This window comes from Pinus tabuliformis, chromosome 6 (genome assembly GCF_031772625.1).
Source record: "Pinus tabuliformis cultivar Carrire ecotype Pingquan chromosome 6, CPIR1, whole genome shotgun sequence".
In the NCBI taxonomy this organism is placed as follows: Eukaryota; Viridiplantae; Streptophyta; class Pinopsida; order Pinales; family Pinaceae; genus Pinus; species Pinus tabuliformis.
The window spans coordinates 1,228,526,181-1,228,670,359 of NC_142292.1; the positions used below are offsets into that span (position 1 = coordinate 1,228,526,181).

General features: G+C 39.0%; 2 protein-coding genes and 2 pseudogenes across 2 annotated transcripts; 3 read left to right on the forward strand and 1 right to left on the reverse strand.

Annotated features, from left to right (window-relative positions):
* The first annotated feature begins 16,657 nt into the window (after positions 1 to 16,657).
* Positions 16,658 to 69,707, forward strand: LOC149263123 (E3 ubiquitin-protein ligase WAV3-like; annotated as a pseudogene).
* A 55,657-nt stretch (positions 69,708 to 125,364) lies between these two features.
* On the forward strand, positions 125,365 to 126,776 carry LOC149263124 (uncharacterized). Its single transcript, XM_089387160.1, has 5 exons — positions 125,365 to 125,604; positions 125,745 to 125,831; positions 125,935 to 125,998; positions 126,306 to 126,340; positions 126,448 to 126,776. The coding sequence occupies exons 2-5, from the start codon at positions 125,802 to 125,804 to the stop codon at positions 126,661 to 126,663; spliced, it is 345 nt and encodes a 114-aa protein (XP_089243286.1). The 5' UTR covers positions 125,365 to 125,604; positions 125,745 to 125,801; the 3' UTR covers positions 126,664 to 126,776.
* Positions 126,777 to 127,989: 1,213 nt separating this feature from the next.
* Positions 127,990 to 128,916, forward strand: LOC149263125 (DNA damage-repair/toleration protein DRT102 pseudogene; annotated as a pseudogene).
* A 6,843-nt stretch (positions 128,917 to 135,759) lies between these two features.
* Positions 135,760 to 136,206, reverse strand: LOC149263126 (uncharacterized). The gene has a single exon (XM_089386508.1). It carries the CDS (start codon positions 136,204 to 136,206, stop codon positions 135,760 to 135,762), a length of 447 nt encoding a protein of 148 aa, XP_089242634.1.
* Between the last annotated feature and the right edge of the window lie 7,973 nt (positions 136,207 to 144,179).

Below are 144,179 nucleotides of genomic sequence, written 5' to 3' on the forward strand. Positions count from 1 at the left end.
GGTGCTACAACTATTGGAGGAGAAGCAATTATATGCAAAAAGATCTAAATTTTTCTTTGGAGTACAAGAGGTGGAATATCTGGGTCATATTCTATCTCATGAAGAAGTTAAGGTAGACCCTAGCAAAATTAAAGCCATTAAGGAATGGAAAATCCCCACATCCATAAAGCATCTGCGAGGATTTCTCAGGTTGACAGGGTATTATCGCAAGTTTGTTAAGAATTATGGGAGAACAACATTATTGAAGAAAGATGCATTTTCATGGACTCTAGAAGCAACAAAGGCCTTTGAACATCTTAAAGAGGCAATGTGCCAAGCCCCGGTCTTAGCTACACCAGACTTCACAAAAACCTTTATTGTGGAATGTGATGCTTCAGGAAATGGAATTGGTGCTATTTCAATGCAAGATGAAAGACCCATTGCTTTTGCAAGTCATCCAATCAAGGGAAAGTAAGCTATTTATGAGAAGGAAATGTTGGCAATACTACATGCACTTAAGAAATGGCGACCCTACCTAGTGGGAAGGTACTTCAAGGTAAAAATGGATCATGATAGCCTTAAATACTTTTTAGAACAAAGATTATCCTATGAAGAGCAACAAAAGTGGGTCACAAAGATGTTGGGTTATGACTTTGAAATCATCTACAAAAAAGGGAAGCAAAATGTGGTGGCAGATGCACTCTCAAGAAAGGATGACGATGTGGAAGCATTTTTGTGTGCCATTTCTATTATCCAACCAGATTGGATAAACGAAGCAAGGGAGGAATGGAAGAATGATGAAGAAGTGTGGGCACTTATTCGAAAGTTACAACAAGACTCTAGTACATCTCATACATTTAGCTGGCAAAATGATTCGTTATGGTACAAAGAGTGATTATACCTCTGTAAGAATTCCCAACTCAAGCAAAAGATTCTTATGGATTTGCACACTTCTCCCTTAGGAGGGCACTAAGGAATTTTAAAAAATTACCATAGGGTTAAGAAGGAATTTTTTGGGATGGCCTTAAATCAGATATTCAAAATTTTGTGGCGGAATGTTTGGTTTGCCAACAAAATAAAGTTTAAACAATTAAGACCCTGGGTCTATTACAACCTTTATCCATTCCAAGCCAACGTTGGGAGGAGGTTTCGATGGATTTTATCACAGGTTTACCCAATTTTGAGGGAAAGAGTGTCATCATGGTGGTAGTTGATAGACTTACCAAGTATGCACACTTTTGTGCATTATCACATCCATTTAAAGCCAGTACAGTTTCTACTGCATTTATCGAAACAATTCAAAAGCTACATGGAAACCCAAAGATTATTGTAAGTGACAGAGATCGCATTTTCACTGGAAATTGTTGGAAAAAATTATTTTCTTGTCTCGGTACTCAGTTAGCTCATAGCTCATCTTATCATCCTCAATATGATGGGAAAACTGAGATAGTAAAAAAATGTTTGGAAGGATATCTTCGCTGCATTGTATCTGATAAACAGACACAATGGGTCAAATGGTTGCCTCTAGCTGAATGGTGGTATAACACGTCCTTCCATACAGCAACAAAAATGACCCCATTTATGGCACTTTATGGATATCAGCCACCATACATCACATCATATTTAAAAGAAAATTCTAATGTTGAAGTAGTGGAACATCACATTGAGCATTAACAACAAGTCCTCCAACTCTTAAAGGATAACCTCGTGTTGGCACAGAATAGAATGAAACAATAGGCAAATCAACATCGTAGCGAAAGAAGTTTTGATGTAGCTGATTGGGTATTCCTACGACTACAACCATATAAACAAATGTCCCTCAAGCAAGCTAAGAAGGATAATAAATTATCACCAAAGTCTTATGGACCGTACAAGGTGTTGCAAAAGATTGGTACTATGGCATACAAATTAGAGCTTCCTACAGCTTCTTGAGTGCACCCAGTTTTCCATGTTTCATGTTTAAATAAGGTTATAGGTGACAAACTCCCAGTTCAAACAATATTCCCAGAACTTGATGAGGAAGGAAAATTATATTGGAACCAGAAGCAGTCACAAAAACAATAACTCGACAACTACGAAAGCGATCAATTTCGGAGTATCTCATCAAGTGTAAGAACTTATCCGCTGAAGATTCCACATGGGATGATGATAATTTGATACAAAAGCATCCAGGACTACTCAAGCATTGAGGACAACACTTTTTTGAAGGAGAGGGGCATGTTACGTCCCTATAATTGTTATAGACATTTTTGGGCACTGCAACCCCAAGCATAAAATGTCCATAAACCAAGGGCTCCTAAGTCCCTAAAAGTGTTGTTCTAACCCCTAAAGGAACAAGGTCAACTGATTACAGCTTCTCCCAGAAGTTCTCCATGAAAAACTGCTCAGAACTCGTCAAAATAGGATCATTTCACCTGCTCCATAGGCAAAGTGCGTTGCATCTCACCTAAGTACACTCTATGGGTGCATTGCATTTCAAAAAGCCCTTCTATGGGGTGCGATGGGCGAGAAGTGACAAATGGCAGTGTCAATCCGCGAGGTGGAGAGGCATGGAATCTTCCAGAAATTTCTCCTATGACACTTGCCTCTCTGAATTCGACCAAGGATGAGTAAGAGATCATCAATCTCCAAGTGGAAGCAAGAACTATCAGAGGGAAGACACTAATCAAATCACAAGCTGAATCATCTCCCTTACAGATATCTATATATGGATCCCTCATCCCAGAGATCCAGAGGCTGGAATTTTGCATCTTGTAAGGAATTGTTGTTGGTTTCTTGAGACAACATCATAGTGTTGGGTAATCTAAGCTTTGTATGAGGTGAAGAAGGGATTACTTGCTGAGAGGATGATGCTGGGTCAGAACAACTGGTTGTAACTCCCTTGGCTCTTTCTTGATTATCAATAAAATCTATTCAAGTTTTCCTCCATACTCTTGTACCATTTATGTTTTATGCATTTGTATGGTCAATTTACATATGATCCTAGATTGTTTATGATTATAGATCCATGTTCTTGTATAGTTTCATGCTACTCTGATTTTACAGGTACTCTTTGAAGCTAGGCGTACAAGGAAGCAAGTAGCGAAGGACTATCAGAAGAGAGAGGAATTGAACTAGGAGCCAAGCGCAAGACAGAAGTTGGTCTCCTTTGTTCTTCTCTCATCTATATTTCGTAAAGGAAAAACGAAAGTAGCTTTACTTTGTTTGTTTCTAAGGTAGCTACCACACCTTAGTGGGATAAGCAGTTCTGTATAGACACTTTTCCCTGTAACAAAATGGCGACTCCGCTGGGGAGCGACTAGGTTGTTTGTTTATCTTCCTTATTTTTTATTTTATAAACTTACAGACAGAGCCTGAAGTCGAGCCAGGTAGCTTTCGATCTGCATTTGCTATGCAAATGCAAAGTAGATAAATGCCGCTTCAGTCAATCTCCGGGTTTTGTTTATAAATTAAACAACTGATTTACAAACTCTCTGATTGCCCTTGTGGTAGCTCTAGTAGCCTCCTTAGATCTACCCCTGATTTTTGATTTACTGATTACCATTTGCTTGGCCAAAACCCCTGAAATGAACTGCAAACTATGACCCAGAACCCAAGCAAAGTCTCATGTCTGGCCCAGCGCAGGATCTGTTCTGTGAATCTAAAATTCAGCGCACTTCCCGAGTGTAGTAGGTGCGCTGCATTTCAAGTTCACTGTGTTACAGGTGCACTGATCAGACTAGGCATTGTTCCTCAGTTTTGGTTTCTGTGTTCATTCTTTTCAGTTCTATTCATGAATTTTGCTACCTGTAGTCAACATATCTCTGTTTGAAACCCCTTTTCCTTGCTGTTATTCTGCCTCCATTGTGAAAAGAACTGTAAATGTTTTTGTGTATTTGTTGAGTCATTTTCAGTTCTCCTTTGCAAAAAAGTAACGTAGTTGTACTGTCGTTTCTCGATTTGAAAGTGTCGTAAGTGTCGTTTTCAGTCGTAGAAGAGAGTCTGATTGCTCTTGATAGTCGATTACCCTGTTACTACTGTATTTGATCTGAATTTTTAGTTTTTCTAGTTTCGAAAACAAGTATTCATTTCCGAATCGTAAAGTGTTGTGATTGTCTTCATTTTTTATTTTGAAAAGAAACTTGTTAGTAATTGTCGCTTGAAAAGTAATTCATATTTACGCATTAGCTATCTTTTTATCATTCACATACTAAGAAAGCCAAAAACAAATACATGCATGTGCATTTGCATTTAGACTGTTTGATAGGTTTGATTTAAGACAATGCATATAGTGTGTGCTCTTTGCTCTTTGTGAAAGAATACTGTCTCTCTTTCCTTAGTAGCTAGGATTTTCATTGCACAAAGAAGATAAAAGACTGTTTATCATATTAGATTTCATTTTAGGAATTGTACATCTACATCACACGGTGAACCTGAAAGGCAAATTTCTTAAGCAAGATCAACTATAGAATAAATTTAATGAATCTAACAACGCTTTGGAACCTAATTCACAACATCTAGAAGTCTAGGCTAGAGACGTATTTCGGCGTCGTAAAGCCTGGTAACTGTTGTTCTCACTAATGGTTGGGTGATTCCTCCACTTTCAGACGATAAGTGCCAGTATAGACTTGTGCTCCCACGTACCGTCGAGTATATTTTGGGAGACCACAATAGGTTTAATCCTTTATCCATAGGAAGTCGTGTCTACTGCCCTATCGATCGCAATGCACTGAACACAGCATTCAGGAAGATTGACTGCCGTACCGTAAAACGTATTCTGCGGTTTTGCGATTGGTTTGGTAATCCCTCTGCCTAGATTTCCAAAGCAGTCCCTTTCGTTCCTTTTCAGACCCCTTAACGGAAAAGGTCCAATTGAGCACTTGTCACTTCAGGCTCATTAAAAATCGAAGGCGACTAGAGTCATATTTTGTTTTTTCTCGACTCTTAAAAATTGAAAAAACAAGTTGTTTCAAAGCGTCTAAAATTTATTTTAAACAGAATAATCATCACCCTTTCCTACGTTGATCTTAGGATGAGAAAATGGAATCCACCTGTTAGGACTCAGAATTGACCTATTTTGACCTCATATTTTTGCCTTAATATTATCCTTTTCAGTCATAAGTTGTAAGCTTTGATTACATAATGACTTAATCACCCCAAGGTACGAAGTGACTTTCCGCATATCTATATGTTTAATTGTTCATTGCATATTCGTGAGTATCTTTATATTTATCTTGGAAAAGCTGATTAAATTGTCAAGTAATTGTCTTAAGCCTGTAGGAATTATAATTTATAGTTGTTGTGACACCAGAAACAGCAACTACGCAGTTGCTGCAACACCAGAAACAGCAACTACGCAGTTGCTGCAACACCAAAAGCACCAACTACGCAGTTGCTACAGTCAGCAACAGCAACCATCTAAAGCAGGCTATTTTGCAACAGTTGGAAATAACAACCGGCTATTATCTGAAGAACGCTGACGTGACACGATCTGCAGCTATCTAAAGCGGGTAGAACACAGTCACCATTGCTTAAATCAGGAATAGCATGGAGAAACGGCAAAGGAATGTGAAGATCCCAAGAAGATGGTCGAAGACAGTTACCAGCTATGTAACAGCCAGAACTTAAGAAAGAATATGTTGTTATACTGTTGTAACAGCGGTCTGTAACTCTTATTTTTGATCAAATGGGTTAACTGAATGAACTGTAATAATCTATTGTAATAGATGTCTCCTCTATAAAGAGGAGACATCTACATTAGAGGGGGTTAATGTGTAATCTGTAAGGGAGATGTTGAGAGACATAAGCAAGTCTGAACTTTATTGTACTTGAATCTTTTGGCAGATGAATACAGAATTGTTCTAAGCACTTAATCTAGTCTTTGTGTTCTGGGGAATCTTGTGAGAGGGACTGGGCCCACCTTCCTCACAAGATTCACCCATTTACTTTTCTGTCAAAGTGTGTAAGTGTGTGATAGTTTCTTTCCGCTGGTACTCTGTTTGGATTCTATAGCATTACCTCTGGTATTTCCGCTTTGCTAGTACTCTGTTTCATTCATTGCTTGAAGTTTCGCAAGGATATTTCACCGGTGAACTAGAGTGCAGTGTGTGTTAGCAATCTGGTTACAGAGGCAGGTGCTGAACGTCCTCACCTGGAGGGTAGGGTCCTCATCCTCTGCCAATAGAGCATCCATCATTTCGCTTTTCAGATTTGTAATCTTAATTAATTACTTTCATTTTATCAGTACAGTGATAACTTAGCGTAAGGATCACGTATACTAGAGCTTTTTAATGCTTTTAGGATTAAGTACATACAGTACGAGGTAGCCTTTGCAATAAAAAGACTTTCCCAGGTTGACAATTAATGTGGTACTTGAATGTTTAATCAATAAACAATTCAACTAGCCAACACCACCAACCAAGGAATTCCCCTTGGAGGAAATCCTAGTCCCTTCTCCTCTTGGGGAGATGTTGGTGCACCCCATATGGCCACATTGTCACTTCCAGGGCTGAAAATCGTCTTGCCCGTATGGCTCTTCTCAACCTCTGTCGTTCAGAACACCGCAATTCCTGGACAATCGAGTCAGCAACTAGATGATTCCAGAGTTACCCACCAACCCTCTACTTCCTCCAATTCTTCCTCTCCTCCTTCCTCTTCGCTTGATGGGGCTGGTAAAGCCAAAAATCAAGTATCTGAGAAGAAGAAGGAAAAGAAGAAGAAAGAGAAGAAGAAGAAGGAGCCAAAAGCGAAAGGGGGCAACCAAGCATCGTCTAGCGAAAATCCACACACTGCACCGACTAGGCCTAAATCACCATGTGTCATTTGCAAAGGAGACCACTATTATAGAGATTGTCCTTGCATCCCTCAGATCTTAAGGGACTGGTCTCCTCGTTTGCACAACCCGGTGTCATCAACCTCTGATGATCATGTTGAAAACACACCGTCGACTAGTGAAAGTGAAGCCCCAGGACAAAAAGGAAAATATAGATTTCCTTGTAAACTATGCGAAGGCGATCATGCCATCCACCATTGTCCCTTCTTAGATGAGGCTAAAAGAGTTTTGGACGGTCGTCTGGTTTCACCATTACGACTTCCTCCTGGATATAAAAAACTCTTGCCGAGTCCGTCACTAGTTGAAAATCCGGCTGACCCGCCCAGGTGGTCGGCCGAAGCATCTATCATTGAAGATGAACCATCTGAACCCATACCAGACGAAAGTCAAAAGGTCGAGGCGGCAGTCAACCCGGTCTTGCCTTCAGAGGTTTCATCTTCAGATGATACAGTCACCGAAGAGAACAAGGACGACACCGTCCAAATTATTTTTGTAAGCACACACTCCGATGAGAATGGGGGCAATTTGCCCATTCCTTTACCGCAGGAAGGAAGTTCATCAGAGTCGTACCCGGCTGTCTATTCGGTCCCACCTCCAAGCAACCTAGTTGTTTCCTTTGACTGGAATCAACTAGGCAGACCCCGTTTACCGACTAGTGTACCATTCCAAATTATTGTTCAAATATATAGAATGGTTATGGCTGGTACCATCATAGATGAAGGGGCTTCTGTGAGTATCCTTTCCTCGACTTCTTGGAAAGCGCTTGGTTCGCCATCGCTTTTGCCTGAGATGAGAAATCTAATAGGCTTTGACAAAGGAGCCAGTCGACCGTTAGGGGTCCTTCCCAATGTTCCCATAACATTGAGAGGGAAAACTGTTCACATGAACGTAATGGTAGTCCAAGGACCCCTGGATTATAATCTACTCCTTGGACGAGACTATATTTATTGCATGGGAGCCATTGTCTCATCGCTCTTTAGAGTAATGTGTTTTCCGCACGAAGGAAGAGTGGTCAAGCTCATATACCATCTTTCATTTCCCGGATCACGCATAGCAAATAGTCATATACCATCCCTGAATGGTCTTTTCACACAAGGAATGTCTCATCAATCCCCAGTTCGTCCACCTGATGAGCGCGAGTGATTCGGGGGACATGACTGAAACCCGGGGGGCATGCACCCTGGTTTGCTTCAGCAGGAAAACTTCGGGTATAGGGTGGGTTTCCGCGAGAGATATATGACTAGTCTGTACTCCCGTCCATGATTGGAAAAGGGGGTTAGACTGGAATAAGATTCCCTCGTCAAAGTTATGTGAGTGGATTGTCTCACCTTTGTCTATTTCGGTAGAAATCGCCGAAGAAGTGTTTTGTTTGCGGTGTGAATAGAACAATCTTTGGTAACCTAAAAGAGGTAGACCTTTCCTGGTAAAACAAATGTTTTGTCGGTAGAATGAAAGGTGACCTTGAAGCTTTATTTTATACCTGGGGGCATGCAAACCTTTTGGCGTTCAAGAAAAGAGTGATCATTTATCTGTTTTTTGGATTGGTCGTTTCCTAACTTGCATAAAGAAAGGATGTGGGGCAAAACTTTGAAAATTGTCGTTTCATATATGAGACATTCTTATTATACGATTGGATTAATCGAGCAGTTTTAGCACATAGTTCAAGCTCAGTAGAAAATAAACATAAGTCATGAGCAAATGTTTCTCCCCGTGTTTAAGCTCATTAAAAAATGAACTATTTCCTGGTAAATAACCATCGTGAATGTAGTACTTCAACCTTTAAAGCCTTGGTCGTTTTCTCATCATCACCTCCACTCTGTATTGGCCGATCATTCACCTCCATTTTATTGTTTACCCCTTTTGAGGAACAGCTACGAAGAGTGATACCACTAGCCATCCTTGTAACACTGCCGTGATTGGAAAATTCCAAACCTTACCTGGAATCAGCTGCTACCCAATTTTATCACTCGTTCCTCAAAAGACGAGTCTCCTTTAAGCTCTTTTCAACTGACTCGTAAAATATGAAAATATTGCCAAGCCATTGGCCTCTCCAGCTCGTTAAAGGGGCCAGAAGTGCTATCCCTCCTTTAGATTTTAATATTTTTGGACCTGAGGGATTATTACACAAAAAGATCGAGCGCTTGTTTTGTTCGGCTCGTTAAAAGTATCGAAAATTCATCCCTTCTGTATTGTTTTATACTTTTTTTGACTTAAGGGATTAGATGATGAAAAAGGAATTTTGGAGTCTCCTTTACATCCCTTTTCAGACTCTCTAAAATTGAAAAGGACCGAGTTATCTTTGTTGTTAAACTCGTTAAAACCTAATAGCGACAAACTTGTCCATAGCAGACAAGAACGAGTTTCACTATTGTTAGGCTCGTTAAAACATAGCGATGGGTTTGCCCAAAGGGAAAATTATAGAACAGGCATATGTTATCCTCCTCAATCTTGACAAAAATAAAGAGGCACTGGTCAGCAATGACTGGGGAAAAATTGGGAAGAAAACTTGAAGAAACTTTGTTGGTAGCAAGTCGCTCTTGAACATGACACTTTCACTCCGCATCCAAGTCGGGTTGGGTTGTTTCATTCAACGGTCACATCACCATGGTCCCATCACACCATCCACATTTGGGGTTAATGCTACCAATCCATCACGTCAGTGTCGCTGATATGTTCAAGAGAAGTCATTCAGAGAATTCACCTGTGTCTCACCCGCTGCAATACATTTATGCTCCATTCTTTCATGACTGCCACACTGAACCTTATATCACCAGATCGTTTTCACCTCCATTAAAATCATTTGCTCCGTTCCGTGTCATTGATGTGGGATTCATTAAGGCCCTCCTATGACGGATCACTTCTTGTCGACATCAGCTCATTATCCAAGAAGTCGATCTAGGAACACCCTGTTCAGTACTTTGAAGCTTGCATGCCTCAATGGCAATTTTCTCACTTCTGGCAACAGGTTTACATCAATGAACTTCGACCGAAAGATTTTGCATGGTGTTCGACGCCAAGTCCTTTATTCACACCACGTGAATTGTAATGCAGTACCTTCAGGGTCATTATCATTATTGGTGATTCCTCTCGCGCCTGTTAACAGCTTACATCATTGGCTAGTAATCAGGCGATGTCTTTCCATGTTTGACTCCAGAACCTCTCTCACATGGATATACTTGTACTTCGAGTGAAGATCGAACGAGATTGAAGACCCCGGATCTAGTTTCATCCATCCGGGCTGCAATATATATTCAAGGAAATAAAGACATCAAATGTACATTGTTGCTGCATAGATAATCATCCAATCAAAGGGATGATGGCTATACCAAAATCATCAGTCTACACTCAGACGATTGTCTGTCCTATGTACATGAAAATGAATTTATAAAGTTGAGCATGGGAATGCCCGCCTTAGCTAGATTATGAAAAATTATGAAGATATTGTATTGTATTGTATCTTATTACAGGTCTCCTCCCAGCTTGAAAGAACTTCGGATCCTCATAATAAAGCATTTCACCCGACATCAAAAAGATTAACGACCTCATGCTTTAGGGGGCAATTGTTATAGACATTTTTTGGCACTGCAACCCCAAGCATAAAATGTCCATAAACCAAGGGCTCCTAAGTCCCTAAAAGTGTTTTTCTAACCCCTAAAGGAACAAGGTCAACTGATTACAGCTTCTCCCAAAAGTTCTCCATGAAAAACTGCTCAGAACTGGTCAAAACAGGATCATTTCACCTGCTCCATAGGCAAAGTGCATTGCATCTCACCTAAGTACACTCTGTGGGTGTGTTTCATTTCAAAAATCCCTTCTATGGGGTGCGATGGGCGAGAAGTGACAAATTGTAGTGTCAATCCGCGAGGTGGAGAGGCATGGAATCTTCCAGAAACTTCTCTTGTGACACTTGGCTCTCTGAATTCGACCAAGGATGAGTAAGAGATCATCAATCTCCAAGTGGAAGCAAGAACTATCATAGGGAAGACACTAATCAAATCACAAGTTGACTCGTCTCCCTTACAGATATCTATATATGGATCCCTCATCCCAGAGATCCAAAGGCTGGAATTTTGCATCTTGTAAGGAATTGTTGTTGGTTTCTTGAGACAAAATCATAGTGTTGGGTGATCTAAGCTTTGTATGAGGTGAAGCAGGGCTTACTTTTTGAGAGGATGATGCTGGGTCAGAACAACTGGTTGTAACTCCCTTGGCTCTTTCTTGATTATCAGTAAAAGCTATTCAAGTTTTCCTCCATACTCTTGTATCATTTATGTTTTATGCATTTGTATGGTCAATTTACATCTGATCCTAGATTTTTTATGATTATAGATCCATGTTCTTGTATAGTGTCATGCTACTCTGATTTTACAGGTACTCTGTGAAGCTGGGCGTACAAGGAAGCAAATAGCAAAGGACTATCAGAAGAGAGAGGAATCGAACTAGGAGCCAAGCGCAAGACAGAGGTTGGTCTCCTTTGTTCTTCTCTCATCTATATTTCATAAAGGAAAAACGAAAGTAGCTTTACTTTGTTTGTTTCTAAGGTAGCTACCACACCTTAGTGGGATAAGCAGTTCTGTATAGACACTTTTCCCTGTAACAATAATACTATTGATTACCCCATTACTATTGTAGTTGTATCCCTTATTAATATTGTTGTGCCCATATTGTCCCCATATTGTTATTACTGTGCCCCATAGAATCCCTCTATTGTTATTTTTGTGCCTTTATATTATTATTGTTAGGTCGGCTGGGTTATATTGTGACTCTTGAGACTCCTATATATAGAAAGGAGGTTTTTTCATTTGAATCATCAAGGAATCATTCATTTGTGTAATGTAAAGGAGGTTGTCCCCTCGAAGAGGCTGAATTCTAAGGCGTTGATCTATGTTTTCTATCTTTTTGTGAGTTGGTTTCATAACACCCATATATCAGGGCTATGAATTACAGTAGGAGGGACCAATACCTTAAGCATTGTTATTAATTTACCATAGGAATATGGCATAAAAGTTTAGATCATTTCTTCATCTTATGATGGCAATCAAATACGTAGTCTCAAGTTTTGGTTTGCATACAGTGAAGGCCTGAAGTAAATACTTCGAATTTTAATAGAATTTTCTTTTCCCTTTAACATGTTCTTTCATGTTGATATTATCTGAAAGACAGGTCTTGTCATCAATTAATATTATCCCATATAAACTGCTTCATGGAAAACTCTACTACTCAATAACACATCATAATAAATTTGGTCTTTATTAAATGTTTCAAACTTATAATTAAGTATATTCATTCGTGATAAGATTAGATAGGTTTATTAATATTCAATGAATGACCAAAGGTAGGTCAATGGGACTGCTCAGTGCAAAAGTGGCAACACAGAGTGGGAGTGCAAAGGTCAGTATCTAAGCATAACTAACACAACACCAAAAATAAGAAATACAATGCTCTGGACACAAGTACAAGGGAAAGAGCTAAAATGATCTAAATTCCCACTATCAAATGAAGGAGAGGGTGTTCTCCTTTGAAGTTGAAAGAGAATCTCTCTTACCATTTGGAGACCAAAAGGAAAGAAACATTGTATAGATGACTAACCAAAGCAGATGGATCTAGTCTGGGGATACGTCTCTCTTTGGAAGAGGTGGCCCTCTGCCATGTGGTGGTAGGAGGGGGTTGGATACCAATATGCCATGAAAAACAACTCCACGTGGGTGTCCCTATAGGGCGTTAAATTGTATCTCGAAGAGGAATGGTTCTACAATTTTCCTGCCTCCTTTTGCCCATATCTAGGAGCAGTGGGAGGAAAACTATGATCTTCCTAGTAGTGTCCTACTAAGAGGGCTGGGGGGAGGACAGGACAATGTGAGTCATAGACCTAACATCCTCTCCCAAGCATACATTTTGGAATTGCTAGGCTAGGTATGAAAAAAAGGTGGAGAGGGAGTTATGGCACTCCCTAAATATAATAGAAGTGACCATGTATCTCATTGGAATAGGGACACCTAAAAATGAAGTGCTCCCCTATCTCTATCTCCTATATATGGCATATCAAACATAGATTATCCTCTTGTGACATTTGGTTCTCCGCTTCCACCTGAAGCCTATCATTTCACACTCAAAACTAACCTATGGGGATCCTAATTCCATGCATCAAGTGTCAAAGAGTGTAAGTCCATCAACACTATAAAGATGTCTCTAAGAGCCAAAAAGTAATCTACATAAAAGGCCATTTTGGGTCTCAAATCCCCTAGAGAGGAATCCAAGTGACCTATATATACTACTTGTACATATCTTCCTAGATAATCCCATTCATTTCTTGCCTATTAGATAAAAAGTGACCAAGAGTATCCAAAGTGTGTTTGAATAGGGGAAGATGATCTATCAATTTATTTATGGATTGAAAGAAACAAGAAAATTCTAAACACTAACACTGTGCTCTCCCAAAATGGGGGAAATTGGGCAATGGCCTCCAAAGATAAATAAGAAATATATGGGTGCCAGTCATTTCCTACTATTGAGTAAATCTCTAAAGAAGATAAAACAACTCTACCAATCTAAAGGTAGTCTAGATCCATAAAGGGTTTATTGCAAACTATGTATGGATGATGGACTAGGGGATCATTGTCTTGCATTTGATGATGCAACACAGTAAGTGGGCCTATACTCAAGGTCACTATAACCTAACCTAAGGCCCAATCTAACCTGAGTAAGCTTGACCTCCATACCTCTAAATCATATAAAACTATAGGTGTCAAATTGGAGTCCATGAGGTCCAGTTTGGATGAGATGCCCTAAAAATGGTGTTGGAAACATTTGTCTGTTTATAAGAGAAAGACACCCATACCCCTTATTCACTCAAGCTTGGATATCCTCCCTCAAACCAAACTTAAAACCTAAAAATTGAGCACCCATATATGTGTATGTGCTGCTAATCGCAACCTCCACCCCTCTAAATTAAGAATGGAAGCTAGATCCAGAAAGGGTTTATTGCAAACTATGTATGGGTGATGAACTAGGGGATCATACTCTTTAATTTTATGATGCAACAAAGTAAGTGGGTCTGTACTCTTAGTAATAAGTATATTTTGGATTTTGGATCATTTAATCATCTACGAGAATTAACATAGACAAGGTTTTCCTACTAAAATGTCATTTATGTGTCTCATTCTCTTTTTCTTGCAAGATGCATTATTAACTTATTTATAACAAAAAAAGTGTACATAATATGTGTGTGTGTGTGTGTGTGTGTTTGTGTGTGTGTGTGCATGTGTGCGCGTGTGTGTGAATGACATTTTGACTGACGTTTCCATTTTTGGGGGGTCATGTTTCCAACTGTACACGTTTCAGAAACTTCCAGATGTTTCAGTGTTTCATGCAACTTAGATTTAGGGGAAATAGATGATTTTTCTCTAAGGGTGTTGCATGCATATGTTGACCTCTTTAATTTTGAAGGGATGGAATTCAATGAGGCAATAAGTGCCTTCTTACAAGGCTTTATATTCCATGGAGAAGCACATAAATTTTATTGCATCACAGAAAAATTAGTAGAGCGCTATTGTAAGTGCAACCCAAAGGTTTTCACTAGCGCAAACATAGATTATGTGCCTGTATACTCTGTGATCATGTTCAACACTAATGGATATAATCCAACGGTGAAGAATAAGGTATTCCTTTTTCATTTGCACAATTAGTTGGCAGTTCTCATGGATCATCATATTTCAAATTATTTTGGGATCATCCTTTGTCCAACTGCCTCTTTCCTAACTTGCAGTGTTATTGCAAATGTCAAAGGAAGATTTCATAGGGAATAACCGAGGTATATATGATGGAAAATATTTACCAAATGACTATATGGGATCCTTGTATGATCATATTGTGAAAAATGAAATCAAGATGAAGATGATAATTTGATGCCACAAAATAAACTTCCCATAAATACAAACAGAATCTTAGATCTAGATAGTATACTAAATATTGTAATTTGTAATAGGGAGAAGAAAAATCTCTGGAAACGAGTGGTGCACTTCTCATCTTCTTCTACATCGTCTCCTTTTCCTGGTCATGGGGCCGTCTCGGATGGCTGGTTCCCAACGAGATCTTCCCTCTGGAGGTTTGCTTAAGGGGGCACAACATGAGACGCACATCTGTGAGAACTTATATAAGTCATGGGCTCTATTTTACGCATATTAGCAATGATAGCCCCTAATATCTCATTGATCTAGGGGCAGGGAGCATAATTTCAATGATCTGTCTCCAGAACATATTCAAAATATAGTAATTTCAAGAAAAACCTTGAAATGAATAATTGTTGGTAAAACATTTATTTTTCAAAAAATGGGAATGAATTTCTCGTGCCAGTGATCATTCTTACTTTATAATATCTCTGAGTCCATGTTGGCCCTGCATTTCTAGGTAGTTACACAACATTGTTAGGCTTGGTGAAAGTCAACAGGATATTGATCAATGAATCCTGACTTAAATTGCCTTGAATAGTTTCATAAATCCCGACAAAAAGTATATAACATATATTTCAATTGCTATAAGACATAAATTAACAAAGTACTAAAAAAAAATTAAAATCATGTGTTTTCAATCTTGACATATAACCTCAAGATTTAGCTGCATATGATCAAATTTTTTCTCATTGTTTGTTTTGATTCCAAAATCAATAACTTGAAAACCTTTATGTGACTCATAATTTATTTCCTACAAATGGAACTTGTGATCATGAGTAATGAGAAAGACTAATTGGTAAAATTGTGATGTCATACGCAAGAAATCAACCGTCAAACTTCATAGAAGAATATAGTCTATAGACACAGTTTTTGTCCCCCACTAATTACAAAATCTTATAGCACGAGAAACAAGAATTCTTTCTTGGAAATTAAACATGGAAACATACTTTAGAGAAAATTGATATTGTTCACACCACCATAAATGGTAAACCCAATCCAATTGTGGTTCCCATTTAGTATGCTTGTCTATCAAATACTATGTTCTCTTAATGGTTGCAGGTGAAATACTGGTTGGATGCAACATGTGTTAGAATGAAGCTCGATTATTTATCCAAGTCATGCTCAAGTCTCAACCTCATCATATATTTGAAACCCAACATTGTAGACACATGACTAACATTAGACACAATGAGTGAAAGCTCCACATATTAGAATACAATTTATAGAAATGGAAATCTGATATTGAATATTCCCTTTATCCTCGTCAAAACACATTATTCTTCATATTTATAAATCTAGGATTATTCTTGATCTGAAAAATAAGAGGGCTATTTTTATTGAGCACACACAATATTTTATGATGAAGTGATTGATATGTATTGATCAACATTTTTATAGAAGAGAAATCCCAGAGCTAGAGGGTGAGCTTTAGAAAGGGCCACCAAGACATTGACCACATTTTCACTTTACAAGCTATCATTGAAGCTAGAAAAAAAACAATGCCAAGCCTTTTCCTTTGTTTGTGTTGTTTTCTTTTCTTCTCTTGGTTTTAATGGATGGTCAAGACTGCTCTAAAATTGGAAGTAGAGAAAAGAAGACAGATACTAGAATTTAGTATTGTGCTGCTTAGGAAAACCATTATATTTGAAAGAAATGTCTCTTGACAAAATGGTAGTCATATTTAGCTTATAGAAATTCTTTTTTGTGGCCACATATTATCACTTGTTCTCTCCAAAAATTTCGAGTTGATTAATTTTCTCAGCAAAAATAACCATGAAATTCTAAGCTTCTTATTTCTTTGGATGAACTTTCCTACTGTGGTACAGGGTGTTTCCAGGAAATTGTAAAACTATGATTCTGTGTATATAGATATGCCACTCTAATGCATACATTTTATGATGTAGAAAACATGTGAAATATGTCTTCATCAAGCCATGGTCATGCCTTATTAACTACAAATTGTTCCCACACTTTCCACTTTTCTTGCATTGTTTCCAATGTGAATCATGGAAATAGGGTATTCCCAATTTGTCGAGCCGAGTGGAAATAATTTCCCTTACAAGGGATTCATTCAGAACCACTGTGTTGTAGAGCACAAATAAGTCCTTTGAATTTCCCACAAAAGCAAGATGGTTGGATGACAATTTTACCCCGTTTTCGACGTGCCCGTCCTCCACATACTGAAGTTGTAAGACGTGTTACAGAGCCTTTCTGTTTTTGCTGATGATGAGCCATTGGAGCATTAGTCAAGTGGAGAAAAACGGTCAGGTGGGGAAAATTGGAATGAACCTACTTCGGTTAAAATTGAGATAGCAGCAGGAAATTCATAAGCTACAGATTCAAGAGGAAAATTGGCACAAGGAAGTGGAGGGCTTCAAGGCAAGAAGTTGGTAGTACATCTGTTCAGTTAAAAATGTTTCCTGAGTTTTCTGAAAGCTCCATGATCACTTTCGTGAGAAGTTAAGTTTCCTGGTACATCTGAAAGCTCCATGCTCTAGTGCAAAACAACAGGAAAGCCAAAGAACTTGGAATACTGGAAATCCATCCCAAACCCCTGATATGCCCAGAGATCGAGCCCCCATTGATCCTGTAATTGTTCTTGATATTAATGGAAGCATGGAAGGCACACAGCTGGCACTATTGAAGTGTGCTATGGGCTTCATGATTCATAATATTGGCCCCATGGACCACCTTTCAGTCATTGCCTTCTCATCAAATTCTAGGTGTTTGTTTCCCCTATGACGTATGTTTCAAGGGGGTCGGTAGTTTTCTTTGCAAGAAGTGAATGGTCTAGTTTCTATTGGTGGAACCAACATTCGTAAAGGATTGAAAAAGGGTTCCAAAGTGCTGGAAGACTATCGTGAGAAGAAACCTATATGTAGTATCGTTTTACTCTTCGATGGGCAAGACATTTACAATGAGGGAAGCCATAGGTGGGGTTCCATTTTTTCAAATTATGGGAGGGCTTTGGATTATCATTCCTTGTTGCCATGGTCAATAAGGAAACCTGTAGAGCAGCATAACATAAATATCCTTGTACACACTTTTGGATTTGGGACGTGTTAGAGCCTAGATTTGTCTTAGGCTGAAAAGACAAGGTTCTAGGTCCACATCAAACCACGCCCAGCCTCGTAGCTAGCCCTACGAGGACAGGAGAGGGCTCTCTCTGGGTCAATCTCGGCAAAAGGTAATTGATGAGGCTCGAGATGACTAAATTGGCAATTGATCTTAGGCTAGGTATGAAGTACAAGGAGTTTGAAGTTGATTTTTGAGTTTTTTGTTGAATCAAAGGGAAAGGCAATTTTGGGTGCAGGGATGAGACACAGTTTTTGCAGAGGTCTACTTGGGGCAAGGTAGGCGATCGTCTTGATTCTTGTAAAGAGAATGAATGGCTGGATCTGACTGGTGAGAAGCTAAGGAGAGCAAGAAGCTTTCAAGGATTCTTCTTAAACAGATGAAAACATGGAAAATCAAACAAATTCAAAGGTAGAGCATAACAATCTATGCATTCTACCTTAACACTTCATTTGTTCAATTGCAGAAGATGAGAGAAGGAAAATGATACACATAACAACTTACAATTACTGAAATAAGCACACCATCAACACATAAAGCCACATGGATCCCAAACAGTGCTGCAAAACCCTCGTCTTTCCTTTGCCAAAAATGCAGAAGCGAATGTACAATAGGGTGTCAAGCTTTTCCCAAGAGTCCAACCCAAGTAGAATTTTCCAATTTGGTGTCCATTTGCCCCTCCAAAAGTGCATTCTCCCAAGACTACTTCCTGTGTGTCAAAATAGGGGCAGTGAGGTCATTTTTTGCATGTTTTTTGACCTTTTGGGGAGCCAGAACTTGCCCAAATTTCTTGTCCAAGTACCAAAATTCATGATTTCTCATGAAAAATCCAAAACTGCAAGCCATTTGTAATTTGGAGCTCCCAATCCTAAGCACCGCGCAAGGTGAGCGGCACATATAGGGAAAAAGCCTATTTTTTATGCCAAAAATTTCAAAATTGACAAAATTTTCTCCAAATTTCTTGAAATTTTGGCTGGGGGTCCCCAATCAAGTACCATGCTCAGCCAAAGAGGTTTCGACCAAGATTTGGAGCCGATCTTGCCTTTTACGCCGTTCTAGTGTCCTCCTGATGCATGCAGTTTCAGTTGTAAAGTTATTGTTTGTCCGCCTTCATGGTATTTCAAAGTCTGTTTGGCTTTCAATGAGATGAAGAATGAGAGTTTGGCGCAATTGTCAAATGCGGGAGGGACTGTGGGAAATAGGGCAGTGTGGACAGTGGGGTCTTGTCAAGTGATGTTTTCCCTTTGGAATTTTGACAAATGTAGGAACAATGGACGATTACTTGGCTATTTAGAAGATTTGAGGTTTTGCGAATTTTACAACTGACATGAATGATAGGGAATGCAATGACTTTAGGGATAGGGATAGTGGGACTTAGGAATGAGTAAATTAGGATATGAGGGAATGTTGGGATAGGGTATATTATATGGACTAGGGTTTGGGTTTGGGACTTTGTAAAATAAGAATTGGGGGTATGGGATATGAAACTAATGAATATAAGAGTGGGCAATTTTATGAAATAGGGAAATCAAGGAAAAGATGGAGCAAGGGAATGTGAGGTGGGAGTAGTAACTTGGCAACCAAACAGTTAATACAAAACCCTAACACCGTTTTCCTTGGTAGGGTTTGATTTTTCTATCCAACACCATAAGACAACCACCATCTAACAAGCACTAATCCTGGATGAAAAGCAATAATCAGAGGGTTAATCTACTTGAAAAAGTGATTATCCATAGGTTTCGAGCGATTTGGAGCAAATTTGTGAATTTTTTGATGGCTCGGCGCATTGGGCAACTGTCGTGGCACACATGGAAGGCGCGACGCATATAGCTTCATTTCTCAGTGCAAAAATACACTGGCGCGGCGCATATAGCCTGTGCGTAGCACCTTTTTGTAGGAGGCGTTTGGAGGCCTTCCCGGTGTCTAATTCAGGCAGAGGATAGCTCGTTGGAAAGGTATTTGAGTCTACTTTCCAACTCAATTTGAATTTTGTAATTTGGATTTCATTTGTCCTGTCAAAAATCAAATCCCCAAGACTGGTCAAAATGTGCCAAATTAGGCTGCCCAAAGGCAGAGTGCTGTTACAGTCAACTTTCGAATGCCTTCCTCAACTCCAAATTGAGCTCATGATAGCTCATGGGAAAGATATTTGTGTCTAGTTATCATTTGACTCATCACAAAAGTCATTTGGCTAACCAAGCTATGAGAAAACTTGATTTTCCCAAGGTCACTTCAGAGGTGCATTCAGTTCTCCTGAGGCAACCGTATTTTTGACATTTCTCTAAAACCATGACACATGTGTAAAACGTGAAGGATGGTTTTCTTCCCTGGCCTGTTCTGGAAAAAAACCTCTCTCAATTTTCCAAAATGCATCTTTTATTGCTCAGAAACATCATTTGAGTGAAACCTATCCCGATGTGTGGAACAAGGGAATTGTTGAAATGAAGCGAAATGAAGGGGATAAGGGGCTTCTAAATTCTTGAGAAAATTTTTGGAAGTAGGGAGGGATGTTAGGAAGTATGGGAAAGTGTAATCTCAGAGATTGAGTGAGGGGAAGGGGTCCAAAAGGGAAAAACACAGGCCCAACCTAGAAAATTGCCAGGTTGTAGCAAGAAACTAGGGTTTGTGCGAAAATGAGGAATTTGGGGGATCTCAGTGATGGGAAGTGTTTAAGAAGGTACATGAAGGATAGGGGAAGGTGTATGAACATCTGGATACAATTTTTGCTAATGATTTGACCATTCAAGAGAAATTGCCTTCAAAACCCTAGGAGAGGGAAATGAACCTTGCCTAGGCGCAACTGAAGCATGAACAAGGTGTAAAATGACCCAATGGAACCTGACATGATGATGAAAACCCTATGAATGATGATAGACTCAGCTGAATAGTGACATAGACTAACATTTGGGCAATTTTGAAAGGAGTGAAAGCAAACCCTAGACCTAATGCCTAGTGACCAAATTTTGCTTGAAGACTCACTGAAATGACAAAATTTGACCTTGACACCCTGAGACCACTTTGTAAGAGAATATTTGATCACTGGAGGAAGGATGGAAAGACTGACACTAACATTGGCTCCAATGGGGATGTTATCTCCTTTGAGGTGCCAAGAAGAGCAGATCTTTGGGAGAGCTAGACAGTGCCTTTGTCCATTGGGCTATGGAGTCCATTATTTTGGCAAACGACACAAGACTTTGACTCATTTATTGACTGAAACCTGACTCAAGCCGACACAATTATGAAACCAACATGACTGAAAACTGACTCACAAATGACTCATGACTGACTTAACTAAAACAAGAACTTACAAAGCTTATTGAAGGGCAGCAGTCCATCAAGATTTCAAATCATGATGAAAACCACCTGCATACTAATTAAATATGTACAATCATGTGTAAGGAGATTTCCAATGTAACCAATCCAGCAGATGGCTACATACCAAATTTCTGCTCTCACTTTTCTCGAGCAGGCAGAACGATGAACCTGTAGGCAACTCAAAATAACCACTGAAACCAAAGCTTATGATAACGAACTAGGAAATATTTATCTTTTCTAATGCTTGCAGAAGAATGCCGAAGGGATCTTGAAAATCCTGAAGCACTGGCTTATCTTGAGATCCAGCTACAAAAATACAAGTACTCCCTCAATTTTGATCTGAAATAACAATTTATTTGCGAGGGATAGGAATGCACAGAGAGGTATGTGCTTCTACCATCTGAGTGTTAGCTGTAGGTTCCTTGACATTGAGAAATCCTGGTATATTGTCTCTCTCAAGCTCATATTCCTCAACTTCATAGTCTAGGTTATTCGTAAACAAAAAACAATCTTCAAGATTATCAAACATGACAGCCTTATCATCTTTGTGAAGGAAAATATTATCTGTTTGCTGATCTATACAACTAATTACAAGACTGTCATCATTTTCGAAAGAGGAAGAAGTTTCACCTACACTTTCTTGACCATGTGTGCATTGTAAATCTGCTTTAGCTTGGGTTGTAACACGACCTTTCAAGAGTTGATCTATCTCATCTTCAGACAAAGGAGATAATGCTTTTTTTTTTCTTTTGCTCAAACAGTAATTGTCTTCATATGACATGGTAATCAAATTATCATTTATCACTGAATTATTGAAGGAAGACTTATCACTTACTCGAACAAAGATCTCATTTTGTTTTTCATGAACTGACTGGATTACCTCCTCATGAAGGTTGTGTTCTAATGAACTGAGAACGATCTCAATGACAGAGCTCTCCTTCATGGGATTCAGCACAAGGTATTCTTGATCGTCACTATCTGAATCTAGATCTGAAATAGTTGTCTTGACTTTATCACCTTCTGAAATCAAAACTTGACTTTCCTACATATCGTCTTCTTCTATGGACAGATCTGAAACAAAACCTTCACTTTCATTATTTTCCATTATCCCAAGATCTTGATCCTGCTGCAAAGTTTCCTGAGCATCTTGATGGGAATCCTCTAGGTTCTCTTCATGTTGCTGAAATGGATTCTCGTACAGAGCCTCCATGATTTCTCCTTCCATCAATTCATTATCCCCATAAAAATTCTCAAGATTTTCAATAAAACTATGAACATGGCTACAACAGTTCTGAACTAAAATCAAGGATGGATAAGATTCTTTATACTTTTCAAAGAACATGGTATGAAAATCCTTTAAACAGTGAATAGAAGCAAATGGCAAACTTTCATACCAAGATCGAGCTTCATTTTCCAGAGTAGCCATAAACATCTTCATCAAACAGTCTTCAAGAAAGTTGATATTTAATTTATGCACATGAATGTGAAATTTCATCAAATGAAGAGCAGCGTCATTACCATCCACATTTTTGAACATAGGCAAATTCTTTGACCAATCTACCTTGGGCATTTTATTTGGAAAACCTAGAATGTGATCTCGGTTCATGGGAGCGTATCTTCTTGCAACCCGATCCATCTTGAAAATCTCAAAGCTACTAATCTTCCTGCAGTAGAGTCACCATGAAGCATTGATCTCTGGATTTTTCAGTGAATGAAGTCACCAGGTGAATGATTTTAGCCTTGCGGTGTCTGATCGTTGTCCACCATCAACAATCAGATATGAACTTGATACAGGTACTCGAGCAATTAACAAGTTAGATGTCACATTTACAAGCTAGACCGGAGATTGACTGAAGCAACGTTTATCTACTTTCGCTAATGCATAACTTCAGGCTCCATCTGTAGCTTATAAAACAGATGACATCAACAAGTAGACCATTTGTTCATCCCTAGTACAGTCGCCACTATGTTAGAGCCTAGATTTGTCTCAGGCTTAAAAGACAAGGTTCTAGGTCCACATCAAACCACGCTCAGCCTCGTATCTAGCCCTACGAGGATATGAGAGGGCTCTCTCCGGGTCAATCTCGGCAAAAGGTAATTGATGAGGCTCGAGATGACTAAATTGGCAATTGATCTTAGGCTAGGTATGAAGTACAAGGAGTTTGAAGTTGATTTTTGAGGTTTTTGTTGAATCAAAGGGAAAGGCAATTTTGGGTATGGGGACGAGACACAGTTTTTGTAGAGGTCTACTTGGGGCAAGGTAGGCGATCGTCTTGATGATTTTAAATAGAATGAATGGCTGGATCTGACTGGTGAGAAGCTAAGGAGAGCAAGAAGCTTTCAAGGATTCTTCTTAAACATATGAAAACATGGAAAATCAAACAAATTCAAAGGCAGAGCATAACAATCTATGGATTCTACCTTAACACTTCATTTGTTCAATTGTAGAAGATGAGAGAAGGAAAATGATACACATAACAACTTACAATTACTGAAAGAAGCACACCATCAACAAATAAAGCCACATGGATCCCAAACAGTGCTGCAAAACCCTGGTCTTTCCTTTGCCAAAAATGTAGAAGTGAATGTACAATAGGGTGTCAAGCTTTTCCCAAGAGTCCAACCCAAGTGGAATTTTCGAATTTGGTGTCCATTTGCCCCTCCAAAAGTGCATTCTCCCAAGACTACTTCCTGTGTGTCAAAATAGGGGCGGTGAGGTCATTTTTTGCATGTTTTTTGACCTTTTGGGGACCCAGAACTTGCACAAATTTCTTGTCCAAGTACCAAAATTCATGATTTCTCATGAAAAATCCAAAACTGCAAGCCATTTGTAATTTGGAGCTCCCAATCCTAAGCGCCGCGCACCTAGGGAAAAAGCCTGTTTTTTATGCCAAAAAATTCAAAATTGACAATATTTTCTCCAAATTTCTTGAAATTTGGGCTGGGGGTCCCCAATCAAGTACCATGCTCAGCCGAGGAGGTTTCAGCCAATATTTGGAGCTGATATTGCCTTTTACACCGTTCTAGTGTCCTCCTGATGCATGCAGTTTCAGTTGTAAAGTTACTGTCTGTCCGCCTTCATGGTGTTTCAAAGTGTGTTTGGCTTTCAACAAGATGAAGAATGAGAGTTTGACGCAATTTCCAAATGTGGGAAATAGGGAAGTGTGAATAGTGGGGTCTTTTCAAGTGATGTTTGCCCTTTGGAATTTTGACAAATGTAGGAACAATGGACGATTACTTGGCTGTTTAGAAGATTTCAGGTTTTGGGAATTTTACAACTGACATGAATGATAGGGAATGCAATGACTTTATGGATAGGGATAGTGGGACTTAGGAATGAGTAACTTGGGATATGAGGCAATGTTGGGATAGGGTATAGTATATGGACTAGGGTTTGGGTTTGGGACTTTGTAAAATAGGAATTGGGGGTATGGGATATGAAACTAATGAATATAAGAGTGGGTGACTTTATGAAAGAGGGAAATCAAGGAAAAGATGGAGCAAGGGAATGTGAGGTGGGAGTAGTAACTTGGCAGCCAAACAGTTAATACAAAACCCTAACACCGTTTTCCTTGGTAGGGTTTGATTTTTCTATCCAACACCATAAGGCAACCACCATCTAACAAGCACTAATCTTGGATGAAAAGCAATAATCAGAGGGTTAAGCTACTTGAACAAGTGATGATCCACTGGTTTCGGGCGATTTGGAGAAAATTTGTGAATTTGTTGATGGCTCGGCGCATTGGGCAACTGGCGCGGCGCACATGGAAGGCGCGGCGCATATAGCTTCATTTCTCAGTGCAAAAATACATTGGTGCGGCGCATATAGCCTGTGCGTAGCACCGTTTTGTAGGAGACTTTTGGAAGCATTCCCGGTGTCTAAATCAAGCGCAGGATAGCTAGTTGGAAAGGTATTTGAGTCTAATTTCCAACCAAATTTTAGTTTCTTAATTTGGAGTTCATTTTCCCTGTCAAAAATCAAATCTCACAAGACTGGTCAAAATGTACCAAATGAGGCTTCATAAAGGTAGAGTGTTGTTACATTCAACTTTTGAATACCTTACTCAACTCCAAATTGAGCTCATGATAGCTCATTGGAGAGCTATTTGTGTCTAGGTATCATTTGACTCATCAAGAAAGTCATTTGGCCAACCAAGCTAGGCGAAAACGTGATTTTCCCAAGGTCACTTCAGAGGTGCATTCAATTCTCCTGAGGCAACGGTATTTTTGACATTTCTCTAAAACCATGGCTTCTGTGTAAAAATTGAAGGAGATTTTTCTTCCTTGGCCTGTTTTGGACAAACTCTTCTCTCAGTTTTCCAAAATTCATCTTTTATTGCTCAGACACATCATTTGAGTGAAACCTATCCCGATGTGTGGAACAAGGGAATTGTCGAAATGAAGCAAAATGAAGGGGATAAGGGGATTCTAAATTCTTGAGAAAATTTTTGGAAGTAGGGAAGGATGTTAGGAAGTATGGGAAAGTTTAATCTCAGAGATTGAGTGAGGGGAAGGGGTCCAAAAGGGAAAAACATAGGCCCAACCTAGAAAATTGCCACGTTGTAGCAAGAAACTAGGGTTTGTGCGAAAATGAGGAATTTGGGGGATCTCAGTGATGGGAAGTGTTTAAGAAGGTACATGAAGGATAGGGGAAGGTGTATGAACATCTGGATATAAGTTTTGCTAATGATTTGACCATTCAAGAGAAATTGCCTTCAAAACCCTAGGAGAGGGAAATAAACCTTGCCTAGGCGCAACTGAAGCATGAACAAGGTGTAAAATGACCCAATGGAACCTGACATGATGATGACAACCCTATGAATGATGATAGACTCAGCTGAATAGTGACATAGACTAACATTTGGGAAATTTTGAAAGGAGTGAAAGCAAACCCTAGACCTAATGCCTAGTGACCAAATTTTGCTTGAAGACTCACTAAAATGACAAAATTTGACCTTGACACTCTGAGACCACTTTGTAAGAGCATATTTGATCACTGGAGGAAGGTTGGAAAGACTGACACTAATAGGATGGATCATGATACAACATCCATGCACTCCATACCAGAGATTTTCGGTGCCACCTTTTTCTTCATTGAGACAGAAAGTATCACTGAAGATGATTTTGCACAGTGCATTGGTGGTTTGCTCAGTTTGGTGATTCAGGATATGCAGGTTATTGTCACATGTGCTAGTTTAGGAGTGCAATTGAGTTTCATATAAGCAGGTAGTTATGTAGGCAATATTCTAGACAATGGGCATAAGGGATTGGTAAATATTGGACACTTGTATGCGAAGGAGGAGAGGGACTTCTTGGTTCATGTTAATCTTCCTCCATTTAGAAAACCTGGAGATAGCACCACTTTTAATGAAATGAAAATGTTAAAGGTTATTTGTTCTTACAGGGATCCTGTTTCACAAGAAACTATTCAGACACCAGTGACAAAACTATCTATTCGACGTCCTAAATATGTCAGCAACAATGAACAGGTTGTCTGTCTTGAGGTTGATAGCCAAAGAAAACAATTGTGCACTTCAAAATCCATAGAAGAGGTTAGAGCACTGGAAAACGTGTGATTTGACAGGTGCCCAGCTTGTATTGGGGATCAGGAGAAGGGATTTGCAAGCATCGCAAGGTTTTATGGATCAATTATTAGCTAATTCTCCAAACGCAGTGATTTCTCTGACCTTATTCTAAGCTTTGAGGTTCTTAAACAGGGCTGCACTCTTTTTGTTATGAAACCATCTCACAAAAATATAGAAAAGATAGTTGAATGCCTTATAATTCAGCCTCTTCGAGGGGGCAACCTCCTTTACATTACACAAATGAACAATTCTTAGATGATTCAAATGAAAAAACAACCTTTCTATATATAGGAGTCTAAGGGGTTGTAATATAACCAAGCAAACCCAACAATAATAATATAAAGGCACAAAAATAACAATAGAGGGATTCTATGGGGCACAGTAATAACAATATGGGGACAATAGGGGCACAACAATATAAATAAGGGATACAATTACAATATTAATGGGGGCATCACTAGTATTATAGGAACCTAACATGCCCCTCTTCTTCAAAAAAGTGTTGTCCTCAATGCTTGAGAAGTTATGGATGCTTCTGTATAAAATTCTCATCCTCCCATATGGAATCTTCAGCAGATAAGTTCTTCCACTTGATGAGATACTCTGAAATGGATCGATTTCGTAGTTTTCGAGTTCTTGTTTCTATGACTGCTTATGGTTCCAGTATAATTTTTCCTTCCTCGTCAAGTTTTGGAAATATTGTTTGAACTGGGAGCTTGTCGCCTATAACCTTCTTTAAACATGAAACACGGAAAACTAGGTGCACTCGAGAAGCTGCAAGAAGCTCCAATTTGTATGCCATAGTACCAATCTTTTGCAACACCTTGTACGGACCATAATACTTTGGTGACAATTTATTATCCTTCTTAGCTTGCTTGAGGGACATTTTTTTATATGGTTGTATCCTTAGGAATACCAAGTCACCTACATCAAAACTTCTTTCACTGCGATGTTGATCTGCCTGTTGTTTCATTCCATTCTGCACCAGCACAAGGTTATCCTTTAAGAGTTGGAGAACTTGTTGTTGATTCTTCATGTGATGTTCCACTGCTCGAACCTTAGAATTTTCTCTTAAATATGATGTGAGGGATGGTGGCTGATATCCATAAAATGCCATAAATGGGGACATTTTTGTTGCAGTATGGAAGGAATTGTTATACCACCATTCAGCCAGAGGCAACCATTTGACCCATTGTGTCTGTTTATTAGATATAAGGCAACGAAGATATCCTTCCAAACATTTGTTTACTATCTTCATTTGCCCATCATATTGAGGATGATAAGATGAGCGATGAGCTAACAGAGTACCAAGACAATAAAATAATTTTGTCCAAAAATTTCCTGTAAAAATGGGATCTCTGTCACTTACAATAATCTTTCGGTTTCCATGTAGCTTTTGAATTGTTTTCATTAGGATGTGATAATGGACAAAAGTGTGCATACTTGGTAAGTCTTTCAACTACCACCATGATGACACTCTTTCCCTCAGACTTGGGTAAACCTGTGGTAAAATCCATTCAAACCGCCTCCCAACGTTGGCTTGGAATGGATAAAGGTTGTAATAGATCTGGTGTCTTAATTGTTTCAACTTTATTTTGTTGGCATACCAAAAATTCCACCACAAACTTTTGAATATCTGATTTAAAGCCATCCCAAAAAAATTCCTTCTTAACCCTGTGGTAAGTTTTTAAAAATCCTGAGTGCCCTCCTAAGGGAGAAGCATGCAATTCCAGAAGAATCTTTTGTTTGTTGGGAATTCTTACAGAGGTATAAGTGATCTTTGTACCATAACGAATCATTTTTCCAGCTAAATGTATTAGGTGTACTGGAATCTTGTTGTAACTTTGTAATAAGTTCCCACACTTCTTCGTCATTCTTCCATTCCTCCCGTGCTTCGTTTGTCCAGCTTGGTTGGATAATAGAAATGGCGCACAACAATGCTTCCACATCCTCATCCTTTCTTGAGAGTGCATCTACCACAACATTTTGCATCCCTTTTTTGTATATGATTTCAAAGTCATAACCCAACATCTTTGTGACCCATTTTTGTTGTTCTTCAGAGGATAATATTTGTTCTAAAAAGCATTTAAGGCTATCATGATCTGTTTTTACCTTGAAGTGTCTTCCCATTAGGTAGGGTCGCCATTTCTTAAGTGCATGTAGTATTGCCAACATTTCCTTCTCATAAATAGCCTTGTGTAAATACTTTCCCTTGATTGGATGACTTTCGAAAGCAATGGGTCTTTCATCTTGCATTAAAACAGCACCAATTCCATTTCTGGAAGCATCACATTCCACAATAAAGGTTTTTGTGAAGTCTAGTGTAGCTAAGACCGATGCTTGGCACGTTGCCTCTTTAAGATATTCGAAGGCCTTTATTGCTTCTGAAGTCCATGAAAATGCATATTTCTTCAACAATGTTGTTAGAGGTGCTGCTATTTTCCCATAATTCTTAACAAACATGCGATAATACCCTGTCAACCCGAGAAATCCTCGCAAATGCTTTATGGATGTGGGGATTTCCCATTCCTTAATGGCTTTAATTTTGCTAGGGTATGCCTTAACTCCTTCATGGGATACAATATGACCCAGATATTCCACCTCTTGTACTCCAAAGAAACATTTGGATCTTTTTGCATATAATTGTTTCTCCTCCAATAGTTGTAGCACCCTGTCAACGTGTTCAACATGATCCTTCCAAGAATTGTTGTAGATTAGTATATCATCAAAAAATACTAACACAAATTCTCTAAGGAAGGGTTTGAAAATGGAATTCATCAAACCTTGAAATGTAGAAGGTGCGTTGGTAAGGCCAAAAGGCATAACCAAAAACTCATAGTGACCCTCATGAGTTCTAAATGTTGTTTTCAGAATGTCTTGAGTCTTCATTATGATTTGATGATATCCTGAAAGAAGGTCTAAATTGGTGAAGTAAATTGATCCATGAAATTCATCCAATAATTCGTCAATGAAAAGAATGAGAAACTTATCTTTAATAGTGAGCTTGTTGAGCTCCCTATAATCTGGACGCATGCACCATGATCCATCCTTCTTGTGCACCAAATTTACTACTGGAGCAGAGAAAGAACTTTGGCTAGGTTGAATTATACCAGCCTCAAGAATTTCTGCAACCATACGTTCAATTTCACTCTTTTGGGCATAGGGATACCTGTACGACCTGATGTTTGGAGGAACACTTCCTGGCATCAATTGAATAGCATTATCATGATCACGAATAGGTGGGAGACATTTGGGAGTCTTAAATACCTTGGAATGATTGTCTAAGACTTTTTGGAGATCTAGAGAAATAGATGATTTCGATGTGGAAACATCTAGCGAACATAATTGTGCAATTACACCTCGTTTTTCCTTTTTTAGAAGCTTTGTCATACCGTTAGAGCTTATTATCTTTCTTAGTTTCCCTGGAATACCCCTTAATTCAACTTTCTTTCGTTCCGCATAAAATTTCATGAAAATTTCTTGAAAGTTAAAAGCTATTATACCCAAGGATTGTAGCCTTTAGACTCCTAGTACAACATCAACACCTTCCATTGGAATGGAAAGCATTGGGCTCTTCAATACATATTCTCCCATGGATAGCTTGATATTATGGCACTTTCTAGAGCAATTTATCATTCCTCCATTTGCAACCATCACTTGACACTCTGGTGCTGGATATAGGAAGCAATTCAATTCTTTTGCTACCTTACAATGAATAAAATTGTGGGTACTTCCTGAATCAATCAACACTATTACCTTTTTCTTCTTGATTTGTCCTTCTATCTTGATGGTTTGAGGAGTGGTAATTCTAGCCAATGCATTACAAGATATGGTGGGATTCATTTCTTCTTTATCTAGGCTTTGTTCCTGGAGTATATCCTCTTCTTTTGACCTTTATTTTTCCTTTTCTTCTTCCTCTTCACAATCTATGTAGAATAATTTCTTCTCAGCACACTTATGACCTTTACTGTATTTGCTATCACAACTATAACAAAGCCCTTTTGCTCTTTTTTTTTCCAATTTTTGTGGTGTCAACCTTATAGGTTGTGGAAGGTTAGGGACAACAACACTTACATCTTTATAGTTGTGAGTGGTATGCTTCCTGGATGCCATAATTTTGCTTTCCATTTTTCTTGCTAACCTGAATGCCTTCTCTAATGAATCATGTTCCCAAAGACGAACATCATGTTGGATATTATCCTTTAAGGTCCCTATGAACACATCAATCCTATGCTCCTCTGGAATATTTTTTACCCTTATGTTCAATTTTTGGAACTCCTCAACGTGCTTCATTATTGAACCCTTTTGTTTGAGACTTATCAATTGGCCAAAAAAAGTGTTGCTTTTTATATCCTCATAATGTGTTGTCATTTATTCTGTAAAAATTGCCCAAGTGATAATTTGTTTACGAGAGCAAAGCCATTGATACCATACAAACTGATTTTGTTCCAAATATAAAGTTGCAATACGTACCTTTTTGTGTTTTGAACATTATTGAGATCGAAAAATTGCTCCATCTGGAGTATCCATGTTGCAGGATCCTTGCCATCAAAATTCCTCATATTGATTTTTGGAATATGGTGGAGCTTCGATCCAACATTAGAGTCTATGAAATCATGATTAACATTTCTTTTTTTTCTCATCATGAGTTTCCCTTACTACCCTTTCACCATTAGTAAGCATTTCTTGTAGAAACTTTGTCAAATCTGTCTTCAAATCTTCCATGCTTGTCTTCAAATCTGTCTTCAAATCGTCTATCTTAGCTTCCATTTCATTCATCTTAGATTCTACGCCTTTCTTTAAACAATCCATTTTAGCTTCTACACCTTTTTTTAAACCATCCATCTTAGCTTCTACATATTTCTTTAAACCATCCATCTTAGATTCTATTACCTTTTATGCAAGTGTCACTTGTTGCACTTGGTCTCGTAATTTTGATATATCATGTTGCGTTTCTTCCTCTTCTTCATGAGTCATGCTAGAGCATTCATGTTTCTTACTAGGTGTTTGCATTTTCTTTCCTCGGGGCATAAATTCCCGATAATAATGCTTTACTATGCCCTTTGAATTATTTCAAACTAATTTTTCAAACCAAGCTTATGTAAAAAGTTAAAAAAACTACACACCTTTTTTCACTTTGTAGGAGCTTGATATTGAATCCGATGTATCTTTGTAATTTCGGATCATCCAGTTCTGAGATTACGACCTCCCGTAGCCCTCTACATCCTCTTTCCAATGCCACCAGTCTGATCCAAATTGGATTCTCTAAGGGAGAGTTATGCTAATCTCCCGCAGTGACCTAATTATAAACTGGTTCAGTAGAGCGAACTTGTACGAAGTGCCACGTGTCACTGTTTCGACCCTTGTTTAAAAAATATATACAAGAAACTACAGTTCATCCACTTTCTGTACCTTCTTACGAAATTTCAATCCGATGCTCAGAGAGAAAGTTATGATGATTTTCCCTAGGTCACCTGTTTTAAATGTAATTCAGGAGTCTGCAAAAAGACCAACTTCCTCAGATCATATCTCTGCAAATATAGCACAAAAAGCTCTAAAATTCAGACCTGAGGTTTAGTGCGATTTCTTCTCAAATAGGTTTTCTTTTCGCTTCTGAAACGTCACAGAAAAAAAGTTATAGATAAAATGCCACGATGACCTATTTGGAGTAGCAAAACCCTAGAATCCAAAGCTCTGATACCAAATGTTATGAAACCAGCTCACAAAAAGATAGAAAAGATAGTTAAACACCTTAGAATTCAGCCTCTTCAAGGGGGCAACCTCCTTTACATTACACAAATGAACAATTCTTGGATAATTCAAATGACAAAACCTCCTTTCTATATATAGGAATCTAAGGGGTCACAATATAACCAAGCCGACCTAACAATAATAATATAAAGGCACAAAAGTAACAATGGAGTGATTCTATGGGGCACAGTAATAACAATATGGGGACAAAAGGGGCACAACAATATTAATAAGGGATACAATTACAATATTAATGGGGGCATCACTATTATTATAGGGACCTAACACTTTCCCCATATTAATCAAGATTTAAATTGAATCATGAGCTTGACTAGTTTCTAAGGGAGATGACACATGCCAATGAAGGGTGCATTTTACACCATGGTCTAAGTACTTATTATCATTGACTGATTTTGTCTTAATTGCTTCCTCTCTTGAGAGTATTCTGTCACAACTTGATTCATTCTCTTTCCCTTCATAAGTTGGGGTTGTTAATCTTAGTAAGGCTAGGAATACGTTTTTGAGTGCAACCAAAGATACTATGTCTTGGTTGCATTTCTCCAATAGAGGAGAACCAATTAAGATCACTCCTACCTATTCTTACTAAGTTATTTACTTTTCCAGTTTTCAAGGCCACCTTTCAATTTTGGACCAGCTTCTCAAATGTGGTAATGCAAGGGATAGGATGCTTTAGATGTTTTGGAAAAGAAACGCTTCCAATTTCATTTTCAAGACATTCGTCGATGATGGAACTCTTTCACTATCTTGTTAGACCAATTGTATTTTATGGATCAAAGATATAATTAGACCAAACTTGGGTGAGGGCAGTTGAACACTTATTGAGAGATGCTCAGATGATAGATCAACCATCATGCACCACCATATGATTAGATGTAAGCACACAGTTCCACATGCCATTATACAAGTTGATTTTGACCTCACCCACTTCAACTAGAGAATTTGTTCAAGCTTACCTCCTACCTATACAACCTTTGCAATGTTCAAGATTTGGCCTTCGGAGAGGAGAGGTACCCCTATATCATTCTTTTATCTCCCAAGGAGATTGCTTCACATCCTTTTCAAAGTATGTTGAGGAAAAAATGATGGTATTTTAAATTTTTTGAGGTATCTACATTTTTGTAGTCTATAGTTATTTTGATTGATCATCTTCGTCCCTACATGTCCTCTTTAATTTCCCCCCTGTCTGCCTCCTTTGAAGGTAGAACTTAATTGTGCAGTGGACAGTTTCTATAGGCAGCTCATTCAAGCAACATGGACCTCCCCGCGCCAACAACCCCCCCCCCCCCCCCGCACACCCAAAAACCCTCTCATCCACTCAATCCTAAGTTGGGCTTCAAGGTTGAGACCTTAATAAGAATCTTAGAGGTCATTCGTATTTGAATAACATACCTATAATAGCATTGGTCTCATGACTTTAGAGATGAATTGGAAAATGAACAGGGAGAATTTACAGGATTCCTAAAAGTAGCCTCTGACTGGTTGAGGCAGTAGCTTGACAGTTTAGCATGCACAGCAGGAAAGACGGGAGGACATTACAAAGAAAATATAGGCTATAAATTAGAATTTGTTCCATCCTCATGATGTTGGAAGTGGAACCTCAAACTCCTCCCAAAACAAGAATTTTCCTCCAGCTGATCCTAAACTAATATGGGATTACCTACAGAAGGGGTCTTGACAAGGACCTGGTATTTACTATTTATTGTTCCTTTCCCTTTGGTGTTTCCTGTCATAGAATAATCCTTGGTATTATCTCAGCAAGCTCGAACCAAAGTGGATGGTTAGTTGGAGGTTTAAAAGGAAGTGGAGTAGTGACTCAGCACTCATCAGAGGGTTCCAAAGCCTAAATATAGTTTGAATCAGAGTTGCCTGAAGCAGGACCTATTCGGGTTGAGCATCAAGGAGGGTTTCCAAGTTGCGGGGATTTGATTCTTGTCTCTAGATCCAAAGGAAACCACTAAGTTTTTCTTCCATTCAATATGTGGAGAAGAAGTCTTGTACAGGCTAGCAAAGACACTTCCTACAATTTGTGATTGCCAACAATTCAAATCCATCAATAGAAGGATGTAGTCTGGTAGGAGGAGGAATATTGTGGTGAAACCAACTCTATAACAGGTTCAGAATTGACTTCTTAGATAGTGTAAAGCCCAGTAAGTGTAGGAAACGTAACTAATTTAAGTTGTGACTCCTAGTTAGAGTGATGATATTGTGGGATTTGGATTTAATTTGTGGTTCATAGTTCTCTCATGAGTGAGGAAATGAAGTTGTTTAAATTGAATTTCATGCTGTGACTATGGGTTTATATGATATTGAGTAGTGTATTGCCAAAAATTGTTGTATTGTTGTTTATTATTCCAAATACCTTTGTTCACTATAATCACTGAAGATAGAGTAGTAATTCTAAATTATAATTTAACCACTGTAATATAAAAAAAAAGTTTAATTATCAAGAAATTATAGAGTGAATTATCATAACAATGTATAGTAGTATCAGTGGTAGGGGTGCACTGTTGGATTTGTTGTGTTAAAATGTTGTAAAAGAAGGATAAATTTGTTGAAAACTAGGGAAAAATTACCCTAGCACATTACATAGAGGTCAAAAATTCAAATTAAAAATATGCAACATGGAGGCCTGCCACAAAAAGTAGCTTAGATTGTTTTGTGCTAGTATTAATATAGGTGGGGTTTCTTTGTATTAGCTTAATGTTGTTTTGTGCTAGTATTAATATAGATGGGGTTTCTTTGTATTAGCTTAATGTAAATATATAGAGATGTCTTTGAATTTCTATTTGGTTTTTTCTTTCTTGATGCTCCATAAGTTGCCTAAAGTCTTGATAGTTGTTTAGTTTTCCTTTTAACACTTATAAGTGCTTTTATGCAATGGCATTCATGTTTTTCAAACATAGATACTAATATGAATATCTTGTAATTTATTCAGGATATGAGAAGATGGACTCTTATTTAGGAAACGTGACAAAAATTTCCATTTCTACCTCATTGGGAAACATTTGAAAGGAGAGGAAGTTGGGTGCAATGTTTAATTATTATGGCAGACAATTGTCCTCTCCTCTAGTTTTTTCGCCCATTTCTTTTAATTTCTTAATGAAAAGAAGGACTCTGAGATTACACACCAGAGAGGATGTAGTTAATACAATAGCCATGGAAAAGGAGCTGTACTTCAACTAGGATGGCTCAATGACAAAAACTATAGGTTAGAGAAAAATGCTTGTTTAAAAGAAGGTCACCTGCATGTAAAACTTCACTGTGGATGATCTTTCCTTGTCCACTAATATTTGATGTTAATGTGTGGTTTTAATTTTTTATGGAGGGTTGTTTTGTCATATAATCCTACATTCAGTTGCACTCTTATTGAAACCCCATTCTAATTTTCTTGCAAGCAGGTGTGAACAAACTTGTTTATATTCTTGGAGTCACCCTTGGATTGAAGGGCATAAATGTTGTTTTGGAGAGCAATTATGGTTCTTTGAAAATAGTAAAGAATGGCATGACAATAGCTAAGTAGGTAATTTGTAGATGTGTGTTTTGGTTTTCTTTTTAATGTTGTATTAGTTTACCCTTCCTAAATGTCTTAGATCTGGTAGGAAAAATTTGTAAACTGAAAGGTCAAAGACAATATTTGTTACTCAACATTCTACTTGGCATGTGGACAAGTCACATGAGGCTAATGAAGAAAGCTTTTCACAACTGAAAACAAATTGTTGTGGCTGAGTCAAATTATATTGTAATGGAAAATCAAATGAAATGTATTTCAATTCCATGGTTTCATATTTTTGACCGGTTGAGTTAGAGGACCCGGTTGAAAATATTGGGGCCAAGTTGGTAAGACAAGCTACAAGAAAGACAAATAATTTAGCTGGGGATGGAACTACCACATCTGTTGTGTTTGCACAGGGTTCAATAAGTGAAGTGTAAAGGTAACATTTTTTCCACTAGTAATATTGGTTTATGATCTACTCATTTTTGTAGGGCTTTATGGTATTTGTTTTTTTAGTTTTGGTTTTGGATTCAATGAGTTTAAGATGGTATCTGAATGAAAAAATTATCATCAGGTATTTGAAGATTTTGATCCTTTTTTCAATTTTTATGAGCTTGTTAGGAAGAACCCAACAGACAAATATTTAATCCTAAATTTCTGAATTAGAATTTGAAATTAAACCATTTTGGTTAAGTTTTTGCAACAAGTGCAAATCCCATTCAAATTACTAGGAGCATTGGCATGATAGCAAAGACCTTTCTTTTGGAACTCAAAAGTCTATCAAAGGAGGTAAATCCTCATATTTTGATTAGGTTGGTTTTCTATTTTTCTGATGGTTTGGTGTTGCATCTAATTGAATGAATTAGTTGCCTAAGGTATTTTTGGTTGCAAAATATTTTTCATTTTTCATACAGTATTTGTCTTGAGTAATAGATTTGGCTTTTTCATCTTGTTAGATATTTAACAGTTGGTAGACATGTAGATTTTTAGTCTTATGGTTGAGGTGCAGTTTTATTATGGAAATATTTGATGCAGCATTATCATTTAATCCTTACTCTAGGGTGTGTTGATGAGTTTATTGTGAAATATCTGTATTTTTGGAAATTTTGTTGTGTGAATGGTTACACATGTTAACACTTTGTAATTTGTATTATTTTCTAGGTTGAAGACAATTAATTAGTAGATGTTGCTTCAGTGAGTACTGTGAATAACTATGTAATAGGAAAAATGATAGCAAAGGCTTATGAGAAAAGTTGGAAGGAAAGGTGTTGTGACATTTGAAGGGGGAAAAGTGCATAAAATAATCTGTATGTTGTGGAGGGAATGCAATTTGATTGTGGTTAGAATTTCTCCACACTTTGTGACAGACAATGAGAAGATGTTCTTGGAGTATGAGAATTGGAAAGTAATTAATCCAAAAGAAGTTTCTTCTTGTTTCTTTGTTGTGTTATTATTCATTTTTTTTCTTCGTAATGTGAGAGAATAATTGAAAATCACACTCTTTTTCAAATAAAACCCTCAATCTTTCATCACCATACACACTTGGCATAAATGTAGGTGGAACTTTGATGTTTTGCTAGAACGTGGCATAAATGTAAGTGGAACTTTGGTGTTTTGTAAGATTCCATCTAGGTAGAAACCCTGTTATATCAAGGTGCCAAGAAATTTTGTTTGGTTCTTAACCCTTTCTCTCATGAAACTGTGAAATGATTTTCTAGTCACTTCCATATTACCAGTATGCATATTATACACCCTCGAGGTTGATTGTGGGTTGTGTTGGTTTGTATGAAATTGTATATTTTGTGCCCTAAGTATTTTTTTTGTTTGTTTATTAAATTGAGGGTGTTGATTTAATGATTAAAAATAAAGATGAACATTGCTAAGCATAGGTTATGCTAAATATCTATTTGTTCTTGTTTAGTTTTTCATTCTACTTATCAAGGATTGGAATTGAGTAATTATTTATTATAAATTGTAGTTTCTATTGGTTGATAAGAATATCATGAATGCAGGAGACATGATCACACTGTTAGAATATTCCATCAGTGGAAGGTATCCCATTTTGATCGTTGGAGGCATCCCATTTTGATCATTGTGGAGGAAATGAAGAAGAAGCTCTAGCTACTGTTATTGTCCACAAACTCAGGTGCATTGAAGGTTGGTGCTTTGAAAGCTCATGGATTTGGAGAGAAGAAAAGCCAATACTTGGATGGAATTACCATATTGACAGGAGGTACTTTTATATTTGAGCTACATTACTGAGATAACACATTATGGCCTTCTTTTTGTTTAATTTTTATATTTTCTTATCGAGATAACACATTTCTTTAAATGGTGCTAGCTCAATGGAGGAGCACCTGCTTTGCAAGTAGGAGGTTGGTGGTTTGATTCCATCACACCCTAACGTGATTTAGTCATTAAAGAAACAAAAAGATTCACATTTTCTATATTTTTTTTTCTAAAGATAATTTTTATTGTCTCTCGAGAGACAATAACTAGGATTAAATACATATTGTCTCTATAGAGACAATATGTCTTTAATCGTAGCTATTGGCTCTTGAGAGACAAACATGCATTGTCTCTTAAAAGACAATAATACATCTATTCTATATTGCCTTTATAAAAATAAATTTTTAAGACGATAATTTGAGACACTCTAAAGACAATATTTAAGAAAATTTACAAGTATTTTTTTGTCTCAAGTTAAGACAAAATGAATTGTCTCTTGAGAGACAATAATACATGTATTCTATATTGTCTTTATAAAGACAATTTTTTAAGACAATAATTTGAGACACCCGCTTAAAGACAATATTTAAGACAATTTACAAGTTTTTCTTGTCTCAATTTAAGACAATTTACTTATAAATCGTTCTAAATATTGTCTTAAAACCCCCCCTTATGTAGTAGTGCTTCTTGTTATAATGATGGTTAAAATGTGCTTACCTGATATGAGTGTGCATCTTGTTTAAAATGCATATAAGGAAGTTCTGCATATATGGAAGACATGCACATATGCAAAAGTTATGTATATACAGAGGTTGAAGTTTTTCACAACTTCTGTATATGCGCATATCTTTCGTATCTGCACGTATCTTCTATATATTTTCAACTTTAGTATATGAGCGTATCTTCCATATATGTGCAACTTCTATATATGCACATATAGGGAAGATGCATATATACAAAATTAATGTGAAACTTCCATAATATGCATACACAACAACCTCCATATATGAAAACCTTATGTATATACGCGACTTTCGTATATGCATCTATATAGAAGTTGCATACATACAGAAGGTTGTTGAGTTATGCAATGGGTATGTATTTACTCTCAATTACAGTGCCTTTTTCCTCTTTTCTTATCTCTTTTGTACCTTGATATGCTAACATATTGATGGATTGTGATAAGAAATGAATGAACTACTCTTGATTAAGATTTAGCCACCATAACTAACTCCTAATCCTTTTTATGCAGAAAAACGACGAAAGAAACAATTATTGTTCCCTAAAGATGGAACAGTGTAAACTAACAAAGGAGGAATAAGGCGCGTCGGTTGTGGTCAAGCCAGAGGACAAATCAGGAGGATCAATGCTAAATAAGAAGAATGTTAGAAGATAGCATTCAGTTATGAAGGGAGATCTTGAGGGATCACATTTATCTTTTACCCATTTTTGACTATAAAAGTGAAAACTATAGGGGGAAAGAAAAATGGATCAATCTCTGTTTATTTCAAATTGTAATTTTAATTTACAGACTAGTGCTTTTGAGGAACACAACCGTATTGTAATGAGGATTGAATTAAATGGTTAATACATAATTTATATTGATTTTCGTTCGTATTCTCTAAAGTAGCTCAGCATTATTTGCTGGTGGCTAAGGGCCGACCTCTGGTGGATCAAACTGTTATCCTTTGTGTTATATTTTTCTAATTCACGCAATTTTGATTGGTCTTATGTTTTTCGTTCTCTGTGAGTTTATCTTATTTGCTATTTGTCGATTTCGTGTATTGAAGTTAGTTTACTTTCCTTATGTGATTCGCAGCTTTGTCATTTGATTCCATTTATGCTTACTGTAGATTAAATTGATTATCAGTTAAAGCATTGAATCTTGTTGATCATGATAAGAGTGTGGTTATTATAGAATCAGCTGAAAGAGATTGGTTAATACTACTGAACTCTCGGTTGACATCATTTCCATTTGAATCGCTTAATTAAGATTGAGTGTGATTTAGATAGAATCAGCTAGAAGAGATTGGTTAATGCTACTACGCTCTTGGTTGATGCTATTGTCAATTGAATTGCTTGTTTGAGATTTGATTACAATTTCCGTTGAGGATTAAGTCTTGATGCTTAGATGTAGTATTTCCTTTAATAGTTGCAAGTTGATTTTTATAAATGCATCCATTTACTCTTGTATCAAAGGTTTATAATTCGTTTTAAAAAGCATTACTCTTTGGATTCATAGCTTGCACATATTGTGTACACTCTTGGATTAAAATGACTTTCCCGGGTTGATAATTAATGTGAGGCAATTAGGAGTTTTAAAATACACCTTTTACCACCCAACATTTTGGCGTCGTTCTCGGGGATAGTGTTGCCATTTTACAAAGTGTGATGTCTATTTGATAATTGCTGCTGGGAAAGAATTGGGTATTGAAAACGGGAGGTAAGAACCTACGTAATGAGCAAGTAAAGTGCTTGCTCCTCTACCCACTTTTCAGCGCAATTGCATAGAAGTGAAGTAGGTGTTTGATGTTTGTCTGCTAAGGGAGAACTGGGTATTAAAAATGGAAGGTAAGAACCTACGTAAGGAGCAAGTAAAATGGAAGGTAAGAACTTGTGTAAGAAGCAAGTAAAATTCCTGCTCCCCGCCTGCTTTCTAGTAGAATTGCTAGGAATCTAAGGTAGAAATAAACGTTTTAATTTTTACATGAATGACTAAGAAGAAAAGACCAGAAAATGATATAATCAAAAATCCCAAACCTCAAAAATATAAGATACCAATGACCCTTGGACGATCAACTTTTATCAACAAAATCATAAGGAAAGCCGAGTCTCAGCCATTAGTAGGACCCATAACTGTTTCTTCTAGACACCCTACTGTCTCCCTTCAGGCCACAGGATCACCATCTGTAGCCTACGCTGAGGTTCACAGTAAAACTGAAGGGAATGAATAGAGTTTTCAAGATATTGAAAATTCACGATCAATTCCCTCAGAAGAAGGGAATTCTTGCAACCTTCGTGAAGGAGAAGGAAAAATAGGTAAATATGAGGTTAAATCAATAAAACCAATATCTCCTGAGGTAGTAATTGAGCAGAGGACACCTAGTGTCCCAGATCAAGGGAGTGCTGTTAAAATCATTCCCACCTCTTCTGGACATCCTAGAAACAACTCTCCAGCTCTGGAGATCCCAGAAGGATACTGGCATATTTTTGACCAAATGGCCAATAATCCACAACCACCCCAGACCTATACACTATAGTATCCTATTGTTAACACAGTTGTCAACACCCCCATGAAAGTTATCCCATTACAAAATATTCCCACCTTTCATGGACTCACTTAAGAAGATCCTAATGCATTCCTTTTTGAATTCGATGTCCTATATAGGGGTTATGATTACACCACTGACCCCAAGAAACTGAAGCTGTTTCCCTCCACTTTAAAGGGAGTAGCCCTACGTTGGTTTATGGGACTGGGTGGAGGCACCATCAATGATTGGGACCAAATGAAGACTGTCTTCCTTAAAAAATATCAAAATTATTCCAAATCTAGAGAACTAAAAGATGAGATATTCCAAATGGTAGCAAGGCCTAGCGAAAATTTGGAAGAATATGTGGAGAATTTCCAATATAACCTCCAAAGGTCTCCTTATGCAAATGTACCTGATAATGTTCTAAAAGCCACAATGATTAAAGGGATGAAAGACCAGTGGATAGAGACACTAAATATCATGGGTAAAGGTGATATTTATCAAGAAGACTATGCTAATATTATTGATTTGTGCATCAGGTGATCGAGGGGCAGTACAAAACTGAAATCAGATGGACGCGATGCGATCACCAGGGACAAAAAATTCTCTGGAGCAAGCATTACTTGTGCTGAAATCAGCAACCTGCTAGTGTTGGGTTGTGTTATATTCTTTCCACGACTAGCCCACGTAGTTAACCCAGGGGTTAGAAGGGGGGTGAAGCCCTCCCTTCGTTGGGCTGATTTCGTAGCAGGGGGAGTCACAGTGGGTTTGATGGGTACATGTAACCCCACTCTATGGGGTTTGGGGCAGCGCCCCAGAAAATTTTGGTTTTGGAACGTATGTTAGGTTGGGCGGACCCACCTATGGTTTTGTGCATGATTTTTGCACATGTTTTTGGATGCGATGGTTTTCGGTCCATGGTATTGGACGCCATGGTTTTCGGTCCATGGTATTGGACATGATGGTTTTCAGTCCATGGTATTGGATGCTTTAGCATGTATAAATATCTATTATAACATTGAAAGGAACATAATGAAAAATCAAGCTGGTAGTCCCGGTTTTGGGATCCAGGGGAAATCTCTGTGTATATGTGTTTTATGTGTTATGCTCTTGCATTGTTTATTTTCAGTGTTTTCTGTACGGGGTTAAAACCTACAGCTGAAAGATTTCAAACAGATATCTTGGGAACCTTGACAACACAGTTAGACATCATGCAAGCCAAGTAGAAGCAGGTCGAAGTAGAGTAGAACCTGGTTATTTTTTTCCCTCGATGTAGAAAGAAACATAGTCATAAAGAATGCCCACTGGATATGGTACATACCTGTGCCATATGCACTAAGTAACATGCCACAAAAGGTCTCCCATTGTTCCAAGGATTAAAATCAGTCTTCAAGGAGGCGGAGGAAGAAGCAGAACTAGTATACCTGTTAAACCAATGTCGCCAATGGCAAGCACGACAAACAGGTATGCCTACCGACCCATCTTCATTCTTTCAGCCTTCACAATATAATTCCCAGCAATATACAGGAGCTACATGGTAGAACCAGCCACCTTTTCCTAATTGGCCACCACAAGCATTCTCCATGCCACCTTGGTCCAATCAGTCAAACCCAAACAATAGTTGGCCAAATCCCTCTTACCTTCCATCATTCTGGCAGAACAACCCATATCCATCTCAATGGTCCCCCTCCACTTCACAAAACCAAAACTGGAAATCAAGCTGGCAAAGACCCACGAACCAGCCAGTAGGGATAGTCCCCCTACCTCAACCCATGCTACCAGCACCTTATACGTTGCAGCAAAATCCTCAATCCAATCTACGACCGCAACTCCTACCCCAGCCCAACCCAAATCCTAACAATAGACCAGTCCAATTGGTACAAATCATTGAAGGTATGGATCTGAAAACTAAGTTCAGATAATGTAATGAACTCAAATTGAGGTCTGGACAAATAATCGCACCAGAGGATGATAAAAATATACAGCTTGAAGAACCTTACCCAAATAAGCCACTGACTGTAGAACAAACACCTCAAAGGGAAAATACAGTCAAGCAGAAAAGTCACGAATAGATCATTACCTCTTCTCCACCATTCCCAGAAAGATCGTTTATACCTCGCCCAATTGAATATCCTAACTTCGATCTCATGGGAAAACTAAAAAATCTTTGCATAAAAATACCCCTCCTCCAAGCTATTCAAGACATTCCAATCTATACAAAAACCATTAAGGAATTGTGTGCCAAAACTTCTACGAGGAAAATAAAGCCAACATCAATTGTCCATGTAGTCAGAACTTTGTCTGATCTATTATTAGGCAAAGAGGAACTGGTGAAATATGAAGATCCAGGAAATCCTATTGTCACAGTACAAATAAATAGATGCTCATTTCCCAATGCATTAGTCGATTGAGGGGCAACCATTAATATTCTCACAACAATAACTTGTGAGAGACTTGGCATCACAGCCTTAGATCCAACTACAACCTTGCTAGAAATTGCTAATCGTTCAGTGATTAAACCAGAAGGGACATTACAGGATGTGATGGTGTCTTTAGATTCCTGGGAATACCCAACATATTTTTTTATTATTAATCCTAGAAACCGGCTAGATGGACATCCTTTAATATTAGGAAGACCTTGGCTAGCAACTACAGATGCGTATATAAGCTTTCGAAGAGGAAGTATGACTATAACTAGAGGGAATGATTTGAAGAACCTAGCTTTATACCCTCTAGCTCAGCCAAGGCTAACCATAATAAAAACTAGGAAGCAGCCTGTAACATATTTAATTGAAAATATTCAATCACCATTAATTGTAGCAAATGCTCTAGAATTTAAAAACCAAACAGAAGACGATATTATTAACACTTACATTAACCACCCTGCTACCATATCTAATCTAAAATGTCAAATGATTGAATTAGTACTTGATAATGAAATTGAAGACGATCCTTTAAAAGATATCAATGACCAAACAATACCAACAACAACTGTCTATAATAGCAAACCTATTGAAATTGAGCTAGGGAAAATCCTTAACATTAACAAAAACTTGAGTGATGACCAACAGTAGAAGCTTATTCAAATCCTTAGGAAATATAAAGGGGCTTTCGCTTGGGATTACCCAAATATGAAAGGGATTGACCCTCAACTATGTATGCACCACATCTACACTGAAAAAGATGCAAGACCCATTCGACAACCTCAGTGTAGATTGAACCCTCACCTAAAGGATATCGTTAAAGACAAACTGCAGAAACTGTTAGATGTGAATTTTATCTATCCTATATCTGACAGTAAATGGGTCTCTCCATTAGTTTTGGTTCCCAAAACAAATGGGAAATGGCATATATGCGTTGATTACAAAGAGCTTAATAAAGCAGCGCAAAAAGACCATTTTCCCCTTCCATTTATCGACCAGGTTCTAGGCACATTGGCAGGTAAAAAATTATTCTCTTTTCTAGATGGCTTCAGTGGCTACAACAAATCCAAATAGCCCTTGAAGACCAAGATAATACTACTTTCACTTGCCCCTAGGGGACGTTTTCTTACAGGGTATTTCCTTTTGGATTATGCAATGCACCCGCCACATTCCAGAGAGCCAGACTCATTTTTTTTGCAGATTTGATAAATGAGGGATTAGAGGTATACATGGACAATTTCACACCCTATGGAGATGACTTCGTGCAGGCATTAAAGACATTGGACACAGTCTTGGAAAGATGCATTGTTACTAGGCTCTGCTTGAGCCATGAGAAATGCCATATTATGATGACATAGGGATTGATCCTGGGCCATTACATCTCAGCAACTGGAATTCAGGTAGATCCAACAACAATATAGGTAATCCTCTTACTCGCTACCCCCTGCACTCAAATAGAGGTACGTAGTTTTTTGGGATTTTCTGGATATTATCGAAGATTTATAAAAAAAAACTTTTCACAAATTGCTGCACCATTATATGCTTTGACAGGAAATATTGATTTTATATGGACTGACAAATGTGACATTGCCTTTGCAGAATTAAAACAGCTAGTATCAACAGCACCAGTATTACGAGGCTTGAACTGGGATATATTGTTCCAGATTTCATTAGACACATCAGATACAACTATTGGAGCAGTTCTTGGCCAAGAAGAAGACAAGAAACCCTATGCAATATATGACATCAACAAAAATTTAACTCCTGCTGAGTTAAATTACACAGTAACAGAGAAGGAGTTTCTAGCTATAATCTACATTATTAATAAATTCAGACACTATATAACAGGATACCCTATAGTCCTATATATTGATCACTCCACTATCAAATATTTATCTAATAAACCTATTACGAATGGAAGAGTGACACGATGGTTAATCCTTTTGCAGGAATTTTACATAACAATCAAGGATTGACCAGGAAAGGAAAATATGGTGGTTGACTTCCTCTCCCGAGTGCCAAGAACAGAAGAGGCAGTGGCGGTAGAAGCCCAGTTCCTCGATGACCACCTGTTCATTGTGACTGTGAAAACACCGTGGTATGCGGATGTGGCGAATTACTTAGCAATGGGGAAACTACCCAAACACCTGACACCTAGAGAAAGGAAATTGATAGTGCATTGCAGCGCTTGGTTCTCCTGGATCGGAGGATACCTCTTTCACACAGGAGCCGATATGCATATCCGCAGGTGTGTCAAAGAAGAAGAAATTTACGATATCCTAAAGGCCTGCCATGATGGACCTTACAGTGGACATTTTGCAGATCGTAGGACTAGACATAAAATTTTATAGATGGTGTTGTGGGGAAAAATGCCTATGCAGGACGATCCTATCCACCTAAGGTGTGACAGTGCCTTAGCAACAAACAAAGACAACTATTCTAGTATTCTTCCTTTATGAATTAAGAATGAAGAGAGAGATGGATGAACTAACCGGTGTCTTCCGTTTGTCCCTCGATCCGGCCTCTCTTCTCTTGGAGAGTTCCCAGCTACTTGCCTTCTCGCTCACCCAGCTTCAAGAGGTTTCTGCAAGATCACAAGAAGAGAACACTACACAAGACATGGATTCATATTCATAACTAGTTCAGGATTAGAAATAAACTAAACATACTAATGCAATCATACATCAAAGATACATCAGTATATAGGAGAAACCAAGATAGCTTTATTGATGAATAACAAGGTTCAGGACGAGATACAACCCAGAGGGCTCCAATCCAGCATCTCCTTCCCAGCAAATGAAATTCCTATCTTCACCCCCTTCAAAGCATTAAGCACCCAATGATTCCAATCTCAAACCAACAGCAATTCTTTGCAATAACAAAATTCCAGCCTCTAGATCTCATGGAGGAGAGATCCATATATAGATGTTTGGAGAGAGGATGAGTCAGCTTGAGATCTGACTAGTGTCCTCTCCCTTTGTCAGTTCTTGATTCCACTTGCAGGTTCTTTCTTCCACTTGGAGATTTGGAACCTCTTACTCATCACCAGTCGAATTCCCTGAGGCAAGTGTCATTGAGGAAGATTTTGGAAGCTTCCTGGGTTTTGACACCTCGTGGAATGAACTTGCCACATGTCAACTCTCGCTCAGCGCAGGTAGCCAGTGTTGGCTTTGACATTCAGCGCAGACAGCTAGTGGAGCCACTGAATTGATCCTAAATTGACTTGTTTTTGAGCAGTTTCTGGTGGAGAACTTTTGTGAATTGCTGTGGTTTGTTAGCCTTGTTCCTCTAGGGGTAGGAACAACATGTTTAGGGACTTTGGATCCCTTAGATTATGGACATTTCATGCTCAATGCTGTAAGGCACAAAAATGTCTATAACAGTTGGCCCCTAAAGTATGAGGCCGTTTATCGGGTGAAATGCTTTATCAGGGGGATCCGAAGTTCATCCAATGCTGGGAGGAGACCTGTAATAAGATATGATACAATACATTATTTTTCATACTGCTTTCATGATCTAGCTGAGGCGGGCATTCCCATGCTCAGCTGTATAAATTCATTTTTCTGTACATAGAACAGACAATCGTCTGATGGTAGACTGATAATTTTGATGAAATTATCATCCTTTGGATAGGATGATTATCTGCTACAATGATGTACATGTCAATGTCTTTATCTTTCCTGAATGTATATCGCAGCCCGGATGGATGAAACTAGATCCAGGGTCTTCAAACTCGTTCGATCTTAACTCTAAGTACAAGTCGATCCATGTGAGAAATGTTCTGAAGTCGAACATGGAAAGACATCGCTTGATTACCGGTCAATGATGTAAACCGTTAACAAGCGCGAGAGGAATCACCAATAATGATAATGACCCTCAAGGTACTGCAGTACAATTCACGTGGTGTGAATAAAGGACTTGGCGTCGAACACCACGCAAAATATTTCGATCGAAGGTCATTGATGTATACCTATTGCCGAAAGTGAGAAACTTGCCAATGAGGCATGCAAGCTTCAAAGTACTGAAGGGGTTGTTCCTAGATCAACTTCTTGGATAATGAGCTGATGTCGACAAGAAGCGATCCGTCAAAGGAGGGCCTTAATGAATCCCACATCAGTGACACGGAACGGAGCTAATGATTTTGATGGAGGTGAAAACGATCTGAGACATATGATTAAGGGTGGCGGTCATGAAAGGATGAAGGATAATGTATGGCAGTGGATGGGACACGGTTGACTTTTCTAAACGACTTCTCTTGAACATATGGCGACACTGATGCGATGGATCGGTAGCATTACCCCAAATATGGATGGTATGGCGAGACCATGGTGATGTGACCGGTGAATGAAACAACCCAACCCGATTGTGGTACGGAGGAAAAGTGTCATGTTCAAGAGTGACTTGCTACCATCAAAGTTTTCTTGAGTTTCTCCCAATTTTTCCCCAGTCATTGCTGACCAGTACCTCTTTATTTTTGTCAAGCTTGAGGAGGATAACATATGCTTGTTCTATAACCTGCCCTTCGGGCAAGCCCATCGCTATGTTTTAACGAGCCTAGCGATAGTGAAACTCGTTCTCGTCTAAAGACAAGTTTGTCGCTATTTAATGATTTTAACGAGTCTAACGACAAGGATAACTCGGTCCTTTTCATTTTTAGAGAGTCTGAAAAGGTACATAAAGTTAACTCCAAAAGTCCTTTTTCATCATCTAATCCCTTAAGTCCGAAAAAGTATAAAACAATACAGAAGGGATGAGTTTTCAATAGTTTTAACGAGCCGAACAAAACAAGCGCTCGATCTTTTTGTGCATTAATCCCTCAGGTCCAAAAAGATTAAAATCTAGAGGAGGGATAGCACTTCCAGTCGCTTTAACGAGCTGGAAGGCCAAAACTCGGCAATCTTTTCATATTTTACGAGTCAAATGAAAAGAGCTTAAAGAAGACTCGTCTTTTGAGGAACGAGTGATAAACAGGGTTAGCAGCTCATTCCAGGTACAGGTTGGAATTTTCCAATCACGGCAGTGTCACAAGGATGGCTAGGTGAAATCACTCTTCGCAGCTGTTCCTCAAAATGGGTAAACAAACATATGGAGGTGAACGATCGGCCAATGGAAAATTGGAGGTGACGGTGCAAACACGACCAAGGCTTTAACGGTTGATGATAGCAAGTCACTCTTGAACATGACACTTTTCCTCCGTACCACAATCGGGTTGGGTTGTTTCATTCAGGACGATCCTATCCACCTAAGGTGTGACAGTGCCTTAGCAACAAACAGAGACAACTATTCTAGTATTCTTCCTTTATGAATTAAGAATGAAGAGAGAGATGGATGGACTAACTGGTGTCTTCCGTTTGTCCCTCAATCCGGCCTCTCTTCTCTTGGAGAGTTCCCAGCTACTTGCCTTCTCGCTCGCCCAACTTCAAGAGGTTTCTGCAAGATCACAAGAAGAGAACACTACACAAGACATGGATTCATATCCATAACTAGTTCAGGATTAGAAATAGACTAAACATACTAATGCAATCATACATCAAAAATACATCAGTATATAGGAGAAACCAAGATAGCTTTATTGATGAATAACAAGGTTCAGGAAGAGATACAACCCAGAGGGCTCCAATCCAGCATCTCCTTCCCAGCAAATGGAATTCCTATCTTCACCCCCTTCAAAGCATTAAGCACCCAATGATTCCAATCTCAAACCAACAGCAATTCTTTGCAATAACAAAATTCCCGCCTCCTTTGATCTCATGGAGGAGAGATCCATATATAGATGTTTGGAGAGAGGATGAGTCAGCTTGAGATCTGACTAGTGTCCTCTCCCTCTGTCAGTTCTTGATTCCACTTAGAGGTTCTTGCTTCCACTTGGAGATTAGGAACCTCTTACTCATCACCAGTCGAATTCACTGAGGCAAGTGTCATTGAGGAAGATTCTGGAAGCTTCCTGGGTTTTGACACCTCTTGGAATGAACTTGCCATTTGGAAATTCTCGCTCAACGCAGGTAGCCAGTGTTGGCTTTGACATTCAGCGCAGGTAGCTAGTGTTGGCTTTGACATTCAGCGCAGACAGCTAGTGGAGCCACTGAATTGATCCTGAATTGACTTGTTTTTGAGCAGTTTCTGGTGGAGAACTTTTGTTAATTGCTGTGGTTTGTTAGCCTTGTTCCTCTAGGGGTAGGAACAACATGTTTAGGGACTTTGGATCCTTTAGATTATGGACATTTCATGCTCAATGTTGTAAGGCACAAAAATTTCTATAACAGTTTCCCCCTAAAGTATGAGGCTGTTTATCGGGTGAAATGCTTTATCAGGAGGATCCGAAGTTCATCCAATGCTGGGAAGAGACTTGTAATAAGATACAATGCAATACATTATTTTTCATACTGCTTTCATGATCTAGATGAGGCGGGCATTCCCATGCTCAGCTTTATAAATTCATTTTTCTGTACATAGAACAAACAATCGTCTGATGGTAGACTGATAATTTTGATGAAATTATCATCCTTTGAGTAGGATGATTATCTGCTGCAATGATGTACATGTCAATGTCTTTATTTTTCCTGAATATATATCGCAGCCCGGATGGATGAAACTAGATCCGGGGTCTTCAAACTCGTTCGATCTTCACTCTAAGTACAAGTCGATCCATGTGAGAAATGTTCTGAAGTCGAACATGGAAAGACATCGCTTGATTACCGGTCAATGATGTAAACCGTTAACAAGCGCGAGAGGAATCACCGATAATGATAATGACCCTCAAGGTACTGCAATACAATTCACGTGGTGTGAATAAAGGACTTGGCGTCGAACACCACACAAAATCTTTCGGTCGAAGGTCATTGATGTATACCTGTCGCCGGAAGTGAGAAACTTGCCATTGAGGCATGCAAGCTTCAAAGTACTGAAAGGGTTGTTCCTAGATCAACTTCTTGGATAATGAGCTGATGTCGACAAGAAGCGATCCGTCAAAGGAGGGCCTTAATGAATCCCACATCAATGACACGGAACGGAGCTAATGATTTTAATGGAGGTGAAAACGATCTGAGACATATGATTCAGGGTGGCGGTCATGAAAGGATGAAGGATAATGTATGGCAGTGGATGGGACACGGTTGACTTTTCTGAACGACTTCTCTTGAACATATGGCGACACTGATGTGATGGATCGGTAGCATTACCCCAAATAAGGATGGTATGGCGAGACCATGGATGCGACCGGTGAATGAAACAACCCAACCCGATTGTGGTACGGAGGAAAAGTGTCATGTTCAAGAGCGACTTGCTACCATCAAAGTTTTCTTGAGTTTCTCCCAATTTTTCCCCAGTCATTGCTGACCAGTACCTCTTTATTTTTGTCAAGCTTGAGGAGGATAACATATGCTTGTTCTATAACCTGCCCTTCGGGCAAGCCCATCGCTATGTTTTAACGAGCCTAGCGATAGTGAAACTCGTTCTCGTCTAAAGACAAGTTTGTCGCTATTTAATGATTTTTAACGAGTCTAACGACAAAGATAACTCGGTCCTTTTCATTTTTAGAGAGTCTGAAAAGGTACATAAAGTTAACTCCAAAAGTCCTTTTTCGTCATCTAATCCCTTAAGTCTGAAAAAGTATAAAACAATACAGAAGGGATGAGTTTTCGATAGTTTTAACGAGCCGAACAAAACAAGCGCTCGATCTTTTTGTGCAATAATCCCTCAGGTCCAAAAAGATTAAAATCTAGAGGAGGGATAGCACTTCCGGTCGCTTTAACGAGCTAGAAGGCCAAAACTCGGCAATCTTTTCATATTTTACGTGTCAGATGAAAAGAGCTTAAAGAAGACTCGTCTTTTGAGGAACGAGTGATAAATAGGGTTAGCAGCTGATTCCAGGTACAGGTTGGAATTTTCCAATCACGGCAGTGTCACAAGGATGGCTAGGTGAAATCACTCTTCGCAGCTCTTCCTCAAAATGGGTAAACAAACATATGGAGGTGAATGATTGGCCAATGGAAAAGTGGAGGTGATGGTGCAAACACGACCAAGGCTTTAATGGCTGATGATATTACATTCACAGTGGTTATTTACCGGGATAGTTCATCTTTTAACGAGCTTAAACACAGGTGGAAACATTTGCTCGGTCTTATGTTTATTTTTTTAACGAGCATGAACTATGTGCTAAAACTGCTCGGATCTTGCGTTTATTTTTTAACGAGCATGAACTGTGTGCTAAAACTGCTCGAACTTATGTTTATTTTTTAACGAGCATGAACTATGTGCTAAAACTGCTCGACATAAGTTTGCATGCCCCCAGCATAATAACGCAAATCGAGGTGCATGCCCCCCAAGCTTCATTGCATTCAACTCGGTGGTTGGAATGAAGGTTTACCTTTGATATTTGGAAAGGGGATTGTTTTCATTTTTTAATGAGGTTGACGTAGTAAAAGAACTATCCTCATGACTCTTTGTTTAATTTTTTAACGAGGTTGACACGAGATTAGAACCGTCCTCGGAGCCCACTGTATTTACAGTATTTCTATCAGGGCGATGATCCACGCTGACAAAATGTTTAGGAATCTTCCGAATCCATTAGATAGAGAAGATTTCATATTGTAGGTTTCCACTATGGCCACTTCCGCCAGATTACTTGCAGGCGGTAGGGCAAAAGTACCCATTAAGGCAGGGTCTTTTAGGAGACCTACTCCAATATTTTGAAGCGAATGATTTCTTCCATGGATCATTGGAATGCTTCCCGTAACTTGTGAACTGTCGAGGAGGAAAGTTTGTTGGTCGACGACTGTAATTCCTCCTTGAAAGGGAAATGCAATCTTCCCGAAGTAGGTCGACACAACTGCGGCCATGGCATATATCCAGGGCCTTCCCAGTAGGATGTTGTAATCGAGGTTTCCATCAATTACTTCAACATCAATTCCTACTGTTTTGCCCCCTAGTTCAACTTGCAAGTTACTTAAAATCCCGTATGTAGTGTATGATCGTCCATCAAATGCTTTTAACGTCGTTGACGATCTCGACAAGGATGGTGAGCCTAAATTCTTCCAGCAACTCATCGACATAATACACGTAGATGCCCCCTCATCAATAATTGTTCGATGAACAGTTTTGTTGAGGGCTTTCACTTGAATAAGGAAAGCTAGTTGAGCTGGTAACTGAGGGTCATATCCTTTATGATCAAAGGCCACAAGATTGGAGTCCATTGGGTCAATTTCACCTATTGCTGATAATAAAGCTTGCTCTTGGGAGAGGCAATTTTGCGGTACCTCAAGCGTCGACATAGCGGACGGCGATTGGGCCAGGTCCTCTATTATATTATAATTTTGTGCTATTTTTGCACAAGGATTAAATGTCGACTTGTACACTGCTCCCTTTGGCGACTTTATCGTTTGTTCAGGAATGGTGGGTGGCACAACTTTGGTCAAAGTTGTTGTCGAACTACTAGGTTGTTCATTAGCCTTGTTATTCGACACCTGTGGATTCCCATAATCTTTATTCCTTGCCAAAGCATCATTTTGCTGCTTTGAGATAGACAACATAAGCACTTGGGATCGGGAAGCATTTTGATTAGCAACCAGTTTGGTACCCGGGCTTGGAAACGGATCAGTCAATACTGCTGAGGTTTTTGAACTCTTAAAGAGTTTCTTAACTTCAGCTATATGTGGACAATCTCTCGTCCAATGATCCTCATCGCATATATGACACCCCGCAGGGGGTTTCCTTTTTCTCCCTTTCTTTTTCTTCTTGCCCCCTGGTTGCTTCAGTTGTTTGCCCTTGTCGGTCGATGCAGCATTTACTTCCGAGGCAAGAAGTTCCTCATTTGCATTTTGACTGGAAATCTTACGGGCCCTTTTAGATGTAGCCTTTGTCGATTTCGTGTTTGTCGTGCCAATCACACCATCGATGGCATGAGAGTCATTGTTTGGTTTAGGAGGAGGAGGAATTGAGAATTCCGGTCTAGGGGCGTTAGGTATTTTGTCGTTGAGTGTGCCAGATTGAGTATAGACCAAGTCCAGATATTGCGCATGAGCGATAACTTGCTCTTCCGTTACGACTCCCCCCTTTGCCACATCTTCCGTTATGGCAGGAAGTAACGACTTGATAAACCATTCAGCTAATAGCTGATCGGGAACGTACGTTTTTACCATCCTACGACGACGTCGCCACTCATGTATATGATTAGATATGTGAGTGGCCATTGTCTGTTTGAAATTGGTTAGTAGTTCCGTTCCCGTTTCATCCCTTATCGGTAATTGAAAATGGGTTAAGAAAGTCGTGGCTAAGGTACTGAAATTGTCGAACGAAGCTCTAGGCAATTCAATATACCATTTTGCCACTGGACCCGTTAACGTCCTCTGAAAAAGGCGAAGTCTTATCGAATCATCATTTAGGGTGTTTGATGAACACCATAGATGAAATGTCATTACATGATTCGACGGATCTTCACCCGGATTTCCATTAAATTTAGGAATATCTGACAGAAGTTTATGCGGAATCGCTGGCCACCAAGGGGCATAAGCAATTGGATCATTCGTCATCCAGTTTAGATCTGGTAATTCTAGAGTTGCTACAAAGGGCAACTGTTGATTCAGGTTAGGCGAAGCATACCCAGGATAAGATGGAATCGCCTGAGCAGTGGGTCTTTGCATAACAACATAATGTATTTGATGCTGGCAACTTTGACAAGGTTGATGGGCATAACCATTATAATATGGTTGTTGATTACCGCTTTGGAAATGCGATTGCCCATTACTTACAAATACTTGTTGCTCAGGTCCTTGATATGATTGCTGGAATGGGGGTTGTTGAGTTTGAACCAGCTCTGGTTGTTGAACCATTTGCTGTTGACCAATACTGGATGATTGACCAAGATGAGGAGTCACAGTACTTGTTTGATCCTGAGTCGCTCCAGATAAGGAGGCACTAACCTGAGGTTGTGATTGAGTCGTTGAGACAAGAGGCTGTTTTATTGCAACCTAAGGCTGTTGGGGTTGACATACAACAGGTAGCGCTTGTACTTGCGACGCAGTAACCATAGCAGGTATAGTGGGAATATTCGACACAGGGTGGACTGGTTGCATTGAATATACAACCCTTGGTTGCTGAGGCAGTATTGGTACCCAACCGTTGGATGTAATTCCAGTTTGACCTGAACTTTGTTGTAAACTCCCATATGGTTGTTCTCCGGGAGGGAACAATGAAAAGGCATACTGCCCTCCATATGGAGGCAATCCAGTAATTAAAGGGCAGATTGGCCTTTGAAGACACATTGGATCAATTTGTTGAGTTTCAACGTAAGAAATACCAGATGATAATCCGGATGAAGAAATAGGAACTAACCATGTCGTCGAAGCAGTCCCTGATGGGACTCCGGCTTGTTGTTGATAATTTGCCAGGACAGATGGTATACCATCGAACATCGTTGGGGTAGCAGCAGGAGGCTCTGTCGCTGCTGTGTCAGATGACACAGTACTCGATGTCGACGGTTGTTCAGACATATCTAGTCTATCCAAAAGATTTTCTAGTGATTGTACAAGAACTTACGATGAAAAGAGACTAACTTCGAAGATCAATGAGGGAATGGTGATGATTATTCCATTTAAAATAAATTTTACCGACGCTTAGACACAACCTGCTTTTTCAATTTTAAAGAGTCGAGAAAAAGCAAAAGATGACTCTAGTCTCCTTCGATGTTTTAACGAGCCCGAAGTGACAAATGCTCGGATGGACTTTTTTTGTTATAGAGTCTGAAAAAGGCCAAAAGGAACTGCTCTGGAGTTCTAGGTAGAGGGTGTGCCAAACTTTTCGCAAAACCGTAGAATACTTTTTAAGGTACGGGCGGTCGATCTTCCTGAATGTTGTGTTCAGTGCATTGCGATCAGTAGGGAGACCGACACGGCTTCCTAAGGATAAAGGTTTTATGCCTATAGGGGTCTCCCAATATATACTCGACGGTACGTGGGAGCACAATCCGTACTGGCGCTATCGTCCCTCAAGAGGAATCACCCACCATCCACGAGATCGACAGTCACCAGGCTTTACGACGTCGGAACACGTCTCTAGCCTAGACCTCTATGTTGTGCGTTATGTTGCAAAGCGTTGTTAAGTTCATTCACTTTATTTTAGGTTGATCTTTTTAGAAGTTTGACTTTTGAGGTTCACCACGAGATGTATGATACAATTCTTAAATGCAGTCTAAAGATGATAAGCAAGCTTTATATCTTTTCAACTTTGAAAATCCTAGCTACTAAGGGAAAAGAAAGACACCATCTTTTCTCAAAGAGCAATCAGCACACTCTAATGCACTTTTCCTAAATCAGACATGCAAACTATCAAAATGAAAATGCACAATGCAGGTGTTTGTTTTCCGCTTTCTTAGTATTGATGCCTACAAAGAAAGCTTTTTGTACAACTTTGAATTTGCTTTTAAATGACAAATACAAACAAGTTTACTTTTTCGAAATCAGAGAGGGTAGAAGAGATTACAACACTTAACGATTTTCAAAATGAATACTTGTTTCGACACTTAAAAGAGACAAACTCAAACCAATAAGCAAGAGTAAATGTATAATCAACTGCAAACAACCAATGAACTCTCTTCTAAGATCGCAATCAACAGATCTGAATCAAGGGCTACAGGATGACTATTTCACTCATGCAAAGGAAAACTGTAAATGATGCCACAAACACATAAAAACACTCACAGTCTTTTTGTACAAAAAGGAGGCGGAATTTAAGCAGAGAAAAGGAGTTATCAGACTGGTACCTATGCTGGTTACAGGCTGCAAAAATCAGAGATCAAAACAAGGCAAAACAGAGCAGAGAACCCCAGCTGCACAAGGCCTAACTGGTTCAGCGCAACCTCAACACAGGGGTTTTGACATTCAGCGCAGGTAGCCTTCACGGGACCTGCGTTGAAATGCAGAATCCCTTCACAGGGTCTGCGCTGAAGGAGAAACTCTCGTTTCTCACTGGGTTCTGGGTCACAGATTGCTATTTAATCTACAGTTTCAGGCCAAATCAAAGCAACAAGCAAGGTACAATCAAAGGGATGCTTTGAGGGGTACTAATATCTATCACAAAGGATCATCAAATCAGTTGTGAGTCCATTGTTCAGATCATAGACAAGTCCAGTGATTGGATCAAAGCAGCAACTGTCTACTTTGCATCCGGGAATAGCAGATGCAGTTCGATTGTTGCTGTCGAGTCTATGAAACAAACAATGATAGAAACACAAATAAAATGACTAAACAGATTTCCCCAGTGGAGTCGCCAATTTGTTGTGGGGAAAAATGCCTATGCAGGACGATCCTATCCACCTAGGGTGTGACAGTGCCTTAGCAACAAACAGAGACAGCTATTCTAGTATTCTTCCTTTATGAATTAAGAATGAAGAGAGAGATGGATGGACTAACCGGTGTCTTCCGTTTGTCCCTCGATCCGGCCTCTCTTCTCTTGGAGAGTTCCCAGCTACTTGCCTTCTCGCTCGCCCAGCTTCAAGAGGTTTCTGCAAGATCACAAGAAGAGAACACTATACAAGACATGGATTCATATTCATAACTAGTTCAGGATTAGAAATAAACTAAACATACTAATGCAATCATACATCAAAGATACATCAGTATATAGGAGAAACCAAGATATCTTTATTGATGAATAACAAGGTTCAGGAAGAGATACAACCCAGAGGGCTCTAATCCAACATCTCCTTCCCAACAAATGAAATTCCTATCTTCACCCCCTTCAAAGCATTAAGCACCTAATGATTCCAATCTCAAACCAACAGCAATTCTTTGCAATAACAAAATTCCAGCCTCTAGATCTCATGGAGGAGAGATCCATATATAGATGTTTGGAGAGAGGATGAGTCAGCTTGAGATCTGACTAGTGTCCTCTCCCTCTGTCAGTTCTTGATTCCAATTGGAGGTTCTTGCTTCCACTTGGAGATTTGGAACCTCTTACTCATCACCAGTCGAATTCCCTGACGCAAGTGTCATTGAGGAAGATTTTGGAAGCTTCCTGGGTTTTGACACCTCGTGGAATGAACTTGCCACATGTCAACTCTCGCTCAGCGTAGGTAGCCAGTGTTGGCTTTGACATTCAGCGCAGGTAGCCAGTGTTGGCTTTGACATTCAGCGCAGACAGCTAGTGGAGTCACTGAATTGATCCTGAATTGACTTATTTTTTAGTAGTTTCTGGTGGAGAACTTCTGTGAATTGCTGTGGTTTGTTAGCCTTGTTCCTCTAGGGGTAGGAACAACATGTTTAGGGACTTTGGATCCCTTAGATTATGGAAATTTCATGCTCAATTCTGTAAGGCACAAAAATGTCTATAACAGTTGCCCCCTAAAGTATGAGGCCGTTTATTGGGTGAAATGCTTTATCAGGGGGATCCGAAGTTCATCCAATGCTGGGAGGAGACCTGTAATAAGATACAATACAATACATTATTTTTCATACTGCTTTCATGATCTAGCTGAGTCGGGCATTCCCATGCTCAGCTGTATAAATTCATTTTTCTGTACATAGAACAGACAATCGTCTGATGGTAGACTGATAATTTTGATGAAATTATCATCCTTTGGATAGGATGATTATCTGTTGCAATGATGAACATGTCAATGTCTTTATCTTTCCTGAATATATATCGCAGCCCGGATGGATGAAACTAGATCCGGGGTCTTCAAACTCGTTCGATCTTCACCCTAAGTACAATTCTATCCATGTGAGAAATGTTTTGAAGTCGAACATGGAAAGACATCGCTTGATTACCGATCAATGATGTAAACCGTTAACAAGCGCGAGAGGAATCACCGATAATGATAATGACCCTCAAGGTACTACAGTACAATTCACGTGGTGTGAATAAAGGACTTGGCGTCGAACACCACGCAAAATATTTCGGTCGAAGGTCATTGATGTATACCTATCGCCGAAAGTGAGAAACTTGCCATTGAGGCATGCAAGCTTCAAAGTACTGAAGGGGTTGTTCCTAGATCAACTTCTTGGATAATGAGCTGATGTCGACAAGAAGCGATTCGTCAAAGGAGGGCCTTAATGAATCCCACATCAGTGAGACGGAACGGAGCTAATGATTTTGATGGAGGTGAAAACGATCTGAGACATATGATTCAGGGTGGCGGTCATGAAAGGATGAAGGATAATGTATGGTAGTGGATGGGACACGGTTGACTTTTCTGAACGACTTCTCTTGAACATATGGCGACACTGATGCGATGGATCGGTAGCATTACCCCAAATATGGATGGTATGGAGAGACCATGGTGATGTGACCGGTGAATGAAACAACCCAACCCGATTGTGGTACGGAGGAAAAGTGTCATGTTCAAGAGTGACTTGCTACCATCAAATTTTTCTTGAGTTTCTCCCAATTTTTCCCCAGTCATTGCTGACCAGTACCTCTTTATTTTTGTCAAGCTTGAGGAGGATAACATATGCTTGTTCTATAACCTGCCCTTCGGGCAAGCCCATCACTATGTTTTAACGAGCCTAGCGATAGTGAAACTCGTTCTCGTCTAAAGACAAGTTTGTCGCTATTTAATGATTTTAACGAGTCTAACGACAAGGATAACTCGGTCCTTTTCATTTTTAGAGAGTCTGAAAAGGTACATAAAGTTAACTCCAAAAGTCCTTTTTCGTCATCTAATCCCTTAAGTCCGAAAAAGTATAAAACAATACATAAGGGATGAGTTTTCGATAGTTTTAACGAGCCGAACAAAACAAGCGCTCGATCTTTTTGTGCAATAATCCCTCAGGTCCAAAAAGATTAAAATCTAGAGGAGGGATAGCACTTCTGGTCGCTTTAATGAGCTGGAAGGCCAAAACTCGGCAATCTTTTCATATTTTACGAGTCAGATGAAAAGAGCTTAAAGAAGACTCGTCTTTTGAGGAACGAGTGATAAACAGGGTTAGCAGCTAATTCCAGGTACAGGTTGGAATTTTCCAATCACAGCAGTGTCACAAGGATGGCTAGGTGAAATCACTCTTCGCAGCTGTTCCTCAAAATGGGTAAACAAACATATGGAGGTGAACGATCGGCCAATGGAAAAGTGGAGGTGACGGTGCAAACACGACCAAGGCTTTAATGGCTGATGATATTACATTCACAGTGGTTATTTACCGGGATAGTTCATTTTTTAACGAGCTTAAACGCGGGTGGAAACATTTGCTCAATCTTATGTTTATTTTTTAACGAGCATGAACTATGTGCTAAAACTTCTCGGATCTTGTGTTTATTTTTTAACGAGCATGAACTGTGTGCTAAAACTGCTCGATTACCCAGTCATATGATAAGAGTGTCTCATTAAGATTCTATTTTTTATGGAGCTTCATCTTACAAAGCTATGCCCCGCATCCTTTCTTTATGCAAGTTAGGAAACGGCTAACCCAAAAAACAGATAAATAACCGCTCTTTGCTTGCATTCCAAAAGGTTTGCATGCCCCCAAGTATAAAGTACGATTTCAAGGTTACCTCTACTTCTTTTCCGTCAAAACAATTGTTTTAACGAGAGAAGCTTACCTCTTTCAGGTTACCCAAAGATTGTCTCGTTAATCTTTCAAACAAAACACTTCCTCGGCAATGTCTACCGAAATAGACAAAGGTGAGCGACGATGCCCGCCAACTCACATAACTTTGACAAAAGAATCTTATTCTAGAATAACCCTCTTCCAGCATGGGCGAGGTACAGACTAGTCATATTCTCCCGCGGAAACCTACCCTATACCCAAAGTTTTCCTGCCGAAGCAGACCAGGACGCATGCCCCCTGGGTTCCAGTCATATCCTCCCGGATTACTCGCGCTCATCAGGAGGACAGACCGTGGGTTGAGACACTTCTTGTGTGAATAGACCATTTAGGGATGGTATATGACTATTTGCGATGCGTGATCTGGGAAATGAAAGTTGGTCCACGAGCTTGACCACTCTTCCTTCATGTGGAAAACACATTACTCTAAAGAGTGAGGAGACAATAGCTCCCATGCAATATATATAGTCTCGTCCAAGGAGTAGGTTATAATCCAAGGGTCCTTGAATGACCATCACGTTCATTTGAACGCTCTTCCCTTTCAATGTTATGGGCACATTGGGGAGGATCCCTAAAGGTCGACTGGTTCCTTTATCAAAGCCTGATAGATTTCTCATTTCAGGCAAAAGCGCTGGCGAACCAAGCGCTTTCCAAGCAATAGAGGAAAGGATACTCACAGATTCCCCCTCATCAATGATAGTGCCAGCCATTACTATTCTGTATATTTGAACGATAATTCTGAATGGTATGCTTGCTGGCAACCGGGGTCTGCCTAGTTGGTTCCAGTCGAAGGACACAACCAGGTTGCTTGGTGGTGGGACCGAATAGACAGCCGGGTATGACTCTGACGAAGTTCCTTCCTGCGATAAAGGAATGGGCAAATTGCCCCCTTGTTCGTCGGAGTCTGTGTTGATGAAGAGAATTTGGACGGTGTCGTCTTTACTCTCCTCTGTGATGGTATCATTCGAATATAGAGCCTCTGAAGGCAAAACCGGGTCAACTGCCGCCTCAACCTTTTGACTTTCGTCAGGCATGGATCCAGATGGTTCATCTTCAATGATAGGTGCTTCGGCTGACCACCTGGGCGGACCAGCCGGGTTCTCAACTAGTGAAGGACTTGGCAGGAGTTTTTGATATCCAGGAGGAAGTTGCGCTCGTAAGATCGGGCGATCTTCCAGAACTCTTTTAGCCTCGTCTAAGAAGGGACAACGGTGGATGGCATGGTCGCCTTCACATAGTTTGCAGGGAAATCTAGCTTTCCCTCTATGTCCTGTGACTTCACTTCCACTAGTTAACGGTGAGCTGTCAACATGGCTATCAGAGGTTGACGCTACTGAATTGTGCAAACGGGGAGACCAGTCCCTTAGTATCTGAGGGATGCAGGGACAATCTCTGTGGAAGTGGTCTCCCTTGCATATGACACATGGCGATTTATGCCTAGTCAGTGTTATGTGTGGATTTTTGTCAGACGACACTTGTTTTCCCCCAGTCGCTTTTGGCTCCTTCCTCTTCTTCCCTTTCTTCTTCTTTTCCTTCTTCTCCTTAGGAACTTGGTTTTTTGTTCTACCAATTTCATCAAGCGAAGAGGAAGGAGGAGAGGAAGAATTAGATGAAGTAGAAGGCTGGTGGGAAACTCTGGTCTAGTCTAACTGTTGACTCGACTGTTCAGGAATAATGGTGTTCTGAACGGCATTGGTTGAAAAGAGCCAGACCGGCAAGCCGATTGTCAGTCCTGGAAGCGACAATGTGGCCATATGGGGCGCACCAACATCTCCCCAAGAGGAGAAGGGACTAGGATTTCCACCAAGGGGAATTCCTTGGTTGGTGTGCTCCATTTTTCAACCTAAAGATCAATGCAGGAATAAAGGGTGATTGTTCCGTTTAAAATAAATTTTAACGACGCTTTAGACACAACTTGCTTTTTCACTTTTAAAGAGTCGAGAAAAACCTAAAGATGACTCTAGTCTCCTTCGATGTTTTAACGAGCCCGAAGTGACAAATGCTCGGATGGACTTTTTCTGTTATAGATTCTGAAAAAGGCCAAAAGGAACTGCTCTGGAGTTCTAGGCAAAGGGTGTGCCAAACTTTTCGCAAAACCGCAGAATACTTTTTAGGGTACGGGCGGTCGATCTTCCTGAATGCTGTGTTCAGTGCATTGCGATCAGTAGGGCGGCCGACACGGCTTCCTAAGGATAAAGGTTTTATGCCTATATGGGTCTCCCAATATATACGCGACGGTACATGGGAGCACAATCCGTACTGGCGCTATCGTCCCTCAGGAGGAATCACCCACCATCAACGAGATCGACAGTCACCAGGCTTTACGACGCCGGAATACGTCTCTAGCCTAGACCTCTATGTTGTGTGTTATGTTGCAAAGCGTTGTTAAGTTCATCCAATTTATTTTAGGTTGATCTTTTTAGAAGTTTTCCTTTCAAGGTTCACCACGAGATGTATGATACAATTCCTAAATGCAGTCTAAAGATGATAAGCAAGCTTTATATCTTTTCAACTTTGAAAGTCCTAGCTACTAAGGGAAAAGAAAGACACCATCTTTTCTCAAAGAGCAATCAGCACACTCTAATGTACTTTTCCTAAATCAGACATGCAAACTATCAAGATGCAAATGCACAATGCAGGTGTTTGTTATCTGCTTTCTTAGTATTGATGCCTACACAGAAAGCTTTTTGTACAACTTTGAATTTGCTTTTAAATGACAAATACAAACAAGTTTACTTTTTCGAAATCAGAGAGGGTAGAAGAGATTACAACACTTAACGATTTTCGAAATGAATACTTGTTTCGGCACTTAAAAGAGACAAACTCAAACCAATAAGCAAGAGTAAATGTATAATCAACTGCAAACAGCCAATGAACTCTCTTCTAAGATCACAATCAACAGATCTAAATCAAGGGCTACAGGATGACTATTTCACTCATGCAAAGGAAAACTGTAAATGACGCCACAAACACATAAAAACACTCACAGTCTTTTTGTACAAAAGGAGGCGGAATTCAAGCAGAGAAAAGGAGTTATCAGACTGGTACCTATGTTGCTTACAGGCTGCAAAAATCAAAGATCAAAACAAGGCAAAACAGAGCAGAGAACCCCAGCTGCACAAGGCCAAACTGGTTCAGCGCAACCTCAACACAGGGGTTTTGACATTCAGCGCAGGTAGCCTTCACGGGACCTGCGTTGAAATGCAGAATCCCTTCACAGGGTCTGCGCTGAAGGAGAAACTCTCGTTTCTCACTGGGTTCTGGGTCACAGATTGCTATTTAATCTATTGTTTTAGGCCAAATAAAAGCAACAAGCAAGGTACAATCAAAGGGATTCTTTGAGGGAGTACTAATATCTATCACAAAGGATCATCAAATCATTTGTGAGTCCATTGTTCAGATCATAGACAAGTCCAGAGATTGGATCAAAGCAGCAACTGTCTACTTTGCATCCGGGAATAGCAGATGTAGTTCGATTGTTGCTGTCGAGTCTATGAAACAAACAATGATAGAAACACAAATAAATTGACTAAACAGATCTCCCCAGCAAAGTCGCCAATTTGTTGTGGGGAAAAATGCCTATGCAGGACGATCCTATCCACCTAAGGTGTGACAGTGCCTTAGCAACAAACAGAGACAGCTATTCTAGTATTCTTCCTTTATGAATTAAGAATGAAGAGAGAGATGGATGGACTAACCGGTGTCTTCCGTTTGTCCCTCGATCCGGCCTCTCTTCTCTTGGAGAGTTCCCAGCTACTTGCCTTCTCGCTCGCCCAGCTTCAAGAGGTTTCTGCAAGATCACAAGAAGAGAACACTACACAAGACATGGATTCATATTCATAACTAGTTCAGGATTAGAAATAAACTAAACATACTAATGCAATCATACATCAAAGATACATCAGTATATAGGAGAAACCAAGATAGCTTTATTGATGAATAACAAGGTTCAGGAAGAGATACAACCCAGAGGGCTCCAATCCAGCATCTCCTTCCCAGCAAATGAAATTCCTATCTTCACCCCCTTCAAAGCATTAAGAACCCAATGATTCCAATCTCAAACCAACAGCAATTCTTTGCAATAACAAAATTCCAGCCTCTAGATCTCATGGAGGAGAGATCCATATATAGATGTTTGGAGAGAGGATGAGTCAGCTTGAGATCTAACTAGTGTCCTCTCCCTCTGTCAGTTCTTGATTCCACTTGGAGATTTGGAACCTCTTACTCATCACCAGTCGAATTCCCTGAGGCAAGTGTCATTAAGGAAGATTTTGGAAGCTTCCTGGGTTTTGACACCTCGTGGAATGAACTTGCCACATGTCAACTCTCGCTCAGCGCAGGTAGCCAGTGTTGGCTTTGACATTCAGCGTAGACAGCTAGTGGAGCCACTGAATTGATCTTGAATTGACTTGTTTTTGAGCAGTTTCTGGTGGAGAACTTCTGTGAATTGCTGTGGTTTGTTAGCCTTGTTCCTCTAGGGGTAGGAACAACATGTTTAGGGACTTTGGATCCCTTAGATTATGGACATTTCATGCTCAATGTTGTAAGGCACAAAAATGTCTATAACAGATGGGCTATTTCTGGCACACGATTTTTAAGGATGCTAAGAAATATTTCCAAGCATGCGATAGCTGCCAAATAATGGGTCGCCCTAGCCAGTCTGACGAGATGCCCCTACACCCACAGCTAGTCATCGAACCCTTTGAATGTGAGGTGCTAGACTTCGTCGGCCTAATAAATCCACCATCTAATCAAAAATCATATATATTGGTTGCAATGGAATACATGACTAAATGGGTGGAGGCAGTAGCGTTACCAAGAGCAACAGAGGAAACAGTAATCAATTTTCTCTTTGAAATTTTCGTGTAGTATGGTTTGCCCAGAGAAATAATTACGGATGGAAAGCCACAATTTGTAGGCCATAACATTGCTGCTACACTAAACAATCATCACATTTTGCACATAATCACCTCTCCATACCACCCGCAGGCAAACGGCTAGGTAGAGAGTACCAACAAGATAATCGAGGCCATTCTAACAAAGAGAGTCACCTCGCATAGATGCAACTAGACTACCCGATTTCCAGAAGCCTTGTGGGCATATCACATGACTTTGAGGAATACAACAGGATACTCCCCATATCAGCTGGTGTTTGGTAAGGAACCTATCTTCCCCATAGAATTTGAAATTCAAACATTAAGGATAGCCCAAGAACTGGGGCCAGATTTGAATAAAGCACAGATTAACAGATTACAACAAATAAATGAATTAGATGAAATCCAGCTAATGGCTCTTCAGCATACTGCAATTATTCAACAACAAAGAGCAAAATGGCATGATGCCCTCATCAAGACAAAGGCATTCCACGAGGGCGACTGGGCGCTTCTCCACAAATCCAAGTTCCAAGAATTCTCGTGCAAACTCCAAACTAAGTGGTTAGGTCCCTATGAGATAAAAGAAGTACACAATAATGGCACCCTTACATTGGCCACCATTGATGGGTCTGGCTACTCCTTTAAAGAAAATGGGCATTGGGTATGCCTCTACCACAAACCGCTTACAAGGGAATCCTTTTGCCAACAGATACGTGAAGATTCTATGATACAAATTCTTGTTGTAGAAGGCAACTCTTCGGTAGCACCAGTCCTGTAAAAAAGTTATTGTTGAGACTTGTAAATACAATATTTTTTTTTCTTTTTTCTGTTTGTTCTATTGTTTTTCTTTCTTCTGTATCATAGCCCTTCTGTTGTTTAGAGTAGTAGGGATGATTGCTTGTCTATGTTTTTTTCTCTCCATGTTTTCTTTAGCTATTCCCTAAAGGGAAAAACACCTTTTCATGTCTTTTCTTTTTTTGTTCCCTACAAGGAACAATTGTTGTTCCCTAAAGGGAAAATCACATTTTTGTGTGTGTTCATTTGTTGTTCCCTAAAGGGAACAACACTTTTTCGTGTGTGTTCATTTGTTGTTCCCTACAGGGAACAATTGTTGTTCACTAAAGGGAACATCACTTTTTCATGTGTGTTCATTTGTTGTTCCCTACAGGGAACAACACATTTTTGTGTGTGTCCATGTGTTGTTCCCTACAGGGAACAGTTGTTGTTCCCTAAAGGGAGCAACAATTTTTCGTGTGTTTTCTTTTGTTGTTTCCTAAAGGGAACAACACTTTTTCGTGTGTTTTCTTTTGTTGTTCCCTATAGGGAACAGCTGCTGTTCCTTAAAGGGAACATCACTTTTTCATGTGTGTTGATTTTTTTGTTCCCTAAAAGGAAAAAATGTTGTTCCCTTTACATTTTTTCTGTGTGTTTTTGTTGTTCCCTACAGGGAACAGCTGTTGTTCCCTACAGGGAACAACTGTTGTTCCCTACAGGGAACAACTATTGTTCCCTACAAGGAACATCAATTTCTACGAGTATTTTTTTTGTTGTTGTTCCCTCCAGGGAACAACACTTTTCCCGAGTGATTTTTGTTGTTTCCTCTAGGGAACAACAATTTTTTTGAGTGTTTTTGCTGTTTCCCCAAGGGAACAACACTTCGTGACTATTTTTGAGAACAACCCTTTCTTCCCCTTGCATGATCATTCCTAGCCCATCCCAACTCATTTTTTCCCCCTTTATGGCATAGAGTACAATACATATATGAGGATAAAAAGTATGGAGTCTACTGAAGTAGGCGTATATCCTTAACATTATTATCTCTAACAAGATTGCTTTGTGGTGATCGAAAAAGAGAGGACACAATTATCTATATCACTTTACTATCCTCATTTTTGCTATAAATGATACTGATTGATTATCTTCACCATGTTGGTTCTACTCCCTCTAGTATAATTCTCTCTGATTATTATCAATAAGATTATGGGTATACTTTTTTCTATTGATTTGTTTAAACTTCTTCCACCATCCCTACTCTTAAGGAGTATTGAGCCACCCACACTAGGGATATGATCCAATGGATGCATAAAGAAACAAAATCCTTGGAACAAGAGGTCTCATCATGAGCCGACCTGACCACTTTCACTACTTCCCAGTGAATGGCAATGTGTTCATCTGGTCACCATGCGAGCACATTGATCTCTAATGTCAACATCATAATTCACTTCCCCAACTATACATATAGGATCCTGGCTCCTAAGGGTTAAAAAGCAACTCTGTCGAGGCTATGGATGCCTGCAGGCAATAGAAGCTCTGCTTATGGTATTGAAGTTTTATTTCCTACATCAATAATTATTACAATGCCCTATTCTTATTTTTTTTATTATTTCTACGGAGAGATTATTTCCCTAAATTAACTTACCTTGAACCTTGATGCATGAGTTAATTTTTTTTTCTAAAATCAGTCACATCATTTTCAAGTGGAATAACGATGGTAAGGTATCATATCTTACACATGTTGTCCTTTTTACTTATCTCATCACCTCACAACATCCTATCACTTATTAATAATTCTCGTTACATGCCTCGTCTTCAGTACTCCAATATCCTTTTACGATCCTTTCATTAATATACGTACTCTACCACCTTTATTGCCCAATCCATCACCCCTGTACTTTGCCACTAGAATGTCATCTTTTCGTCCATTCGGTCGTAGGCGACCTTTAATTTCGAGAGGGGGCAGGGACCTCCAGTACACTCATGCATGCACTGTCATCGTTTTATTAGATTTTGTAGGATAATACGACATCCCATAATCACAAAGCGTGTGGCATTATAATATTCCTCGATTTAACGATATTTATTTTCATAAAACATCACCTGACAATGTTGTTACAACTTCTCGTTGTTCCATCTCTCAGCTGTTGCTCAATGTTGTGTTTTCTCCACTACACTAATCATTTGCAAGAGTAGGAATAACTCAAGCATGATGGGAGGTTAAACAATGCAACAAGAACCTTTCATATTGGCTGTCTCCGATGGAGCTAGGGAAATTCTAGCTCATGCAAGATGGACAACATATTTTACAAGATTTCAACCCCCCAATGAGGAAATCTCCATTGAATTTCTACAGCATCTATAGAATAGACAATCCTTGGTGAGAGGTAGACAAATCACCGTAATAGACGTTATGATAGCAGAAGTTTCTGGGCTGCTAGCAGAAGGACCAGTATGTGCTGACAAGTGACTAAAGCTGCAGGACGCTATGGATATTTTTAGGGACGAAGGACAAGAGCTAATCAAGAAGGGCAAAGGAATTCGAAGATCTTCTCTCGAAGAGCCATGGGGAGAATTGGCACGAATTATCCAGAACTATATTACCTGCGATGGGTGTCGAGACATGGTAAGGCCACGTCAACTCAAACTTTTAGTAGTCTTAAAACAAAAATACTCTGTTAATTTTCCTGCACTGTTGAATTCATTATTGCATGACACTATCGATAGGCTGAGACGGTCTCAACACCCAAAGGCAATAGTTAGCCACCATTAATAGTTAGTCACAACCTTTCCCAATAACAATCAACATGGGATGATCTAATATCAACCCTTGAAAGAGGTGAAAACCTGCCAGCACCTAACCCTATTCCAAAAAGAAAAAGGATTGCCCCTTCAGGAAGCAGACCTCACAAGCGTAGACGATCTAGAAGGTTGAATTCAGACCAGGGAACATCTAAAAATCCTCAAGGCAACGCTAGTCAACCAATAGAATCAACTATCCTGGTAAATGTACAAGACTTGCAACCAAAGTCAGAAGGACAAGATAAGTCTGAATCAGAACCTGAGGGAGGAGACAAACCTAAATCAGTGCGGGAAGGAGCAGGACATTCTGACGATGAACGAGAAAATGAATTAGGGCCCCCTCCAACACCAAATATGATTTCTCAAGAAGATCTTTTGCAAGACTTCGAGGTAGGGATGGCCCAAGTCCTGGCCAATATGAACGTCTACATGCAGCCTGAAGAACCGCTTAATCCTAACTTAGGAGAAGCCTAATCTCCAGGGAATTCTAGCCATACCAGAATTTTGCCTTCTCCAAAAGATACAAACCAAGAAGAGGAAGTAGATATAGAGGCTATTCAAGGATCAGAGAACCAATGTGGTGACACGCTCCCAGTGGAAAACACTCATGATCAACAACAAGAAGGTCTAGACACAGAAGTCACAGGCCAACAAGAGGAAGTAGACACAGAGGTTATTCGAGAGTCTGATAATCAATCTGGAGACACGGCCTTATTGGAGCAAAGCCAAGCTGAACAATCGGGACCTTTAGAGAAAAATTATATTAACAATACTATTGGCAGACCAATTACTCCTCAGAAGAGGCACAGAGCCAGAACAAAATTGAAGAAGTTAAGAAAATAACACCGGAAGCTTCGTAAGATAGTCAAGAGGCTCCGACGAAAAATAAAGGAAATTACAATGGGAAAAACTCCAAACAATACCCCTGAGGTAGCCAATGTGGCCGTGAAAATGGAATTATGTGAAGGTAGGGCTACAGGGACTCAAACTGAGCTCATACCTACTCGAACAATCGCCACTCAAGCAGGATTGCATGTAGATTTAGTAGATGTAGCTGCTCAGATGGAGGTTTGGACCTCCCACAATAAAGAAGTGCAGACAAAGGATATCCCCTCTTGTAGCATAAGCACTCAGACAAAGGATATCCCCTCTTGTAGCATAGGCACTCAGATGGACATACAAGCCAAAGACATTCTGACACACCATGACCCTATTTTACTAAATCTTCTAGATGAATTGACACAAGCTCGGCTCACTTTGGAACGATATGAACAAGAGACAGTTTCCCTGCAAAGATATCAAGAGTTGCAGAAACAGCTTAGGGAACTAACTATAATGGAGAATGAGACCTTTGACAGGTATAGAAAGGTGGAAGAAAAGCTATAGAAGGTAAAATTCAACCTAGACATGAGTCAGACGAACACCATCTGCTCACTGTATTCAGATGTCCTGACATGTAGGTCTCCCACCACCAATTATGCCTTGTTCTTATTAGAACGGTACCTGTTATTGAAAATCAAAGCCATAAGAGTTGGTAAACCAATTGAATTAGGGACAATTGAAGATTTTATAAATTGCTGCAAGCAACATGGTGCAAAGGTCCAGAGGCTTCTTTGTGAGTTTTATCTGTACAATTTCATATTAGAAAATGAGGTGGAAAAGAACCCTAATCCTTTTGTTGGAGACGTTAAATTCCATGCTTTTATCTCATTTGCAGTTAACCAACTCAAATGGTTTAAATCTTATAATGCATTTCAAAGACAGGAACATGGATTGGATCTTTGGGTGAGGAGTGAACCTAAAAACCCTTTACAAATGTTTGCCAACCATAAAAAGTTGATGACACAAGAGGGTGTGATTAAAAATTTAGGGCCCATACATAAGGAGATTGTGCAAAAAGGAATAACATATTTCCTCTCCATTCAAGAAAGATCCCTGACTACATCTAAGCTCAGATAGACGATCTCCACTAATAGTGTGAAATAAAGGGAACAATTTAATTATAGGAATTTTAAAGTTGCTGCGGCCAGGATGATCACCTACAACAATCTTATTTTGCGAGAAGGACCTTATTGGTTGGGATGCCAGTTTCAGAGTCCCATTATTTAGTATCCTCCTGAAGGGTATCAGGCTGACTACGAGTTGCCTCAAGGAAAAGAAAGGCCCGCCTTTGCGCTTGTGGCTCAACATTATGGCTTTCGGCCAATTTTTGAAGCTTTCTCTCCAGACTACTCTTTAACTGCATTGCATAAGATCTATTTACATTTCATGAGGACATGATATAGGGTATGCAGGGGAGTATGTTGAGTTATGCAATGGGAATGTATGTACTCTCAATTAAAGTGCCTTTTTCCTCTTTTCTTATCTCTTTCATACCTTGATACGCTAACATATTGATGGATTGTGATAAGAAATGAATGAACTACTCTTGATTAATATTTAGCCACCATAACTAACTCTTAATCCTTTTTATGTAGAAAAACGATGAAAGGAACAACTGTTGTTCCCTAGAGATGGAACAACATAAAATAACAAAGGAGGAATAAGACGCGTCGGTTGCGGTCAGGCCGGAGGACGAATCATGAGGATCAACACTAAATAAGAAGAATTTTAGAAGATAGCATTTAGTTTTGAATCCCTCAGGATCTCCCAATCCCGAGGGATCACATTTATCTTTTACCCCTTTTTGACTATAAAAGTGAAAATTGTAGGGGGAAAGAAAAATGGATCAATCTCTGTTTATTTCAAATTGTAATTCTAATTTACAGACTGGTGCTTTTGAGGAACCCGGCCATATTGTAATGAGGATTGAGTTCAATGGTTAATACATAATTTACATTGTTGTTCATTCGTATTCTCTGAAGTAGCTCAGTAGTATTCGCTAGTGGCTAAGTGCCCGACCTCTAGTGGATCAAACTGCTATCCTTTGTGTTATATTTTTCTGATTCAAGCAAGTTTGATTGGTTTGATGTTTTTCCGTTCTCTGTGAGTTTATCTTATTTTCTATTTTCCAATTTCCTGTATTGAAATTAGTTTACTTTCCTTATGTGATTCACAACTTTGCCATTTGATTCCATTTATGTTTATTGTAGATTAAATTGATTATCAGTTAAAGCATTGAATCTTGTTGATCATGACTAGAGTGTGGTTATTATAGAATCAGCTGAAAGATATTAGTTGATACTACTAAACTCTTGGTTGACATCATTTCCATTTGAATTGCTTAATTAAGGTTGAGTGTGATTTAGATAGAATCAACTATAAGAGACTGGTTAATGCTACTACGCTCTCGGTTGATGCTATTGTCCATTCAATTGCTTGTTTGAGATTTGATTACGATTTCTGTCGAGGATTAAGTCTTGATGCTTAGATGTAGTATTTCCTTTAACAGTTTCAAGTTGAGTCTTATAAATTCATCCGTTTACTCTTGTATCAAAGGTTTATACTTCATTTAAAAAAGCATTACTCTTTGGATTCATAGCTTGCACATATTGTGTACACTCTTATAATAAAAGGACTTGCCCGGGTTGATAATTAATGTGAGGCAATTAGGATTTTTAAAAGACACCTTTTAGCACCCAACAAAGGTATGCGCAAATATGGAAGTTGTGTATATACAAAGGTTGAAGTTGTGCACAGGTATGTGCATATACAGAAGATATGTGCGTATACATAAGATATTTTCATATACAAAAGTTGAAAATATATAGAAGTTGCACATATATGAAATATATATGCACGTATATGAAAGTTGTGCATATATATATGAAAGTTCCACATATACGAAATATATGCATATATACAGAAGTTATGCATATGCACTAGTACAAATAGGGCCAAAATCTAATGACCAGTAATTGGATATGTGACTTATTGGCATCAACTATCTGACACATTGGTGCTCATCAAATCATCGTTGGAATTACATTGAATAGTTAATAGTTTTGTTAACGTCGGATATTATATGGTAAATATGCCGATTATCTGACACAAAAAAGGTTGAAATTGTCATAAAAGAATCAACATTTTGAAGTCGGTTTTGTGACAATATAAATTGTCAAATATATGATGCACCAAACATTGAATATCCTACAGGTCCCGCATTTCATTCTTTCACCCCAGACATGAAAATTTGTGATAGTTGGTCATTGGATATTCGATAAATAGTTTATTTTTCCGGACGAGAAAAACTGATGTTTAAGCATCAGATAATCAATGGTATACCTAAATTGTGCGACGGGAGTGTTATCACTCTGATGCTCCCTTTCATTGGTCTTGAGTGTCTTGTTTGATGTGTAAGTGTCAGATAATTGACGTTAACTTGAATTAGCTCAACGGGAGTTTTGAATATCATACATGTCCTTCCATCGATTTAGGGCACATATCCTGAGGATGAAGCATCATTCAGTCAGTTTGGTGCATATAGGTCGATGGTGACATGTCAGGTATTAGATGGATAATATTTTTGTCTTACGGGAGTGTGAAATGACCGATGCTTCTTTCTGTCAGTTGTGGCGTTGATTATCATATGATTACATCGACCAATAGGAGTCAAATATTCGACTACTAGCCTATGCCGTCAAAAATACACACTCAAGCGTCATTTCTTAGCCAACTTGATTGATTCAAATTGTATACTATTTAATTACTAATTTTACACATTAATTTTCTTATAGTAAGTTTCTGATCTTCACAAGCTATTGACACTTTTGGGGAGACACCATGAAATATGATTGCTAAAACAATTTCGTTTACATTAACTTTCAACTTTAGATCACTAAATTATAAAAAATTAATTGTATTAATGTTACTTATGAGCAAAAAAATTTAATACAGTTAAATTTTTATAATTTTGTGATCGAAAGGTCAAAGTTAATGTAAATGAAAGTTTTGGAGCAATCATCGGTCACGGTGTCACCCCAAAAGTGCCAATAGTTTTTGAAGAGAAAAATCATACTGTAAGTAAATTACTGTGTAAAATTTATAATTAAATAGTATAGAATTTGAATCAATCAAATTGGCCAAGAAAAGAAGCCTGGGTGTGCATTTTCGACAACATGGGCTAGATGTTGAATATTGGACTCCTATTGGTTGTAGTAATCATCAGATAATCGATGTCACAATTGATGGAAAGAAGCATCGGTCATTTCACACTCCCGTAGGAAATAACTTTTATTCGTCGAATATTCAACGTGTCATTGTCGGCTTGTGTGCCCCAAACCAATGGAGTGATGCACGTGATATTCAAATCTCTTGTCAAACTAGTTCAACTTGATGTTGCTTATTCGACACTTATACGTCGAGCGGTCCAATCAAGACCAATGGAAGAGAGCGTGGGAGTGATAACACTCCCACCACACAATTTAGGTATGTCATCTATTATATGATGCCTAAACTTCAGTTTCTTTGGTCAGAAAAAAATAACTATTTGTTGAATATATGACAGTCAAGTGTCACAAATTTTCATGTCTGGGGCGACAGAACACAACGGGGGACCTTTCGGATATTCAATGTTTGGTGTGTTAAATATCCAAAGATTTATAGCGTCGCAAAACTGACTTCAAAACGTTGACCTTTTTATAACAATTTTGACCTTTTTGTGTGTGATATAATCGACATCTTTACTGTCAAATATTCGACGTTAACTAAAATGTTGACTATTCGACAGAATGCCAGTGATGAGTTGATCAACACCAATATGATAGATATCCAATGCTAGTAAGTTGCATATCCAACTACTAAACATTAGATTTTGGCCCCATTTGTACTTGTGTATATAAAAAACTTTTGTATATGTGCATAACCTTTGTATATGCACAACTTTCATATATGTGCAACTTTTGTATATGCACAACTTCTATATACATGCATATCTTCCATATATGTGCAACTTCTGTATATGTGCATATCTTCTGTATATGTGCAACTTTTTTATATGCATATATCTTTCATAAATTCACATACTTGTTACCGGAAGCTAGTGGGTTCGCTGATGTATCTTGTGAACACACAATCAGATATGTGCTATGTAGTCAACCAATTGACCCAAGCTATGGTTAGGTCGACCAAATTATATTGGAAGGCAACTAAGAATGTTTTACAGTGACTCAAAGGCACTACCCAATAGGATTATGGTACAGACAGATAGAGGTCGTGAAACTACGTGGCTTCACAGATGCATATTGGGCAGAGTGTCCATCCGGCCGAAAGAGTACCTCAGGTGGCATTTTCAATGTTGGGTTTGTAAAAATTTCTTGGGACTGTTTAATAAGGAGATGGATCCAACTGTGCTCTACTATGATAATCAGAGTTGCATTAAGCTCTCTCATAATATGATATTTCACGATTGATCCAAGCATATAGATATTCTGTATCATAATTTATGGCACTGTATGTAGAGGAGGATAATGTTGCTACAATACATTCTGACAAAGGAACAAGATGTTGACATCTCATTGTAATATGGAGAAAGATGCTGACAGAGGAAAAATATTGTGTGAATGTGTGTTATTTTTCATTGCATGTTTGTGATTAATATTCTAAATTGTGAATTGAATTCCGCAGAGTAGTAGAGTAGGTTTTTGTATTGTGATTTCGATTAAAATTTCATGAGAAGTTGCAAATATACACCATATTTTCTACATGGTACCAGAGAAGGATTCACATTAGAACATTAATTTCAAAGTTGTTTCTTAAGAGGATTGAATTTGTAGTTCAGTGTAGCAGGATCTCTTCATAGTTGTGAATACGACCTTCAATGGGTGGAGACTAGAGTATTCCTTGGAAGGGAACTGTGATTTCATTCTATGGAAGGATTGTATGGAGGTGGTGTTGGATGACAACATATTTCTAGAATACATCAAGACAAATGTTACAAAATCACATGCATCTGATCCCCATAACCTAGCCCAATGGAAGAAATATGTATCCAAGGCAAGGAGAATAATATTGGAGGGAGTGAGAGACCACATTGTCTCAAATATCCATGGGAAAGTGTGGTGAAGTAAAATTACAAGTGCGAACACAAACAAATTCCTCTAGCCCGATAATGGTTCTAACCACAACAGATACATTCTATGGAATATTTCCTTAGGTTAGAACCAATCAAGAGGACCTACCTCTTAGTACGCTTATCTCGTTTGATGATGTCCTTTCTTGCTCGCTCCAGCTATCTCTCGCTTCCTTCTTCAAGCAGCTGAAATAAGTAAACAACAACTGTGATAATAAATGAATTGTAATTCAACCTACTTAACAAGTCAAGAAACATTAAGCAATGAATATGTAATATGACAAATCATGTAGGAAATCAATCGATAGTTTCATATATATTGAATCAAGAAGAGATTACAACCATTGTCTTGACGTTGTTGTTCTCCTCTGACAAGACCAGGTTCCCACACACTTCTACTAGAATTCCATGATGGTCTCAACGAACAATAGTTTTAAGGCTCTTCCCTTTAGGCTCCACTCAAACCAAATCACACTTCTCCCTCACAAAACTAGATAGCTACAACTATGGATAGCTTGTTGTTTAGTCCAAACCAAAATAGCACTAGCACACCAACATTAACACTAGCTTGTGCCTGGGAAGAAGGGAGGTTTATATAAGATTAATGGATAGGAGATGGATCCTCTTTTCATGGGAGAAGATCTTTTACCTTGAGGTACTTCCATCATTATAGGGGAAAGGAGCCCAAACTGACATCCTCAACCCCATCCAGCCAAACCATTTACCATACTTCCATTACGAAGCTTCTAGAGCTGTTAATTTAAAAAACTGACATCCTCGACCCCATCCAGCCAAACCATTTACCAGACTTCCGTTACGAAGCTTCTAGAGCTCTTAATTTAAAAAACTTTCCATAACAGGACTGGCGCAACTAGAACACAGCTCATTTGCTCCGGTAGGTGCTAGGGACAAGGCTAATCTCTTCACATTGGCACAGGGAAGACAAGGACCATTGGCGTCGTTATTGTAAACTAGGCAAAACAGAAGTTTTAGGGGAAATGGTGCAAAAGGGAATTGATCTGCTCATGAAGAGGAACACAATGGGGGATTTCTTCATGAAGGGAAAGCATGTAGGGTTCACAGTAGAGGTCCTCCAGGATCAAGGAACGGGGAGTACGAGGACAGTGACAAAATGTTGTGTAACAGATTCCCCCTAAAGCATGAAGGCCGAACTAGAGTGAGGGATGAAATGCTTTATGAATCAGTGTGGGGAATCGTAGCCTACTGTCGAAAAACCTGCAAGCAAGTACAGATACATATACATAACTGAGAACTTTGTCAAATGATACATGAATCTAGTCATGGACGCAACCATCCAGAGAATGATAATGTAACTAGATCAAGGTATGGGCGCAACCATCCATCTAAAAGAGACATGTATATCAACGTAACCATGTCACATCACTCTGCAACCTAGAATTTTTTAATTTGAGCCTATGGTCTTGCTGTTACACAAAAATATCGTCACCATGATTATTTGCAGTCAGTATGGGTCTATCATCACTTGTACTGATCTCCTAAGCAAGTCTCAAACCTCAGCTCTTCAAGTCAAGCTTTGAAAATGAGAGAAAGACATTGAAAATCAACAAAGCTCTGGTTCCGCACTTTCTCTCACTGTTGCCTGCGGTCCCGCACCCCCTGTTTACAAAAACTGCGGACCTACCCACTCTGTCCCTAAAGGAGTGGGTGCGGACCCCTGTGAAAGTCAAAAAGGCGCAAGTTTATTCTAAAAAACTCACTTTGGGTTAATTCTAGATGATTCTAGAAGAAATTTTGACGTGGATTGGTCGCTCTTAGGTGCCTCATGCATCCCAAAAGAGAAGGAGCTAATCCCTTGATGAGAAGAGCTATCCCTTTGAAGGAGGGCTTTATACCTTTGAAGGAGGACCTAGTAACTTCCCTCCATTGCACTATAAATTAAGGCATTGGGTTGGTTGCTAGAGAGGTTAGAAGCTGAACATTTTTGAGGGTAAATGCTGGTGGAATTGAGACTTCCTAGTTAAGCTTGAGAGGAGAGATCACATACCTTTTTGGCTTCATTGGGAAGAGAGTGAAACTTGTCAAAGTAGAGGAGACTTCTTGTTGGATCCTGGGAGGAGCTTGTACAGCATCAAGGCACAGGTTGTAAAGTTCTTCTTTGATTTGAATTAATACAATCAGATTCATTTTTCTCACCAAATTGTCTTATGTCATTTGTTTCATGAATTCCTTGATCATCATGTTAAGTATGCTTTATGATATTGGCTTTTCAGGTGCTATTTGATTTGTTTGCTTGTTTTTGTTTGCAGATTCGCAACAAGGGAGCTCATTTGGATCAAAGGAGCGAGGCTTCCACAAACTTGCATTGGACCTAAGGTAGGCCTAAAACACTTGTTTGCCTTTGTTTATAAATGCATATTTAGAGAAAGATAGTTTTTGATTGGCTTGCTTGTCACTAGATATCGTTAGATTCTAGGAAGGTCTATCTTGTCCGCAAGATCGACTCATGCCGTGTGACAAAATGGCGACTCCACTGGGGACTTGATTTTTTTCCTTGTTTTTACTTTGACCTGAGAAACGGTGTTTTTGTTTCTGTTTTTGGCTTGTTGTGTGAGGAATTGGGTAGATTTAGTAGATCCAGGATTATTTTTTGTTTTTCATAACTTTGGGAGAGGACCACACCCTCGGCTTGAGACACAGTGCGGACCTATCCGAACTTTTGCTTTTAGCACAGAGCGGTACCGCACCTGTGTTAACTGTGGGCCTGCAGACCCTGTCAAAATTTTGGAAAACCTAAGATTTTATCTGTTAGTCAGCTTAGTTTTTGTTTAGATGTTATTATCCCCTGCCCAAACCTGCATATAACCTGTCAGAAGCTTTCCGTAGATTAATTTAATTGATGTTAGGGTTTTAGGTGAAATTCCTAGAAGTTTTGGTTGTTGGGTTTGGTTTTCAGTTTGGTCTTGTAGTAGCTCTGAGCTTAAAGCTGTAGAAGCCTCAAATCACCTTGGTTTTTACTAGCCTTCTTATGAGTCTGACCATTTGCAAAATCTACCTTTGTTGAGGAATCCACCTTGTGTTTTCTCTTTACAAAACTTCGAAAAAGCTTGTCTTAAAAGTTTGGATTTCATTTTTAGAAAAGAAAACGAAATTGGTTGTTTTTTTACTGATTTGTGATTCTGCATAAATTGGTCCTTAGTTTACATCTCGCTAAGTAAAACATCCTTGAAAAAGACATATTGTAAGCTTTGACTTCAAATAGGTTTTTATAGTTTATAGATCTCAAGATTAGTCATTTCCATAGTTTTGAGTGTTTTATAAAAAATAAAAATAAAAACTCTTTTGGAAAAAGTTTGCTTTTGTAGTGGTTCAGTGTTTTGAAAGAAAAGGGAAATTTTTGTGAAAATAACTAGTTGTCTCGTTTTGAATGCATTGGAAAAGACAAAAAGCTATTCTTTTAAATTGTTTGTTAAGAAAGATTTGTGTTTACAAGTATTTGCATTCTCAAACTCTTTCCTAGCTAGAAGTTCATTGAAGGGAAAAGATTGCTTAATCATCTTAAGTGCATTTTTTAGTGATTTCGAGTCGAGTCTTCACATCACGAGTTTCATCTCCGCACCTCTTCACTTAAACAAAAACCAATATAAATAACGCTTAAAGTAAAATCTATCTAGTAATATTTTTATTTCTAGGGATCTGATACACCAACATAGCTTAGGCTAGTGTCTTGGAGTAGGGAGTAATTAACTCTCCAAGACAGTAAAGCAAACAAGTAGCTGTATCTTGCAGTAGCAGAGAAATCCAATTGTTGCATTTATGCTCTGGGAAAGCTCCTCTTAAAGGAGAAGCACGAGATCGTGTCCGAACCATTGTGGGAATCAATCCTTCCTCATTGGGAACGACGCCAGATATTCACATATTAAAAACAATAAACCTCAGATTAACCATTGTCGAGGAGCCTGGGGTCACTTGTTGGTAAACCTTGGATTATGTCAAGGAGCCTTCAAGGTGATTGAGCTTGTTACTCTGCCCTTGCGTGCGTATCGGATTGTAGATTGTTCCCCTAGGTATATTTGTTTCCATTGGTAACCTTAGTGACCATATTCTATAAGATTCTTCCTAAGGTGATAGTGGTGGGAAGATCCCACTGTACCTGGAGCAGACATCGGCTAGACTCACTTAGATTTTCTGGGGGGTTCTCTTCACTCGAGACGGTTTAGTGGAGAAACTTGTGCCAGTCTATTTATTAAGCAAGGTTGCTAGGGTAACTGTTCCAACCACCATTTCTGTATTGAACTCTGCAGCGTTGGGCTTCATCACCAACAAGTGTTTTCAGTACGGAAAGTTACTGTTTGTGTGTGTTTGATCTCCTAGATTCTTTAGGCGTGTGATTCAAATTTGTTTGGTTCTTTAGAGGCTTTAGGTGGTTTTCATTGAGATTTTACTTTGTTTGCGTGTGAAGTAGTTAAAATTTTTTAATCGTGGATGAATTACCGAGGAAGTCCCGTAGACTTCAGGGCCAACCTCCTGAGTTTTCACCGAGCCAGCCTGAAGGATTAAGAGCCCTCGTAACTCCTAGAGACAATAGAGTTGGGTCACCTGAAGAAGGAGAGTCTTCTTTGGTGGTACATCCTGATTTTCAAGCTTTAGTAGCAGATTATAATCCACAATCGGTGTCTGTTTCTGAAGTTACTGGTAGCTTTTCATCTACTAGTGATATAGGTGAGGAACCTGAAATATCCGAGCTTGAAAGTGAATTTGCTGCTACTCCAACATTGGGGTTTACTTCTCCAGCTTCTAGTGGTCCTGGTTCACCTAGGGTAGAAAGAATAATTACCCAAAATCTTCCTTCTGGACTTATAGCTATCGAAGAACTTGCTACTCCGGAAGAAGAAGTAGGCATCCCTATCCCTGAAAATCAACCTGCTATTGAACTAAGGGAGCGTGAATCAATTTTTTACAATCCACCTAGGAGCAGTGCTTGGTATCTTTCTTTGACTAATTTCTTGGAAAACCCAGGGCTAAGCTTTTCACCACCTCGAGTTCCTTATCACCCAACACCTAGAGGTTACTATCCTCCATTAAATATGTCAAGATAGTCATCCATGTTTACTCAATTGCCAGAATCCTTTTTGTACGACGGTCCTTCTGTTCCATCTGGGTATCAGTCACTTTTTGGTACTTTTGCAAGAACATCTCCTTAACCCATTGAACAAGGGTTATTAACTGGAAACAATGGTACTAAGCCGTTAAGTGTAGAAGATATTCTCATGATGTCAGGTACTATTCCTAATCCTCAACCTCAAGGTGGCCAGTTACCGCCTGGAGGGCAGCCTCAAAATCCTTAATTATCGCCTGGGGGACAGCCTCAAGGTACCCAATTTGCGTCTGGGGGATATCCTCAAGGACAGTACATACCCGCAGGATAGTACGTTCCTCAAGGTCAACCCCAAACTAAATATGTACCTCAAGGTCAACCCCAATATCAATATGTACCTCAAGGTCAACCCCAGTATCAGTACGTGCCTCAAGGGTATCAACCCCAAGGTCAGTACTCAAACCAAGGTTTCCAACCACCCTCTGGTCAATCATATGTTCAAGGAACGGGAAATGTACCTTTGAATTATCAACCCTACCCTCAACCCGGTTATGGTCCTAAATATTCTCAACCTGTTATGGGTCCATACCCCAGAATGAATTTAGTGTGGGATCCATCGTAAACTCAACATGTCTTGCAACTGAATGTACAGTTGTCATCTCAAACTGGACAACCCTTAGTTTTTGGTTCACCCCAGCAACCTGTCCAGTCTACTATTCAAACTTCTATACCTTTGGTAGTTTCTCAGCCTGGGCCTAGTACGCCTCGTACTCTGCCTCAAATGACTGCTGCAACATCTGTTCAATCTACCCCACCTACTTCTGGAGTATCGACAGCTCCGGTTTCTATTGTTCCTGTATCTATTCCTCAGACATCTTTACCTCAGTCTGGACCCACAATTCAAACTTCGGTTCAGATGCCTGTAGGACAACCTGGTTCAAGTACGGCTGTCACAAGTCAACCACAATTTACTTATCAACCGTACCAGGGATAGTATCAATTCGGTCCTATTGTACAGCACCCAGTCTATCAGTATCAACAGTACCCTGGGTACACATATCAACAACCTCAACAACCCCAGTACGGTCCGGTTAATCCTAGTTTTCAGGGAGGAAACAATATCCCAAATGCAATCCCTATTCCTAATTATCCTAGATATCCTCCTCCTAGGGCTGGTCTCATGACCCAGAGTTTTAGGGACCCTAATCGTTAGTTACCGTTTATCGCAACTTTGGACTTGCCTGACTTGTCACGCCTAACGAACGATCCCATTAATTATCTTCCATTTTGGCCGCCAATGCCAAATAAGTTGCCTAGTGATATTCCTAAGTTTGAAGGCAAATCAAGAGAGGACTCGTCGAACCATGTGATGACTTATCACCTCTGGTGTGTGTCTAACTCCATTTCAGATGATTCAATCCATCTAAGGCTTTTCCAACGCACTCTAATTGGTCTCGCGGCCAAGTGGTACATTGAGTTACCGCGAGGCACTTTTTATAACTTTAGTCAGTTAACTACTCGTTTTTAACTCATTTTCAGTTTCCAGTCAGATATGACAATGGCACGGAATTACTAACTTCATTAAAGCAGTCGACGTCCACTTACATTTCAGATCACATTCATGAAAGGAGATATCGACGACATTTAGTGAAGGTTTTTATTCTAGATCAGATCTTAGCTGAATGGTTTGTAAAATATTTGTTGCCAAAGATCACTAAGGATGTAGCTAAGGTCGGAGTCATTATTGAGGAGCAAGTAATTGCTCAAGCACAGTACCTTGACTTGGTTTATACTCAGTTAGGTACATTACATGAGAAAATCCCCGATATTCCTAAGCAAAATAAAATCGCTGCAGCTCCTTCAGGGTCTCATGCCACTGATGGTATGATTGGTACGGTTAACACCAAAAGTAAGAAGAAGTCTTCCAAGAATTCTTCTCCTATCATAACCTTGCCAGATTCCCCTACAGGAGATTCTTCCGCGGAGATTTCCGCCGATATTCACGTTGTAGAGTCATCTACAGCCAAATCAAAATCCGTTGTTAAGAAGAAAGGGAAGAAGAAAAATAAAACGGATAAAAATTCAAAAGAGAAACCTGAAAAAGCGGAATCCAATGATGAAAAACGCAAACCTCGTTATCCTTGTCTCATTTGTGACGAAGAGCATTTTACAAGAGACCGCCCTCATCGTGCAGAGGTTGCGAATATTGTCAAAGGTTCCCAAACGCCTGTTGTTTTGAAGGATCCTTTTCCAAGTCAAGACAGTAAGATGATAGGTTCTTCCTCGAGTGCCAATGAAGAACCCATACTGATGATGTCCCATGTTAGGATTGCGACTCGATCGCATGATTATGGTAGTAAAAGTCCTGTTGATGTTAAAGAAGCAGAATCTTCTCATTCTAACCCATCAACCTCAGCTCCCGGTTCCAATCCACTACTGATCGAGAAACCTAATCCAAACTTAGTAATCAAACCGCCCTCCAAGGGTATACTTCGAAAGTCAGCTTTCAATCCACATGCGAGGGCGGCTTAGAACTATAACATTGTTGAGGATTTAGCTGTTTCACCTTTAGCAATGTCAGCTTTGGAAGTGCTTCAATCATGTCCAGCACAGCGTAAATTACTTTTGTCGGCTATAGGAGCTGTTGACGTTCAGGACTCGAACCTAATAATTTTCGATCTAGAAAATAGTACACCGCGCTTACCTCATCAAATGGATTTCCAGATCCCAGTGATAGTAAAAAACAGGCCTATTCATAGGACTGTGATTGATGAGGGAGCCTCAACGTGTATTATGTCAATACAGTGTTGGAGATCGCTTGGTTCTCCTTCACTAAATCAATCCCCAACAATTCTAAAGGCCTTTCATGACCGTGGGTTTCATCCTTTTGGCACTCTATAGGATCTACCTATAGGGGTTGAAGGAAAAACTGTTAATCTAGACGTGGAGGTGGTTGATGCCCCTCTAGATTACAACCTTCTCTTGGGTCTTAATTGGTCTTACGCTATGACAGCTTTCGTTTCATCGGTCTTTCGGGTTATAAAGTTTCCTCATAATGGAAAGGTCATAACAATAGACCAGCTGGCTTACTTTTCATCCGACCCAGCCTCTTCTGAAAGCATTCATCATGTCGGTAAAATGACTATCCCGTATAAGGATGTTGGAGTAGGACTAGTTAAAGTTGCCGGTTTACTGGGAACTTTTCCTTTTCCTCCGATCAACGCATCGTCTTCTTTTGCAACCATTCATATGATTTCTTCAGACACCGTTGTTTATGATGATCCTTGGATTGTACCTTCTGAATCTGAGATAGACTCATTTGGTGATGTTATGCCTTTGAGTCCATATGAAATTGCATATGAGGCCGTGCAATCATTTACTGACCCATTTTCAACCAAAATTGACTTAATGAATGTGGTCCGTGAGGAATCACTTTTCACATCAAGCTCGGATTCAACAACGTTTTCCGAAGTTGTTCACTCTGATGAGAAAATTCGTGAAATCCTATGTGTAGATGATTTACCATGGGAAGATCTCCATCATAGATCTTCATTTTTACCCGAGAATGATGGTTTTGAAAATGATTTTTCATCAATTTTTACGACTGAATATGTCAAGGAACCTCAGAATCCAATGAAAAAACCTGATTCAGAGTTAAATTTGGGAAACATTTCTCGAACTATTCCTATTGACATTTCAGTTAAGCCTGGAATTGTTGAAAACATTCATATAGGTGCCTCGTGTACAGAAGATGAAATTCAAATATATAAGGCCCTATTTCAAGAATTCCACGACGTGTTTGCCTGGTCCTATGAGGAAATGCCAGGAATTGACCCCGCAGTTGTTGTTCATGAAATCAAGACTTACTCGGATGCTAAACCCGTCCGGCAACATTTGCGTCAGATTCACCCAAGGAAAGCTACTGCTATTAAAGCAGAAGTTGAAAAATTACTCAAAGCAGGTTTCATTTATTCGATCCCGTTAACGGATTGGGTATCGAATATTGTTCCGGTTAACAAAAAGCAAGGGACAATAAGAATATGTATCGATTATAGGGATATTAATCGAGCCTATCCAAATGACAATTACCCAACTCCCTATATCGATCAAATCATTGATGATTGTGCCGGCAGCGAAATATTCTCCTTCATGGATGCTTTTTCCTGATACAATTAAATCAATATTATACCTGCCGATCAACCAAAAACGGCTTTCATTTGTCCGTGGGGGACATTTGCTTATTGCAAATTACCTTTTGGGCTCAAGAATGCCGGAGCAACTTTTCAAAGGGCCATGTCTTATGCGTTTCATGACATCAAGCACATTGTGAAACCCCATCTCAATGATTTTCCTGCTCATTCATTACATCGAGCTGATCATCTCATCCATTTACGAGCAATCTTTATGAGGTGTAGGCATTATCGGATTAGGTTGAATCCACACAAGTGTGGTTTCTGTATAGAAACGGGTTGATTGCTGGGGTTTGTTGTTTTGAAAGCCGACATTCGTGTCGATCCCTCGAAGGTCGAAACTATTGTCAAATTGCCTCCTCCTTCGAGTCTTCGCCAACTCCAAAGTTTGCAAGGGAAAGCAAACTTTTTACGATGATTCATTCCTAACTACGCCGAGGTTACAAAGGGTTTTACCCAGTTGTTGAAACAGAATACTCCATTCTATTGGGATGAGATAGCTCAGAAATCTTTTGATGCACTAAAACACACGTTGACCCATGCACCGTTATTACATCCTCCCAACTACAACCAGGACTACTTCTTGTATCTCGCCGCCTCTCATTCCACCATTGGAATGGTCTTAGTTCAGGAAGATGAATTCAGTACTGAACATGTGATATATTACCTTTGTCGAACTTTAAGTCCAACTGAGCTAAAATACTCACATGTGGAGAAATTGGCATTGGCAGTTGTTCAAGTTGTCCAACGTTTTCGTCACTACATTTTACTACGTAAAACTACAGTAATTTCTTATTGCAACCCTATGATCTACATTTTGACCAAGCAATTGCTAGGGGGCAAGTACTCTAAATGGATTGTCATCCTGTAGGAGTTCGACTTGGAATTTGAAAAATCTAAGTCTAAGAAATCTTTAGTTTTTGCGGAGTTAATGTGTGACTTCCCGCGTGCTGACATGGAAACTGTGGCGGAGGAGCCCATTGTGGATGAATCCTTGTTTCTAATCAGCACTTTAGATCCGTGGTATGGGGATATCATTTTTTATCTCCAGACCCAATCCTTTCAGCCAGAAATTTCAAGGTCAGAACGTCGGAAAATACGATTCTAGTCCCAACAATTCAGAATTATTGGAGAGACGCTTTATCGTCGTGGGGCGGACTCTATTTTTCGACGTTGTTTAACTCACGAGGAAGCTGAAAGGGTTCTAAATGACTGTCACTCTAGAGCATGTGGTGATCATATTTCTGGGTATGCCATAGCCCAAAAAATATTGTGCGTTGGCTACTTCTGGCCGTCTTTGTTTAAAGATTGTATTAACGCGGTCCGAAAATGCCACAACTGCCAAATTTTTGATTGAAAAATGCGCACTCCACCTGCTCCTCTCCACCCTATAATTACCGTTGGTCCTTTTACTAAATGGGGTATCTATTTTATTACATGTAACCCTCACTCAGCCGGGGGGCATGCGTATATCATCCTTGCGGTAGATTATTTTACCAAGTGGACCGAGGCGATGCCTACATTTGAGGCAGACGACAAAATAGCTGTAATTTTCGTGTTCAATCATATAATTGATAGGTTTGGTGTTCCACAAGTGATTATCACTTATCATGGGCGTCATTTTCGAAATGTTATGATGACCGAACTTACAGGCCAGCGTGGCTTGGGTCACGATAGTTCAACTCTTTATTATCCACAAGCTAATGGTCTGGTTGAATCCATCAACAAAGTTTTAGTCATCATGATCCGACGAATCATTGGGATTCATCGGTTGAAGTGGCATAACATGCTATTTTCAGCGCTTTGGGCATATCGAACCTCAGTAAAAACATCAACAGGGTTCACTCCTTTCCAACTATTTTTGGTCTGCAAGCTGTGTTACCCATTGAATGCGAAATCCCGTCATTGCAAATGGCCATCGAGTTACTTCCAGCCACTTCCGAAGAGGAAAAATGTTTATTATACTTGTCTCAATTAGATGAGAATCGACGTGATGTTTCATTGGCGATCGAAACTCACGCAAAACGTATGAAAGCTCAGTATGATCGAAATGTGACCCCTCGAAATTTTTCGGAAGGAAATCTAGTCTTATTATACGATCAAGTTAATGATAACTTAGGCGCTGGAAAACTCGTTCCTATGTGGCATGGTCCCTATGTTGTCAAGAAAAAGCTAGCAAAAGCGGCCTATGAATTGGTAGACTTTGACGGGGACTCTTTAGGTAAACCCAGAAATGGTCTTTACCTGAAGAGGTATTATACTTAAAGAATGGGTATAAAGATTTTTAGTTAGGATAGTTTTCTTTCTAGCTGGTGTGTTTTAGTTTAAAAAGTGTGCTTAGCTTAGAGAGTGTTTTTTGCCATTATTCCTGCTTATCTTGGTTTTACTCTTGATATTGCAGATGTCGATGCCTCTCCAAACATACATTGGTTTCGCTAATGGTGCTTGTCGTAATATACGAAACATTTCTTCTGTAGCTTGAGTTATCTATTCGCCCTCTGACGAGTTGGTATCTATGCATGGGGTAAGCTTCGGTCAAACAACGAACAACATTGCCGAGTATAGTGCAGTGATTGGGTTATTATCTGAATCTATTTCATTTGGGATTCGGAGTTTGATAGTGAGGTTAGATTCTGAACTTGTTGTATTACAGCTTAATAGAGTGTATTCCATTAGAAATCCAGTGTTATTGAGATTATTTTTGAGACTGCGTCTCTTGGAACGTGAATTTGATTATATTGAATATCAGCATATTCCAAGATCTTTAAATACATTAGCAGATGCAATTTCTTCTCGAATTTTAAGTAGACATTTGCAATAATCATACATGTAAATTTAAAAGCATTCCATAACGTGATTTACAAGATAAGCCGGTAATAGTGATATCTATATAGGAGTGTGTCAAAAAATACATCGTCCTCGATCATAGGTTGAAAAACACATTATGATCGGCAAAAATGATAAGTACAAAAAGCAAAAATGTCACATGTGCCTACAATAGGCGACCATCCTATCACTAGTGATTATCTCGATAAGAAACCACTGCACGGGCCACTTTGCAAAGGAACCTCCTAAAAAGTCCTAGGACCCCAATCACATAGCGCTGAAGTCGACGAGGAATGTCATCTATGCTGGTCTCCAGAATGTCTCCTGTCAAGCGCTCTAGATGACTCTCCAACTTGGCCAGAGTCTCTACTGATTCGTCCTGTGGGGCTGGCGCAGCTACAACTGGTTGTTTCCTCTCATAAGGCCGGAGAGCGGCTGGTCGCTGTGGACCCACATCTGCATTTGAAACTTTTACTATCATTTTTGGGACGAGATAAAAACAAAAAAAAAATTAAATAGGAAAATGTTGAAAATGATTTTACCTGAGTCATCCCATTGCTCTCCTGGTGGAAGAGCCATGTCTGGGTCACCACGAAAATCTACCCCAGTGTAAGGGAAGTCCTGAATAGAAAAAACCTGGTTTTCCAACCATTGGAAATACTCAGGTTTGAATCGAACAACCTTTGTCCCCTCGTCCGGATGACGGGCCATAGCTGCAACCCATCGCATCAGTTTGGGCTCTCGAGGAAGCCCAACTCCAACAGTAAGGTGCTGCGGGACCAACATTGGGACCCTCTCCAGACCAAAGCTCACAACCAAAGCGCCATAACCAAAGGTCTTCAGTTGTCCGTTCTTGGCTCTGGTCAGTTGGCCTTTTACATTGGCCAACACAGCGTCGTACTAGTTGAAGATGGTGCCTCGAAAGCAGTCAACTGCCATCCGCATCTGGGATCCGGTGGCAATATGTAGTGCGGCACTCCCGCAAAGTCTAGTGACAATAAACGTGATCACCATGAGTTCAGGACGGGATATGGTTTTAATGTCTATCCCTTTGTCTCTAGCCTGGCTGTTGCAGAACTCTAGCCGGAGGCTATTGACAGACTGGCCACCTGGCCTAGTCCCGAATAGAGTCAAGTCTTCATCTCTCTTAGGCAAACTGGTCAAAAAGTATATGTCTTCCTGCTCAATTTCGAGCTGGTGGCCACCAATGAAGAAGCACTGGTCCTGTATGCTCCACTTGTCTACCAGCCACTGCAAGAAGTCCACCTGGGCCCTCATGCCAGGTATGTCCCAGAATTTATACAAGTCGCATGCCTTCAATGCATCAATCGAAGGTTGGTGATTCAATGCGGCAAGATCCACGTCCTCATGCTCCCGTTCTCGCCAATCTAGCATGATGTACACTCTACATCCAACAAAAAGGCAAATTAGAATGCAAGAAATTAAATCGTTTGGGTCAATTTTGAGAATTTTTGGGTTAAAAACCCTTGCTGCCGGGATCACACCCTCTGTATTAGAGACAGTGTGTGGGTCCGCACCTTGCCTTCATGGAAGGTGCGGACCCCTGACTTTTTCCCCATTGAGAAAAAGTCGGGGTCCACAGGCTGCCAGTGTTATGCCCGCGGGCCCCCGCGTGCGGGTTTTTAACCTAAAAACCCTCTAAAAAATGAAATAAAACCCTAAAACAAAAATTGAAACAATTGAAATTGAAGAGTAGGATGATGTGGATTACCTGGAGAAGACAGCGTTCAATTCCGACGGTTGGATTTTCTGCAATATTCACGGGAAGTTTCTGAACAAAAGCACTATTTTCTCACCCAAATTTCAAACGGTAAAAATGAATTGACGAAAGCCCTTTTTATAAGTTTTTTGAATAAATGAATTGAAAATTTGTTTATGTTTCACTTTAGAAAGGTAATTTTTGCAGCTTTTTTATCCATTTCAAACAGGTATGAGTAATGTTTGTATTTTTGTTCAGGATAACGGATTATTCAGGTGAAATCTATCATTTTCAACGAAAAAAAACATTTAGAGTCACCTTTGAGCTCTTTTCTGACTCCTAAAACATGAAAAGATCGCCGAGTTTTTCTTTTTAAACTCGCTAAAATGGAACTAAAAAGATGGTTCACTTACAACTCTTTTCTAACTGTAAAAACATGAAAAGATTGCCGGATTTTTGTCGTTTCAAATTCGATATTGGTTATAAAACGACGTGTCGTTGATCGTTTTTTTACTTTTTCAGATCAGGGGCACTAATTACGAAAAGTACTCCTTGGTCGTAAAGATCAAGTGGTTCTCTAAAGTATTATTTTATACTTTTTCGGGCTTGGGAGACACAAATCTACGAAAATTGTCAATCCTGGAGTCTTCTTAAGTTTTTTCAGACTCTCTAAAATTGAAAAACGCCGAGTTTCTCCTATACTGGACTCGTTAAAATTTCACAGTAAAGGACCTGTTCAATTACAAACAGGAACAAACCACTCCTTCTTAGGGTTCGAATTTAAACTAAGTTAGACTCATCCGAAGAATGAGCTTATAATCAAGCAAATGTTATCCTCCTCAAGCTTGTCAAAAATAAAGAGGTACTTGCCAGAAATGGCGGGGGAAAAGAGAGAAAAATGAGCCTGTTTGTCATACTTTGTAACCACCCTTGAACACGACACTTTTATTCACCTGGGTTGGGAAATCCTTTGCCTAACAGTTGATCAAACCACATTTGAAAGTCTTCAGCCGGTTTCTGGGTATTAACTTTGGGTCAATTGTCACCAAACCATCTGTTGTTTCATTATGTGTTCAAGAGGTCAGTGCCAATAAGCCGTTCATCTGCAAAATATCTGTCATCCATCTTGACCATCCCTGAGTCAGTCCTTCCAACTAAATTTCTTCAGCTTGATCTATGATTTCGTGTTGTGGGCTTGCCTGCGACGGATCGCTTTCTATCGACTTCAGCTCATTATCTAGAAAGATGATCTAGAAATCGTCAGTACCTTGGGATTTGCATGCCTCAATGGTAGGTTTCTCGCCTTTGACGATAGGTTGCATCATTGACCTTTGATCAAAGGATACCGTGACATGTTCGACATCAACACATCTATTCACATCTCATGGATTGTACTGGGTACATTGAGAGCCATTGACATCACTGTGGTTTCTCTCACACTTGTTAACAGTTTACATCATTGACTGGTAATCAAGTAGTTTCTACCATGTTCTACTTCAACACATTCATTCACATGGATAGAATCGTATTGTTTCGGGAAGTAGAAATGAAGACCCTGGATCTAGTTTCCGCAATCCAAGTTGCGAGGAATTTTGTATTCATTATATAGTAGACTATTCATAAACATATGGTTGCATCCATACTGTGTCCACATGAGTCTATACTTGTGATGTATTACAAGATCATTCCTGTATCAGAGCAGTAGTTAGTTTTCTAAGTCAGTTTTGATCTGATATGGCAATGCCTACCTCAGCGATGATATGATCTCATATATATATCTTGCATTGAATGTTTTTACAGGTTCCGACCGAGCTCTCCACAAGATGATCCTCGAAATGATAAAGTACTTCACTCTTCTTAAATGATAAATGAAATCCTCATCTACTACAGACTTCGCACATTAGGGGGCAATCTGTTACACAAAAATATCGTCACCATGATTATTTGCAGTCAGTATGGGTCTATCATCACTTGTACTGACCTCCTAAGCAAGTCTCGGACCTCAGCTCTTCAAGTCAAGCTTTGAAAATGAGAAAAGACATTGAAAATCAACAAAGCTTTGGTTCCGCACTTTCTCTCACTGTTGCCTGCGGTCCCGCACCCCCTGTTTACAAAAACTACGGACTTGCCCGCTCTGTCCCTAAAGGAGTGGGTGCAGACCCCTGTGAAAGTCAAAAGGGCGCAATTTTATTCTAAAAAACTCACTTTGGGTTAATTCTAGATGATTCTAGAAGGAATTTTGACGTGGATTGGTCGCTCTTAGGTGGTTCATGCATCCCAAAAGAGAAGGAGCTAATCCCTTGATGAGAAGAGTTATCCCTTTGAAGGGGGGCTTTATCCCTTTGAAGGAGGACCTAGTAACTTCCCTCCATTGCACTATAAATTAAGGCATTGGGTTGGTTGCTAGAGAGGTTAGGAGCTGAACATTTTTTAGGGTAAATGCTAGTGGAATTGAGACTTCCTAGTTAAGCTTGAGAGGAGAGATCACATACCTTTTTGGCTTCATTGGGAAGAGAGTGAAACTTGTCAAAGTAGAGGAGACTTCTTGTTGGACCCTGGGAGGAGCTTGTACAGCATCAAGGCACATGTTGTAAAGTTCTTCTTTGATTTGAATTAATACAATCAGATTCATTTTTCTCAACAAATTGTCTTATGTCATTTGTTTCATGAATTCCTTGATCATCATGGTAAGTATGCTTTATGATATTGGTGTTTCAGGTGCTATTTAATTTGTTTGCTTGTTTGTGTTTGCAGATTCGCAACAAGGGAGCTCATTTGGATCAAAGGAGCAAGGCTTCCACAAACTTGCATTGGACCTAAGGTAGGCCTAAAACACTTGTTTGCCTTTGTTTATAAATGCATATTTAGAGAAAGATAGTCTTTGATTGGCTTGCTTATCACTAGATATCGTTAGATTCTAGGAAGGTCTATCTTGTCCGCAAGATCGACTCATTCCGTGTGACACATGTGCTCCAACACGACCTGATCAAAGTACAAATTCTAACATGTGAATAGATTTGTTGACATCGAACATGCTAGAAAGTCGCTTGATTATCAATCAATGATGTAAACTGTTAATAAGTGTGAGGGAAACCACCAATAATGACAATGGTCCTCAAGGTACTACCAGCACAATCCACAGAATGTGAATAGAGGAACTAAAGTCGAACACCTGTGAAATCACTTGATAGAAAGCCAATGATGTGAACTTGTCGTCGCTTGCGAAGAACTTGCCATTAGGGCATGCAAGCTCTAAGGTATTGGAAAGGAGTCTCTCAGTCAACTTCTCGGATAATGAGCTGAAGTTGAAGGGAAACAACCATGTCGAAGGAGGGCCATAATGTTTCCCGCATCATCGACACGAGACGAAAGGATGAAAAATGATTTTTTTTCATACAGGGAATCAGAGGTAAATGTATTTGTAGAAGGACAACTCTTGAACATATCAGCGACACAACTAGAAGTTTGGAAACTTTTGGATCCATAGGATCGGTGGTCATGATGACGTGGTAGAGATCAAATGGAAGGCAAAAATGAATGGCCCAACCCAGGAAGGTTAATAATACAAAGGAGGATATCCCAACCCAACACAAAGCAGAAAGTGTCATGTTCAAGAGTGAGCTGCCAACACAACTAATTAGATTTCCAAATTTTCCCCCACCATTGCTGGCAGGTACTCTGATTATTTTTAATTGCGAGCTTGAAAGGGATAGCATATGATTACATTGTAAGTTCATCCTTAAGACGAATCCAATCTAGTAAGTTTAACAAGGCCTAGGAAGGAGAAGCTCATGTTCGTCATGGTGATGAATCTGATGTCGTTTGATATTTTAACGAGTCCGACAAAGGTGTAACTCAGTATTTTTTTCATGTTTAGAAAGTTTGAACAAGACACGTAAAAGAAAACTCCATATGTTCCATTTTCGTATGTTTGTGTCTCTCGATCCCGAAAAGGTAGAAAACAATACTTGAGAGAATCGCTTGACCATTTCAATCAAGGAGTACCTTTTTCGTAAATAGTGCCTCCGAGCTCGAAAAAGGGGTAAACTTATACTGGACACACAATGTTTTTCATCCATCAACAAGTTCGAAATGACAAGGGTTCGACTATCTTTTCGCTTTTAAAGGGTCGGAAAAGAGCTTGAAAGAGAACCCCCCATTTTATTTTATTTTACGAGTCAAAAGTGAAAAACACTCGGCAATCTTTTCATATGAGCTTAACGAGTCGAGAAAGGAGCTAAAACGTGAATCATCATCGTCAAACATCCATCACCTGTCACTGCGCAAAAAAGGTAAAGTTTATTATCAAGTTCTTGAGGAAAAATAGGCTAAAATACTTACAAAAACTTAATATTTTCATGAAAAAATGAATAAAAAGGAGAATAGGAAATATATTTTTACCATTTACCATTTTACCTTTCTGTGAAAACATTTGTACTCACTTTTGCCCTAATTGTTCTGGAGAAGATTACAGGAGATCCAAGAGGTCATTCGCCAAGTCGCCAGTTACAAGTAAGAGCCAAAGCCTTGAGCTCCATTTTCATGTCTTTCATTTTTGTTTTTAACCATTTTTTGTGTTTTTTGAGGGGGTTTTGCAAAAAAAAATTCACCCTCAGTCGGCGTGACTTCTTGGCACGAAATCACGCCAGCCGAGGATGATTAACAAATCCAGTCGCACCTTTGGCAAAAAAAATTTTAAAACAAGCGCACCAGCAATGTGAATAGGGAAAACACTATTTCCTCAAAAAATCATTGTAAAAACTCAAAATTTATGGGCCAAGCATGATTTTTGACTCAAATTAATGGCTTTTGCAGGAAAGAATTGCCGAAAATGGTGGACTGGAATGAAGAGGAACATGAGGATGTGGACACCTAGGCAATGAATGATCTAAATTGCCTTGAAGCTTTGAGGGCTTGCAGGCTCCTCATATTTTTTCTCACACCAGGGATGTGGGCCCAACCCGAGTTGCTTCGGAACCTGATTAGTCTTTGGGACATTAATCGGGAAATATTCATCATTAGTGACCAGGAGCTAGAGTTGGAAACTTCATATATATACTTCATGACTGAACTGTCCCAAAGAGGGGAGCGAGTTAACTTGTATAGGTCACGACCAATTGGGGCTAGCATATCTTCATTTCTTGCTGAACACTACCCTGAGGCCCTGAAATCCAAGAGTGGGAAGACTGAGATTTCCAGTGTTCAGGATCTGAAACTGAGAGTGTTTCTGTTGACCATCAACAAAGTGGAGGGGTCCTACGCAAAACATGAGACCAACAAGTCAAATTTCCCATATGTTATCGACTATACAACACCTACGATCTTCAACTGGGCAGAGGCCATGAAGACCAACATAAAGCGCCAGCTGTCCAAAGCTAAGGCAGGGAATCTGAAGCAATTTTGCTTCGGATCTGTGCTTGTGACCTTCTTCTTGGAACGGGTGCCACTGTTCCAGTATCAGCTGACTGAGGTAGATCCTCCTATGCCACGTGATCTGCGGATGGCCCGCTGGAGTCGTTTGATGCCCAGGGTCACTGGGTGTCAGCACATGTCGTATAGAACTACATTCTTTTCAAGGCTATGATGATATAAGATCGTCATGGAGGATTGGCCATATAGTGGCACGGAATTCCGTGGAGATCTGAATATTCCCTTGCCAAATGGGGAGGATTTTGATGATGAAGGTAAAAAATAAACTTTTTAATTTTGAGATTTTTTAATTGTTTTTTGGTATATATGTGCTTATAACATTTCTCTTGTTAATGCAGACATTGGACCAGAGCAGCCTGTTGGGATTTCCCCAGTAGCTAGGCGAGTCCCTCGCCCGATTGATGATATCACTCCTTATTAGGAGGGGAGTGACAATGAGGAGGATATCATGAGGAACCTTGAGGCATTGACTCATGGTATCCCAGAGTATGCTCGGTTAGTAGACATTCCTTGACAGTACCAGAGACACAGAGTGGGAGTCTCAAATCAGATCCACTAATTGCTGACTCGTGTTGCACGAGCTGCATCATGCTACCACGATCACCATGTTGATTATTCCTAGGTCCAACACTTACATTTTTTAGGCCTACGTGCCACAGATATATGAGGCCTATGAGCCGCCAATGTTATTTTGGACACACATATTATTTTTTGGGGTTTTGATGTATCAAACATTATCACCATATATATGTGTGTGTGTGTGTGTGTGTGTGTGTGTGTGTGTGTGGACTATTTTCTTGTCTTCTATGGTACAAATGGTTTGTTTTATCTTTTCACATGTTTTGTAAATGTCTATCCAACACATAATTAGCTAATGCATCTATCAATGTATTCATGCGTCTAGGAATATGATGATATGTAATGTAATCAAAATGTCTTTCCAGTAGACGAATACAGAGATAAATTCTCAATATTTGAGGGTTTCTGACAGAATATTGCCCGTTGAGTTGCAGGACGACAAGCTGTGAATCTAGGTTGAAAACCAACTTTCTAATGTCAAGAGTAATGGCTTCTAACAATATTTCGATGACCACACTGTATTCATCAATGTTGTTAGTTGTGTGACCTAGACAGATACCTTGAATTTCAATCAACTCACCGTTAGGGTCATAAATAGCCCATGATGCGGATGATAGGTTCCAAGTACTACGACAACCACCATCAACGAAACCGATGTGGGGAATAACAGACATCTGAAAAAGAAATAAAAGCATAGTAAACAAGAAGAATGTTTGAAAACTAACACACAAAACCACACTGCACAAAAATGAATGACACACTAAAGTACACAAGTAACCATGCAAGATGACCTAAGCATAGTACTTCTTGAGGTAAATCCTATTTCAGGGCTTATCCAGAGGATTTCCTTCATAATCAATAAGCTCATAGGCTCCTTTCTGCAAAACATGTTTCACAATGTAGGGCCTAGGCCACATGGGTTTGAAATTACCTGCCCCCATCTTATCGTTAGCTTGGTCGTATAGTAAGAGCAAATCACTCTCAGAGAATGTGTGAGGGGAGACCGACTGATCGAAATGGGATTTGACCTGTTTTTTTTGTGCTTCGATGACCAAGGCAGCGAGATGGCGAGTCTCGTCCAGTCATTCTAGATATAAGAGGTGTTCCTCCTGAGGTGATGTTTCGGGGAGGAGTTCAACAACTAATTTAAGTGAAGGAATCTCGCATTCGATCAGCAATGTTGCTTCCAGACCATAAACGAGTTGGAATGGTGTGAAACCAGTTGTGTCTTTGTTTGAGGTTTGGTAGGCCCACAGAGCTGAAAATAGCATGAGATGTCAATTTGACTTGTGCATCCCAATAGTATGTTGAATCATTGTGACCAAAACCTTGTTCACAGCTTCAACTTGGTCGTTACCCTAAGGGTAATATGGGGTCAAGCCATTGTGGTGCGGGCCCAATGCGGATGTTAGCTCAGCCATCATGTAATATCTAAAATGGGAGCCATGGTCTTCGACAATGGCTTAAGGTATGCCAAACTTGGAAATAAGATGGTTGAAAAGAAATTGAGCCACTGTCTTACTGTCTGCAGAGTATGTAGGCATCGCTTTGGCCCATTTGGTGAAATAATCCACAGTGACGATAATATATCCATTCCCCCCGACTGAATGAGGGTTACATGTCATATAATCGATGCCCCATTTGGCAAAAGGACCAACGATAATGACGGGGTGTAGGTGAACCGGTCGGGTACACTTCTTGCGTTGGTAAATTTGGCATTCATGGCACTTGCAAACAACAAGAATTCTGTATTTGAAAATAGATGGCCAGAAATAACTAGTGCAAAGGATTTTACGAGTGATAGCGTAACCAGACATATGACCACCACATGCCTCAAAGTGGCAATCATTGAGAACTCTTTCAGCTTCCTCAATCTCAAGGCATCGACGAAGAACTGAATCGACACTAACACAGTATACAGTATCGCCAATAATATAGTAGGGTTAGGAGTGATGCTGAATCCTTCGGCGATCATCCTTAGTCAATGCAAACCAAAACGTGGACATATGGAGATACATGATGATATCACCATACCATGGATCAAGGGTGCTAATCAGGAAGAGAGTCTCATATGGAAGTTGTTCATCTGCACTAGCAGGAAGAGACTTAGAGGGAAGGGAACAAATCAATTCGGTGAAAATGAGTGACTTCTTAGATTTGGCAGTAGTAAATACAAAATCAAATTCTTGCAGGATTATGATCCATTTAGAATATCTTCCCCCTAGCAACTAACGAGTCAGGATATAGGTCATGGGGTTGCATTCAGAAATCACTATAGTTGTGTGCAGAAGGATGTAGTGCCAAAAGCGTTGAACAACCTGGATGATAGCCAAAGCCAACTTCTCAACATGTGCATAATGCGTTTCAGTGTCGAGGAGATTATGACTAAGGTAGTAAATCACATGTTCATTGCCTTCGTTGTCGTCTTGGACCAAGACCATAACAATGGTGCTAGGGGCTGCAGCTAGGTAAAGGAAGTAATCTCTATAATAATCCGGTGGGTGCAACAGAGGAGAATTTATGAGGATGACCTTGAGATCATCAAAAGATTTTTGGGCCACCTCATCCCATACAAAGGGCGTTCCTTGTTTTAGAAACTAGGTAAATTTTGTAGCTAGCCCAACATAATTGGGTATAAAATCACGGAGAAAGTTGGCCTTTCCTTGCAGGCTCTGGAGTTGGTGTAGTGAAGATGGAGGGGGTAAGTTTACAATGGCCTCAACCTTAATTGGATCAAGGCGAATACCATCCTTGGAAAAAATGAAGCCAAGGAGTTGTCAAGATTCTATGCAGAAAACAAATTCGTGCGGGTTTAACCGAATGTTATAGTGTCTACAACGCAGAAAAATATGTCGAAGATGGTCCGGGTGTTCTTGGCGCTTACAAGCATGAGCGGGAAGGTCATCCAAGTAAGGCTGGAAAATGTTGTGGATATCATGAAACGCACAGGACATTGCTTGCTGAAACGTAGCCCCAGCATTTATGAGGCTAAAAGGGATCTTTTTGTATGCGAACATACCCCATGAACAGATAAAATTCGTCTTTCCTTGATTAGCCGGTGAAATTTTGATTTGGTTGTAACCAAAAAAACCGTCCATAATGGAAAAGATCTTGCTCCTAGCACATTCATCAATGATTTGATCAATGAAGGGAGTAGGATAGTTATATTTAGGACAAGCACGATTGAGATCTCGATAATCAACGCAAACACGGATCGTGCCCTGTTTTTTAGTCACCGGGAATATATTGGACACCTTGTCTCTAAGAGGGATGGGATAGATGAACCTAGCTTTGAGAAGTTTTCCAACTTCACCCTTAATAGTGACGACCTTCCTAGGGTGGACCGGGCGAAGCCATTGGAGAATGGGCTTCGTGTGTGGATAAGTTGGTATTTCATGCACAACAATGCTAGGATCAATGTCTGGCATTTCTTCATAAGACCACGCAAACACATAACGAAATTCCTGAAATAGACAAGTATAAGTCTTGATCTCATCCAGAGAACAAGATACCCGAATATGAACATGTTCAATGATACCAGGCTTGATAGAAATATCAATCGGCATCATTTGGGTAATATTACCCAAATTTCCTTCTAACCATACTTCATGAGTCATGATCGGTGGCAGAAATAGAGAAGAGGACTCTTCAAAAGAGGTAGACATGACTACCAGATGAGGCAGGAATGAGGAGTGATGATGAGTATCAATCCAAGATGGTTCCTCGAGAGACATGACTTCCATGATACCTTCATTAGCAAGGAAGGTCATCGCTAAGGGATCAAGTGATTCCATAGTTCCAAGCCACGGGGATTGAGAGTACGTATCAAGAGAGGTCTTCAAAATAGAAGAATCAGAGGATGCAGAACTTGAAGATGAAACAATTTCCACGTAATTGACTTTGGCGGGACTAAGCCGGCATAACCTTACCCCAGGTATGAACAAGATATGGTGAGGGTACGACCCAAGGGTCAGATTTAACCAAGATCATGTTGACAGAGGCAACATGAGGAGGTGGGAGTGGAAAAATTCCCATTAAGGAAGAATATTTAAAACGACCTGCCCCCACGCTCTCATAGGGAGCAATAGTGTGCTTAACGTATGGAACATTGCCATCCAAGGAGGAAGAGGAAAAAAAAGATAGCTGGTCGATAGTGACAATCTTCCCTTGATGGGGAAAATGAATCACGCGAAATAGAGAGGAGGCTACGGCATGCATAGCATGGGTCCAGCTCCAGCCGAGTAGAAGATTATAATTGAGAATGGTGTCAACAATTTCTACCTCAACTTGCACTATCTTTCCTTCCAAAGTGATGGCAAGGTTAGGTAAGACACCAAAGGGTCACGAATCGAGCCCATCAAAAGCTTCCAAAGTGTTCGGAGAATGGTTCAAAGCAGGAGAACCAATAGCCTTCTAGCATGCGGTTGACATGATGCAGGTGGAAGCACCTTCATCGATGATAGTCTAGTGGATGGTCTTCTCATTAATGATTACCTAAATGAGAAAGGAAATATGATGAGGGAGGTGTGAAAGATGGTTCTCTAGATCGAAACATATCAAATTTCAATTGGTGGGATCGATGCCCTCGATAGCTGACAACAAAGATTTCCACTCTGATGGGCAGCTTTGGAGCACCTCGAGAGCCGACATGGTTGACGGCGCTTGAACCAAATCCTCAACAATACTATAGTGTTGAGTGGCTCAGGCGTTAGGATTGTACGAGGATTTCTGTAACACACCTCGAGAGGGTGGCCATATAGTGGAATCAAGGTTAGAGCGCTCAATATGAAGAGGGCCAAAACTCGGGGTAGAAGAAGAAGGTGCAACTTCTTTCCCTTTCCCAACTGCTGAAGCAGGAGTTTGATAATCTTTTGATTTAGTAGCCACATTAATAGGCGTACTCATCATGAACACTTGAGATCCTGAGGAAGCAAATGATTGGGGTTGGTCTACCATTTGGGTCTGCTAAGATGGAAATGGCTCTTTGAGGACAGCGGGAGTCACTTTGAGCAAGCGATTGACTTCGAACCATTGGGGACAATCCTTAGTGTAGTGATCTTCCTCATAAATAAGGCAGGGATACTTAGGTTTCCGTTGCGAAGATTCGCCAACAGACGATTTGGGAGGATCCTATTTTGGGGAATCAGATTTACCCTTTCCTTTGCCTTTCTTCTTATCTTTCGAGGATTTTTCTGCTACGGTAGACTCGACAGCGTGGACCTCTATGGTTTTAGCAGGGAAAGGTAGATTCTAGGATGAACTATTAGGAACAATATTTGAGACCAACTTCTATTTGGAAGAAGATTTAGCAGGGGTCTTAGATACTGAACCAGTAACTCCATCGACAGAAAGTACAGCTTGTGACTTTGATGTTGCGGGATTAGATGATGGCCACGACGCATTGGGTAATAACTCATACAAAGTGCCATACTGAGAGTAAACTAGATCCAAGTACTGAGCACAAGTGATGGCTTGCTCTTTAGTAACGCATCCACCCATAGCTATATCGCGAGCAATTGGGGCACAAATGATTTAGTGAACCATTCAATGAGCAACTGATCATCAATCTCAAATTTGATCAGGCGACGTATACGTCTCCATTCATGGATGTGATCGAAGATGTGTGTCGCAGTATCTTGCTTAAGCGATGTAAGAGAATAGGTGCCAGTTTCATAGTGAATCGACAACTGAAAATGTGTGAGGAAAGCCATGGCTAAAGAGTTGAAGTCATGGTAAGTACTTTGAGGTAGCTCGATGTACCACTTGGCTGCAGTGCCCATGAGGGTTCATTGGAAAAGACGAAGATGAATGGAATCGTCAACGTATGAGTTCGATGAGAACGAGAGGTGATATGTCATCACTTGGGCCTAAGGATCTTCTTTAGCTTTCCCATCGAACTTGGGACAATCACTTGGTATCTTGGACGACACCGGAGGCCAGTATGGTTAATGAAGGATTGGATCATTCATAAGGTGAGATACATCTGGCAACTCGAGCATGGCCAAGAATGGAAATTGGGTGTTAAAAGGAATTGGAGGTCGATAAGCAGGTCCGAATGGAGGAGCCCATCCCTATTGGTAAGGATTTTGGCCCCATAGTGGGGGATTTTGGCCATATGGCATATGAGGCTGCCCCATTTCAGATTACCTTAACCATAAGGAGGACTTTTACCTTGAATACCTTGGAACTGTCTAGCCATAGATTACTAATAAGCAACGTATGGGTTAAAAGGTTGTTGATCTTATTGACCTTGGACATATGGATATTGGACTTGTTGTCCTTGAACATATGGGTGATGAACCTGTTGTCCCTGAACAAGAGGATTTTGGACCGTCTATCCTTGGGAATAAGGTTGATATAATTGTTGCCCTTGGATATAGGGATTCTGTACCTGCTGCCCTTTACCAAAAGGATTTTGAACCTGTTGACCTAGGGCATTTTGGTTTTGTACCTGATGCCCTTGGCCAGAAGGATTATGGACTTGTTGATCTAGGACATTAGGATTTTGGGTTTGCTGCTACAGGACTTGACCTTATCCCTTCCCTTGCAAGGGTTTCCCCTGCTGATATGTATACAAGGGTTGATGCTACCCTGGTTGGTTTTGCTACTGCAAGGGTTGACCTTGCAATTGCAAAATTTGTCCCTGAGGCTGCAGAGGTTGGCCCTGCGAAGACATGGGCTAGGAGGTGTGTGGAGCATATTTCATCTATTGTTTCACGGTTTGCTACAACTATTGGAAGGGTTGACCTTGTGGTTGTTGCAGTTGACCTTGCTGCAGGATAATTTTCCGTTACAGTTGCGCAAATAGCCCTTGCTGTAAAAAAGGTTGCCCTTGCAGTAACAAAGGTTGCCCTTGTTGTTGGAGGGGTTTTCCTTGTTGTGGCAAGGGTACTTGAACAGTGCCCAAGAAATTTCCGAACTCAATTTGGCCATAGCCACCCTGGAAGGTGGATGAGCCAAGCTGAATGTAATGCTGAGACTGAAGGGTGTAAGGTTGATTAACCATTCCTTGAGAACCATATCGAATGTAAGGAGTTTGGTATTAGACCTAAGCCCCATAAGGCTACTGATACTCAACATTGCTCGATCCAGACGGACCAACGGGATTCTGAACCTGTTGGTACTGGACATTGCTTGATCGAGTGGGATCGGCAGGGTTATGAATAATACCAGAAGAAGGCTGGTTCATACCAACCATCTGAGCTTGTGAGCCACTCACATTGGTGGCACCTGAAACCATAGAAACATTTAGGTTTTCCCCCCCAAGCGGTGGCACATCTTGGCCACTGACTAGAGGGATGGAAGAACTAACAGAGATATTCTTTGAAACTACCAGTTCTGCATGATGGGTAACTGGGATTGGCGATACAAGGGTATTCAGAATGGTGGGTTGCACCGGGACTAAGGTAACAACTTGTTGGGAAGTCGTGTTCGCAACGAACGGACCTGAAGTATGGATGGTGCCTAACGCCCAGACAGGGTTATGGTAAAGTGATGAGGCACTAGGTGTACCTGAAACCAACTGTGCCAAAGACACAGTTGGTTGGCAAACTGGAAGGAATACCCTCAGTATAGGGGAAATCGTCAGGAGGAAAACGCTGCTCTTCGTCCTCAACAGTGTGTGAAATATAGACTTCAAACTCATTTAGAGAGGTGACTGGAGCATCGCCTTCAGGTTCCATATCTGAAAACAAATGACGATGAATGGTTGAAGAATTACGAGGGGATAGTTCCAAAGGAACAACCAGCTGGTTGTACAAACTATAAGGATGTTGCGGTGATATCAAAAGAGGGTCAAACATAGGATTCAGAGGGTAGATAACCAATCCAAGATGACTATCAGTGGTCGGCGAGTTCTCAGGAGTTTGAATGGGATTGTTCAGAGATTCCAGGCCAAGATCAGAAGATGACCCAGTATCAAAAGTGGGCGGAGGACGAGATGACAAAGATTGAATGCTTAGAATGATTCTGAGTTCAACACCTTGGTCCTCAAGTGATTTTGGTAAATCAAGAAATGGCTCCTCAAATAATCTTTCAGACAGAGGAGAGGGAGAGGAACTGGGTGAACCAGATGGTTCAGCCATGATGACCTTGCCTTAGTCAAAAGGAAAAATAACTTCAAGGCTTTAAAATGTTATTTAAGGAAAACTCACGATTTGGTCTCAAAAAAGACTAACAGGGTGTTATAGGGTCATGGGCAGTCAATTATTAAGATGCATAAAAGACTAGTGCTCTTTCAGTTTTTAAGAGTCGAGAAAGAAACAAAGATGACTCTATCGCTTTTGATTGGAAACAAGCTCGAAAGGACAAGTGATCGAATGATATTTTAAGTTTAATGAGTTAAAAATATCAAATGACTTCTCAGGATGATCTATGTAAATAGGATTACCAGGCAACCGTGAACTGCAGAATACTTCCTGGCGAACCAAGAAGTACGAGCAGGCAATCTCCCCGAATGTTGTGTTCAGTCTATCACATTTTCAAGGCAGCCGAATCGGTTTCCTAAGGATAAAGGATTGCAGCCTATAGGGGTCTCTCATTATATACTCGACAATACAGGGAGCACAAATCCGTACTAGCGTTGTCTAATGCTGAAGCTAACGGCAGCTACCAGGTTTAAAGACACCAGAACATGTCTCTAGCCTAGACGTTCTAGATAATCTTCGGCAAAATCACATAACCAATCTTTTGTCGACGCGTTTCGAACCAACCAGTGCGGTTCATCGTCAGGACAAGTTGAAGAACAAATCCAGCTTAGCCTGTTTAAATAGCTAGAGCAGAGACACCAACGGTTACCTGGCCAAAGGTTGACTCAGGGAGCAAGGTCAAAATTAGTTATATAAGGTAAGAAATACATAAATATATCAATGATAAAATTATAAATAAATCAAAAATAAATAAATATATATAAATTTAGTTAAAATTAGGTGTGAGATAACCAAATTAATATATAAATATATAAATAAAGTAATAATAAATTATTTATTTATTAAAAATATATAACTATATAAATAATAATTTATATTTATTTATTTAAATAAATAAAATTAATAATAATTTATATTTATTTATTTATTAAATAAAAATAAATATAAAATTAAATACATAAATATATAGAATTATAAATAAATCAAAAATAAATATATATATATATATATATAAATTTAGTTAAAATTAGGTGTGAGATAACCAAATTAATATATAAATATATAAATAAAGTAATAATAAATTATTTATTTATTAAAAATATATAACTATATAAATAATAATTTATATTTATTTATTTAAATAAATAAAATTAATAATAATTTATATTTATTTATTTATTAAATAAAAATAAATATAAAAATATAAATTAATACATATAATAGCAAAGGTAAATTATTTACTTAATTTATATAAATGGTATTATTAGTGAGGTAAATAAATATAAAATCATATATAAACATATAAGTTTAGTTATATTAGGTGGAGATAACTAAATATATAGATATATAAATAAAATAGTAAATTATTTATTTATTTATTTATTTATTTATTTATTTTTATTTTTTTTAAATAAATATATCAATAATAAAAATATATTTGTTTATTTATTAAATAAATAAATAAATATAAAATTATAAATTAATAATTATAATAGTAAATTATTTATTTAATTTATATAAATGGTAATTATTAGTGAAGTAAATAACTATATAAATTTAGTTATATTAGGTGTAAGATAATTGGGCAAAAGATAGTTATATTAGATAAATATTCCAATAAAATTATAAAGTTAATTCTGTCATTAGGTAATTAAATTATTACTTATATGGTTTAAAAAGAGTTATAGAAGAACTAAATATAAAGGCATAAACAATTGACATTAAGGAAACAAAAATTCAAATTTAACTAAAATATACCCAATAGTATCATAAATGGGATACGGTTAATACACTAATTAGCCTGAAATTAATAATAACCTAAAAAACTCAAACACTCCACAATATTAGGACCAACCCGCCAAAAACAAACTAAGGGAGAGGGAAGACAGAAACCCTAAGACCTAACAAACGGGGAATGAGGAGGCTTAGGAAGCCAAGGCTGGGACCCAGCAACTGCTAATCCTCCAGCCATCATCCCTATTAAGATTGTTTGGCCTTTTCTCAATCTCCAGGGCCTCTCTAAATTTGCGATGGTGAAACTGCGCAACTTTGGCAATGACTTGAGCCTCCTCTATACATACATGATGCATAGTCTTCTCTGCATGCTCAGCCAGGGCTGAGGACTTGGTCCTACCATGCCTTAAGTCAGCCGAATGCTCGCTAATCCGTTGGTTGATAGAGCGACCAGTCTCACCAATATAAGGGGTCCCACAGGAACAGGGAATGATATATACGCCCTTCATGTCCTTAGGGTCAATCGGGTCTTTCACCGACCTGAGGGAGCCCCGGATAGTGTTGAGAGGTCTAAAAGTTGCGGGCACATCGTACTTCTTTAGAATCCTCGCAATCCTGTCCGTGGTCCCCTGGATGTAAGGAAGGTTCACACCCATGATATGATCTTTAGGGACCCTATGGATTGAAGGCTCCTTCTTGGCCCGGAGGAAGGCTTTTTGACCGAGGTGCCTATTGTAACCATTCTTTTCAAAAACATCTAGGAGATGAGCCTTCTCCGTTTCCAGGCTCTCCTCATCCGAAACGCGTCAACAAAAGATTGGTTATGTGATTTTGCCGAAGATTATCTAAACAATGCTATGGATCACTGAAGTCTAAGTTCTAGATATGATCGTTAAGTGTCAAATGCGTCTTAGGTTAATTGAATTCATTTTACAGTTTATCTTGAGTTATGTTTTAGTTTTCAGGTCTTAGTGATGCGACTCGAAAAACCTTAAATGCAACTAAATGAGACAAGACCCTTTCAATTCGATGAAATGCCTACACTAGAGAGGGTAGAAACTACACAATCAAATGCAAAAAACCAAGCGATCCAAAGCAAAATGATCTTTCACTACCTTACTTTTTCGAAAAATAAACTAATGAAAAATTCATTCCAATTCCTAATTTCCTAACAAGCACATATCTAACAGTCCTTTCGAAAGAAAAAGAGTTCTTTTCCTTTTTCAAATGTCAATGCAATTCTAGTATTTTAGTGATGCAAGCTATTGTAGCACAATGATGCAACAAACTAGAATTTCAGACTTTTTCATGAAACAACAAAATACAAAATTTTCATACAATACTTCAATGAAAAAGTTTTTGAGACAATCAACTCTTCAAGCAAATGAAAACATGAAAAGAGAGGCTCATTCAGACTAATGAAGTGCCGACTTTACCAACAAAAAGACAAGTAATGTAATCCATGTCGAAAAATAAATGTTTAGACAAGCAAACAAAAACTTTTCAAACTTGTGTAATAGAGGTCAAAGTTGCAAAAGGATCGCAAACGAAATGCAATGAGTAAGTACACCTACAATTCGACTTATTGAGTTCACAAACAGCTGAATGGATGACAACCTAGATGCCCTAGTGTCACGAACCACCGAATGACTCACGGAATCAAGAAGAAAGATGATAAGCCAATAAGCAAACAAAACCAAATGAAAAGAAGCTTTCTAGTCAGGGAGAAAATGATCTAAAAGGCTTACAGGATCAAAATCATAAGAGCAAAACACACTTGCCAATATTGGGGACAAACCCTAATCTTCACTTACAGGCATCAGCGTGACTACCTAACTAAAAACAAGCGCCATAGGCTGGTCAGCGTGACTGTTTCTAAAAAGGTCACGTTGATCGACGTGACTGTCAGTGGATTAAGCACGCTGATCAAGGGAGCCAAGAAAAAAATAAAATTTTTTGAAACAGAGACTAGCTCTACTATTATGAATTTCAAATTTAGGCCAGTAAGTAGGAGAAAAGAAACAGAACCAAAGCGAAAAAGTGGAACTAGAAAATTTCACATGAAATCATGAAATCCAAGACAAACAAAAGGATTGGTTCCCCAGTGGAATTGCCAATTTGTGGTGAAGTAAAATTATAAGTGTAGACACAAACAAATTCCTCTAGCTCGATAATGGGTCCAGCCACAACAGATACATTCTATGGAAGATTTCCTTATGTTAGAACCAATTAAGAGGGCCTACCTCTTAGTACGCTTATCCCGTTTGATTATGTCCTTGCTTGCTCACTTCATCTATCTCTCGCTTCCTTCTTCAAGCACCTAAAACAAGTAAACAACAGCAAACAACAACTGTGATAATAGACGAATTGCAACCTACTTAACAAGTCAAGAAACATTAAGCCATGAATATTTAAGATAACAAATCATGTAGGAAATCAATCGATAGTTGCATATATATTGAATCAAGAAGAGATTACAACCATTGTCTTGACGTTGTTGTTCTCCTCTGACAAGACCAGGTTCCCACACACTTCTGCTAGCATTCCATGATGGCCTCAATCAACAATAGTTTTAAGGCTCTTCCCTTTAGTCTTCAGTCCAAACCAAATCACACTTCTCCCTCACACAACTAGATAGCTACAACTATGAATAGCTTGTTGTTTACTCCAAGCCAAAATAGCACTAGCACACCAACATTAACACTAACTTGTGCTTGGGAAGAAGGGAGGTTTATATAACATTAATGGATAGGATATGGATCCTCTTCTCATGGCAGAAGGTCTTATCCCTTGAGGTAGTTCCATCATTATAGGGGAAAGGAGCCCAAATTGACATCCTCGACCCCATCCAGCCAAACCATTTACCAAACTTCTCTTACGAAGCTTCTAGAGCTGTAAGCTTTGACTCTTAATTTAAAAAACTTTCCATAACAGGACCGGTGTGTCTGGAACATAGCTCAGTCGCTCTGGTCGGCTCTAGGGACAATGCTAATCATTGCACATTGGCGCGGGGAAGACAAGGGCCATTAGCGTTGGTCTTGTAAATTGGGCAAAATAGAATTTTAAGGGGAAATGGTGCAAAAGGGAATTGATCTACTCATGAAGAGGGACACAATGGGGGGTTTCTTCATGAAGGGAAAGAATTTAGGGGTCACTGTAGAGGTCCTCTAGGATCAAGGAATGGGGAGTATAGGGAAAGTGACAAAATGTTGTGTAATAGAAAGAAAATCCACTTGAAATGTGGAAAGCACTGACAAATTTTTTTGAGAATAGTAGTGACCATAGGAAGTTGGCTCTCAAGGATAAACTTTGAAATATCAAGATGCAGAATAATGACAATATCCTATAGTATCTGAGCATATTTAAAGAAGTTCGTGATGAACTTGGTGGGGTTGGTGTTAGTGTCACAGAAGATCACTTGGTAAGCCTAGCCCTTCTGGGTTCCCAATTGCTAGCATAGCTACCAATATTTGGTGAATGGGATGGAGAAATTACAGAATTGGGAATGCTTATGGTATGATTTGGTACAGGAGGAAATAAGGAAGAATACCAAATATGGGGCTTCATCTAAGGGAAAGGATGAAGAAAACTTTGAATTGATTGGAAATGGAAATAAGGGAAAATGGAAGAAATATCAAACCAAACCTGAATCCAACCCAGGAGGCAAGAAAAATGTTTGTCCAAAATTAAATGCTTCGATTTTCATGAATTCAAGCACTATGTCACAAAGTGTCCACATAAATATTTGAGCAAGAAGACCTCAAGAGGAGAAATATTTGAATCATTGACTTCAGAGTTCAAGCCTGACTTCACCCTTATCACATGCATGGCCAACATAGTGATGTGGAGAATGTGGTACTTAGACTCAGGTGAATCATTCCACATGAGAGGGTGTAGAGAGTTTTTCAGTGACCTAGAGGAGAAAGATATCCTGATGCACATCGAGCTAGGGGACAAAAGAAGTTACATCGTGATTGGGATTGGTAAAATCCACATTCCATGATCGGGACAAAAAAGAACATGCAATCTTGGAAATGATCCACTCTCATGTCTGTGGAACTTTATCGATAGCCTCCACTGCTAGACACAAATATTTTTTTATTTTTATTGATTACTTCAAGGAATTGTTGTATCTTCTTTATGCAAAAGAAAGATGAGACATTCTCCAAGTTCATAGAATTCAAGGCACTAATTGAGAAAGAAACTGACAAGAAGGTGAAGGTTATCAGGAGTCATAATGGAGGTGAGTATGTTTGAAATGAATTCGAAAATTTATGTGTGAAAGAATGCATTCAAAGAGAGTTGACAACACCCCACAACCCACAACAGAATTTTGTAGCTAAGAGAAAGAATTGTAGCATTGTGGGAGATGCAAGTTTTATGTTGCATGACCAAGGGCTACCATAGTCCATGAAGCTTTAACTGTAACATCCCCTTTTTCACCCTCTTGTAAATATTGTTTTGTGCATATTCATGTAAACTAATGTAAATTTATAAGAATTGTAAAAGATGATTGAACTGATAGTGGACATGGATTCAAAGTCCCACTATTATGGGAGAGGTGGCTTTGGTCAACATGCCACAAAATGACATGCTAGAAAAGTAGTATGTGGTGGAAACACAAGGGAGACAGATAGATGGAGAATGGTGCATGAAGGAGAAATTCATACAACAACGATGCAATAGAGGTTGGAAGAGAAGAAACAACAGGAGGAGTAGTGTGCTCTGGATCCCTGTATTCTCACTCAAGTTGAGGAGGGCAGAGTAACATGACACGCTAATAGGGTGACACATGGAGGCCCGCTGTCATGGTGACATGGTGAGAGTGATGGTGGGGGATACAAGTGATGTCGCAACACCACATAGGCTAGTAAAGGGTTTCATAGGCAATTCCTTGCTAGTGTGGCAAGGGTTTAATGGAAAAAAATTAGGTGTGCATAATTTTTAATCCCGATATCAAATTTAGACAAATTTTGTATTATTGGAAAACTCTCAATAAGTTGAATAAGATGGTATAGCCCAAAGTTAATTTTTTTGACCTTGGGAGAAGAAGAAATTATGTAACCCCACATCCATGATGAGACCATGGAGGTTAGGTTACGAAAAAATAACACCCATTCAAACTGGGTTATCCAAGGGAGTGAAGAGAGCATTATATAGTGGTATCAGAACCTCTAAGTTCAACACTTGGACTGTATGTTCTCAGGACAGAGAAAATGGAGAGCCATATCTAGAGGAAACAAATGTTGCACATATACATAAGATATGCACATATACAGAAGTTGCGCATATACAAAAGATACCAGAAGAAGATAAAATATCTAGAAAATGTTTGATAATAAATTTCCTAGGATAAGAATAGAAACATCAAATGTTATTTGTGACAATAAGGAACACATAGCCCAAGTGGTCTCCTTATACAAAAAAAAATGACATGAAAAAGTGGTTAAAGCACTTTGATGTCAATATTACATTAACATCCTAGAAGTAGAAAATCAGAACTTGCGGGAAGAAGCAAATTTTCCTGCATCAAGTGGTATTAGAGCAGGAGATCTGGAGATAGTAGAAGAATTTTATGCAATAGTATGGAGGAAAAATTAGAATGAGATTAAGGAAGCAACAGGTAAATTGGTTTTGGTAATTTTTTTTTTATTTTTTGATATTGATGACAAGTAGCGCATTTGAGAAGGATGATGTGGTGAGAATTCTGATAGCTACCGCAACTATGATGGAGAAAAGAGAGTGACTGGAGAAACCTAAAGAACAAGGAATGCTTGAAATGGGTTCTATAAGAGGGAATCATGAATTCCAAAAGACCAAGTACAATTTGAGAGCTTGGTGAGGTGATTTTACTAAGAAATAGGTCTACTAATGCAAAGGTGATTTAAAGGTCATAGTAAGCTGTTGGACGCTCACGAAAGAGGAAGATGAAGATGACTGTGTGAAGTCATTTGAAGAATTCAGAGGGAAGCCATAGAGATTCCAAAGAAATTGACATAAGGAAAATGAGTGATGAAGAATATGAGAGAGAACTCGTTGTGATAAAAGCACAGTTGAATGTGCTTACAGAGTTGCTACAACAAAATGAGGAGAACCAAAAGTATGGGTGGAACCCGACGAAAAGGGTTAAGTCACCTATTGAAATATTATGGGGCAAGAAGAAGAGACATAATCTAAGACATAGGTTGAAGGAAGAAATCAAGGCTACTAAGTGTGAGGAGACAATTCACAGAGGTGAATGTGAACAAGGAGAAATCCATGGAGAAGATAACAATGTTGATGGAAATTTGATGTTTGAGACATCAAATGAGGATACAAAGCCTTATTTTTCTGTTATGATTTGTTTATGTTTGTAGGTGTTATTGATGATGAACAACCGTTTGAAATTGTCATGGAAAAAGAGGAACATAGATGAGAACAAAGTTCAAATTATGTTCTCAACAGAGAGGAGGAGAAAAACTAGAATGGGATGCTTGGGAGGGATGGTGCACCAAAGGTAAAGATAGCTTTCAGTCTTAATAGTGATTGTGTGCTTGCATGTGTCACAGAAGTGATTATTAGTTTTCAAACTGATGCAAGTGGAAGGATGTTTTCAATATTTATTGTGAACAAGGATGTAGCAAAGTCAAAGGAGGAAGAGTTTTTTGGCAACATGGAGACAAAGCTCGATCAACAGATTGAAGTGAGACAGAGAGTTCAGAGAGAAACTTTACAAGCATGGAATGAGGCTGAAAGTATGCTTGGATGGTTGTATATTTTGGCTAGAAAAATTTCACTTGAAATAGTGAGCAACAACATGGTGAAAACTACTAGTTTACAACAAGGAAGGAAAAATCAGAATTATAGTGGAATTCAATATGGAACAGTACAACAAGATCTCAAATCCAATGATCATCAACAAAACTATGTATGGGATCGAGGAGGACATCAGCAACAAAAGCTCATGGTTAGGAGACCATGAAATTTTTCCTACCTTGAGAGTTTGATGCACGAGCATTAGAGCTGCCAAGTCATCAATAGTTTTAGTGATAACTCTCCAAAAGGGGTTTCAATATTGTAAAGGAATTATAATTCCTTAATAGTAAATATTCTTGGTTCTTTTAATTATTATATAATAGTTTAAAAAAAACAAGAACTATGGATATGAAAGATTTTGTCCATAAGGCAAAAGCTAATTTACCTTGAAAATCATGAGAGCTTTAGGGAATAAATCAGTAGTGATTTATGGATGTAGAAAAATATAGTTTTATTATAACTTTGTTTTTAATCCTTTTAATCCTATGGGCAAAGGTAATGGCCAAAATGAATGTGAGATCAAGCCAAGAAAGCTTTGAGAATAAATCAGTAGTGATTTATGGATGTAGAAAAATATAGTTTTATTCTAACTTTGTTTTTAATCCTTTTAATCCTATGGGCAAAGGTAATGGCCAAAATGAATGTGAGATCAAGCCAAGAAAGGAATCAATACTTTTGTGATTGTTATGTAATTGTATAGACATGGTTTTATTAATGAAAAGAATTTTCATTATGTTCACATATTGTCTTTATTTGTATGTGTGAATGAAGATTTCCAATTTTATGTGTAATTTGGAATTAAGCAGAGTTTCAGATTCTGTATATGGGTTTGAAATTGAATTATATGAGATTTAAATATCACAAGTGAGGGTGCATATATTTTTGTGTGTTTTTTTTATTGCAGGAACAAAAAAACAAGATCAAAAAGTGGTTAAAGGTGTATGGGAACTTTGATGTCAATATTGCATTAACATCCCAAAAGCATAAAATCATAACTTGTGGGAAGAAGCAAATTTTCCTGCATCATTTATCAACCACCTAGAGTGATTAAATATCTTGAAGTGAAAACACACTTCCAAGTTTTGTATTCAAGAAGTGGTTTGCATATCAAATAATTTGATTCTTCTTGGCACTTGATAGATTTGGGGTTAAGGTGGATCTATATTAGTACTTAATCTAATATCAATCAAATATTTAGATGATTGTAAACACAAATACTCACAAACTTTGTGGTCAACCCTTTTCTTCCTTGTTATCTCATCTTATTAGTCCCTGCCAAGGCACGACTCAATCTACTTTTGACTACTCATTAGTTTAGCTTTGACCAATATATTCTCTAATGTTTAACTTTATAAAATATATATTTATTTTTTAGCATTGTTTAAAAAAAAAAAATTCTAATCGTTCCATTGGTTTATATTTTGAAGGTCTTATTTCCACCTTCATGACATGTGTAATGGAGCATAATAAAATAATCGTTGTTTTAGTCAAGTTCTTTGCTAGAGCCAAGGTGTACGAATATGTAGAGTTGTATTTTATAAGTTTTGTGGCTGTTAATAAAAAATTTATTATTATGATGTATTTGAGAAGAAATTGATTCTTCCTATATTGTTACATCATCTTTATTTATTGATATATTTGAATATTAAAAATATTTATCTAATGATTTAAATGTGTATTATCACGACATTTTAAATTAATTTATTTATTGATTAAGTTTTTCCTATAATAGTAAGATTTTTTTTAATTTAATATAATTTTTAAAATTATATTTGTGCATATATTTAGTTTAAACTTTTTAATTTAACATGATTTTTAAGTCATTTACATTATAATATGGTAAAATATTTTATCTTCTAAACTATAAAATGTTGCCAATTTCTTAATACAATATTATTTGCTAAGATTTTTTTTTTTAATTTAATATAATTTTTAAAATTATATTTGTGCATATATTTAGTTTAAACTTTTTAATTTAACATGATATTTAAGTCATTTACATTATAATATGGTAAAATATTTTATCTTCTAAACTATAAAATGTTGCCAATTTCTTAATACAATATTATTTGCTAAGTCTAGTAAGGCATACATACTCTACCCTCCTCTGGGTTTGAACCTATGACCTCTTAGGAGGAAACACATGCTCTTAACCATTAAGCCAACTCAAATTAAATTGTTTTTACAAATTTATTCTAGAATTATGAAAACTTTTACTATTATAATAAATCAACATAAAAATATAATTACTAATATTTTAAATTATAATTAAATTGGTTAAAATAGTAATATACACCCTATAAACATAATTTTCATTAAATAATTTTAATCACCTTATTTTTTATACAAACAATAAATAATATTAAGAATAATAATGTAAATCTAGAACTTGAAATACTAACCAGTCTATACAAATTTCATTCTATATAAATTATTACGATAATTTTGTTTAAAAATAAATAAACATGTTCATTCAAAATAGTGATTTAAATGATTTACTATCCATTATATAATTTTAAATTTATTGAAATATATGTTATAAGTACAACTTAAAAAAAACCATGTGAAATACTAAACTTCAAAACGAGAATAAAGATACTTTGAAGGAAATAATGTTATAAATTATGTAGAGATTATATATATATATATATATACTAACTATAACGTTGTTAAAGTATACAATTTTATTTATTTATATATTAATTATGAAGAAATATATATTTTTATCACTTAGACTTATTTAATTAATATATATATATATATATATATAACTCTTTTGTTAAAATAAATTTATAATTATTTTATTTTATATTATATTATTATATAGTATATTTATTTCTAAATAAATATTTTTTTTCTCCGTAAAATTAATTCTATTAAGAGGATGTATGGTACAATATGAGGTTACAACCAAGAGAAGCAAGAAAACAGGTAGCTAGAAAGGATAGACTATCCACCTCGGCCCCTAAGAGAAAACAAGAAGAGAGCAGTGCTAAGCAAGAAGTAACAAGAAGAACAGAGTAACAAGAGCAGAACAAAGGATTCTACCCAACGTCGGTAGAATGAACTATTCGGCATTTTTTTCCTTTCTTTTTACCAACTTTGACCCACCCAAGATGACTCTGCTGAGCTGGCATGATTTGCAAACTGAGCTAGGTTGACGGAGAGGTCTCCTTGTCTGAATCTGAGGGAGAGGACTCATGAGTTCTTTTCTGAGAGTTTGGTGGGACAGTAGATTCCTCAGGACCAGTCGATGGTGAATCCTATGCTAGCTTTGCGTCCATTCTTTCCACATCCCCTTCCTCTTCATCTGAGCTGGAATCAATTTCATCCATGGGGGGAGGATCATGAGGTTTCCAACTTTTGGATTTCGGCTTAGGATTGGCTTTCTTCTTTTGGGCAGGCATCGAGGGACAAGAGCTCTGAAGGTGCCCTGTGTGATGGCAATTTCGGCAGCGAAAGGTTGTGTTCTCGTAATCCAGGGTCTGAGTCCAATGGAAGTCTCCAATTTTGAGATTAATCTGATCAAGTAGACCTTTGCTCATGTGTCTATTTTTGCACAAATTCTGGCGAAGGTGTATATGCCCTTTTCCCCTCTAGAGGTGTCTATGGCTAGAAAGCGGCCTAGAGTATCGTCGATCCCTTGGAATACAGCAAAGTGCCATAAATGCGCCGAGAGATTAGGAAGTCTGACCCAGATGGGGAGCTTGGTGATGATTGCTGTAGAGGGATCGAAATCTGGGAACCAAGGGGTGAGGAATAAACCTGCTGAGCCCCAAAACCATGGGCCTTCAGTTAATGCTTTTTGGTAGTCCTCACTGAAAGCAAACACTACAATGAAGAAACCCTTTGAGCAGAGAAGAACCTTGCAATTGTTGGTCCAGTTAGAGTGAATCCATTGGTAGAGATCTGTTGTGTGTGGCCATAGCCCATTGAACCTACAAATAATGCCATGCTCTGCATACTTTTGGATTTGCTCATCCAACGTTGGATGCATTATTTCAATGGAGGGGGTTTCCTCCAGTTTATCCACCAAAAAAGGTTTGGGAGCCTGAGCTGGTGGAGCTGTTTTCTTGGGCATCTGAGCATGGACAACATCTTTGTATGAAAAAGCCGCAGCTGATGATGACTGTCCAACAACTCCCCCTCCCAAACGAAGGATAAAAATGATGGAGGCATTTCTCTTAATACTGTAAAAAGAAAGGGGATAAAGATCCTCAAGTTGTTTACCTTCGTGGAGGAGTCGTTGAGATGCAAAGGGAATCCTCAGCCTAAATTCCAAGATTTGCTTGAGGTCCTGCACTAGATCCGAAGAACTCACCCATTGTAGCAGAGTTTTGCCAGAAAGGAGCACTATCTGGATCTGGAAAGAGGCAGAGTGATCAAACTTCTACAGGGGTTGGCTAGAAAAATCGCAGCCTTGCTCCATGACAAATATTGCGTGTGGGTTCCTGGCGATGTCGTGCTGGATCCATAAGCTATTGGGATGCAGGGTTAATCTGGAACCCTCGAAGTTTGATTTGTTGCCTGTAAAAGCATCCAAAATCTTGGCGGCCTACAGAGGTCCCTCGAGGCCGAGTGCCGTCCTCATCCTCACTACGAAGCTTCCAACGACCAGCAGATGAAGAGTGTCCGCCGCCATATTTGTTGCAGTGCATGCACAGCTCGCTGAGAGCCCAACCCGTGCATGTTTCTCTTTTTTCTTCGCAGGGTTGCACGCGATCTTGTTCGTTGGGTTTGGCTTGAATGGATTCGGGGACCCTCTGAAGCTCGCGTCGCCATCTTCAGCAGGGTCGAGCAAAGGCCAGACGGCGACTGAAGGAAGGGAGGCGACGACAAAGAGATTAGGGTTCATCATTCTTAGATTCCGGTGGCCAATTGTTGTGACCGGTCACCTGGGATTGAAGATTATCTTTTACTATTTTCCTATTTCTAAATTAATATTAATATGACAATATTCCATGAATTGAAATTCCAAAAAAAAAAAATAATAAAAAAATTACTTAAGTATTTAGCGTTATAATTTAATTAAATAATTTTATATTTTAAAAATATTTATCTATATGGATGGCTATAATTTATTAATATTTATTATAATATTTTATTATTATTATTATTATTAAATTAAATATAAATATATTAAATATTAAACTATTATAATATATTTTAAGTATTTAATTTAGATTTAATGATGATGATGGTGGTGGTGGTTAACGTCCGATGAGACCAAACACTGGTCTATCGGACCTAAAGAAATAAATTATTTATTTTGATTTAAAATTTTATTTCTATGGTTAAAAAGCTTGGAGAGAAGCCTCCCGAGCTCACTATAATTTTGACATTGTAAAAGGCTAGGAAGGTGAGTATTGTAACAAAGATTGTGAAACTGAGATCTAATGTGGTTGTACGCGGGGCACTCTAAGAGGAAGTGGTTTTCATCCTCGATGTTCCTATTCTCACATATATGGCAGATCCTTTCCATCCATGGCGTTTTAAGAACTGCCCAACTACCTGTTTCACTATGGAGCTCATGAGAATTCGTTCTAATCTTTGCTATATTAATTTTCTTCTTTGAGCTAGTTAAAATAGAGAGATACTTTTGATTTGCTAGGGTGGGGTTGATGACCTTCTTATAGTATGTATTTTTCATTTTTAGAAATTATAAATTAAACTTTTAATAATTTTTAATCTTAATTGAAGAAGAAATAGTGTATTTTTTGGGTCATTTTTATTAAAAGAATTAAAAATCATAAAGTTAAATTATTCAGTGAATTTCTTAGACACCAAAACTAAAAAAGAGCAAAGCGAAAAGACAAAACTTCTCAAGAATTTTATTTTTTTACATAAAAATATAATATTTATTGAGTTTAGACTTTTGTAATCCATATTAATTATAACAACATTTTTCTGTAAAAATCACATAGGAAATAAACTCGTCCACGCGTTTTTAATTGACCAATGTAATTTTTACCCAAATATACTATTATAAAGATAATATTATTTTTTACTCATATTAATTTCATTTTTACATAATTATTTTTTTATAAAAAGTTAAGAAACTATTTATAGATGAATTTCAAATCTTCAAATTTGTCAATTAATTATTTTAATTATTAACAAAACACACGCATCGCCAGTAATTTTACGTTGGACATACCATCTCATACATATACATTGGGTGATGTTATCAACGTCGTGGGTTATAATTTTATTAACGGTGATAAAGATTCAATATGATAAATTTGCTTTTCAGGGCCAGAGGAATCTCAATGCTTCTTGTGGTGAAGTTAGTGTGAAGAAAAAGGACGCTATGTGCAGTGATATCTTTTGAAAAATACCAAAGACTAGATCTTGCTATACAAGAATTTTCATTTTTTTAACTCTGTGCACACCATAACAATAAATTCCAGTTTCAAGAAACTTGTTGTCAATACTTTGTGCTTCAGATATCTTACAAGAACTCATAGGAAGATCATCATCTGCTTGAATTCAGAAAAGTGAACCTTCCCATCAAAGTTAATGTCCACCTTGCTAATCATATTCTCACGGCTCTGAAATATCTCCTCCTTCCTTCATTCCCAACGATTCTAAAATCTTCTGCAGCTCAGAAGCGCGTATGTGCCCATTTCCATCTCTGTCGAACACATTAGACACCGCACCATGACATCCCAACCCATTGTCAGCATGCTCGCCGTTCCAGAGGTTGTTGCACAGACTCAAAAACTCATCAAACCCAAGAGATTCTGATGACCCATGAAAATCCTAACATGTGATCTAAGCTTACATTCAGACCCAGATTGTTTAACATCCTCTTGATATCTTCATTGCTGATCAGTCCATCTAAATCTTTGTCAAATACATTGAAGATTCTCAGCAAGTCCTTAGGGAGCATTAATGCAGACATGAGTTTGGTGTTTTCTGATCCAGACCCTATAAATTCTGCATTGTTTCTATCATCTTTTCCATCCTCAACTGCCCTATGCTCGATATAATTTTAGCCGTATGACAAAAGGCTGCTACAATAGAACTTCAAAACAGAATCCCCCCACCTACGTCCAGAGGGAAATACTTCTCCGCATGCTGCTTCACTACGTCCAAAGGGAAATGCTTCTCCGCATGCTGCTTCAGAATCACCAGATGATTAAATTTTCCCACATCGATGTGCGTAAGAGCCTTGTCGAAGAGATGTTCACGAGGCAGAGTCGAGCAGACAACTCCGAAAACACAAAACCAATACAAAAAAATTCAGGTACTTCTAAAGCACAACCTTAAAATGTCCACGCGGGAATTCAAAATTCAAAATTTAAATTTTCCAAAACGTCATCCCATGGATCCGCCTGGCAACCAATATACGCAGAGGGATGCCCTGGGGATGTGAAGCCATGAGAGATGGGAATGAGTAGATGCCTGGTTCGATGGCCATAGATCGCGACGAATATGGTTAAGGAACATTAAAGAGCATTAATATATCATAAGCTATATATATGCATTAATATATTTTATTTTATGTTTATATTGGTTATCTTATGGGATGACCTCAAATCTCTCCAAGGCAAGGATTTAGCAGTAATCCGTAAGTAGATAAACTGGTGGTATATGTCCCATCCAAATCCCCGACCAGTTAAGTTAGGTGGGATGTTAACACAGGCAAACGATAACAAGTAAAACAGTGACTAACATCTTGTTCCTTGAAAGCTAGTGGTACCGCTGAACCAATATCTATCAACTAGATATAGGTGGAGAAACATAGGAGTGGTTTATCAACATAGGAGAGGAGTGGTTATCGATATGGAGGAATTGTTTGGACGGTTAAAAGTAGTCAGAATTTAGTCAAAAAAATAGAAATAAATTCAGTACCATCAAAAACTTCTAAAACATTTAAAATTATGACTTTTGACAGTGTTTATCTAAATTTATAAAAATCTTTGGTTCCATTACCGAAACGTTATTCTACACCATAGTATGGATTTACATGATATTTCTTGTTCGAAGCTATATAATGACATTTACCAACCATATGCATGGGCTTGATCCATGGTTCATCACTTATATTGGTCATTTATATATAAATTAGGATATGGAGATTGTGACATTGAATTTTTACACCCCTTGCGATGGCTTAAATATACAAACACGCCTTAGTGATTTGGTGCAACGGAAAATAAGTAATTTGGAGTATAGTTAAGAATGGCAAGGTCAAAGAAGAAAGCCTCCAAGCCTGTTAAAAATGTGTCTCCCTCCTCTACTAAACTAGAAGGCAACCCATTAGAATACATTTTATTTGAAACCCCAAAGTTTGATGGAAAGTTTGATGTATGGGAAATAATGATGAGGGCTTTCCTAATGTCTGAGGGAATTGAAGTCTGGGAGTCAGTGATTGATGACAACAAGATGGATAAAGAATCCATGGAGTATGATGCACAAGCAGCAAAACTAATCTTGGATGGACTCCCTGATTCTGTGAAGAGGAATCTAGGAAAATATACATCAGCAAAGGATATATGGGACAGACTGCATGACCTTCATGCAAAGGGAGCACTGATCATGACAATGAGTCAAGAAGAACCCATCATAGAAGCTGAGAATGAAAATCTTGACCTCATCAAGCTTCAAGTAAGAGAAAGGGATGAAGAGCTTGCCAAGCTCAAGAAGGAGCTTGATCAATGCAAGAGGAAACATCATGAAGAAGTCATATCCATGACAAATCAGTTGAATGAAGCAAAGAAGCACGCAGATGCCTTGACAAGTCAACTTGAAGAAAGACACAAGAGAGTGAACAAACTTGTAGAAGAGATTGGACAGTACAAGGTAGAGGTCTCCTCCCTTAAGTCCGAACTACAAGAAGCCAAGAAGCAGGCACAAGGAGCTGAAAAGAAAATGAAGAGCAGTCAAGCAAAAGATGAAGAAATCTCCAAAATGAAGACAGATATTATCTCCTTCAAAATAGTAGCAGCTGAAGCTACTCATAGCAAAGAAGAAACTGAGGAACAGCTTGCAAAGAAGAACAATGTATGTGAACAGTTAGAAGAAGAGATTGTCCTCCTCAGGAAAAAGGTTGAAGGGATGAACAAAATAATGAAGAGCTCCCAAGCATTGGATGACATGCTCAGCTATCACAGATCTCCATTTGATAAATCAGGACTCGGGTATGTAGGTGAATCCTCAAACAAGCATGAGGATGCGTTAAGCAAAGGAGATGTGAAGAAGCCAGAAAGAAGGTATGATGCTCCTAGTTCCAGCAAAGGCAAGAAGAAATATGAAGGCTACAATAGAAGAGATCCTGCTCCAAGTAGAAAACCAGCTCCAAGAAGAAATGTAGCTGATGGCAAAGAGGCAAGATGCAATGGTCATCAACAAAGGATCTCAAGGCGGCAAGGCTTCAGAAGTACATCAAGGAAACCTCCATCTCCCAGGAACCAAAGTTCATTTTATGGTTATTGTTACTCTTGTTCAAACTTTGGTCATATGGCAAGAGACTGTAGATCATTTCATGGAGATAGATGTTGTGGTCCCCGACAATCTCCAAGAAATAATTTCACAAGTAGAAATCATGAATTCTTATTCATGAATAAAGTTGAATGTTTCAAGTGTCATAACATTGGGCATATGGCACGAGATTATAACTTGACATGGGCTCTTACACAAGCTAGACCCACACAAAAGAAGAAAGTTACACAAGTATGGAGAAGAAAGGAAAGGCAATCTGAAAACCCCTTGAACTCCCCAGCGGATCTAAACTTGTTTTGAGAAGAGTCTGCCAAAAGAAGACAAGCATACGCTAAAGGGGAGCTTGAATTTTTTGTTTGCTGAACTATATTAACAGTCATTTGTTGATGGAGGATGTATTGCAGCGCAGCAGTTGCAAATGAAATCTTTGTTAATCCCTCTAAAAGGTAATATGCAGCAGTGATGAAATCAGCAATGTTTTTGCTTTGTTTTTATGCAATATGCACAAAAATGCATAAAGAAGAAAAGATGGCAGCGCTCAAATGTAAAGAGCAGCAGTATGCAAGGCAATGAAACCCTCACAGCAGTGGGAAGACAAAATACAAAACAGCAGTTTGGAAATTTCTGTTATAGAGCACATGCACTGAAATGCATAGCAATGGAAGGTAGTTTCCTTCTATGTAATATGAGAGAACATACTCACAGCAGAGTGAGTATAATACACAGCAGTTAAAAATGTGATGTTTTTCTTCATATGCAATGCAGCATGCAAAGAAACGCATAAAGAAAAACAAGGACAGCAGATTTTTAATGCACACTGGATGTATAAGAATGTGTGCGGCAGCAGAAAGCCAAAGGAATTGCACAGTAGTGCATTGTGTAAAAAAAATGAAGACTAAGATTGTGTGAAGCAAGGGTGCATAAGAAAAGGTAGCAGCCTGTGTTATTTTTTTTTTAGGAGAATGAAGTGCCAAGAGTATGGGCACACAGCAGTATGATGAAATAAAAGGCAGCGACAGTGGAAATTGCAGAGGAAATGCAGCAGCAAGAGGTTATGGACAGCAGCATGATGGCAAGAAGGAGAAGCACACAGCAATGCAAATGTGAAAAATGCAGCAGCAAGAAGTTTTGAACAGCAGCACATGCAAAAGAAATTTTCCTTACAGCAGTAAAGGTAAATGTAATGAATTTGTTGTTCATTTGAATTGAAATGCAATATATGCAACAGCAGTGAGTGTGTTGGTTGCATCTGAAATGCAAGTGAGACACAGCAGAAGTATGATTGTAATGAGTGAAGGGGAGCACGCAGCAGCGTGAAGAAAAGTTTTCCCATTGTGAAGAAGGGAAGCACGCATAAGTGCGCAAGTAAGGAATTCTCACACAACAGTGTGAATGTGAGAAAGGAAAGGCACAGCAATGCAGAGTTTGCAAAGAAATGTAAGTGAAGTGCAGCAACACAACAGCAAGTGTAGACACAGCAGTGTGGAGTAGACGCAGTAAAGAAGATGGCACAACAGTGCAGCAGAAAATATGCAGCAGCATAAAAGAACAATGTAATGAGTTTGCACACACAGCAGTGCAATGATTGTTTGTTTTTGAAACTGCATGTAAAGCAGTGTCTGTTTGTAATCCCTCTGTTAACGAGGAAGGTGCTTTTCAGCACATTGTCATTAGTGAATCCCTCTATCAAGAGGATGATGCTTTTCAGCATAGTCATTGGTGAATCCCTCTGTTCAGAGGAAGATGCTCTCTAGCATAGTTTGGTAAATCCCTCTGTCATGAGGAAGGTGCTCTTAAGCACAGTTTCAGGTGAATCCCTCTATTAAGAGGAAGACAACTTTGATTGTTTATGAACTGCAGCAGAAGCAGTTGGTGAATCCCTCTATGCGAGGAAGATTGGTGAACCCCTCTATGTGAGGAAGTGCTTGGGTAAGATTGAAAGCCCAGCAGTTGAAATTAAGGGGGAGTGTTGAAATCTAATTTCAACGCTGCCGTACGCTATCAACCAAAACCGCCTGCAAAACCACAAAACTGCCCAGAATCATATCGCACCGCCATCCATGAAAAGTGGTTTCCGTATTGTTGAGCTCCGATGCGTTTTGGTGCAGGCACGTGGCTCTCGCCTGACGTAGGCAACTTTGACCCATCGGGAGGTAAAGCTCAGCAACAAGGTGGCTTCCGATATCATTCTCCATCGTTGGATTTGCTTCTTCATCCTCCACCGTCGATCTCTTGAAGGTGCACGGGCCTGCATCAAATTAAATGTTGCGTGGAGTAAATTAAAAGCTTGGTTGACCGCCGTGGAGGAAACAACATGGAATTTAATGTCTGTACGTAGATGGTAGGCGCAATTTTAATTTTAATGTTTTTATATAGTGGAAGTATGGGCAGCGATTTCGTGTGTTGACTATTTCTGTCTTCACATGTGATTCACATTAAAAAATATATACACGTTGTGTGTTAAAAAGAAATGGAGGCAGCGTAGGTTAATATATGGTAAGTTGTAAAATGCACCGTAGTGTATGGGAAGATGAAGAACGCATATGCCAGTTTGTTGCCCAATGTATGATGCATGTAGAAAATATTGCAGAGCAGTGTAAAAAAAAAACAGGGGAGCGCATGTATTATTTGTTTTTGTTGGTATTGCTCATTGTAAAGAGAAGGTAAAGAGAAGGGCGTAGTGTAAGAGAAGAAAATGCACAGCAGTGCATGAAGAAGAGAATAGTGTGAGCCAAATGAAAAGAGCTCGTGGGTTGAATCTTTTTTTTTTTGTGGAGCATTGTAAAATGATGGTGCAGTAAAAGGTGAAACACACAGCAGTGTGTAAAAAGACAAGAACAGTGTTGTAATGTTTTGTGTGGCATTTTTGTGAAACAGAGGTGTAAGAAAAACCATGTGTGGTTTTGTACAGAAGTGTATAAGGAAAATGGTGGAGCGCATTTGTATGCATATGTAAATTTTATTTTACAGCAGTAAAGTGTTTTTCACTGCAGTGAATGTAAAAGGGGATTTACAGCAGTAAACCCAGCTCAGTAATTTCTCAGGGTGAAAACAGAGTTTTTGTTTAATATTGTTTTTGGTGAATTCCTCTCAGCAAAGAGGATGAATGTTTGTATGAGGCTTTATATTTTAAGCAATAGAAATGTTTTTATGCTGTGTAATGGACTGTTATGAGTCATTTGGTTTTATTAGCTTCGCTGTGAAAAGGTCCTGGAAGAAATGAAACAGAGCATTGGCTCTGTGGTATTTGCTTGAATGGTTTTTGGTATTTTTCCATTTAAAAAATAACCAACAGATCCATGGTTCATCACTTATATTGGTCATTTATATATAAATTAGGATATGGAGATTGTGACATTGAATTTTTACACCCCTTGCGATGGCTTAAATATACAAACAGGCCTTAGTGATTTGGTGCAACGGAAAATAAGTGTGGGCACCCACATAGGCCTTGTTTTCACACTTGGCGAATTGGAGTGCTTTGGTGCAACGGAAAATAAGTGTGGGCACCCACATAGGCCTTGTTTTCACACTTTGGCAAATTGGTCTAGCGCCACACCAGGAGCAACCATGTGAATATCACATGGTGCCCTGGTAGCGCACTATCGATGGCTCTGGTTCGACACGATCACCCAACCGTGGATGTCAGTTAGGGTTTCGGATGGTCTAACGCTACCCTTCATTTGATTCCTCGATTTTCATTTGATTTTCTCCACAAACAGCATCTCGCGCCACCCGGTATCGCTCTGAAGTTTAGTTCCATGTGTCGTGCGAAGGTTTCTCCAAGTATTATACCTTCCCCTTTTTCTTATTTCTCTAATAGATTGAGATATGGATCTGTGCCAATGGCTCATATCGTTTATTCCTATTTAGAGGTTAAATTTTTGTTTTTGGGGTTTATTTATTTCCACTGTATTGCTACAAAGGCGCCAGACCATTTTTTCTAGGGATTGTCGTTCGATATTCCGAGTTAATTTTCGGGAATGAAGTTTACTTTTCCGTGTTCCTTTCAGGTATATGCCCCCTGGATCTCCTGGATTCAATGTTAATTAAATTGTGAAAGGTTTCTCTTTTCTTTGTTTTCCTCTAATTTTCTCTACGCTCTTCTTTGTATAGGAGTGCACATGTTCTTTTAGGTGTGGTTCACTACATTCACCACTTAAGTTTTGTGAATCAGAATGTAAGACTTTGTCTCTATTGCCAGAGCTTTTGATTAGGGTTTGTTGTTTAATTCCGAGCACTCTAATTAAGTTGGGTATATCAAGGGTTAACAATTTTTACCATTTTGATTAGGGCGTAACAGTGTTCCTCATTCTCTAGTTATTTTAATCTTATACCCTTTTCATTTAATGGAATATATACCATGTAATTAGTGTTGGGAATATGATCAATCCTAACAAAATCCAGTTCTCTTGATTTCTTATCTTTTTGTTGAAGATACCTCGAGAATTTTTTTTACCTATCCTCTAATGGTATATACATGTCAGGTGTCGAGGAACGCCCAACCGACTACCTCCTCCAGGTAAATGTTTATTTCTTTTCTCAAATTGATTCCCCTGCTTCTGTAAAATTATTCTTTCTATTTCATCATCTAATTTCATTGTTTTCGTTTTGTGGCATTCATGGCAGGTACCCACTTTGGAATGTACATTGTTTAAGCAACGAGTTTGTTCTCTTCTTTCCAGGCAACTCAAAAGACTAAAAGAATGTCTCCCTTTCACGTTGGATGACTGCTTGCATTTTTGGTGTCGTTCTTCAAGATCTCCATTGATTTCGACATTCTTACGGTGTCGAATCCTGTATATAGATCTAGATGTAAAAGCCAATAATGGCTTATTAGTTTAACTTTTCTTGAAGAAATTGTACTGGTTTATGGTTTTTAAAGGAACCTTTAGTTCAGTATAATCTTCAAAATTATGTGGCTGAAAAGGGCCTGGAGACATTATTTGTTTTTCACATTTCGGTAAAATGGTTTAGTTAACTTCTTGTTCTTTCCTAAATTGTTTACTTCCCTTCGTTTTTGTAAACTGAAATGATACACTATCGTTTTTGTAACGTGAAATGATACATTATGTTGTGAAGTGAAAAGTCTTCCAATTGTCACTCTCGTTGCCTTATAATTATGAATGGTCCCATTCTAACATACTTGAATTTACAAATTTCTATACTGGGTTCGCTCATGCAAAGTTAAATCTTGTAGTTTGTATTTACTCAACTATTATAATGTCTCTTATGATGGAATTTTAATCATAAGGAAGTCTTTAATTTACAGTGAAGAACAAGTTCTTAATTATTTTCCCGATAAATTTCTTCTATTTATATCATCCAGTATGTTTGAAGTTTTGGGTTATCCCATTCAGTAGGTCTGAAGTTTTGGGTTATCCCATTCAGTAGGTCTGAAGTTTTCGGTTATCCATGGATTATAAATCCTTGTATTCAATTGGTTTAATATTTGTTGGAATATTAATTCCTACTTCTCTTAGCTGTGACTTTTTATGTAAAGAGTCTCTTTTGTTTCCTAATTTGGTTTAATATTTGTTGGAATATTAATTCCTACTTCTTTTAGCTGTGATTTTTTATGTAAAGAATCTCTTTTGTTTCCTAATTTGGTGTGTGGTTGAGATATTTTCTCAACAAGTGATTGTGTGTCCAAAATAGTTTCCCTATCCTATTTTGTTTCCTAATTTACAACTAATTATGTGTCCATGATATTTCCCTATCTGAAGAGAAGCACTTCATGTATATATGTAATATCTTATTTGATTAATGATATAGAGATTTCCTCTATGGAATTTTAACATGGTATCAGAGCCCCTGATAGCCAGGCCCCTCTTGGGTCCGTCCTAGGAAGCTTGGTACGTCCTAAGCCGAGGAAAATAAAATAGTGTAGGCTGAGGAAGCTTGGTACGTCCTAAGCCGAGGAAAATAAAATAGTGTATTTGTGTTGTTTTAATTTTTTGAGTTTGTCCATTTCGTTCGATGGATCTCGCAACTCAGTGAAAGTTTGTAATCTTGTACAGGGAAACCACTTATTAGAGGAGAGACCGTTGATGTCGCTATGTGGAAAGCACAGTTTCAATGCGATTGTTTCTTTTTTCTCAGTTCTGTTACGTGGGTTCAACTGTTTGGTGCAGGGGATGAATTCCTCGAAGATGAATGGCCATGTGACGCTGCACGCTCAAAGATTCCCTTATTGAACACCTTCGATCAAAGGGTATCAAGGTCCAACCTTTCGATCAAAGGGTATCAAGGTCCAGGATCGCGACAGCGATAAGTACTACAATGTCGGCAAAAGGGTGAGTAAAGCCCATCACTGTGAAAACTAAGCGGAAATCAAAGGCACTGGTGGCCTGCGGAACCGGTATCGGGGTCTCCATTTTTGCCAACAAGTTCCCATCTATCTATTCTATCACCTGCGAATCCATGAAGGATGTCCAAAGCTGCAGGTCAATCAACAACTTGAACGTTATAGCAGTTGGAGGAATGCACACCACCCCCGAAGAGGGCAAGAAGATACTCGATGCTTGGCTCGACACCCCTTTCAAGGTCCCCCTGCCCTGCCAGCAAAGGGAATCCATGGCTGCCTGAGATCGTTGGTTTGTTTTTTTAAGAAAATTCCTTATAGGAAATGCCCAAAATACCCGAACACAACAAGCCTCAATCTAAATCGCGCTATGCTCTCTGTTCATTAAGAAAAACGAGAAACTTCCAAGATGTGGATATTATGCCCGAGGGATCCATGAGCATCGTGTGAGAAAGACCTACTGCTGCCATTATCAAATTCAAGGCCAGAAGTATCGAGCCGGCCCATCAAGATTCGGGTTGGCGATGAGGTGTTTTTTGTTGAAAAAAAAACTTCGTATTCGAATGAGCCTTTTTTTTTGTCATATTGGTTAGCTTGAACTGGCAAGTTTGTGGTGCTGGCCCATAGGACGTTTGCTCCTCTGGTTCACAACGGTGCTCTTAATAACCGCCCATGGAGTCGACTTTGCTTCAGGTAATTGTTGCAATAACGGGTTGGGCGACAACCAAGGTGGACGTGCTCAGCTTTGTTGTGGTGCTGTTGCAGTGTGCCCCCTTGAAAAGCTATCCAAGTGATATCCATTGCCCTTCAAAAGCGGGATACTTTTGCAAATCTGGCACGATTAGCAAAAGTGAGATTACTCATATTATGTGTGGTGCTTTTGCATTAATTCATAAAATCGTAGTGATTTTTTTAGATCATGGCTTGTGCTATTATTTTATATTGTTTTGAAGGAGAATATGTCTCAGAAATTTGTATACATATTGAGATTCGTGGCCTCAATATGAAGTTGTTTTTTTTTAATTCACGACTCTAATTAATGACAAGGAAAATTTAGAGTTCCAAGGTCATTATATCCAAGACTCAAAAGTACATAATCTATGATGGAAATATTCAAATGAGAAATCAGTGGTCTATTCCTGCATATGAATGGTGCGGTATAGCCAACATGAGTGACAAAGAATCCAAGCACAACACAATAAATGTTTGCGTGAGTTTGTGGAATAGACTCACTAGCATGTTGTATTATGAGTCACACATTTTATTAGTAAGAAAGTCTAGGGTGTTTTGTAGTGGTCTTTATAAATTATGTACTTGGTAACTCCAGAGTTGGAGTTGTGTTGTAAGTCTTGTAAGGCATGTGTACCCTCATACAGTTCATGGTAATTAAGAAACCACTTTGTATTTGCAGTGTCGGTTTATGGTAAGCCAGAAACCACATGTAAGAGTGAACTAGGACAAAGATTCCTGTTGACATGGTTTAGGGCTAGCAGCAAAATCCCTCGGCCTGATTGAGTTTGGTCTTTGGTGAGCCTTAGTGGCCAGAGTGCCCAAGTGGCAGGGTTGTAGCCCAGAGTGGCTGGAGTAACCTAGCGGCAAGTTTGTGGCTGGAGTGCCTTCGTGGCTGTGTTGAGCCTTCATGGTTGAGTTGAGGCTTAGTGGTTGTGTTTAGCCTTGGTGGCTGAGAGCCCTTAGTGACATGGTTGAGGGTGATCAGATAAAACCCATAGCATGGTTACAGGTAATCCGATAAAACCCATGACAATGGAGGGAGGTTTACACGTACAAGTACATGTATGCAGTTATAATGGTTGAGAGAACCATGTATGTGAAGGATATCCTACAAAATTGGTGGTTGTAGCAGTTAGCACCCATGCATCCCAGTGGATGGTTGCTCCTTTATATGGACATCAACATATTCTTTTATAACGACAACTAGACTTTGGAGATTGATATCGAGACAAGTACTAATTAAGGGGGTGTGTTGAAATATCAATTCCTACTTGTCTTAGTTGTGACTTTCTATGTAAAGAGTTAGTTCTATTTTGTTTCCTAGTTTGGTGTGTGGTTGAGATATTCCCTCAACCCACTTATTGGGTGTCCAAGATAGTTTCCCTATCTTGAGACAACACTTCATGTATATATGCAATATCTTATTTGATTAATAAGATAGAGATTTCCTTTATGGAATTTTAACAATATTGTGCCATTAATTCCTTTCACCACTTTTATTGTTTAAGTTATGTGCATGATCTATATGCACATCAGTAATCCATTTTTGGCTTAAATGTTACAATATGTGGGTCATGATCCGCCCACCCCATGAAAAACATAAAATGAACAATCAGGATTAGGTCCGGATAGCTTGGAATTGTAGCTAAAATATATTAAGCAAAGTGCACTTCAATTCCATACCCTATATATAGTTATATTTAAAATATTTTCTAGTACTTCTGTGATATTATATTTTAGGGAAAGTGCACTTCAATTTCATAGTTATATATTTCATAGTTATATTTATAATATTTTCTAGTACTCCTCTGATATTATATCAATATAGAGTTTTATCATCTAGATATTTTAGTCATTTACATTCTTTCACTTTGTTAAACATGCTTTACAAAACTTTATTTAACAATAAAGGAGGAGAATCTAATCTTATACCACTTGTATCAAGTTCTTGAATGTTAATATTTGTCTAATATACAATTCTCTTCTTTTTATAGTTAACACGCTCAACCGTTTAAATAGATTAACTTTTCTCTCGACACATACTTATATGAGATGGAAACAAATATAACATACATGCCCTATGTACTCTTTTCTAATTCTCACCCAACAAGTAAGTATAATATTGAATTCACAAATTCTACTATATGCATACGGGGTAATCTCTTATATACATTCACACGTAAACTTTCAATGCTCGCTGATTACTTTCACACGTGTAAAATTATTGAATTCACAAATTCTATTATATGCATACAGGATAATCTCTTGTATACATTCACGCATGTAAACTTTCATTGGTTGCTCATTACTTTCAACATGTAAAATTTCAGTGCTCGCTGATTACTTTCATTTCCTATAAAAGGAAGTACATCATCGAATTCATATATGAATTTATATTTGCATATTTAAGGAATTTCCTATATTGTGAGTAAGTGATATAGTCTACTTTATATGCATGCATGACAAAGGCATACAATTATCGGGAATGTATATATATATATACTATGCATGTAGATCTCAACCATATGCAAATGTACACTACATGCACTTTTTCCATTAGTTTACAATTAACATATTATTTATAATTCATCATCAAGAATTAAGTATAAACAAGGATCTAACCATAACCATTGTTTGGGAAATACTTAGGAACTGAGCACGTTCTTCTTGACCATGAATTTTCTCTACCAGTTCCCTTGAGTTACGATATTCTCGCTATAAGAATCAACAACCACTTGATTCTTAGGTGGTTCATTTATAGATAGTCTTCTTAGTAGATTTTAGCATCATCCTACTTTAAGGTCTACCAACTTTTTTTCCTAGGCTTTTTTGTTTTAGTTTTTCTTTGAAAAATATACTTTTCGAATGCTTTTCTTTGTTCCACCCCACTTAGTATTTCCCTTCAACTAAGTGATTAACAAAATCTTTCTCTCCTATTATGTTAATTTAATTTCTTTCAAAATCTTTCTCTCCCATTATGTTAATTTAATTTTTTTTATTTTTATTTCTGGGATTTTTAGGAGATTTTTAGAGAAGATCCATCATGTGGATTTGACCAAAACAACGTTTTCTAAGCCGACAATAAGTATTCTACACTCTAGTCCTCTTTCATGAATATTTTCAACCAATTTATTTATTTACTCAATAATAATAATATAATTACATCATGACATAAGTCCCATCACGACTTCTCTTGCCATTAAATCAAATAATAGTTCAATGTCTACAAATTGTAACTCTCTAAAAACAGAGTCGTAGGGGGGTTACATGACAAAATCACTATTTTAGCCTCTGGCACATACCATCTAGGATCCTGGTAACTGGGTTCCTCTGTATCCTCGACTAATCAGGGGTTCAAAATTTCCCAAAAAAATAAACATGTCAAAATCTTGATCAACTTAGCTTCAGATCGAAGATCTCGTCATTCTAAATCCCACGGTGTGAACGACTCTCAAATCTGAGCTTGTATGCAAAAATTGGAGCAGGTCAAAGTTCAAGTTTGACTCGCTCACATGGCAGGATTGGATGACATGGCAAAGGTCCTAACGAATGGGGAAGTGACAAGTGGCAAGTTTCCATGGCCCCCCGCATATCGCATATTAGAGGAGTTAAGAATCGGCCCCCGGTTCAAGCACAGTTGCGATTTGATTTATCACATATCGCAATCGCAGAAAGTCTCGCATTACATTACCACCAGTTCTCCGCCGATGTGAAATGCGATAGGATATCCTAGATGTGATGCAACTTTAGATTCTAGTTTATAACCCTGGAAGGTTTGCTGCTATTGCTGTGTATGGACTTTGATATCCGCTGAGGGAAAGTGCCAATTGCGAAAGGACTACCATATGCAATATGTTATATGTTGTGTTTCATAATCCCAACAGATCCATGTATCATAGAGTGCCTATTGTTTGGGCTTGGGGTTATCTGTTGATTGCGATAAGTGATAAGTCCCGAACGCGATATGTTTGAGTGTTGTAGTTTATAACTCGTCGGCTCCGCCACATTGCCAGATCACATGTCATAATGTGTTAAGTCCTATGTATAAGAATCACCCTCAGCAAAGTCAATTGCAATATCTAACAGAGCTACAGAACCGTAACCTTTTCTACAGGACCACCACTCTGCATGTGACCACTCAGCCCTTAACCACGAGATAGGCGGGAAAGATGGCGAGACCACCGATTTCAGTGGAACTACCAGCTTTAACTGCGAATATTGAATTCATTTGGTAGTAAGTCAAATTTGGAGTAGAAAATTGTGAAAACACTGACAGAAATCATAACTAAAGAAATTTTCAACCAAATGGGTTGCAAAAAGACGCTAGATTGCCATTTTTTGACATTCTAAACTCATTGAAACAGGGTTCAGGAGCAAAGAAGCACTTTAGGAGAGGATGTTTGCAAAGTGAAGCCTATGGGTGCTCTGGTCAACCAAAGTGTTTATTCAGTTGATGGAGGAGTTCCAAGATGGAGATGAACTTGTATGGGTCTTCCAGCCTCCATATGTTTTCTGCAGCAACCATTGCAGTAGTGTTGCAACTTTATTTCTTATTTTTTCTATATGTGCATGGAGAAAGAGAATTGTTTAAGTACTTCAAGTGGATTGTTGTACTTGTTTATTCTCTTGGTAGTTGGAGTATGGGGTCTTAATTTGAGAACCCTTAGCTTGTTGATTGTTTCATGACTAACTGTATGTTTTCATATGTTTAGAGTGAGAGTCTTTGCAGAAGAATGTTTCCTTGAAGGGGAAACTAACCACTCTTTGTTTCAACACACTTATGTACTCTTTACCTTGACGAATTTTGAGCATAATGAGAGGGGGCCATACCTTTAGAGCTGATCCAAAGAGATGTAGTCCAGGAGGGGTGAACTCCTTTATCAATGGCTAGTGTATTATTGTTTGATACATGCTTCCATTCAGTGTTTTAGTTTCACGTTTTAAGTTTTCTTCATGAAACTAACATAAGTAAAAACACATAAATTTCATGCTTCTACTTGCTATTTTAAAGTCAAACCTCAAGCACATTTTTTTATTCTGAATGGGGAATTAGCATAACATTACTAATATGCTCCATTTTAGATCAAGTTGGTATCAAAGCTATGGTTTTCTTTGTGCAAGGAGGAATTGATTGTTTTTTGCAAGTGAATGTGTTTTTTTTTTTTTTGTAAGCTACGACATTTCTATTATCTACATCAAATTTAAAAGTCAAACTTAGGAACCTCAATCCACCCAACTGGGAAACCGGATCTGTTGGCTCCTATTCATCATACGATCAATAATGTTTTTCATGCTAAATAATGTCAAAAAACTTTGCAGGACATTAAGCCCTATCTCACCAGGTTTTTCCAAAAAACTATTCTTTCCAAGTTCTACTAACAGACCCAATTTTACTACTATTGCTATAGCATACAAACTAATATTCAAAAACCAGAGCAATATCATTCTAAATTCAAAAAGAAGACAGTTAACAGGCCTCTCAATTCTCCGCATTTCCTCTTCTGGATTTATTGCTGTCGTTGGTCTTCCCCAGCTCCTTCAGCATCTCTTGAATTTCCTTGAGTTGTTCGTTCTGTTGACGAAGCAGCCCTTCAACCTTCGCCACCTCCTTTTTCGCTGCCGCCATTTCCTGAGCCATTTCCACCATCTCAGCCGCTACTTGCTCCATGGCCTTTGCCAAGAGATGCTTCAGCACCCAGTAAGTGTGAAGGGCGCGGCGGTAAAGGGTTAATCTGCCTCGCGTGTTGCCTGGGTCCGGCAGCTGAGAAGTCCATTCTTCCATCTCCGGGTCGGACGGTTCCTCTAATACTCTGTCCTCCATGACATCAATAATTTTTCTTATGTCTACATTTGTCTCCAGATTGTATGCCTGTTCAGCTTCGTGCACCGCCATGCTGATCGATTTCTTCCCCCTTTTCCGTCTTCTCTGCGCCTGATTACCCTCCTCGTTGATGATTGGTTGTCGGGGTCTACCTCTGCCTCTCTGTTCATGCGTCTTCCTTCTTCCGTCCTTTCTGCCCCGCTTAGTTCCTTTGCTGCTCTGCCCTGTTTCAAAATGCTTGCTCCTGAAACCTTCCCCCTGGCTATACTCCATTTCATCTGAGCTTTCTATTTCGATTTTCATGCAACCCCGTTCGAAATGCCTGTCGCCTACTGCTTCCCTCTCTGCTTGGACTGCCTTATCCCATTTCTCAGCCATTTTGGTACGGTTGAGGCGTTGATTTTGGTTCCTCTGCCAAGTCTCCCCTTCTCTTGCCACCTTCTTCGACTTCTTGCTGCTTGTCATCCTTCTCCTGTTCCACCTTATAGAATTCTCGCCACCTTTTCGCTTATGATGGTTTTTCTCTCCACTTCTTTTCTCCCTTGCACCTTGAATGATGCTTTTTTCGGTGTTTTCCGGTTTTTGTTTTCGGCTGCGTACCTATTGTTCTGAATTATCATTAAATGCTGATGTCAGGGAGGTAAGGCCGCCGTCCTTCTGTCCTATCTTCGCTGCCGCATAAACCTGCCTTATTCTCCTTCTCCCGCTCCTCGCAATTTTTTGATTACCATTATGCTCTTTCATGGTTATCGTTGTCTATGAGTTGTTTTAAGCCGTCCCATCTTGTCATCGCTGCTTGATTAGTCCAGCTGTCATCCACTTTCGCCAATGATTCCTTACTTCCCCAATTAGCCAAGCAATCCGCGGGTTTATTTCCTTCTCTTCTGACATGCGAGGTGATCTTGTATTCGATCCCTTTCAATGTTTCCTCGATTTCTTGGACTATACTCGCTCTTCTCCAGCTTTTAACTACCTTCTCCCACTATTTCCTTTGTATTAATTTTCTTATGGTGCTAATGACTAGGGCTGAATCACCTTCGATCTCTATCTTCCTATATCCATTTCTTATGGCAATTTTGAGACCCTAATAAACAGCCATAAATTCCGCCTCATTATTACTCATTGTTCCTCTGTGTTCTGCATAGATCCATTCTACCTCTCCTTGTCTGTTTCTAAAGACTCCTCCAAATCCTGTTGGGCCTGGGTTCCCCTTTGCTGCCCCGTCGAAGTTGAGCTTGATAAACCCTTCCGGTGGCTTACGATAAACTACATGACTTTGGCCCGCTATAGGTTGGTGCTGCTTTTCTTTGTGTTGGTAGATCATTCCTTGTTCCAAGTTCAGCCTTTTTAGGATTTTTGTTTCTTCCTCAGAGGTCTTCCAATCTTCTTCTGCCCAATTTTCCGCGAGGATTGATTCTCTGATTTGTCTTAGGGTTCTTTTCCAAAACTCTTCCGGATTTGATGATTTACCCTTGAAGATTCGACCATTTCTCTCTTTCCAAAGATTCCACACATTGAAGCCTGCTGTCATGTTCCAAGCTCTTCTTACTACCTTGCTTTTGAACTTTCCTTCTCTCCAGTCACATAGGGTTTGAATTATATCCTATGGATTTCGTTCTGTGGTCGAGAATAAGTTTCTAGTCTTCTCCCATTGGAATTGGGTCGTGTTGCATCCATTGAGAAGGTGTTCCTGGTCTTCTTCATCTAGATAACAAAGGCAACATCTTGATGGACCTGAGAAACCTCTTTTTTGTATTCGATCCCAAGTTAGAATGCGTTTCCTTCCTACCAGCCATACGAACATCTTGATCTTCGGCCACCATTTGTTTCTCCATATCTTCCTCCACTTCTGCTCTTCCTCCCCCTGCTCTTACTGTATCTTTACATTATATGCTTCCTTTATGGTAAACGCTCCTTTGGTTTCTTTACCCCATCGCAGAATGTCCCTGCCTCCTCTATTTTTTATTTTCCTGGAATCTAATTCCTTGCTAAATATAGTTTTTTGATCCTCTGTTGCGTTCTTGTTCCATTCTTCCATAGATTTCCATTCCCTCCATTCTTCGTTTCCTCTTTCTTCTATCCAATAATAATTAACCCTAATGAGGTCTCTGTCCATACCTATTCTGTAGATTTCCTGCATTCCTTGTAGGTCCACCATTTTCTCCCTTTGTTGCCATGCTTCCTCCCAAAATCCCGCATTCTGACCTCCTCTGATTTCCCAAAAAATATGACCATCAACTAATTCTCTGCTTTGAATGGTTAGGTTCCATATATCTGATCCTCGGGGTGCTTCTTGTTTCCTTAGTATTTCTTCCGGGGTTGTTGGCATATTATATTTTTTTGTCCAAATTTCTTTCCACAGGTCCTTCCCTCCTTGCATCCATCTCCATCTTAGCTTGGCTGCTAGAACTTGGTTTAGGGTCCATGGGTCCCTTAGGCCAAGACCTCCTTTTTCTTTTGGTTTGGTTAGGCTGTCCCATGAACAGAGGGCCCATTTCTTTTGTTGCTTGGGTCCTCCCCAAAGAAATTTTCTGTAAATCTCTACCAGCTTATTGCATATCCCTTTTGGTGCTGCCATCACTGATAAGGGATATATCGGGATCGCCTGAATGGTGGATTTAACCAGAACAACCCTTGCTGCCAAGTTCAGAGTGCGAAAAGTCCAATTTTCCAGTCTTTTCATGATCTTTTCCAGGATGCTCTTCCAGTTTCCTATTTTGAGGGATGAGGAATCTAGCGTAGTTCCTAAGTACTTAGTTGGGAGATCCCCTTTCCTATAACCCAAGATCCTGGTTAATTTTTAATGGGTTCCACTATATTAAAGAAAAATGTTCTTGATTTCTCCTTGTTTACCTCCATACCTGAGCCTTCAATAAATACCTCTAAAATTTTCTTTATCCTTCTCACCTCCTTCATGGAGGCTTTGCAATATATCATGATGTCATCCACGAACTATTGGTGGGTGACTGAAGTTTGATTGCCCCATAGTCTCAAACCCTGGATTTTTCTTTCTCTTAATTCTTTTTTGAAGTATCTACCTAATCCTTCTGCTGCTATTATGAAGAGAAAGGGGGATAGGGGGTCCCCTTGTCGAAGTCCTCTTGTAGCATTAAACGTAGCAGATGGGGCTCCATTTATCGAGATAGAGAAATTCGGGGTGGAAATCATGCTTAAGACCCATTTCACCCATCTGTCACAAAATCCAAAGGCTTTAAGGATGGTTTCTAGATAATTCCAGCTTAACCTATCATAGGCTTTTGACAGGTCTAATTTTATCAGCATTCCTTTTTCTTTCTTCACTTTCAGAGTGTGGATTACTTCCTGGGCCACCACTAATCCATCCAAGATCTGTCTTCCTTCTACAAACCCAGTTTGCTCTGGGGAAATTATGCTTGGTAGAATCGATTTCAACCTTTGTGCCACCACTGATGCCACTATCTTGTAGATAACGTTACATAAAGCTATAGGGCGAAAGCCTTCAGCTTGATCCGCTTGATTAGTTTTAGGAATAAGAGTCAGCAGGGTTGAGTTTATTCCTGGCCATATTCTTTGATTGATTCTAGCTTCCTCCACCACTTCTAAAACTTCTTCAGCAAGGAAATGCCACCCTGCTTGAAAGAATTCTACCGTATACCCATCCGGCCCGGGAGCTTTGTTCCTTTTCATGTTCCTGACTATATCCTCCACTTCTTCCATCGTAACTTTCCTCATTAAAGCCAAAGTCTGATCTCTGGTTACCAGTTTAGGGATCTCCCTGCTTATCTTTGTTATGGCTTCTGATCTATGATCCTAAGTTTCCTTTAATAAGTTTTTGAAATGATTGACCAACACTTTTTCGATTTCTTCATGCTGGAGGACTCTCTGACCTTCTTGATTTTTTATTGAGAAGATTCGGTTTCTTTGTCTATGCTATATCATTGCTTTATGGAAGAACTTAGTATCTTTTCCCCTTCTCTAAGCCATTGAACCCTTGACCTCTGTCTCCATAAGATCTCTTCTTGTTTCCTTCTTTCTTCTAGCTGGTTCAATATAATTCCTTCTTCCTTTGTTCTTTCTTCCTGTATGCCTTCTAGGATATCCATCTGCTGCAGCTCTTCCATTCTCTGTTCCAGGCGCTTTTTCTCTTCTAGAATATTTCCAAATTCTTCTTTATTCCACTTTTTAAATTTATCCTTCATCTCCTTTAGTTTGAGTTGAAAGGTGTGCATCTTGTTTCTTCCTCTTTGGTCAATCTTCCTCCACCATTCTTCAAGTTTCTCTACCAATCCTTCATTTCTTAGCCAAAAAGCTTCAAATCTAAAGGGTTTGTTGGATGGTCTTTGCTTTAGATCTATTTCCATTTTAATCGGCCAATGATCCGATCCTGTTACCGGGAGAATTGTGGCTTCTATGAATACATCCTTCATCATTATTTGTTCGGAGATTAAGAATCTGTCAAGTCGAGATGCAATTTGATTAGCTCCCCCTCTGCGGTTATTCCAGGTGTGGTTTCCATTTATGGTTTGAATATCGATCAGTCTCTGCTCCCTTATCAAGTCTCCGAACTGTTCCATTGCTTTATCCATTCTCCTTAGCCCTCCTCTTTTTTCCTTTGAGGTTTTAATCAGATTAAAATCCCCTCCTACGATCCATTGTTTTCCAGGGATTAGACTTCTCAATGCTTTTAAATTTTGCAGAAAGTTTTCCTTTTCTCCTTGGATATGTGGCCCATACACCCCTGTTATAAAAACCTCCTCCATTGTTCCTATTATCTTTGTTGTCCCTGTTAGTATTCTTGGAAATCTTATCCAATTACTTAATTGAATTTCTTCAGGGTTCCAAATTATTACCAGACCTCCTGCACTCCCGATCGCGTCCTGTCCCATCATTTCATATCTGTTCTTGTTTCTACTCAGAATTTCTCTCATTTTCTCAGTACTTATTTTTGTTTCTTGTACTATCATTATGCTCGTTTTTCTTTTTTTAGTCTATCATTCAAATACCTCTGTTTGCCTCTGTTGTTGAGGCCTCTTATGTTCCAGCTTGTGATGATCATCGTAAAAGTTTCGGAGGGGATTGGAATACCTCTGAAAGAGGTATCACTCTTCCTGAATTTACTAGCATCTCTCCAACTTCTTGAATTGTTTCACTCATTGTTCTTCTACCTCCTTTTTTACCTCCCTTGCCAATGCTGCTCATTCCTAGATTTTGTGTTTCCTTCTTTGCCATTTTCCTGTCTTCTCTATCTTCCATTATTCCTTTTTTCTCTTTATATCTTTGTAAAGCTTCTTTGTACATCTGTTTCTGATCCTCTGGGATGAATCTTTCATCGAGCCTCTTCCATTCCTGCAGAAGCTTCGTCATTACTTGTTCTTCTTCTTCTCCTTTTGTTTTCTGTGGGTCTCTTTCCATTTCTCGTTGATCCTATTGGTTTTCTGTTGGGCTTTCTATCCTCTCTTGATCCTTATTCATTTGATCTATCTCTTTGTCTACATTTTCCTTTATTACTTCCATTCCTTCTGATTCTTCCTCCTCGTTTGCCTCTATTTCTACTTCTTCATCCTGCAGTATTTGGAACTTGTTTTGGGATTCTGTACTATGGGTACCTTTTTGTTTGCCCGTCTGTGTCTTGTTGTTTCCTCTTTTTTTCTTCCTTTGCACTTCTCTGAAGTCCTCTTCCTCCTCTCCTTTTTTCCTTGCTGCATTTCTCCTCTCATTTCCAGCTTCCGTTTCCTTTTCTGCTAGCGTAATGGGACATTCTTGGTATAAATGGCCATATTCATGGCATCTTCTGCAACGAAATGGGATATGTTCGTAGTCAATTGGTTGGTGCCAGATCTCGTCATGATATTCCAATTCTATTGTATCTGGAAGTGGCTCTGTGATGTTCATGTACGCACATATTCTAGCATATGTTGTATATCTTCCCCTCTTTGTCGATTCTGCCACTTTCACAAACGATCCTTTGTGTTTCCTATGCCCTTAAGGACCTCTGGGTCCCAAAATTCTGTTGGTAGGCCGAAGAGTCTGATCCATATCGGGGCAGCTAACATTCTTTCCTTCTCTGGGTTGTAGCAGTCTACCCACTCCCTCATAAATAGTCCAGCGTTGTTCATGAAGTAGGGTCCTTCCTCAAAGACCCTTTCCCTATCTTCTAGGTTGGAAAATATTACTGTAAAAAATCCTTTCGCTCCCAACTTTACTTCCACATGTCCTTTTGGTTTTGCACCTTTGCTGGATCCATCTGAGCAGATCTTTCTCTGCTGGCCAATATCCTACGAACTTACAGATCAAAGCATAATCCCTGATGTAACTTCTATATTTCTCTAATCTATTGGGCGGAATTACAAACCTGGGTTTGTTCGTCGCCCTCGGCAGACATTTACTTGTTACTCCCGTTCTCCTTTGCGCTCCTGCTGCTGAAGTTTCTCCTTCATTTGTTCTGTCTCCTTCCTTCTGCCGCTCCTTTCTCGCTTCCCCCGTTATTACTGCTTTGTAGGAGGGGATCTCTCCCCTCCCCTGCTCCATTCCCATTTCTTTCGCTCAGAACTTGCACTTTGATTATCCCTCAATCCTTAGGTTTTTCGTCTTTGTCTTCTCCAGATTCCTATGTTTCTGAGTTCCGCACCCAAGGTTTGTCCTGGTGCGCTGCTTCTGCCCTCAACAACCGTTCTTCATTCCTTTGGCTGAACCCTCGTCTGCGAAACCCTCGTCTCGCATCCGCTCCGACCGGAGAACCGCCCACACTATCATAGATTTTAATTAGACAACATGGCTCTATTTTCTCAGTAAATGAACTGATGCCGCAAGTGAATGTGTTTTGAAGCTCATTGAGGAGAGGGTTTTGGAAAGGAAAGCAAGATTGTTATAATCTCAACACCAATTTCTACCTCAAATTGCAGTAGAAGCTTCAAGAAAAGCATGTCCCAAGGAGGAGAGCCTACAATAATTTCAGAGGATGTGAAGGCTTTTAGAAAGGCTTTCTTAGACATGGAAGAAATGGTGCAAGTCCTCTATGAAGAGAGGAATACCAAATCGCAAGGTGAAATCTCTAGACCTCCAAGAGAAGAATGTTCTCCAAGGGAAGAAGGTAACAACAATGATGATAAACCACCATCTTCTCCACAATCTTCATGTTTTCTACAACTATTATGCAAGATGCTAGTTTAGAAAGTCCCTTCGAGAAGGTAGGTAGACAAGTTTGTACCTTTTGTTCACATGATGTGGAAGATGAGGTTCTATTAGCAGCCAAATCCGAGGAGCTGAAGAAGAGAGTCGAAGAGTCTAAGAGGACACTTCTTGAATCAAAAGGGAAATCAAAAACATCTTCGTGTGTCAATCAAAAGATGAAGCAAATGGTCAGAATTTACATGATTCTTCCTTATGTGAAAGTATTGGCAAAAATTCATTTGCAGCCTTTTAAAAACATAGTAAAGGCATTGGATCCAAGCTCTTGACCAAGATGGGCTACAAGGGAGGAGGCATTGGCATAAACCAACAAGGAATTAAAAATCCAATTGTGGCCAAGGAGAGGCCTGAATACAAAGGTTTAGGCTATGTTGCAAAAGAAGAGTGGTCTTCTAGCAACAATTCATGGACATCGTGTTCCCTTTTCCATTAGAAAGGACACAAGGAGGCAAGATGTTGGGAGTTGCATCCAGAAATGGTTCCCACTTGGTTCCTCAAGCGTAATGAGGACTTATAGTATCGAAAATCTCCAAATAGAAATGTAAAATATGAAGAAGAAGGAAAGTTGAGTTCTTCTTTCCACGTAAGTTCCTCACGCAAGCAACATAAGCCAAAGGACAAGAAAAAAGGTATAACCGTTCTATTAATTCAAATGTTGTTCATGATTGAAAACAACATGCACATTTGAATAACATGTTGAGGAAAATGTTTCCATGCACCTTTTGCCTTTCATCTAACCATTGTGTAGATAAGTGTGATAAAATGAAAGAAATCATCAAAAGATGTTTATGTCTATTGGAATTGAGACCGAAAGGAGAAAATTTCATCCAAGGATAAAGGCAATTGAGACGAGAGTAGCTCAAGAGAACTTTTGTAATCACTGCAATATCAGTGGGCATTGGGTCGAGAAGTGTTGGAAATTGTTTCCACGACTTCTTCTTGGTAAGGGAAAGCAACTCATGCAAGCACCAGAAGAGTAAGCGACAAAAGAAAAAGTGGCACAAGATGCGACCATCCCTGAGGCAGCTTCAAAAGAAGAGAGTTCAAATTGGGGTTCATTTCCCTGGTTGGGTAAGAAATGTGCGGACTATTTGTCCAACTGAATTTTGTAAATTTCTGGGTTTCACTAGTTGCATATCCCCATAGTTGGGTAATTTGTAAAAGTGATTTTCATAAATAAATCACTTACATGAAACAATGTTTTATTTAATCATTACAATGCTATTTTGGCTTGTTGATAGTCAATTTGAATAGAGAAATTTGGGAGTCAATTTTATTCCATTTTTTAAAATTCATTTCTACTTGTAGTTCGAGAAACAATTTAAAAATTGTTGTATGAGTAGTTGCAACACATTTATTATGTTCCAAATGTATTTAACACTCAAGTTATACAAGTATTCACTATGTGAAATTTGTTCTAGTTCATTTGGCAAGTCTTTTAGGATATTATCCTTGATAAGGATTTTGTAGATAAGTAATTCCAAGGTTCTCATTTTCTTCGAATTCTTTTTGGGAAGGATGTTGTTGTGGATGGCCATAGTGACATGGACAGGTGTTGGCTCATCGCTTATGGCTCCGAAGAACAAAGGTGGATGATAATGAAGGATGATATGTATGACACTTGCAGTGCAGATAAAGTACGGAGCAATTGTAGATTATTTAAACTTTTGGAGACCAAAAGTTTTTCAGTGGGGAAGAGTAATCAGAAGCTCAAAATTTTCCAAGAAAATGAAAGTGTCAAAACCTTGATAAACTTAGCTTCTGATCAAAGAGATCATCATTCTGAATCCAACGTTGTGAATGACACTCAAATCCAAGCTCATATGCATAAGTTGGAGCAAGTCAAAGTTCACATTTAAATTGCTCACATGGCAGGATTGGATGACATGGAAAAGGTCCCAGCGAATGGGAAAGCACCAAGTGGCAAGTTTCCATTAAACCCCACATATCGCATATCAGAGGATTTAAGAATCGACCCCCTATTCAAGCATGATTGTGATGTGATTTATCACATATCGCAAGCATAGAAAATCTCATATTACATTACCGCCGGTTCTCCACTGATGCGAAATGCGATAGGATATCCCAGATGCGATGTGAATTTAGATTTCAGTTTATAACCCTGGCGGGTCGGCTCTATCGCTAGCGGAGGGAAAGTGCCGATTGCGATAGTACTACTGAATGTGATATGTTATATGTTGTGTTTCATAATCCCGACACATCTGTGTATCGCAGCGTGCATGTTGTTTGGGCTTGGGGTTGTTAGCTAATTGCGATAAACGATAAGTCCCGAATGCGATATGTTTCATATTTGTAGTTTATAACTTGTTGGGTCTA

Bases quoted from the DNA above. Each gene is read 5' to 3' on its own strand.
- LOC149263124 (XM_089387160.1), top strand. From the start codon at position 125,802: ATGAAGTTTACTTTTCCGTGTTCCTTTCAG. The intron at 125,832-125,934 runs GTATATGCCCCC...TTCTTTGTATAG, and splicing joins CTTTTCCGTGTTCCTTTCAG to GAGTGCACATGTTCTTTTAG. The intron at 125,999-126,305 runs GTAAGACTTTGT...TATACATGTCAG, and splicing joins TAAGTTTTGTGAATCAGAAT to GTGTCGAGGAACGCCCAACC.
- LOC149263126 (XM_089386508.1), bottom strand. From the start codon at position 136,206: ATGACAGCAGGCTTCAATGTGTGGAATCTTTGGAAAGAGAGAAATGGT.